Source organism: Monodon monoceros, unplaced genomic scaffold, assembly GCF_005190385.1.
Source record: "Monodon monoceros isolate NGI ecotype Baffin Bay Population unplaced genomic scaffold, NGI_Narwhal_1 Super_Scaffold_21, whole genome shotgun sequence".
NCBI classification, from domain to species: domain Eukaryota; kingdom Metazoa; phylum Chordata; class Mammalia; order Artiodactyla; family Monodontidae; genus Monodon; species Monodon monoceros.
The window spans coordinates 138925444-139069622 of record NW_021703778.1 but is presented as its reverse complement, the minus strand read 5'-3'; positions in this window follow the sequence as shown (position 1 = coordinate 139069622).

The window sequence follows — 144179 nt, the reverse complement described above, 5'->3', positions numbered from 1 at the left end:
CTGACCGGGACTTCAAACTTTGAATCACACAGGAAGTCAGAGGTTTTGTACCCAAGAGGATCCAGGAAAGGGTAATAATTGGAAATCTCTTGTGGAAGGCTCCAGGGTCATGGAAATATCCGGTCCCATGGAACTACTTGCCTCACCTGCTTAAACTTGAACTAGAGGGGTCAGTCTTTTGGGGGAAGAGAGTGGTTTTGAGCAACAGACTGGAAGACCAAGTCCTCAATTTCCTCCCCAAACTTCCATTCCCTATATGAATTTAAACAATTTTCTCTTAGGCTGCCAGCCTTGGGAAAGCAGAAACAATCCCCACTTCTCTCAGCATAGGCCCCTTATGAGAGACCCTTATTTGAAGAGTTGGAACCCATTTATGTTAATCACCCTCCTACAAGGAGAAGATGGAAGAGACAGAGATATATTAATTATAGCCCCCCTCCCTCCTAGACTACAACACTATTGTTCAGAATCTCTAGGGCCTCAGTCTCCTTCCAACTAGACTTTCTTTGTCATTTGTGCTTCCCCCTTCAGGAAACCACATGTCATGAGCTTTGCAGAACATGCAATGCCATTTAACACCTCATTGCTTTCTCTTCCTTCAGAACTCCCCTTTCTGGCAGCAGCCAGAAACCTCCCCAAAGCAAATGAGAAAGTGAAGGAGGGGATGAGAACTCCTGGTTGGGGGAAAAGATAACAAAAAAGGAAGAGAAAGTCAAACCAGAGCCAAATGAATCACAAAAACAAACAAACAAAATAACAACACCCCTCCTCCCCCCGAGCAAGTGTATACGTATTTTTCGAATACAGTAAAACTCTGCTGTAATGTGTCATATGACTCTATAATTTAAACCTGAGTTTCAATCATTTTTGACTGTGTCTTATAGTAAGAAATAAATTTTATATTATGACTCAGTGCACACACCCAGTTTTACAAAACAGTGTTCACCCTTACTTCATGGGATGCATGCTGACATTTTTTCCTATCTTACCCTTCCTTATTCTATTCAAACCTTTTTTGTTCTGTCACTTAAAAAAAAAAGGTAATGGTGGCTACCCACTAAATTAATTTCATGATCCACTAACTATAACTGGCAATTTAAAAAATACTGTTTTGTTAAACTTGATGGAGGACAGATGTCTGGATTCATGAGCTTTCAGAACTGTAGATCATCCATTTCTAGTGTAACCTCATTTTCCAAGTGAAGACACTGAGGCCCTAAAGAAGTTGTAATTCATCCTTGATCATATAGCTGATGGCAGAAACAGTGTTTTTTTTCCCACAAATTCACTTGGTGATGCAAGAGAGAATGTGGTGTGGGACAAAGAGCCTGGGGTTGGAATCTGTAGACACATTCTGTTTAGAACTCTGTGACTTAGAGCAAATCATTTAAATAATTTGACCCCAGTTTCCTATAAAATGCGTTGTTGGGGGACCCAATTAGGTAAGATATAGGAGAGGCTTTGTTAAGTGGCGTAGTCCAAAGTCCAGTTCTCCCTTCCGTTCTGCAATAGCCTGTGATGCAGGGGCAGGTGTTATCTGTATCTCTAGACCCCTGGCATTGGGAAAGGAGGAAAAATCTGTGCAGCAATTGGTCTCCTCTTCATCATAGATTCCCAATGTCCCTACTTAACTCTCTTCTCTTTTTTGAATGATTTTTTTCTTCTTGATTTTATCTTATCATTTCACATTTCATAATAAAGATCTTTGTCAATGTTTTTTGATTTTTGAGTCTTCTTGAATTAATCAATGCCAACGAATGGTCAGAGGTAAACAGTCCATATAAAGATGACAAACATACTCAAAAGTGTCTGCGCAGGTCTGTAGCAATCAATAGACCTGTGTTTCTCTCAGTGTGGGAAATAGAAAGAGGCAGACTAGCCATCTGGAAATTCATCTAAGATGTTCCACTTGTGTCGTAAGAGAATGATGACATTCCACAAACAGGGTCAGTAGGAATGAGAAAGCCATGTGGATCCTACTGGTTCCAGGGGAGAACCATGTTGGCCCTGATACATGAGATTTTCTCTGACCTGAATGTAAGCAAGTGTGAAGGGTCTCACATGAGGAGAGGCCACTCTTTCATGTGGTGGCTTCAGATGGCATCTGGAGGACAGAGTCTTATTTACAGGTGGCTTTGTCCAGAGAGAGTTTCAGTTGGCATCACTCACCTGTCAGGGGCTCTGCTTGGACATTCAGGTTCCTCAGGGATGAGCATCTCAGGAAATCAAGAAGGAGGAGGCATGTTGTGTGCTCTCCTAGCAGCTCCTTATACTTGGTTTACCTTGGCTAAAAGCTTCCAGAAGGAGAGTTGAGCTCGATCTGGCCTCTTGGTCACCCTGGGGCCATTTTTCTGGTCCAGATTGGAAAGAGTTCAAGGGACTGGAGTTCACTTCCCTCAGGACCTTGATATGTCTTAGAACCACAGGAAAAGTTTGCCTGGAAAAAATTTAAATAAATCCATCTGCTTATCCCTCCTGTTTTATATTTGAAAGATACAGCAAGGGTAAAGCTCATTTTGCTTTTTCTCCTACCAACATAAATTCTGCTCAAATGTCTGGTTAGGTTTCTTTAGTAATTTATGCATTCTCAGCTCAATGATTTTCTGCAGAAACAGCCTTTTATGAGAAACTAGAATTTTCCTGGGGAGAAAATTGCCTTCTCTGTCACTGTAGTCTATATTTAGTGCATAACCACCTGTGTGACATGACCTACGTTTCCACATCTGAAATGAAGAAGCTGTACCTAGAGACGATATCTTTTCATGGTGGTAAAGAGCACAGATTTGGAAAGCAGACTGCCTGGGTTTGATCCCTACTTTCCACTTATTAGTGGTGTGACCTTGAGAAAATTACTTAACCCATCTGTGTTTCAATTTTTTCACCTATAAATTAGTGATGATAATAATAATATCTATGTCATGAAGATGATATGAGTTAACACAGTGCCCATTTATAGTAATTGCTATATGAGATTTAGCATTTGTCTCACTCAGATGATCCATAAGTTCCCCTGTCATTTTAAAAGGGGGTGGTTAGATTAAAATAATACCCTTTTACATTGGAATAGCTATTTATTGTTTATAAGACTTGCCTTCATATATTAAACTCTGGTTGAGGAAATTGAGGCTGAAAAGTTAAGGAATTTGTTTAAGGACATATTTTTTAAGCAGAGCAACTTAGTCTTGGGCTGAGCCTTCTAACTTCCAGTTTCTGGCATCTTCCTCGCATCATTATATCATTCAGCTGTGTATTCAAATTCCCCTCTTTAATGGTTCTCCTCTTGTTACCCCTCATTATATTAAGACAGTGCCACCATTCTCCAAAGTACTGGACGCCACGAGGGACCCAAAAGCATCCATGGCTTTTCTTGCCCCTTTATATTTTAATTAAGATAACACTAGCTGCTGTAACAGATAAACTAAACACAATAGCAATTCACGTCTCACTCACGTAAAGTACAATATCAGTGTTCTCAGTTACTAGGCAGCCTTCAGTGTGGTTACTCAAGGACACAGGCGTCTTCCAAATTATCTCCAGTCTCCTCCAGGACCTTGGAATTCTCTCCTTCCGGGTGACAGATGAGACAAAAAATCATGGGGATTTTTCACCCACTTTTTTTTTCTAACATCTTTATTGGAGTATAATTGCCTTACAATGGTGTGTTAGTTTCTGATTTACAACAAAGTGAATCAGCTATACATATACATATATCCCCATATCTCTTCCCTCTTGCGTCTCCCTCCCACCCCTCTAGGTGGTCACAAAGCACCGAGCTGATCTCCCTGTGCTATGTGGCTGCTTCCCACTAGCTATCTATTTTACATGTGGTAGTGTATATACGTCCATGCCACTCTCTCACTTAGTCCCAGCTTACACTTCCCCCTCCCCGTGTCCTCAAGTCCATTCTCTACATCTGCGTCTTTATTCCTGTCCTGCCTCTAGGTTCATCAGAATCTTTTTTTTTTGATTCCATATATATGTGTAAGCATATGGTATTTGTTTTTGTCTTTCTGACTTACTTCACTCTGGATGACAGACTCTAGGTCCATCCACCTCACTACAAATAACTCAATTTCATTTCTCTTTATGGCTGAGTAATATTCCATTGTATATATGTGCCACATCTTCTTTATCCATACATCTGTTGATGGACGCTTAGGTTGATTCCATGTCCTGGCTATTGTAAATAGAGCTGCAATGAACATTGTGGTACATGACTCTTTTTGAATTATGGTTTTCTCAGGGTATATGCCCAGTAGTGGGATTGCTGGGTCATATGGTAGTTCTATTTTTAGTTTTTTAAGGAACCTCCATACTCTTCTCCCTAGTGGCTGTATCAATTTACATTCCCACCAAGAGTGCAAGAGGGTTCCTTTTTCTCCACACCCTCTCCAGCATTTATTGTTTGTAGATTTTTTGATGATGGCCATTCTGACTGCTGTGAGGTGATACCTCACTGTAGTTTTGATTTTCATTTCTCTAATGATTAGTGATGTTGAGCATCTTTTCGTGTGTTTGTTGGCAATCTGTATACCTTCTTTGGAAAAATGTCTGTTTGGGTCTTCTGCCCATTTTTAGATTGGGTTGCTTGTTTTTTGATATTGAGCTGCAAGAGTTGCTTGTAAATTTTGGAGATTGATCCTTTGTCAGTTGCTTCATTTGCAAATATTTTCTCCCATTCTGAGGGTTGTCTTTTCATCTTGTTTATGTTTTCCTTTGCTGTGCAAAAGCTTTTAAGTTTAATTACGTCCCATTTGGTTTTTTTGTTTGTTTGTTTTTAGTTACATTTCTCTAGGAGGTGGGTCAAAAAGGATCTTGCTGTGATTTATGTCATAGAGTGTTCTGCCTATGTTTTCCTCTAAGAGATTTATAGTGTCTGGCCTTACATTTAGGTCTTTAATCCACTTTGAGTTTATTTTTGTGTATGGTGTTAGGGAGTGTTCTAATTTCATTCTTTTACATATAGCTGTCCAGCTTTCCCAGCACAGTTTATTGAAGAGGCTGTCTTTTCTCCATCGTATATTCTTGCCTCCTTTATCAAAAATACGGTAACCCTAGTTGCCTGGGTTTATCTCTGGGCTTTCTATCCTGTTCCATTGAACTATATTCTGTTTTTGTGCCAATACCATACTGTCTTGATTACTGTAGCTTTGTAGTATAGTCTAAAGTCAGGGAGCCTGATTCCTCCAGCTGCATTTTTCTTTCTCAAGATTGCTTTGGCTATACGGGGTCTTTTGCATTTCCATACAAATTGTGGAACTTTTTGTTCTAGTCCTGTGAAAAATGCCATGGTAGTTTGATAGCGATTGCATTGAATCTGTAGATTGCTTTTGGTAGTATAGTCATTTTCATAATGTTGATTCTTCCAATCTAAGAACATGGTATATCTCTCCATCTGTTTGTATCATCTTTCATTTCTTTCATCAGTGTCTTATAGTTTTCTGCATACAGGTCTTTTGTCTCCTTAGGTAGGTTTATTCCTAGGTATTTTATTCTTTTGGTTTCAGTGGTAAATGGGAGTGTTTCCTTAATTTCTCTTCCAGATTTTTCATTATTAGTGTATAGGAATGCAAGAGATTTCCGTGTATTAATTTTGTATCCTGCTACTTTACCAAATTCATTGATTAGCTCTAGTAGTGTTCTGGTAGCATCTTTAGGTTTCTCTATGTATAGTATTATGTCATCTGCAAACAGTGACAGTTTTACTTCTTCTTTTCTGATTTGGATTCCTTTGATTTCTTTTTCTTCTCTGATTGCCATGGCTAGGACTTCCAAAACTCTGTTGAATAATAGTGGTGTGAGTGGACAACCTTGTCTTGTTCCTGATCTTAGAGGAAATGTTTTCAGTTTTTCACCATTGTCTCAATGATGTTGACTGTGGGTTTGTCATATATAGCCTTTATTATGTTGAGCTATGTTCCCTCTGTGCCTGCTTTCTGGAGGGTTTTTATCATAAATTGGAGTTGAATTTTGTCAAAATCTTTTTCTGCATCTATTGAGATGATCATATGGTTTTTCTCCTTCAACTTGTTAATATGGTGTATCACATTGATTGATTTGCGCATATTGAAGAATCCTTGCATTCCTGGGATAAACCCCACTTGATCATGGTGTATGATCCTTTTAATGTGCTGTTGGATTCTGTTTGCTAGTATTTTGTTGAGGACTTTTGCATCTGTGTTCATCAGTTATATTGGCCTGTAGCTTTCTTTCCTTGTGACATCTTTGTGGTTTTAGTATCAGGGTGATGTTGGCCTTGTAGAATGAGTTTGGGAGTGTTCTTCCCTCTGCTATAATTTGGAAGAGTTTGAGAAGGATAGTTGTTAGCCCTTCTCTAAATGTTTGATAGAATTCGCCTGTGAAGCCATCTGGTCCTATGTTTTTGTTTGTTGGAAGATTTTTAATCACAGTCTCAATTTCAGTGCTTGTGATTGGTCTGTTTATATTTTCTATTTCTCCTGGTTCAGTCTTGGAAGGTTGTGCTTTTCTAATAATTTGTCCATTTCTTCCAGGTTGTCCATTTTATTGTCATATAGTTGCTTGTAGTAACCCCTTATGATTCTTTGTATTTCTGCAGTCATTTATTGCGTCTTCTTTTTCATTTCTAATTCTATTGATTTGAGTCTTCTCCGTTTTTTTCTTGATGTGTATAGCTAATGGTTTATCAATTTTGTTTATCTTCTCAAAGAACCAGCTTTTAGTTTTATTGATCTATGCTATCGTTTCCTTCATTTCTTTTTCATTTATTTGTGATCTGATCTTTTTTATTTCTTTCCTTCTGCTAACTTGTGGAGTTTTTAAATTCTTCTTTCTCTAATTGCTTTAGGTGTAAGGTTACATTGTTTATATGTTTCTTGTTTCTTGAGGTAGGATTGTATTGCTATAAACTTCCCTCTTAGAACTGCTTTTGCTGCATCCATGGGTTTTGGATCATTGTGTTTTCATTGTCGTTTGTTTCTAGGTATTTTTTGATTTCCTCTTTGATTTCTTCAGTGATCTCTTTGTTATTAAGTAGTGTATTGTTTAGCCTCCATGTGTTTGTATTTTTTACAGATTTTTTCCTGTAATTGATATCTAGTCTCATAGCGTTGCAGTCGGAAAAGATACTTGATATGATTTCAATTTTCTTAAATTTACCAAGGCTTGATTTGTGACCCAAGATATGATCTATCCTGGAGAATGTTCCATGAGCACTTGAGGAGAAAGTGTATTCTGTTGTTTTTGGATGGAATGTCCTATAAATATCAATTAAGTCCATTTTGTTTAATGTATCATTTAAAGCTTGTGTTTCCTTATTTATTTTCATTTTGGATGATCTGTCCATTGGTGACAGTGGGATGTTAAAGTCCCCTACTATGATTGTGTTACTGTTGATTTCCCTTTTTATGGCTGTTAACATTTGCCTTATGTATTGAGGTGCTCCTATGTTGGGTGCATAAATATTTACAATTGTTATATCTTCTTCTTGGATCATTATGTAGTGTCTTTCTTTGTCTCTTGTAATCGTCTCTATTTTAAAGCCTATTTTTTCTTATATGAGAATTGCTACCCCAGCTTTCTTTTGATTTCCATTTTCATGGACTATCTTTTCCCTCCCCTCACTTTCAGTCTGTATGTGTCCCTCAGTGTGAAGTGGGTCTCTTGTAGACAGCATATATATGGCTCTTGTTTTTGTAGCCATTCAGCCAGCCTATGTCTTTTGGTTCGAGCATGTAATCTGTTTACATTTAAGGTAGTTATTGATATGTATGTTCCTATTACCATTTTCTTAATTGTTTTGGGTTTGTTATTGTAGGTCTTTTCCTTCTCTTGTGTTTCTTGCCTAGAGAAGATCCTTTAGCATTTGTTGTAAAGCTGGTTTGATGGTGCTGTATTCTCTTAACTTTTCCTTGTCTGTAAAGTTTTTAATTTCTCCATCGAATCTGAATGAGATCCTTGCAGGGTAGAGTAATCTTGGTTGTAGGTTTTTCCCTTTCATCACTTTAAATATGTCCTGCCACTCCCTTCTGGCTTGCACAGTTTCTGCAGAAAGATCAACTGTTAACCTTATGGGGATTCCTTTGTATGTTATTTGTTGTTTTTCCCTTGCTGCTTTTAATATTTTTTCTTTGTAGTTAATTTTTGATAGTTTCATTAATATGTGTCTTGGCATGTTTCTCCTTGGATTTATCCTGTATGGGACTCTCTGTGCTTCCTGGACTTGATTGGCTATTTCCTTTCCCATGTTAGGGAAGTTTTCAACTATAATCTCTTCAGATATTTTCTCCATCCCTTTCTTTTTCTCTTCTTCTTCTGGAACCCCTATAATTGGAATGTTGGTGTGTTTAATGTTGTCCCAGAGGTCTCTGAGACTGCCCTCAATTCTTTTCATTCTTTTTTATTTATTCTGCTCTGTGGTAGTTATTTCCACTATTTTATCTTCCAAGTCACTTATTCGTTCTTCTGCCTCAGTTATTCTCCTAGTGATTCCTTCTAGAGAATTTTTAATTTCATTTGTTGTGTTGTTCATCATTGTTTGTTTGCTCTTTAGTTCTTCTAGGTCCTTGTTAAACGTTTCTTGTATATTCTCCATTCTATTTCCAAGATTTTGGATCATCCTTACTATCATTACTCTGAATTCTTTTTCAGGTAGACTGCCTATTTCCTCTTCATTTGTTTGGTCTGGTGGGTTTTTACCTTGCTCCTTCATCTGCTGTGTGTTTCTCTGTCTTCTCATTTCACTTAACTTACTGTGTCTGGGGTCTCCTTTTAGCAGGCTGCAGGTTCGTAGTTCCCATCGTTTCTGGTGCCTGCCCCCAGTGGGTAAGGTTGGTTCAGTGGGTTGTGTAAGCTTCCTGGTGGAGGGGACTGGTGCCTGTGTTCTGGTGGATTAGGCTGGATCTTGTCTTTCTGGTGGGCATGACCATGTCCGGGGTTGTGTTTTGGGGTGTCTGTGACCTTATTATGATTTTAGGAAGCCTCTCTGTTAATGGGTGGGCTTGTGTTCCTGTCTTGTTAGTTGTTTGGCATGGGGTGTCCAGTACTGTCGCTTGCTGGTCATTGAGTGGAGCTGGATCTTAGCGTTGAGATGGAGATCTCTGGGAGAACTTCCACCGTTTGATATTATGTGAAGCCAGGACGTCTCTGGTGGACCAGTGTCCTGAACTCGGCTCTCCTTCCTCAGAGGCACAGGCCTGTCACGTGGCCAGAGCTCCAAGACCCTGTCAGACACATGGCTACTGCTGTAAGGGCATTTCTGGAACCAGCCTGGCTCCTGGGAGATGTGGGGCGGTGGCTGGAGAGGAGACCCAGAGGGCTGAACAGACCTGTGGTGCTGGGCAAGGGCGGGCACCCGTGGAGGGGGTTGGGGAGAGAAGCGGGAGGGTGGCCACTCCAGGGGCAGGTGCGAGGGTGCCAGGACCATCCCAGGCCAGGGAGCCCCCTCTCCCCCTCCAGCGCCCCCTCTCACCCACTTTTTAACCACTTTGATCTGGAAGCGACATACATTACTTCCTTTCACATTTCAATGGCAAAAGCTAGTTGTGTGGCCCCACCTAGGTGCAAGGGGGGTGGAGAGCTCCACCTAGGTGCAAGGGGAATGCGGAAATGTAGTCCCTGGAGGGGCAGTCACTTCTTGATGATATTCTAAGGAAGCATGAATTTTTGGTCATCAGCTAGTTATCCTGGGCCTGCTCATTCACCCCATGGATTCAATCACTTGTCAACCATGCCTTTTCTCTCCCGAGTTTTCTCTCATAGTGGTCCTTTACTTCCATTCCTGTTGCCACTCACCTAATTCAGGCCCTTCTAATCTCACACTAAGATATCATCATCACTCTTTAAGTGATGCTCTTACTTCTATTCTCCACACTTTCCCAAGTCTCCCTCGTGCCACAGCCAGATTAATCATCCTGAACTACTCTTTCAAAATGTCTTTTTCATTAGCTGCACTCAGCGACTCAACAAACAGTGTTGGGGCTCCTATCCACAGAGTGATAGGTACTGAAAGGGCAGAAAAAATGGTCCCTGAATTTAAGCTGCTTATAATGAACTATGGCCCAGGACAGGAGTAAGTGCTAGGATAGAAGTATGAATAAATTGCTATATGTGTATGGAGGAGGGAGATATCAATTTCTCAGAAAGGAAAAGCAATTCTAGTTAAGAATTATTAAGGAAACTGAAGCACAAGACTCGGGAGGAGGTAATAAGAGTGTAGTTTCCGAAACTGAGCTCAACTCACTGAGCCTGGGTGAATTTCATTTCAGGAAGCTGAGAGAGATGTGTTCCAGGAAACTGTCATTGCTCTCACCCTCTTTTTAAAAAATTAATGATTTTGGTGGAAGACTTGATGCTCAAGTTTATGGTTTATGTGAATTTCAGAGCTAAGCTAGTATCTTTGAAGTCGTGAATTCTTCTTGAAATTCTATGGGTAATTTTCTAAACTTGAGGTTAGAATGAAAAAAGACAAATGAGATATTGTCTTATGTATGATCATTTTCTTCTGTGTATGTATATCCCTTTGGAAAAGTAGAAGCCAAGGAATTTCTAATTATATTTTGTCTCAGAAGTGATCACAAAGTTAACTTTGTACCAGTGAGCACGACTCAGCCAGAAGGCTCTTCTTGTTCATTAAATAAAAAAAAAGAAGTAGTCAGATAGAAGTTAGACCCTGCATCCTCTGCCTGAGTTTCAGGAGGAAATAACTCAGTTATTACTGAGTTATAACTCAGTGAGTTGTCTCCTGCATGCCTCCTTAGCTGGTGCTCCCTACTTCTGAAGTAACAGCTTTGGGGAAAAGGATCACTGAGAAGCTGGCTGTGCTCTAATGAACAGAAGTCTGGAAATTCAGCACAAACATCTGAGACCTGGGAACTAATTGGAAGTGCTGTGGTTGGTAGCATCAAGGGATGTCTGAAGGCCCAGCTCTGTTTCCCTGGATATCCCAGGATGAAAATCAAGGGGACTGCTAAGCTGAACCATGGTTTAGATGGTCTAAAATCATGACACCACAAGCCAACACCATTCCAAGGAGAAAGACCCTGGATCATCTTCTACTCTTGGGCCAGGGGTGAAGGAATACGGGGTGGGTCCATGCTCCTAATAAGTGGACTTCTTTTCTTTTGTAAAAGCCTAGAGCTAGAGAATGATTAGTTCAGTTGAATCATGCAAGGGGCTGTCTTCTGAGTCAACAAGGACCCGTTATCTAGAAATGTTGAAACAGAAACCCCCTGGCCCCTTGCTAGTGATGTTATAGAGGGAGTTCCTCAGGAAGTTCCTCCTGTTGTAGAAGGCAGGAGTCAAGAAGGCTTTGGGAGGAGGGGCCTTTGAACATCCCTTTGAGTACCAAAAATATTCAGACTCCCCAACTTGCCACTGTCTGGTTAAGAGCTTGGACTTAAGGATCAGAAAATCTAGGTTTCAGTCCCAGCCCTGCCACTGACTGTTGAAACACTGAACAAGTTTGTTCACCTTCCTGTGCCTCAGTTTCCTCATCTGTAAAGTGGGGATATAATATTAGTATGTCCTCAATATCAGTGGTAATATTAGTAGTTGTCTTCAAAAGACAACTAAAAAATATCTGTTGCTCAAGCACAGCTAAGTTTATTAGACTTACTGCAGTTAAGGAAAGATCCTCACTTGGCAAAGAATATAGTGTCTCAGAAGGGGGAAGTCAAAAGAGGGTTTTTATAGGGCTTTAGGTCCTGGGCTGCATGACTTTAAGGCAGGTCTTAAAAGGCAGGAGATGTTGGGATTGGGCAGTTTATGACAGTAGCTTTGGATTGGTGGGGGCCAGGAGGCAAGAGTCTTGACGTGAGCTACTTTATGTGCTTCACAGTCTTATCTTCCAGGAGTAAGTATTTCAGGAACAAATAGCTAAACTATTTTTGCCTGTTCCTATTATTGTTTCCAGGGATGGGAAAGTGTGTTGGTTTCGGTTAATAGTTACTCCATAAGGTTGTTATGAAGATCAGATAAAATAATGGATGAAAGTACATAAAGCACACGGCAGGCGTTCAGCAAATGTGAGTCAATGTTAACTATTGATTGTCCATTCCTTTACATTTCCTATGTTACTTGTGGCCAAAAGAAATCCCACCTTTATATGTCAATATCTTTGTAAATATCATTGCCTCATCCTGCAGTTTCCTCTTTCAACTCATGCTGTTTTAGAGAAATTCAAAACTTTAAAACTGCTCATTGTCCTGCCTTCCTAGACCTCTCCTAGTAGGGAGAGATTTTGTCTTCTGAACTTGATGTCTTAGTTTGGAGCCATCCTTTGTGATACTCATTACATTCTACTCTCTACCTGTGATAGTTACGTGCATCTAGATACTATTTCTCCTGTTAGACTCTAAGATTATATTTTTCCCCAAACGTAGCCCTCCTCAGCGCTCAGCCCAGAGCTTTGTCCATGAGTGGTTCTCCAAATGCTTGACAATTTAATAAACATAATTAATTATAGACCAAATGTAAAATTGAAGACCTTAGGCAAAAACTTCAGCTCAAGGCAAAGCCTGGATCTTTATGCATATTTTGCTCACAGTAGGTGAATCCAAAGCATTGCAGTATCTGTTAATGTGACTGGATGATGGCAAGCACTTATGTCCAGGTGATAATATGGAAGAGGCTGTGTGTGGAAATAGCACATAGGCAGTGGAAAGTGGTGGTAAGAGACTCCAAAGTAGTTAAGGTCAGAGACATTGGCCAAAAAGACCATTTCAAACATGAATCATTGTCTCTAAGTCATGGCTAAAGATCTAACAGGAAAGACCAACTAGCAAATTCATAAAATGATACTGTTTCCCTTAGGTCTTGGTCATTGCTTGTTAGGTTACCACATTTATCAACATTTCCCCTCCTGGGAGCCATCTGACAGGCCCCACATTATTTTTGAAGTTAACCTTGGAAGCAGAGACCTAATTTTTTAAGTTAGAGACTGCTTATGTTAATTTAATATGTATTAAAGCTCCATACGTAATTTATTTAACATTTTAATGAAAAGAGTAGCACATTGTTTTATAATAATAGCTACCACTTTATAAATGTGGTGCTTTATTATACATTAACTCATGTAATTCTCACATGACCCTATGAGGTAAGTATTTTTTGCCCCCATTTTCCCTGCAGGGAAACTGAAGTTCAGAGGGGTTGAGTAAATTACCCAACTTCTCTTAGCTACCAAACGGTGGAGCCAAAATGCAAACTTAGGGCAGCTTCACTCTAAAGTCATTTTTTTAACCGTAAGAGTAATTAAATATACATATATATTAGATAAGTTTCTCATCTGAAAGCAAGAGTTGTTACTACATGAAACTGATTGTGAGGGATCAGGGGAGACATCATAGAAGAGTTAGCATATGAGTATTAGATATAAAGTTATATAAGTTTTTCTGAGACATATATATAGGTTTAATTATACATACATGTATGCATATAAATAAACTCAACTAATTATAAATATGAATAAAAATACATATTTCTATCAAGTTTGCTCAATTAGTCCTTAGCTATGTCAATTTTACATACTTTTACATAAACATTCTGGTTATAAGAGATACATATTTATTAATAAGTTAATATAAATATGTATTAATAAATATAAGGGGAGAAACCGATGAGCCAGCACTGCTGCTGCCACACAGGATGTGTTGCTCAGGGTTCTGTCCTGCTGTTGGGTCTTCAGTAGATCAACTGAATCAGAGTACGTTCCTCTTGATACCTCCCTGAAAGTTCAGGCAGCAAGCAGAACTGTTCCTACTATTGCAGGGTAAATCTTTTGCTACTGTTCTTGCTTTCCCAGGTTGTTCATCTCATAGAATTTTAGAACTGGAGGAGAGCTTAGAGATCACCTGGTTTCCATTGTCATTTTATTGATATGGAAATCGATAGGCCTAGTGGATCCAAAGGTGTGGTCCTAGGACCAGAAGCATCAGCCTCCCCTGGGAACCTGTTAGCAATGCAAATTTGCAGGCTCCATATACCCAGGGAACCTGAAACTCTGGGTATGGGGCCCAGCAATCTGCATGTTAACTCTGGGGTGGGGTCCAGCATTTTAACCAGCCCTCCAGAGGATTCTGAATAATTATGCTATAGTTTAAGAAACACTGGCTTGGGCTTCCCTGGTGGCGCAGTGGTTGAGAGTCCGCCTGCCGATGCCGGGGACACGGGTTCGTGCCCTGGTCCGGGAAGATCCCACATGCCGCGGAGCGGCTGGGCCCGTGAGCCGTGGCCGCTGAGCCTGCGCGTCCGGAGCCTGTGCTCCGCAACGGGAGAGGCCACAACAGTGAGAGGCCCGCGTAACGCAAACAAAAAACAAAAAAAAACACACTGGCTTGAGCCATTTGTCCAAAGTCATACAGTTGCCAGCAGGACACAAACCCAGGTTTCCTGGCACCCAATTTAGAGTTCCTTCTGCTCCATTGTTTTGCCTCTGCCCCTTCCTGAGCTTACACTCACTGCATTTTTTTCTCTTTGGCATTTTTTTCTCGTTGGCATTCTTCTGGAAGCTGGTATTTATTCATTTAGTTTTAATGAGGTCCAGTGTAGCTACCTTTTCTCCACTCTCAGTTTGATGAGAGATTTAAGTTCAGGAGCTATTACCTAATTATAATAATTTCATGTCTAGGGACTTTAACAACAATTTCTTCAAAATGAAGTTTTAATTTGACCACGAATCCTTACCCTGCACGGAGGTACCGCTAGTTCTCCTGGTTCATAGATTTTTCTTTGCTCTTCAAGCAAAGTTCAGCAGCTGAGCAGATGCATTTTCTTTCACTCTTCTGAGTAGGCAGGAAAGGCTCATGCCCTTTCATGAGCAATTTTCTTTTTCTAGTGACAGTTTTTATTCTATTCTGACAAAACCACACTTCAGGATTATATGTCTTTCAATTTCACCCTCAAAGCATCAGCTTCAGTGTCGCGCATTGACTTTCACACGTTGAAAGAATGAGGCTGTCTGAAGCTTCTGAGGCCCTCCTTTTGCCTCAGCGGATCCCAGGCAGGACAGACACCCTGTCTGACCCTCCTCGCTCTTCTTCAGGGATATCCTCCATGTGGCTGGGCTTCCAAGGGGTGTCCACTTTGTTTACTCTCTATTCCCTCTGCCTGCATTTCCTCTGGGCTTCCATCCTCAGGCTAAAAGCCCTGGATGTTGTGGTCACAGGCCCTGGCTGGAAGCTGTGTGTCTTATGGCTTTTTCCTTCCCTGAAAGAAGTTTGCATGAAGGCTGAAAGGCGCTTTTGAACTTGACTAGCCTCCTTGGTGCAAGGCTTAACCTGGGGCCAGGAAACTCTGAGGGCCTTGGAATGATGCTTTGTTTCTTCTCTCCTTCCCAGCAGAGCTCTTTCACATCTAGATCTTCTCAAGGTGGTTAACCCAGGCCACACCCAATCTGAAGAGCTCTTGGGAGGCTAGGGGAGGATTCCAGGCTGAACTCTGTGGTATGTGTGGAATGAGGTATACTCTGGGGAGACTTTGAACCAACACTCAAACCCGTCCTGAATGGGCCCAGAGGGCCTGGACTTGACCTGGCTGCCCAAGGGCCGCCCCCCGCCCCCCCAGGTGAGGCTGGCCCTGGGAACCGACCAGAACCTGGTGAGCTACAGGACGAGAGAGGTGAAGATTTTAGGCAATTTCTCCTGGGTGTTTGGATCCATGATGTTTGTCTACTTCAGGTTAGGTTTTCAATGCTGAAGCTGTAAATATTAATATTTATTTGGTGCCTCTGGTCTTGGGTTTAAATGATTACATCTTGGTGATTCTATTTACAGAAGTTGCTGTGGAGTCCCTCTTGATACATAAAGAATGACAAAGATTAATAACTACTATGGAGTCCATGCTGTGGGTTCCAGTAATAGGTACTTTATAGACTGCCACTAATTCTTCTATCCAACATGCCAAGTGGATACTATTAGCCTCATCCAGGTGAGGAGACAGATACTGAGGTTAACCAATTTGCTTAAAGTAAAACATTTACTAAGTAAGGAAATTTAGTGACAGTTGTCTTTTTTCCTGTGAGAGTTTGGTGTAGTGGTTAAGTGAATTGACTCTGAAATCAAACTGCCAAGTTCAAATTCTAGCTCTGCCCCTTAACATTGTAAGACCTGACCATACTCAGTCTCCCAGTACCTCAGTTTTCCCATCTGTAAAATGGGCATAATAATGACATCTACTTCATAAGGTTGATGCAACGATTTAAAGAATTAGTGTACATTAAGAACTTAACAAGTGCCTGGCATAAAATGCTCACCATATGTATGTTGGTTATTAAGAAAAGCCCAGCTTGAAAAAAAAGCACTGTTTCAAATTATTTGCCAGATGAAGTATTTCTTTAAAGTATGTTTTCCACATGTCTGATACTCATTTTCTGGCTCTCTTCAGGACTTGGTAATAAAACAATTCAGTGCTTAGTGAGAAAGTCCAAGAGGGGATATGTAATCTTTACTTGGAACAAATAAACAATTTATCACTCCTCTCACCCCCCTCCTCCTCTCCCACCACTTCCAGAGTGCTCTCTGGGCACCCTGATCTTTCTAACTCCTGTGGCTGCAAATCACACAGCAGCCAGTGCTGAATCCCATTTGCAGTACAGAGACTGCCAGGAAGGAATGGGCTTAATTAGTAAGAGATGTTCAAGGTAAAGTCTTCACAAAAGAGCTAACTGTGCTGTGTTAAAGGGAAGAAATATGATGAAAGCCACTATTACAGGAGCTAGGATGATGTATATATTTTCTTAGCCTTTGCCTGCCAAGTCACATCTGCTTAGATGTTCCAGCTCCAATTTCAGGGGTAGTTCAAAGCTGAGGTTTCTGACTAGGAAACCACAGAACAGTGCAAAACCCTTCGGGCTTATGCCGTCAGATTTGTAACAACTCTGGCCGATTAACATGCCTACTGGGGGTAAATGTAAGTGAAGAAAACAGGGACCCATCTCCCAGAGCTTAATGTGAGAAAAAGACGTGGAAGTAGCCAATCTCAAATACAATGAGAGATTTCTAAGCTTAAGCTTGAAGATAGAGCACTATGGGGGCATATTAATGAATCTGGATGCTGAGACAGCAACAGCTAAAAAGAGGCAGCGACAGCTCAAGAGAGCTGGAACTTGACCAGGTTACCAGGTATAAGGGAAGGATATCACAAACAATGGAATCAGAAGTCCCGGTTCTGATGTTGGCATTATTTTGCCAGTTTCGTGACATTGGTGAGTCTCTACAGCTGTGGGCTGTAGGTTTTTAAGGTCTTATGTATTATTCTCAGTAACCTCCACATAAGCGTTAAGTTGCAACCAAGGATTTTAAGGAAGAGATAGAGAATCTTCTCTAACAAATTGTTAAAGGCTCCAGAGAGACTGGTTGGAGATATTTATAGGACTTAAATGGAATCTTTGCTTCCTCTTAATTCATATATCTTACCCAGCAGTTGGTGGGCATCTTAGAATTTGTGGCTATTCCAGAAACAATTTTCAAACCATAATTAGGTGGTTATTAACTATTTCCTGGCTTTACTTATGGTCATTAGTATGGTTTACATCTTGTTTCTAGAACTGATTGTCTCTTTGGGAATTTAGGGAAACTTCTTTGACCAAACTAAATGTGTAGACTCTATTCTGAGCCTTCTAATGTTGTTAGGGTTCTTGAGGTTAAATGATACTTAAAATAATACGTAAACTGAGCAAACTTGCTCATTCATTCATCCAACAAATATTTAATGAGCCTTGACTATGTTCTAGGCATTACAGTAGGTACTAGGGAGATGGCAGTGACTAAGGAAACCCTACTATGACACAGTCAAAAATCTGCATGTGTGACAACTAGTTTCATGAGTATTTACAATAGAAAATTATAGATTTCAAGATACAGGAAATGTAGGAAGAATGGCAGAGGCTGTTAGACTCACTCATCTGTCTGCTTTTCTACATTTCTCAGCCCCTTGCATTTGATAGGGTTGTGATTAATTTTGACCAAAGGCATGTGTGTGGAAGCAATGTGTCACCTTCATCTAGGACATACTTTCTCCATACTCACTCTTACCTAGACTTGATGACTTTGGAGACACATGCCAGCGAGCATAGTTACAAATGGAGGAGGGCAGCCCAGGCTGCTTCAGACTATGATGTGAATGAGAAAAAAACTTTTAATGTCGATGTCATAAAAGGCAAAGACAGACAGTGATAATGCTCCAGATTAAAGGAGACAACTAAATGCTATATCTGCCCCTAGAATGGATTATGTACAGAAAGGGGAAAAGTGCTTCTAAGGACATAATTGGATCAGCTGACAAAATTGGAATGTGAATATTAGGTTAGATTTTTTAAAATATTGTATTAGATTTTTTAAAGTATTGTATTGTCAACCTGTGAAGATGCCAGTTGTGCTATGGTTATGTAAGAGACCTCTCTATTCTTAAGAAATACACACTGAAGAATTCAGGGGTGAAGGGCCATAATCTATATAACTTACCCTCAAATACAAAAGCAAATGGGGGTAAAATATTAACAATAGGCAAATCTGGGTAAAGGGTGTATGGATGTTCCTTGTACTGTTTTTAGGTTTGCAACTTTTTGTAAGTTTGAAATTATTTCCAAATTAAATTTAAAAAATTAAAATGTTATTAAGTCACGAAGGCATTGGGGTTTATTGTTGCCACAGCACAGCTCGTACTTTCTTGACTAGTACAGATGCAATTGGGAAAACATTACGTGGCTACAAGCTAGCTCAGTGGATGAGGGAAGAGTTCTAGAGGAAGATGATCTGAAAAATAAGTAGGAATTAGCCAAGTGAAGAGGGAGGAGTATTCCAAGCAGAGGAACTATGTCTGTGAAAGCCCAGGAGTGAGAGTACAGTGCATTCATGGAGTAGAAAGAATTCAACATGGCTAGGACATAGAGTTTGAGGAGGGAAGAGGTGAGAGATGACTCTGGACATGTAGAGAGACCAGGTCCTAAAGGGCCGTATGAGTGCTGTTAAGGCATTTGGACTTTGTACTAAGGGCAATAGAAAACGTTGAAGGGTTTTAAGCAAGAGAACGCCATGATACAATTTACAGTTTAAAATGGATTGGAAAGGAAGAAGGCTATTTCAGCAGAGGCCAATGGGACAGTAGTAGTGGCCACAGGTACGGAGATGTGTGGGAGATTTGAGATTTGAGAGCTAGTTAGAAGAGGAAGTCCATTGTCCTGGGTGATTGATGGGTGAGAAATGGAAGGAGTGGATAATAACTCCTCAGTTCTGGGTGGGGGAATCTAGTAGATGGGGCTACCATTTCCCCAAGTAAGAAACCAGGAAGAGGGCCAGGTTTGTTGAGGGAAAATAATGATATAAGTTTGGATGTTTCATTTGGGACATCCATTAGAGCAGTGGTCAGAAGGCAGTTGGATAAAGGGGCAGGGAGCTCGTAAAAGAGGTCGAGGCTACAGGTAGAGATGTGGGAGCTCTCAGCACATTTATGGGAGTGGTGAGGGCACCAGGAAGAGGGTAGAGTAGAGAAGAGGGCCCAAGGCAGAAACCACAGGGACTATAGGAGTATGGATGGTAGAGAACTTGACAATAAGCCTGGGCTCCAGCAGTGCCAGTGTAGATAGGCCATTGCTACTCTTGTGATTCAGTTTTCCCCTTTGAAAATTAGTCCTATCTCATTGGAATCGTAAAGCTCTGCTAATTGATACTTAGACAAGGTCTTAGATTAGATTTAGAAGCTTCAAAATACATTTACAAGAGATTTCTGTTATGTTTACTGATTAAAGTATTTTCTATGGTTAGTGAGTGATTTGTTGACATCTCATTTTATAGATGGGGTCATGGAGTTCAAGAGGTTTTAAATGCATTTACTTCCTATTTCTCAGGGATTTGGCTAACAAGCTAGGAATGGTATGCCAAGATTTTGGCTCTTAGACTTAATATAATTCCAAATTAATTATTCAGAGGTCAAGACATGTTACATATGCCTTCTTATATTCTTTTCTGGGTTTTAATCCTGAATTTATTCTATGATTCAATTAGCCGGCGCTCTCCTTTTCACTGTTGTGTTTTTTGGAAGGCTATATGGAAACACAACTTTTCAGTCAACCAGCAGATCACCATCCTTCAACTCCTGACTCCTACTCATGCTCCACCACCAGGTTCAGGTGTGCTCCTGGAAGCATTGCTCACTCTTCCTCCCTAGGCTGGGCTAGGTGCCCGTGGGCAAACTTCCAACATTCTGCTGACAAGGTCTGTTTCCTGTGGCTCTCTCCCACTAGCTTGTGAGCACCCTGAGGGCCAGGACTGAGTCTGATTTGTTCGTCTTTGACCCTTCGGCACTATTAGCGGGTCTCATAGAAGATGCTTATATTTAGGATTTGCTTGATTTAGCAGAACTGACTGAAAACAGACTTTCATTACTGAAGAGGCTGAAGGCTCAGATGGCTAAAATAACCATTTCCAAAGTGGAGTGCATACATCTCAGAAGTTGCACAAGATGATTCCATGGAGAAAAAAAGAAATAGTAGAATTACTATTTAAGGATATAACTGTTCTTTATCCCTTCACTTAAATTACTGTGTTTGAGTATGTTTTATAATAGATACAATTATTAGCACACGTACATGTATAAACATGTATTTATGTGTGTGTGTAATTGTATTTGCATTTATATATGTTGAAGCGTCATGCTCAAAATTTTTCTTTGGAATGTAGATTTAGGTTGTGGGTGTGATTCCTTTGTGGGTCTGTCACTGGCTATTTCAAGGCTGCAGAATGATCTGGCAATCCCACTTCTGGGCATATATCCTAAGGAAATGAAATCGCTATCTTGAAGTGATACCTGCACCCCCATGTTGATTTCAGCATTATATGCAATAGTCAAGACATGGAAACAACTTAAGTGTCCGTCGATTGAAGAATGAATAAAGAAAATGTGGCGTATATAATTTTTTCAATGAAATATTATTCAGCCATAAAAAAGAAGAAAATTCTGCCATTGTTAACAACATAGATGAAACTCGAGGGCATTAAGCAAAGTAAAATAAGTCAGACAAAGAAAGACAAATACTGTATGATCTCACTTATATATGGAATCTAAAAAAACTTATAGGTTATAGGAGGGTCGGGGATGAGTGAAGATGGTTAAAAGGTACAACCTTCCAGTTATAAAGTGAATATGTCCTAGGGATCTAAGGTGAAACATGGTGATAATGGTTAACAATACTATATTGCATACTTGAACATTTTTGAGAGTAGATCTTAGTTCTCTCCACATCCAGAAAACAAAAAGTGGGGTGATGAGGTTGACTAACCTTACTGTGGTAATCATTTCATGTATCAAATCATCATGTTGGACCCCTTAAATTTATACAATGTTATATGTCAATTCTATTTCAATGAAGCTGGGGGAAAAAAATCTGTAGAGTTATCCCCTTATTACTGCTTAGCCTCCTTTCATGCAATTGTCAGCTTTCAGAGTTACTCACTGAGCCCAAACCCCTCTTCTCTGTTGGTTTCTTTTTTCTGCACCCTCACCACCCTGTACAGTATTTGGCTTTTGTCACGGAGTAATCTGGCCTTGCTAGGAATTTATTGGCCTTATCTTATAGGACATCTTTTATAAAACTAGCACATAGCAGACACCTAATTAATGATTATGATGGTAATAATATATTGATGATTGAACGAGACACTTTCTGTTAGTATTGTATCCTGTAGGGGTTGCTGTCTTCCTTTGTTTGGATCAATGTCTTTGGATTAGTACTTGAAAGATGATTGTGGATGTCATGGAAACGAATATCCAGGTAAGCTAGCAGACCTGATGGGCTTGTATTGGTAGGCTGGCTGGAAATTAATACTGCATGAGAAGGTAGGAGGGAGGGAAAGATAGAGAGAGGAAGCAAAGGAGGTAGAAATGAGAGATTTGAAGGAATGAGTCTCTTGGAATAATGGCTACTGTTTTTCATTTTATAGGTCATTTAATCCTCAAAATAACCCAAGTATTGTCTTTATTTTTGCAGATAAGTGGTGCCCAAAGAGGTTAAGTGACTTGCCCAAGATCACATACTTAGTAAGGGATAGAGCTAGGATTCAAACCTAGGTTTGAGTGACTGAAAGCCCCCAGAACACAGCAATTCTGAGTAGCTGGCTTGAACACATAGCTAGGAAGCCCTGGAGAGATACCTGTAGGCCCTTCTGCCCACCTGAAATGAGAAAAACTAGAACATGGTGCCCCATGTGACCACCTTGTGACCACTGAAGAGTTAAAGGCTGAGTTGGACCTTTAAGGATTTGCCTGGAGCAGGCAGAGTCTTCTGTAATCACTTCACAGCTGTTCCTGGGGTGGCGGCAGCCTGGGCACCCCTCTTTGCTGTCTCCTTTCAGAATGTTCTTTCTTGCTCTATTTGAATTGTTGAAGTGACGGCATCTGATATTTTGTGTGCATTTTCTCTGAAAGTAAGAAAATTGTTGTTCTCCCTGCAGCAAAATCTCTGTCTCTCTCCCTGCCCACCCTCCCCCCTTTTTAATTTTAAAGCATTTCTTTGCCATATTCTGCTCTCTCCGGACTGTGTCTGCCTTGATGAAATGCAGGCTTCGAGACTGTCTGCTCTGGTTCCAGTAGGATTTTGAGGACTTTTAAATTTGTGAGCCAGTCCCTTCAAGCAATGGGCTACCCTTTCAATAATTAAAGGAAAAGCCCCAAAGCTACTAACAACCTGCCCTTCCTCTCCTTTTTTTCCACACTGGTTCCAGCATTTTTGGTTAATACTACTGCTGGATAAATTAGAAAACAAAATCTCTGTGGGTGACCAGGCAAAACTTATTAATCATATAACCCTAGCAGACGGCATAGCCCTAATACAAATATTTGTGCTTCTGTCACTGGCACTCATCTTGATCACTGCCAAATAGTGACAGATTTTAAAGACAATCACATTAAGTATTAATCAAGCTTGAAAGATGCAGCCACTCAGAGGCATACTAAACAAGTAGGCATTTCCTGCCTGCTTTCTGCACGAACAGCATATCCTGTGCCAGTGTATTATTGAAAATGTCCTTTTCCTTCATAAAGCCTTCCTTTCAGCTGCCTAAAAATCTACAATGGCCATTGGCTGGCTGGATGACCTTAAGCCAGTGACACAGTTCCTACTAGTACAAGCCTACTACAGCTCCTATTTAAGCCTGGGTTCCAGGCTTCCCTGACAAGCTCACCCTCCTTATTCTAGCTTCTCTCTTGCTGCTGGGGTGTGGGCAAGTGCTAGATGTTTGGTTCGGCAATTAGTGAGAACTCTTGGAGGTTAGAAAGGGAACCGGTTCAGGGAGAAGGCTGCCTGGAGCCAGGGGTGCTCAGGCTGGGCCTGGAAGGAAGGGAGAGAATACTGCAGGAAAAGGACTGGGGTAACGGTGGGAACATGGCATTGGCCATGTTTGCCTGACTTGGAGAATAGTAGGAAATAACATTTGCTAAGTCGGGTGGGGTTAGCAAAGACAAGAAATTAAGAAAGAAATTCACACTGTTTCATTGAAAACTTCTATTTGCCTGAGGAGGCTCCTCAAAGTCAGAAAACATCAGGGAGGGCAAGAACTGCCAGTCTACACACTCTGGGAAGCTGGTCCCAGAGAGAAAGGAGTTAGGTGGAGACTTAAGACGACTCAGGTGGGCACTCCAGAAAGATGGGTCCAGCGATGCTTGGAGGATGTGGAGAGGAGGAATCAGAGCTCCAGTCCTACCACAGATCCTCCTTGTGTTGCTCAGTCTTTACCCACAGCAAGGGGACCCCAGAGGCTCCAGAGCTGCTCAGAGCTCCTGGGTATTAATGCTGAAGAATGAATAGACAGAGTTACCAAAAAGAGAAGTGGGCTGGCATCTCAGTCAGGGCCTCGTGGGACCCTGCCCAACTCGGGGTCAGCTTTTAAGCTTTGTGGTTTCAGAAATATGAGATTGTCTCTTCTGAGAAAGTTAGACTCAGGGAACTGACTAACATTCAGCAAACTCACGTGAACTTGATGTATAAGTGGAAAATCTCAGATATTTATAATGAGAACATAAAATTTTGGGGGTGGAGCAGGGGTGAGTGTGTATTTGTGTGTGTGTGTGTGTAAATATTGAATTGGCTGGTTTGTGCCCTCTCTCTTTGTAGGCAAATCCGTAAGTTATCATTTTAAAAGTTGTTTGTTAAGTAAAAGCCCATAAATAGGCTATATCATCCTCTAGGCAGTGCTGAAAATGTGACAGCAAATTCTTGTTGTTTGGCCTCTGTTTGTCTAGACTCTTTATTTTATTTTTTGTCTAGATTCTTTAAAAACGACTTCCTCTCATTCTGTTTACACCCAACTTTCTGTACAATTAATTAGGTTCCAAGTTGTTTCTTGGAGATTAAAACTCCGCCAGTTAGGGTTCTCTTAGGGTGGAGGTGGGGAGTTAGGCCCTGCAGGTGGGATACTAGGTAGATAGAATCAGAAGATAATTATCTCTTGGTAACTCTTTGCCAAGCTACCAACCCATTTAAGCTCACAACATTACTTTCTTCCCTTATTATTGGGAAAAACCACTGGAACATAGAGCTTTAGGAGCTGGAAGAGGCCTTAGAAATAATCTATCCCAGCTTTTTGGCTTGGTATAATAATCTACTCTTTTGGCCACTTGAATTGACTTCTCACTCATAAATCTTCATCTTTCCCTTATTCTTTCATCTGAGGAGTAGATGTTCTCCTACCAAGACTAGCTACTCTCCCTCCTATATGCTTGATCACATTTCCTTTATTATGACCATATAATTTATTATCCAAGCTGGGACACTATTGTGAGTAAAAGGGGGCATTATTAATAATGAAGCCAGGACAATAGGAAAAGTTGGACATATGGTCGTCACCATTTCTACTGCCTTCAGACCTTGATTCTTCAGTAGCCCTTGTTTGTCTCTTTTTCAATCTCTCCTTTTCATCTGTTTAGAAATAAAATCCCTCATCAGCATTCATTGTGAATCTTCTTTGTGATAACCTTTAGGGGCTTGGGTTGTGCTTTTCCCCTTAGGAAGACTTACCTCCTGCCTTGGGAAAGAGGGAGTAAGGACAGGGAATGAAGGGCAGGAGCTCGTTCCCCTGGTGCTCCCCCAAAGGCAGATATTTCTCTGGTAGGAATTCTGAGTAAGAGGGTCAAGGTAAGAATGCTGAGAGAGAAATCGTTTTGCTATAAGCAATCTTTGCTGCTGCTTCTGCTGCTTCACCGGGCACCCACTCTTGCTTCTTCACCTGCTCAGGATCCCTCTGACTCTCTTCATCCCCCCTCTCCTCCTTCACTTGGGGACTTGCCCCTCACGGCCGCCCCTTCTTCTTGAAATGCTTGTCTTTGCCTCCAGTGTCAGTCCGCTGCCCCGAGGGGTACCTATGTGGTGCACCGCTCACCGTTCCCTCTGCACATAGCAGAGCCTAGCATACAGTAACGGCAAGATAAATACCTGTTAATTGGAATGAAAATGCGTGGCTGTAGTGCAGCTTCAGGGTTCTGTTTCTTCAGCTCTGTTTCTTCTTTATTCTTCCCCAGAAAGACTGAGTGTTTTTGGCATCGTCACATCTCCACCCGGAAGAAGGAAAACTGATGTGTTTGGAGAGTCATTCGTTCACACAGTAGGAGACAAATTTTCATTGACCCACTAAATCCTTCAACTTAGTGTCTCATGAGAGATAGAGGGCAGAGATCCTGGGGTATTGGGGCATCCTGATTTCAGAGGCTGATGAAATCCAAAGTTACGTCTAAGCTTCTCTCATCTTGCAGTCTTGGCTCCTCCTGTACCTTAAAGGTTAAATGCCCCACATAAAGCTGCTGACAGTATAGTGAGATGTCCTCTGGAGGCTGCCTGATGACCCCTTTGTACCTGTTGGTTGAAGCTGGTTCAGCTTCAGAGGTGTGGTTAGAGACATCTTTACTGAGGATTTGTGAAATTTGTCCCAGGAGTCAACTCTGGGGATTTGTCTATTAACAAGGCTGGAACCATTTCCTGACCCCTTTTCATCTTCTTGCCAGAAATCTCCAAATGTTCAAGAAGAATTGAGTTCATTTCCCTTGAATTGCTTCCTGTTCATTATTTTAACGTCAACCTCATCTTGATTTCTCACTCACAGTCTAACTAGCAATGAGGAAGAAAATATTGATCATTTCCCAAGAAGCTGCTTTAAGAATCTCTCCAGGGCATTGAATATGCAGCTTTTGGGCAGGGTTAATAGTTCAGAATATCCTTCAGGCTTCTAGATATTTAGCTGCATAGAATTTTCCATTTGTGACCTAAAATAGATGATGCACCTTTTGCCCACGGGCAGATTCAGGTCCAGCCCCTACTGTGTGCCAGGCTCCGTCTACTCTTGACACCTTTTTACCCTCTTGACACGTTTTTACCCTAACTCTTCACTTCTCTCCCAGGTTTGGTGCACTTTTGCTCCCATCAGCTTGCTCCTGCTTTTCTTCTCTTAAGACTGCTCCCAGCCACTAGAGTCCTCTGTCTCCACACAGAGTTGTCAGGGCCTGGAGTTCAGGTCCCTGGGGCAACCCTTAGCCAATGATTGACAGGTGTGGAGTATGAAAGACCAGCTCCCTTGCTTGGGTTGAAACAAACTCAGGCATAATTTATGCTCCCATGTTGCTCTGTGGGATCAGGCAGAAGTACCTCTCCATAAGGCTTTGCCTGAAATTGCACCCTGGCTTAGTTTCTTTCTCTTCCCATCCTGCTTTCCCACTGCCTTACCTGCTTCTCCTGGGAGCATTTCATACTGAAACACTTGCCTGCGAATCTTCATCTCAGGCTCTCCTGGGAAATCTGATCTAGGACAATGTAATCTCATTGAATTCTCACAGCCATTCTGTGAGAATTAAAGTTTTAAAAATTTACTTTCAATATTCTCATTTATAGATGAAGAAACTGAGACCCCTAGAATTTAAGTCCAGAACCATACAACTAATAAGTAAGGTGCAGAGTTGGGATTTAAATCCAGAGCTTCTGACTTCAAATCTTGGCTCTGCTTAATTTATTGAGAAGAATTTTGGTTTGAGGGAGGACAGGTTTACATGAAAAAACAAACTCTTTTCTGCCTAAAAGGCAGTGGCATTCAGCTGAATGAAATTAAGTTTTAATTTTGTATTTTCTAGCCAGATAAGTTTAATTTTGCAAGCTTCATGTGGCCAGGAGCTGTGTTTGTATAGCTTGCTCTCACTGGCTGTCAACAACATGTAAAAATTCTATCTGTACACAGCTTACTGCTCCTTCCACATGCCCCAAGACCTTGGCAAGCCTCCTTGGTGCCAGCCAGCAGCCCCTAGTAGTGTAAAAAGCAATGGCAGCTATGCTTCCCATTGCAGAGTCCCTCATTAAAATCTGTGCTTGGCGGAGCAGCTGGTCCCAGATCACAGATTCCAGCTCGCGGTGGGGAGCATCTAGGATGGAGACAATGAATGCACACAGCTTGTTAATGACGCCGTCAGAAGATGGGGTTCCTTTCCAGGTATTTCTAGAGAAATCTGGGCCATTTATTACACACACAGACATTTATTCACTCACACCTGAGCTCTCATATTCTTTCTCTGTGGAAGTGTTATTAATAAGCAAAACTTTTCAAAGTTTTTTCTACTTGGTCACTATAAAGAGAGAGGTGCTGGAGTCTGAGCTATCTTTGAACAAACCCAGTTTGGGTGATAGGAGTGATTCCAAGAAGTAAAGACCATCCCCTGTCCTTAAAAGAATCCTTGTGATTTAATTATCATCAGGGGGAATAATGGTGATGACGATGGAAATACTCATTCATAGACTGCTGTTTTATACTTGATGAAGTATTTTCACCTGTATTAACTCATTCGTCCCTTGGTCCTTTCCTTGGAGTGGGAACTCAGCAGTTTTGCTCCATATTGATTTATCATCAATAAACAGAGACGCTGGCTCTGCTACCACTGATGCAATCAAGGTTCCAGGGCTGTCACCTGTGAATGACCCACGCCTCAGATTACATGGAAAAAAATCTGTCTGTATCTGTATCTACCTTTAGACATGTGAGGTTGGAGTCAGTAAAGCCTAAAACAGCTTGTATGGCTATTAATTCTCTTAAGGTCTATTTGCATGAAGTTACAGTAGAATAGTATTTTCAGCTTCAGAAATGTACACTCATACCCAGAACCTCAAAAATCAGGGATAAAAGATTTTTGCTTAATAGACCCTTGGTATTGTAAGATAATGATTTTTTAAAAAATTTGTTGTGGCCTAACTAAATTGTAATATAATAATGATAATGGTCAAGACTTACTGAGTTCCTACTATGTGCTGGGAAGTTTGCTAAGTACTGTGGAGTCCAAGAGGTGTAGGCCCTCAAGCAGTTTATACTCAATTTGGGAAAACCCACTTAGGCTGAGTGGAAGATGCCTGGTATGGAGAAAAAGCTTAGTAAGATGGTCTGGTACAGTCGGAGATGACTTAGAGAGGAGACAGGATGATTTAAAAACCTTAAGTGAAGGATAAAATTTAGATAAGTGGAGGGGCTTGGGAAGAGTGCTGCAGGCAGGGGTAGTAGAAGAAACTAGTCTTTAGACCTGGGGATGTATGAGTCATATTTAGAAGACAATGAACAGAAGAGTATGACTGGAGTGAAATGCTAATGTAAGAGAGGGCAGCAGAAGCATAAGCCTAGGAATCCAGGTAAAGCTTACCTGCCAAACCAAGACGTTAGATCACTGGTGGTGGCCACCATATACTATATGATAACTAAATATGGTAAATGCAATAGTAATGATGATCGGTGCCAAAATTAAACGTCTAATATTTACCTGGTCCTGTAGTAGATACTTGATGTGATTTCTCATTTAATCACTCTTTAAATCGCTAAGTATTTATTGTCCACTAGAATTCTTACAACAGTCCAGTAAGGTACTTGTTATTACTTCCATTTTAAAGATGAGAAAACTGAGGCCTAATAGGACAGAGGAACTTATGCAAAATCACACGGCTAATGAGTAGCGGAACGAAGATTTGGCCCCAGGTCTCCTGACAAAGCCCATGTTTTGTTGTATGATGCCACACTGCAGTTTTCTGAGTGTTTTTAGAGGGGGAACAACGGAAGTTGTTTGGGGAGGTGAGGATGTCAGAGCAGAAAGTGTCTGTAAGTATTATAATAGGTAACTATTATAATAGACCAAACAGTGAAGTGGTGACTGCAGTGCGAGGAGAAAAATGAGAAAGGCGTTTCTTGTGAAAGTTGAGGTGAATGGAAGGGAAAAGATGAATTCCAAAGACACAGTGAAGGAATGAGAATGTTCAGGACTTTGTGTTTGAGGGAGGGCTCAGAGACATGTCCAGAGTTTCTAGCCTGGGATTGGAATGCGGGATAGAACGACGATAATCAAGACTCCATGACTTCTTAAATGTACTAGAATATGTGCATCTGAAAAATAGGGTCCTTTAAAGTACTTACCTTGGGAGACTTTGGTCTTGTTCTGACACTGCTGTCATTGCTAAAAACTGTTGGGAACTCTTCCTTCAGGACCGCCTTCAGCCACAAGGGAAGGTCTCCTAACTTTAGCCAAGATGTCCTTTCTCTGCCTGACCACCCACCTGATTTTCCAAACCTGGTTCCAAATCACTTACTTGATTAAAAAAAGTAACTGTAAGGGATTATATTAGTCGGAGCTCTCCAGAGAAACAGAACCAATGGAATACATATATTCTAGGAATATATCCCAGGAAAGCCAGTAGTGTAATTTAGCCTGAGTCTGAAGGCCTGTGAACCAGAGGAGCTGATGGTGTAAATCCCAGTTCAAGGGCAGGAGATGATGGATGTCAGGCAGAAAGGGATGGGTTCTCCATTCCTCTGCCTTTTGTTCTAGTTAGTCCCCAGTGTGGATTGGGTGATGTCCATACACACTGGGGAGGGCAATCTGCTTTACAGAGTCCACCAATTCAAATGCTGGTCTCATCTGGAAACATCTTCATAAACACACCATGAAATTTATACAAATATCTGGCACTCCATGACCCAGTCAAGTTGATACATAAAATCAGTCATCACAGGAATGAAGTTCTGCCACTTTTTAGGGTATTCTCAGACTCTTCTTACTCCTCGGGAGGCAGTTTGCACAACCCAGACACCAGGCAGTCCTGGGTCTGAACCTGGTCTCAGCCAGTTCCCCAGCCAAGTAATTTAACTCCACTGCATTTCTGGTCCTTCAGCTAGAAATAGGATATTACAATTTCTTCCCCAGGGTGCTATAGTTTTAATTAGGATGCTTTCAGCAGCAAATAACAGAAAGGTCAACCCAAATGGACTTAAACAATGTGGAAATGTATTTGCTCACATAAGGAGAAGTCCGGAGGTAAAGAGGGCTCCAGGCAGAATGCAACTGGGGCCCAAGTTATGTTTCCTCCAGTTCTGTTGTCTGTGTCCTCTTCTGATTTTCAGCTTTGTAGTCAGGCTGGCTCCCTTTGCATTTGCAAGAGGGTCAGCAGCAGCAATTGGGGTAACATGCTTTCTCCCTCATGTCTGGTGAAGGAGAGAGCAAAACCTCTGCCCCAAGAGTTGAATGCATGCACTTTCCCTCCGTCTATTTGGACCCTCTTAGAACACATGCCCACCCATGGACCAATAGCCAGCAGTGAAATGCCATGGATGGATTGGCTGAGCATGGGGTGGACTGGGTGTCAGGAAGGATTTAATTGTATAACCCCTGGGCATTTTCCAGCCCAAGCTAGCCCTCAGTAAAAGTTAGTTATTTTTCCAAATAATGAAGAGAGTATTATTTGGGTCAATTACACATATACACCTGACTGTATATGGAATGTCCTCTCTCTTTAATGTTTATCTTCAGTCCTTCCTTTGGTCCCGGGGCACAATCTTACTTCCCATCAGAATGGATGACAAGGCAGTGTACAAACTGGGATGGTAGCCCTTGTTTAGTGCATGAAAGGCAGCTCCGCTGTTACGTACAAAGGCAGAAATTAGGACATTTGACCAGGAAAGGAATGCTGAGTGGGGGCTGGGAAAGAGGAGGAACTGGGAATCGGGAGCAGACACTTCAAAGTGCTATCGACTTTACTTTTGCTCTATTCTGTCTCTGGTGCTGTCTCTGCCTTCACAAGGACTCATTGAGGCAAGAAATGCAGGGAGGGGCTGTCACAGCAATTAGAGGGACGTTTTAAACAATTCATCCATCCAGGCATACTTAGAACCCCATTTCATCTTTATGTATTTGGCAACTAGCTGGGTAAGACCAGAACTGAGGCTTTCACACCTATTTAGCATCTGGTTAAGCATCACTCGGCACCTGCCAAATGGGTCTCTGGTATTTAGGGGGAATTTGCACTGATTACTGTACTAGTTAAGCAGAAGTCATTGCTACTCACAATCATTAGGCTAAATAGGCTTCTGGGAAAAAGTCTTGATAAGCAGCTGCCCAACTGAAGTGGATTCGAAAGCTCCCCCTGCACACGAGTTTGTGCACTGACAGTTGCTCACGTGTCGTCAGCCAGTACGAGCTGGATTATTTTGAGCAGGTTCTTGATGATGACTGAACCCAGGGACAGTTGGTGGTCTCAAAGTTAGGTGACATAGGTTGTAGAGTCTTAAAAGGTGAGATGCTCATACTTAATTGAGGTAAATGATACGAAGTACCAAGCTTGAGGGGCAGGTCTTGCATTGAGTAGACATTTCACATGTGCTTTGGCTTGTAACGCTCTTTCATTTCCTTTGCATAAATGCTTTTGGGGTAAGCAGTTCCCTGCCCCAGTGACTTCCTGTATTGTCCTGCAGGTCACTTAGAGCATTTTATAGACTCATTTTGTGACTAGGATATAGTAGGTTGTCTGAATTATGATTCTTAGGATTTATATGAACTGGGTGTTTGCTGGACAATTTTTTTTTTGAGAGGAGGGTGTGTGTGTGTGTGTGTGTGTGTGTGTGTGTGTGTGTGTTGGGAGGGCATATAGCAATGGCCTTGATATGCAACACGCTGGAAATGCTTGTGAGTGTCTGAGGACCTTTCCTGTGGGCAACAGATTCTCATAAGAGACCAAGAACTCCTCAGATAGCATTAGACACTATGGCTGAAGACAAGCACTTTGGTTTTTTGTTTTTTTTGCGGTACGTGGGCCTCTCACTGTTGTGGCTTCTCCCATTGCGGAGCACAGGCTCCGGACGCGCAGGCTCAGCGGCCGTGGCTCAGGGGCCCAGCCGCTCTGCGGCATGTGGGATCTTCCCGGACCGGGGCACGAACACGTGTCCCCTGCATTGGCAGGCGGACTCTCAACCACTGCGCCACCAGGGAAGCCCAAGACAAGCACTTTTGAATCAAGGCAAAAACTGCGTCTGAAGACTTGTCCTTCCAACTTTTTTTTCTTTCTTTCTTTTTTTTTAATAACAAAGCTACTGCTTTTTATAGAATGTTGTTTTGAAAGTCAGGGAATATTGAACTGAGTGGGCATTGTGAAAAATATAATATGGAGAAGAACGTAACATATATATATTTGGGGACAAAATTTACTACTTTGAGATAGGCTTGGAGACATTGTATTGTCTACATCTGAGTTGTTAATGTGCATATGAGGTCAGTGAATTTTCCTAATATTGTGTATGACTATTTGTCTTCATCAGATTTTCCTGGAACTCTAAGGGAAGTTGTTTCTTTGGAGGGGAGGAGTTAGCTCCATATCGTTAAACATTGTAATGACGTTTTGGGGCAATTGCATCTCACTTTCTAGAAGGTCAGAGAAAGGAATTCAATTTGACACCAGTGGAAAATTTCAAACATGGGTGGAATCTCATATAGCAAACACCACTGTAATGAAAGTCTCTACATCCCAGTGATTCCCAATGGCCTATTTATATCGGTAGTATTCAGTGAGGGGAGACTTTGTCCTAAATAAAAATGTGGACAATCTTTTGGAGTTTGTTCTAATGGGAAACTATTGCCAAAAACCTTGAGGGAGTAGAGCAGTGAAGGAACACTGACTTAGAGAGGAGCTTCTGGAGGAAACTCTCAAAGATTATTTGAGACTGGTGGGGAGGGGAAACCAGGTGGAGAGGTGACCATGAGGACATGAGTCCTTTCAAAAACACATAGAAATCTTGGAGTTTAGTGGAATGAGGGAGTGATGCTCAATCCATTTTATTTTTCAAATTGAAGAAAAGGAAATTATCCAGGAAAGCTGGATAATTTGGAATACAAGGTAGCAGACATTTGCGTGACATTTAAATGACATTATGCTGGGATCTCCCATCCATTTAGTGCAGATCCCATCCATTTGGTACCTGCTAGGTGTGTATTAAATAACTGTTGTGCGTATAAAATGAGAATGGACACAAAGGTCCAGGGATGGGGCCCCTTTGATGGGAACCTTGCCACAAAGCATGCAGACTGTCTACACTTGGCCTGAATTGTGGGATGGTGAGAGGCCCAGGGGTTACATGTGCTCAGCTGCTTTGCTATTTATGTTTTCCCCCTATAAATCCTATTTTATATCTGAACCACATGATCCCTTTGCTCCATGGGAATTAGGGTCTTTTTCAAAATGAAGTTCAGGCTTTCCAGGCTCCTGGAATGGCAGAGGGACAATCTCCCTGCCATGAGGGATTAGCAAAAAAGAAATCTTTTTCCTGGAGCAGGTAGACCATGGCCTGTCAGCAGGAGAAAAGGAAAGAAACAAGAAAATCTTTCTTGATGCTGATGAGAAGCCGATTTCCAGCCCTTTCCTTTGAAAAGGATGCTGTCGATTGATGCTTTTCTCCCCACTTCCAGAAGCTTCCTAAGGCTGCTGTGGTGTTTGGGACTGACTGGGTTTCTGCTTGTTGTCAGGGAAAACAAGGATGGTGTTACTGAGGAAAGAAACGTTCTTTCTGGCTCCCAAGTGAGGACAGAATGAGAGACACCCCTGATGGGGAAGCATGAACCAGTGGAGTGGTTTATTGGTCAGTATGGGAAGACTTGCCCAAGCTGTGGGCATAGAGGCTGGAGTGGGCACAGCTCATTACTGGAGGTGTTGTCCATCCTTCAGCAGCCTCCAGTTTCACTATTTCTTCCAGAAAGTGCCCCAGAGAGCTGGCATGAGGCCCCTGGTCAGATGCCCTTGCTGTGCCCTGCTGGGTGAAGCACCCGAGTCTGGGCAGGGGACACTGCCTTAGCTATTGTCCCTGAAGGCTGGCTAAAGTAACTACAGGAAGGATTGATTTCTTTTACTGCTGAAAGGCAGCCTTCCTGCAGATGGAAGGTGGCAGTTCTTGATCCAAGACATTGATTTGCTACAGTCAGTCTACTCAAGTTGTAGAAAAACTGCACCATTGGCTAGCTAAGGAAGCAGAGAGGAGGCTCAGCCATGCAGACTCAAGTTGGGATGGGGTCAGATGTGGGTGGAGCCTGCAGGTCTTCAGTAGCTCAAGTAAAGGGCTCTTTCTTACTGGACCTTGTTCCAGTCCACACAGCTCTGGGGTTCCAACCTCAGCATGGGAGTCAGACAGCCCTGGCTTCCAATTCCCCTTCCCTCAGGTACTAGCTGTGTGGACTTGGTTGGGTCCTTAACCTCGCCTCATTCATTTTTATATTTACAAAATTTTTTATTGCGCTCTTACTGCACGTGCCAGACACTGTGCTGGGCCCCAGGGGTGAGTGGTGAGCATGACAGTTCACCTCCAGCTATAAAATCCAGCCAACACTAGTACCAGTGTCTGGGGTTGCTGCCCAGGGAATGTCAGGCTCAATTCCTGGGGAATCTTTGCATCTTCACACACCTGTGAGGCAGGTTTGGTTCCTGTTCTGGATATGTGAGAACAGCCAAAGGTACAGATGGGAGGGAGGCGGCCTGGCTTTCCTCACTAGCAGTTTAATTGGGAAAGAAACTTGGACCCAAGATGGCCCTTCATGTTCTGTGAAAAACACTATTTTGTCTTTCCTCAAAAGGAGTCTGGAAGCAGCCAGAAACTCTGCTAGGAGAACAGAGGGGCAGCTGTCACCTGAGAGAGGCCTTAGCACAAATCCCATGGATTCCAGGAAAGGAGGGCAGGTTTAACTAGAACATTAGGACACTCCTGGTTTTTAGCCATTGACAACCTACCAGGGAACTGGGTTATGTTTCCTTTTCCTTTTCCTCCAAATCAGACACTTTTGAGCTGAAAACCCCAGGCCCTGATACTACCCTGTTCAAACAGAAATAAAGGACAACTATGAACCTCCGAAGGTGGTCTTTAAATCTCTCTGTCTGTACCTGCCTTTCCAGGGCAGCCGCTGGGTGAGCTTGTCAGCACTCCAGGCACATCCTCTCCTCGGCTGCCCGATGCTGTGACCGTTTGCTGCTAACTGTTGGGCATATTCCCAAATCATAGTTCCTTCCAGTTAAACATGGCAGTTTAACTCATGCAATCAGCTCTTCTTCCTCCTGAAACCTCACTAAAGTGACTGCCAAAGTAAAAATAAAATATGATGAAGCCACAGGATAGAGGAAATGAGGGACACTAGGGAAGATGTCAACACATTCTCGGAGGATGGAAAATAAATGAAAGAGTGGCAACTGATTTACCTACCAGAGAGGGGGAAGCTACAGCCTCAGTGCCCACAGAGAAGGGCACTGAGGAGAAGCAAGCTGATGGCCCCAGAAGTGCAGCAGGGGTCCTGGGACATGGGCTGAGCCAGGCCATGGGTTGAAAATCTCTCTGGGTTCAGTTAGCGCCCCAGGTCCCTCCCGACACCTGCAGAGAGGGGACAACCACACTTCTCCCCTCTAACACTCCCAACTTCTCTCTTTAGAAATTGAATCTGGAGAGGCTCGGGCTATGAGGACATCATGAACCACAGATGGTGGAGGTAACACACAGGTAAAATATGGGGATCAATTATATGTCTTCCCTCCAGCTACCCTGCCCTGCCCTGCCCTGCAGATGCTGGCAGCCAGGGCCTAAACCCCTGCAGGAGACGTGGCTTCTCCTCTGGGGAAATGGACCAGGAAATGTTTAGAGATCCTGAGGTTTGAGGACCCCCGCTTAAACCTTGCAAGTTGGTAAGCCTGTCCTGGGCGTTCAGAATGTCTCATCACTTCTATTTTTATTTATTTTAAATTATTTATTTATTTTTTAAAAATTGCCAGGAAGTTAACTTGTCTGAATTTGAACTGCAAACTGCCCTGTGGTAGGCAGCAGCTGACATTTTTGTTCCAGACTTTAGCCTTAGCTGAGCTGCTTGAAGTCAGCTTGGTATACTGTGGGTCAGGGGGCAACCAGAGATGGGGTGGGAGTTTCTACACAGAATTTGGGGTTTCCTTTTTCTGACTCTCTCCTTTTTGGATTGCCCCTCACTTTGTTGTTGTCCAGGAGTTTGATTATTCAAGCCAGCAAGTCTGTGGGTTTCTCGTAGTATTTTGACCTTCGTGTAGTACAGACTGGGACTTGTTCTCAGGCTAGAAGCTGTACAGAATGAGAAATGACCCAGTGCTTTCTAATGTCAACTCTTCTCCAGTATCTGGCCACTTTTGGTCACTCGGTAGTGCCTTCAGGTGATTGTTTGTTCTATTTTGTTCAGGGTTTACAGTGGTCTTCTGGAGGAGGGTTGGTCTGATAAGAGCTGATAGGAAGTACATTTTGGTAGTTATGACTATTTGGTAATTTTTATTCTGCCATCACTTTTCTCCATCTTTTATGCTGGATGCTTTCTTCAGACTTCTGCTGATCCTTAGCTGTTAACTCATATTTAAAAGTAAGATGGAGAAACAAAATGAAACCAAAAAAATGGAAGAGAGGTTGGGAAGGGGTTGCTCAGAGGAAACGGAGATACCACCCAGAGCAGAACAAAATGTAAAAATAAATCCTCCACAATAATATTTGTAGAAAGACAAAAATATTTCACCTGCAAAACAGAAGTGGGCTACTGTTTAAAAAAAGAATCCAAAAACAAGAAAGATGTAAGAAATTAAAAAATAGAATTACAAAAAATATTCAATAGTGGGAAAAATCTCCCATAAAGTAAAACAAAACGACAGACAATAAGAAAAGACAAGGAGGGCGTCCCTGGTGGCGCAGTGGTTGAGAGTCCTCCTGCCAATGCGGGGGACACGGGTTTGTGCCCCGGTCCGGGAAGATCCCACATGCCGCGGAGCGGCTGGGCCCGTGAGCCATGGCCGCTGAGCCTGCGCGTCCGGAGCCTGTGCTCCGCAGCGGAAGAAGCCACAACAGTGAGAGGCCCGCATACCGCGAAAAAGAAAAACAAACAAACAAACAAAAGACAAGGATATTAGAGAATTAATCTAAGAAAGCCAACGTCTGACTAATAGAAGATCTAGAAAGGGAGAAAAGAGAAGATGGAGGGAAGGATTTTATCAAAGAAATAACAAGAAAATCTCCCTGAACTGAGGGTCATGAGTATCTAGAGTCTAGATCGGGGGCTGGCAAACAGCCTGTGAGTCAAATTCATGCTGTTACCTTTTTGTAAATAGAGTTTTACTGGAACACAGCCATGCTCACTTATTTACATATTTGTCCACAGCTGCTTTGCTACAATGATACAGTTGAGAAGTTGTGACAAAAACTGTATGGCTCACAAAGCCTAAAATATTTGCCATCTCATATTTTACAGAAAAAGTTCGCTGATTCCTGGTCTGGATGAAAAGATCCTTGCATTGGCCAACACAATGAATATAAAAAGACCTAGATCAAGGACACTACTGTGAATTTTCAGAACACCAGGGATAAAGAGAAAATCCTAAGAGACTCCAGAGAGAAAAGGAGGTCACGTACAAAGGATCAGAAATCAGAATGAGACTGAATTTCTCAAAAGCAACAGTGAAGGTTACAAGGAGGTGGAGTGATGCCTTCAAGATACTGCAAGAGAAACAACTTTCAATCTGGAATTCAGTCAAGTGTAAGGATAGGACAAGGTGTTTTCAGACAGCCATGACTCAAAAATTGTACTTTTTGCCTTCTGTGGAGCTTACGCTTCACCACAGTACGGGAGTAAACCAAGGAAGAAAAAGCTATGGAGGCTTCCCTTATGGGACATACTGGCATGACAGCTATATTCCAGCCCCCTGCTCCCTGCTCCACAGCAGCCAGCCTAGGCAGGAGCAGGGAGGCTGGGGGCTGGGGGGGCAGCGGTGGTGGGAGAGTCTCCAGGGAAAGTACAGGGAACCAACGGCTTATCTATGTAGGGGGAGAAAACTTCCTTCTGCCCTCTAGGTTCTATGGCTGGCCTAAGAATGAAACTGACATAAGACAGTTTAACAGGAGAAAAACATACAAAGTTATTTAATATTTTTATTTGTACATAGTAGTCTTGAAAAGGAAAATGAAGACCCAAAGAAGCCAATAGGCCATAAACCTTATATACTTTTTTATACAAAGAAGGATAAATTGTGGGGATGTGACAAGACAGAGGGGCTTGGGCTTGGGATGGTCTGTTGTGGGACAGTGACTGGGGTATATGGGTGAGGGGGAGGAACTAATGAAAGATAAGGATTATTTTACTAGTTTTGTTTGCATGGGTCCATTCTGGTGGTGAGATTGTTCTTTTCTTCCTGCTATAGGAAGGGCACCTTTCTCGTGGGAACTTTTACGACCTGCTTTTATGTAGAAAGGGGGAGCTGAGAGAACCCTTTCCTGCCTCTGTTATTTCTCAAGTACCTTCAGCTCAAAATAATCAATATACCAAAGCAGCACATCCTGGAGTGGCACGTTCTGAATCACTCCATCTGTGTGTTGGACCAAATGGAGGAGAGCATTGAGAGAGTTTTCACAGACTGTTTGGGAACACTTGGCACTAGTTATTCAATAAACTAAGCATATCACAGAAAAATGCAATTATTTCAGGAAAAACAAAAAAAAATTGTATGAGAAACAAAATGTAATTACAGTACTGACTCAGCAGTTAATAATATTAACATAATCTGCCAGGTGGCCCCAGTAGTTCCCCCTCCTGTCAAGCAGCCCGGAACACCTCCTTCTCCTGGTCCCTCCAGCCCTGGGGGAGGCAGGAGCTGGAGTTACTGATCTCTGTTTGCTCTTTCAGCAATTCTAACGCTTTCTAACTAATATCCTATATTAAATTTCCCTCTATTAAATTATCTAGCATAGGTTTATGGAGTCTGACTGGTACAGAAGTCAATTAATAATGTCTGAAATTGATAAAGCAAGAAATAGCAGTGTAAGCATCATGTTAAAAGATATGGAAGTAAAAACCAGGGAAAAAAATGGAAGCAAAAGAGTTGAAATGTTTACCAGTGAACTTGGGTGAGGGGGATGCGTAAGGGTAAGTGGGGTATATTAGGGGAGATGAAGAAGTGAGCATGATTATTTTTAGAAATAGGTTAATGTCCTTTTTGGTTCTGAAAGACAAGGTTTTGGTGTAGTTTTAAAGAGGGAGATTCTGACAAAAGGGGTTTACCTGCTATGCCGAAGCAGAATTATTGAGCCCCTCCATCCACTCTGCCATCCTCAGGCTGTCAGTGTAGGAGATAAAAACGGCAGTTTTGGGCTTCCCTGGTGGCGCAGTGGTTGAGAGTCCACCTGCCGATGCAGGGGACACGGGTTCGTGCCCCGGTCCGGGATGATCCCACGTGCCGCGGAGCGGCCGGGCCCGTGAGCCATGGCCGCTGGGCCTGCGCATCCGGAGCCTCTGGTCCGCAACAGGAGAGGCCACAACAGTGAGAGGCCCGCGTACCGCAAAAAAAAAACAAAAAACAAAAAAAACCCCGGCAGTTTCTCCAGGGAGAGAGGAGATGGGGGAACCAGCCCCAAGCACCTGATGACCCACCAGCGTGTAACCGTAGAACCAGGTCAAACAGGCCCTATACTGTTTCTAACAAGACACTGAGTTGTTTTTTAGAGACAGAACAGTCACACAGGCAAAGCGTGCACAGAGGAGAAAATTTTGACCTCAAATAACAACCGGAACCAAAGTTTCTCACCCTGCCTCCCACACGGAACCAAAGGACCAGGACACGACCGGAACCTGAAAGCCAAATCCTTTCAGAAGCACAGGGGCCGACGTGCCGGAAGATCTTTTGCAGAAGACCCCTTTACCGTATCTTACCATAAATGGCCACGTTCCAAAGCCCTCCAATGGAAATCTGCCCCACCAGTTCTTCTGCACACCAGCCCTCCTCCTCTAAGTCATAAATGTTTGACCGAACCCCAGATCAGGGAGACAGATTTGAGTCCTGTCTCCTATCTCCTTGCCAGTAGACCTGGAGATAAAGCTCCTTCTTTTCTCAAAAGCCAGTGCCATAGTATTGGCTTCTGTGCCCCTGGGGCAGTGAGCGCTTGTAAGGAGAGTGAGGGAGAGAGCTGGTTTAAAATGGGTCTCCTGTGGCAGAAATGGTCAGAGGCTCGAGGAACAGTAATGTTCATCCGACTTCCAAGGGGCATGTTTTTCTGAACTGTGCAGTGATCCTCATGTGCTGTGGAGAAAAGGTGAGCTTCACACACCAGCCTTGTATTAGAGATGTTACGGGGATGGAAAGAGAAAGCGGCCAGCGTTCATGTGCCCACACCTGGTGAACAAGACTCAAGAGAGAGGAGCGGATGTGCCTGGATTGGAGCTCCGAGGGAGCTCACGACAACCACCTTGAACACCGAAGCACCCACCTCCCCTTGAAGCTCAGAAGTACTGAGGAGGGAGCTGGACCTCCTGCTGGACCCAACAAGTATCTATTGATGCCCTTCTATGTGCCAGGCCCTGTCTGGAGACACAGGGTAAATAGGACAAAGTCCGTGCCCTCATTTTATTTCTCACAAACTGATTCCAGTGCCTTTGGTCTTACTATCCTCTCTTCAAAAGGTTGTCTTTCATCTAATTAACCTCACTGGCTAACTCCAGGTCACAGACCCTCAAAGGTAAGGTCATATAAGCCAGATAGACTTCTATCAATAATGGCCATTTATTGGTGCTATGTGCCAAGCATCCTGTCAAGCTCCCCATGTTATATAATTTAATGTAATAAGCTGAGTCTATCTGACTCCACAGCACTGTCCTGGACCATTTACCATCACTCGCAGATACTAGCATCTTTTTTTTTGAATTTTATTTTATTTATTTTTTTTATACAACAGGTTCTTATTAGTTATCCATTTTATACATATTAGTGATACTAGCATCTTAAAAGCGTAATTTACTTTCCAAAAAAAGTACTTCAGGTCCAGCCAGTAGAGGATTACTTCAGAATCCACATCTCTAAAGGAAGGACAGTTTTTAAGCATTCTTTCTCCCAGGGGAGTTTTTTGGTTATCCTTTAGATCAAGTATGGCTTAAATAGCATTACTGTTAAAATATTCTCTTTCAAATGTTAAGATATTCCCTTTCAAACTCTGGTCCCTTGTTTACCCAGGTCTCTAGAAAGTGCTTTTTGGGCTGGCGTTAACCTTTAACATGTTAATACACAAGAGAGTACATCTTCAAACACAGACAATGGAATTCAATTCTTCACAGAGCCTCCTGGAGGTCAGATGAGGGTGGGGGTTAGGTTGAATATGACAAGGTCTCATAGTCTCATGCAAAATGTCCCCATGTTTATTAAGATAGAACTTAGCCCATCTCCTGGAACTGTTGCAGAGATATCCCTGGGAGAAAAAAAAAAAAAGCTAATATCTTATTCCAATTACCAGTATGCTCTTTAATTCAAATAAAATGCCCCCAGTGTGCTGGATGCTTTATGAGATCCATCACAGAGATTTGCTCCAGCCCTCAAGGGATTTCCAGCAAGGAAAGATAAGACACATTCGGGGGTCATAGAGGGTCAGACAAATAATACAGAGGAGAAGGAGAAGGGCACTTGAACTTGTTTCCCTATGTCAGAGACCAAAGAGATTGGACCCTGATTAACATTTCTTCTCTTTTACAGAGTCTCTTGCTGTGGGTAGAGAAAGAGAGTGGATTGAGCAGGAGTGATGCTTCCTTCTCTTAGTGTGTACATGCTCATCTCAAAATCAAACCCTCAACTGTCAGCACTTACAAGGGAAGTAAAACCCACACAGCCTCTTCCAGACTTTCTTATAGCCAATTTCCTCTTCTGCCAAAATATCTCAGGAATTTGTAAGCGAAGTCAGCTCTTTTTGAGACTGTCCCTGCTCGTTCTCTGCTGTGGAGGATGTTGACTAGGAAGACGGCCATGTGTGGTAAGTCTGGATGACACTGGTTTGATCAGAGTCTGCTAGAATGAGTTGTTTTTCCTGCTCTGCTTTTCTGTATTGGAGGTGGTGGCTTCAGCTCTCATCTGGGTACAAATTTAATTGGATATGTAGTCATGCTAGGTATATGTGTCAGTTAAGATTACTTTAGTAAGACTGCAAATAATAGAGGACCCTTGTTAAAGAATATATCTTTTTTAAAAAGGTAAAGTTATGATATCCATACAAATATAGAATGAACACATGCCAATGATTTTATTTAACTCATTAATTAAAGAGGCAACCAGTAAGATATTACAACCAATTCAAAGGGTAATCCAGAGAACAGAGACATATATAAGCAATCAGGAATACTAAACTGAATCGGCTTAGTAGAGCAAAACTGTGGGAGATCAGCTGCACCTCTGCCAGACAAAATTCATTTGCATGTTTATGGACAAGAATCATTTGCCTTGCTGTCAGTTCCATATAATTTACAGAGTTGTAAAATAGTTCAACAACTTTGAAAACTGCAGAGACCCCATAGAATCAGACAACCTGGAAGAGTGCATTAGTCAATGCCTAACTTTCCTTTGAAGACAAGTGGTCCATTTTAAAGTCTTTCAGACTTTTTCCTTTACCCAACAGTGGCTGAAATCAGCAAGGCCTTTATTTTTCCTCATGTCCCAAGAAACCTGGAGATAAGCAGCCCTAGGCTAGAGCAGTGCTTTTTTTTTTTTTTTCTTTTTTGCGGTACGCAGGCCTCTCACTGTTGTGGCCTCTCCCGTTGCGGGGCACAGGCTCCGGACGCGCAGGCTCATCGGCCATGGCTCACGGGCCTAGCCGCTCCGCGGCATGTGGGATCTTCCGGACCGGGGCACGAACCTGTGTCCCCTGCATCGGCAGGCGGACTCTCAACCACTGCGCCACCAGGGAAGCCCTAGAGCAGTGCTTTTTAAGGGCAATACACCTGTCTCCTATCTCCTGCTTTCCGTTCTTAGTTTCATCCATGTGGTTTCAAGATGGATTCTATGCCTCCAGGAAGCTCTTTCTGAATTCCAGGCAGGAAGAAGGGGGAAGAGCCCTAATCCTTCTTCTTTTGAGACAGACTTTCTCTTCATATTTGGAAAGGGAACACCTCCTCAGGGATCATATGGCTACCCCTAGCTGTAAGGGAGACTGGGGAGGTAGGTGCTCTGGCTTTTGCATTCTATAGCTGAGGAAAACAAGGGAAAAGAGGTACCCAGTGGTTTGGGGCCAGTCAGTCTATATCTGCCGTACTATACCTAATCCTTTATCCATAGTTTCAATTGGGGATCCTAAAAAGAGTTTCTTCACTTAATACTATACATAAACTTTTACTTAAGACTTTAAAGACATTTAATTAGTTATATGCAGCTAAGTACAAATGTAATAGTAAGACTAGAAAACATTGAGTTTAAATATAAAAACTCAACCTGCTACTGGGAGGATTATGAACCAAAGTTCCAAGTTCAAAAAATTCCTCAGGCATGCAGAGTTGTTCAGAAAGAAAGGCCCAAGAAGTTGAGCTGATACATGGAAGGAATTTTTTTCCTTCATTCTTATTTTCTTTAGGAGTGAACATTGAATTTGAAAATCTGACAGAGGCTTTTGTGATGTAGGTGGCATTCGTAGCAATGGAATATTTGAAGTGTTGTGTTTGATCCAGGAGGGTTATTCTTTTACACTTTTTCTCTTAGATTTTCTATTCTTTTCAAGAGGGAAACAGGCTCAGACGTGTGAGCCTCTGCCAACTATGAGTGGGTCAGGTGTACAGAGAGTTAGATCCTCCTTGGGAACTGGTTTCAGTAGCATTAGCCTAGTGTCCCCCAAATGTCCCAAATGACATTTGACATTTAGATGGGATTTTAACTATGATTTACTGAGTGTTATTATTTCTATATCTAGATACCTAACCCCACGTCTTGCAGCGTCCATTCCCACCTCACTTGGGGAAGTAATAAGAATTGTCAAACCATGGAAGTCTAGATGTGCAGCTCCTTTCTGTCTTTTTTTTGTTTTGTTTTGTTTTTGTTTTTTGTGGTACGCAGGCCTCTCACTGCTGTGGCCTCTCCCGTTGCGGAGCACAGGCTCCGGACGCGCAGGCTTAGCGGCCACGGCTCATGGGCCCAGCCGCTCCGTGGCATGTGGGATCTTCCTAGACCGGAGCACGAACCCGTGTCCTCTGGATCGGCAGGCAGACTGTCAACCACTGCGCCACCAGGGAAGCCCGCCTTTCTGTCTTTAAGGCTGGACCACTATCCCTGGCTGGTGTGGCCTATAGGAGAAGAAAAATTCTTTTTGTCTCTATCCACCTGCCTCAGTTCATTCAGACTGCTATAACAGAATACCATAGACTGGGTGGATTATAAACAACAGAAATTTCTCGCAGTTCTAGAAGCTGGGAAGTCCAAGATTGGGGCACCAGAAGATTCAGTGTCTGGTGATGGTCATCTTTTTGCTGTGTCCTCACTTGGTAGAAGAGGTGGGGGGAGCCTTCTAGGGTCTCTTTTATCAGGGCATTAACCCCATTCATGAGGGCTCTATTCTCATGTTCTAATCACCTCCCCAAGGCCCCACCTCCTAATACCATCGTAATGGGGGCTAAATTTCAACATATGAATTTTGTGGGGACACGAACATTGTCTATAGCACCATGTTAGGGTCATTGACTGGGGCCTTATAAATTAGACTGACAGAAGACTGATTAACAAGAGAAAACAAACAGTAGTTTACTAGCATCTGAATTGATTGAATACAAGTGAACACTTAGCAATGAGTAAACTCAAAGGGGTTGTTAGAACTTGGGCTTATATAGTATCTTAACAAAAGAACAGTAAATTTTTAGTAAAGTGACAAGGCAAAGGAAAAGGACTTTGAGTTTGTAGAGTGGCAAATTGTGGGAAGGCAAATATGTGGAGAAACTAATGGAAGATAAGGGCTAGTATTAGCATGGTTTGTGTGTAGATTCCTCTGGTGATTGTGTGTAGATTGTGTGTATATTGTCTCTGGTGATTAACTTTTGTCCCTCCTGGCTGGGACGGGGTGGTGGGGGGAGTGTCTTGCTTTTAGACAAATAGGGGGAGGACAGAGAGCTTTTCTTGTATCTGCTTCTTCTCAACTGCCTTCACTCAAGATGATCCTTATGCCGAAGTGGCATATTTAGGGGTGGCATATTCTGCTATACTTAAGACCCACTGTGTTAGAGACCAATGGTCCTTTCTATGGAAGAGCTGTCATCTTTGTTCTTGATGCTCTTTCTGCTATGTGAGCCTCACCAGCTCCCACTTTTACTTTTCAGCTTTCTCATTTCTTCCTGTTTTGATATGGCTGTTTTCCTCGTCTCCTTTCTCCTGTGCCTTTTCTTGTCTTAGTATCAATTTCTCAGTTTTGTTTTGTTTTGTTTTGTTTTTTTAGCCCCTCTCCCTTTTCTGGTCCTTCCTCTTGCTCTCAGTGAGAGAGCCTCTTCATTTCCTCAGGAGGACAGTCTCCTCAGGAAACAGACTCCCCATTTCTGGGAATTCCAGCTTTTTAGATGCAAAACCAGGTAGCTTTTTTCTTTTCTTTTCTTTTCTTTTTTTTTTTAAGAAGATGTTGGGGGTAGGAGTTTAGTAATTTTATTTATTTATTTTTGCTGTGTTGGGTCTTCGTTTCTGTGCAAGGGCTTTCTCTAGTTGTGGCAAGCAGGGGCCACTCTTCATCGTGGTGCGTGGGCCTCTGACTATCGCAGCCTCTTGTTGCGGAGCACAGGCTCCAGACGCGCAGGCTCAGTAGTTGTGGCTCACGGGCCTAGTTGCTCCGCGGCATATGGGATCCCCCCAGACCAGGGCTCGAACCCGTGTCCCCTGCATTAGCAGGCAGATTCTCAACCACTGCGCCACCAGGGAAGCCCCAGGTAGCTTTTTTCTTTACTTCAAAATATCTGTAGCCACAGCAGGTGGCAGAGGCCTGCAGGGATCCAAACGCTGCAGTTCCAAGGCTGTCTGCTGATTAGCACCCTGAAGAGACCAGGGAAAATAAACCTCAGGGCTTTTAACCTTTCTTTTAGGAGTCAAAAATACAGATTTCCATTTCCATTTGGACAAAGAATGTGGGGCTAGAGAACTGTGGCTCTCTGGAAAATGTCAGCACCAGTGTAGCGATGGGAAAATAGGAGCTGCAGGAAGTCGCTGGGCAGCTCTCAGCGCCACAGAGCTGGGGCGGACAGTGATGGCCAAGGGTTGCCTCCGAGGTGCCCAGGAGCAAACTGGGAGTAAATGCGTGTTTGGGGAAAATAGGAAATCCTGACCATTCTCTATCTGAATGGGGGTAATGGAAAGAGCCCTGAACCCAAACTAAGGAGATTTGGTTCTAGTCTTGGCTTTGCCTCTGATAAGACATATGATCTTATTTTCTATGATCTTTCCGGGCCTTACTTTTTAAAAACTATTAAATCTGCAGTCTCCCAGATCGTTTCCAGATCCCCAAACATGATTCTATAATATCCTACAGGTTTCTGTTCTCAGTGAACTATAACAACAGAACCCCACTGAAGAGCAAGGATATGCTTTTTAAGACTGGTGCTCAAAAGTTTTGTTTAACAGGACAGGCACTGAAAATGCAGTGCAAGCGTCACATTAAGGAGTAGCAGTGCTTGTAGCTGGCCTCAGAAAAGTTCTTTATTGTTAAGCCAGACTAGAATACCCCATATTTTTTCTCATGCGTGCTTGGAGAGATAGAGTCAAAGAGTTTAAATGACTTCAGAAAAGAAACTTCAAAAGACATAAGACAGTATAAGGGGCTTCATCTCCTACCTTTTATTCCCCACCCCACCCCCAGATTTAAAAGCAGAAGCTCATCTCTCGGATAGCAAACTCGTGGCTGAAACAAAAATCATGAACCATCAAGAGTAGACACTTCCACATTTGTCGGTCAGTTTAGGGAAAGGTCAGGGGACAAAAAGAGAGAGACCCTGACATTATGATTGTGGATTGTTAAAGCAGAGAATAGATGAAAATATGGCTTTAAACCACAAGATAAGCAACAAGTTACTCTCTTTAATCCAAACATGCTACAGTTCCTGCTAACACTAGCAATAATAATTATAATTACTAGCCAAGATTTATTGAGAGCTGGTGGCCAGATAGAACATTTAAGCGCTTTCCTCATTTGATCTTCACTGTTGCCCTCTCACGTAGGTAATATTATTATAAATGAGGAAACCAAGGCTCAGAGAAGTCATTTGCTCCATTGAGTAAGTCAAGGCATCTGTATTTGCATTCAGATCTGTAGGTGGCATTTGTAGCAATGGAATATTGGAAGCGTGTGTCTGATACAGCAGGGTTATTCTCCTCAGCTGCTCTCAGCTGCTTTGCTTGGGTGTCTAATTCTTGTCAGATGCTTTGGCCTCACTCAGCACAACTGCTGCCATTGCTGTTTTAACTGCAGCATTTCACAAACGTTTCTTCTAGAACCCTGGGGTTCCAAGGAAATGCACTGGGGTTCTGTGAGGGGCACTTTGCCACTGGAGGTAGCTTCTAGGTGCCTTTGTGAAGTCACTGGTTTCTCCCAACCCCCATTTTAAGTTTGTGAATAGTTTATTTTTTTCCCTTTGAGTTCAAATCTTTTTTTCTTTCCCTCTCCAAATTACATTCCCATCTTTCTAATGCAGTTAGTGTCTGTTCCAGAAAGCTAAATCTGGAAGTGTTTCTGGCTAAAGCAGAAAATTTATTATATTTGTTTAATTGTAACCCAGATAGAAAACAACATGAGGATGAGATTTTTGATACAATTTCCATCCAGCCTACATCTCTAATCCCATTGTCCTAGTTTTCTGCTTAACACTGTGTGGTTGTGCAGAGCTCCCTTAGGAGGGGCAGGACAGGGTAGGATGAAGGTCTAGGATGATTGTCTGGGCAGGATGTGGGTATTCCTGGGTTGTTGTTTATGGCTCCATCAAAATATTCTCCCCAGTTCCTAGAAATTGAGGGTTTCAACAGTGTCTCTGTGGTTTTCTCCATTTTGAATGGAAATTTTTTTAGCAACAAAGGAGGAAGAAACATGCTCCTCTCACATGTATTCCCTGAGTTATGTTTTGGATTTGAGTGTGCAAGTAGATGTGGTATGTACTAGCCAGACTCTCAAGGGCAAACGTTTCAAACTCAAGTGTTCATAAGAAACAATTAGGTGACATAGCCGAGCAGAAGTACCCTGGGTCAGGGAAGCTATAGGGATGGGTGAGAACTGTGGAGGGCACACGGCCCTTCTTAGGGGCAGCCCCTACTCCACCCCAGGTGATAATTGTCTCCTGAAATTACAGGTTCAACATAATCATATCCTTCAGTTTTTAAAGAGGAATCAGAAATACAGGAGTTTACATGAAACCTCTCAAGTTTTTTGTGTTGGCAGTTAATTTTACAAATTAAGAAAACACTATGTAGAGGAAAATCACTACAAAGGATAAACAAAACACAGATTTGGCCCTGTAAGCTGCCATTTTGCAGTCTCTACTCTAGAATTTTATTGAGTGAAGGTAGAACCAGGATTTGGGTAAGGAGAAGAGAAAAGCATGAGACCTTTTAAAGCTTTAGTGGCACTGGGCGACTTTCTGCAGCACCAGCCTTCTTCCAAGGTCAGAGCTACAAGGGTGGATTGAATGTCTGTAGTTCTTGAGCAGAGGCTGGCGGGCCACGCCCTGGGTTGTTGTAGATAGGCTTCCACTTGAATGCGCTGACCTTTGGCTCTCTTTCAGCTTCAAAGGTCCATGATTTTATGTAACGGAGAATTAGGTGCTATGAGAGTTAAATAGAGGGACAGGTGACTTCTGTTGTCAAAATCAAGGATCATCGTTGTTGGCACAATTACTCCTTAAAATATCTTTAAAAAGAAGTTAAGGGAGGATTGCTGGAGACTCACCAGCCTGGAGCTCAGGTTTCTGAGAAGGCGCTAATCAGAGCAAAAGAAATACAACCCAGTTGACCTAAAGATATGGCATTTAAACTGGAACTTAAGGAATAGGAAGGGTTTGGACAGAAAAAAGCATGGATAGGAAAAACAGTAATCTTGGAGGAAGCAGCAGAGATGGAATATACATACTGAGTCCATGCAGCCTCCCGTAGTTAGATTTGATGACTTCTTTTCTTTTCTTTATATAACATACTAGTATAGCTTCTAAGCACTTTAGCAATAATAACCCCTTTAATTCTTGTGACATTGCTGTGAGGTAGTTACAACCAATAATAATTAGTATCCTCATTTTACAGGTGAGGAAACTAAGTTTTCTTATTTTAACATTTGTTACGTTCAGATAATGGCAGGATGCAAGACCGTGATCCGTGAATAGATGGAAGGCAGAACTTTTTATTACTCACAGCTCCCAAAGAGAAAAGGCTGCCACACAGAGCCACAAGAGCAACAAGGGGTCACTCCAGGGGAAAGAGTGACAGCTGGAACTGTAGGAGATGGCTAACGTGTATGACAAGCAGGTGGGGTTAGCTAGGTTTCCCAGGCTTCACGTGGATTGGATATTTTTTCATGATTCTGCAAGTGCAAGGAAGAAGGCGCCGTCCTTTGAAGTTTGGTGTCAGGCCTCTGGCAGTTGTGGTATGTATGTTGTAGCCCAGGAATGTTAGAGCCCCATAAGGGAAACAGTTGGAGTGTGGGTTTAGCAAAATGCTGCAAAAGGGGATTGAGAGCTTTTTTAGCCATGATCTCAAAACTGGGTCAAGACAGCACTTGTGAAATATTATATTATCCTGAGGCACAGAAACCCCACTGACTTTCCAAGGTCACCACTAGTAAGTAGCAGACGCAAGATTTAGCACCAGGCAATGTGGTTCCATGGTCCATGTGAGAAAAGGCTAGAAAAGTCAGTGCAGGATCTGCCCAAGGAGGCACTTGAAAACCAAACAAAGGTGCTTGGGCTTTCTTTGGTCAGATGACCACAACATCAGTGATAGAGGGACACAGTGAGAGGACAAGGACAAGCTTATAGAAGAATGTACAGTGTGAGGAAGGGACCTTGGCTGTCATCCTTGCCAAACTGTTTGTCATCTTTTATCTCCAAACAAGTCTTTTTAACCTCTTTCTTTGGGTGGTCCCTTCTTTCACTAAGATGTGTGTGGTCTTTAGTGGTCCTTTAGGGAGAGGCTGTGGCAATGTGGATGCGATTTTTGTAGGCGAGGAGTAAAGGATCTTTACTAATTTGTCAGTATCCAATATTTAAAATTCCTATTGAGAACATCTTGAGCACATATCTGGGCAAAGACCAATTATTGGAGGTTTAGACCTCTCCTGTTTTCTTTTGCGGTCTTTCTCCCTCACTCTTTTTGAGCTCAAATTGTATCCATCCACTGGAAGACTACAAATGCAAACCTCTTTAATTCCCTCTGTCTATGCTAAACTCCCATATTCATGTTGAACAAATAAAGCATTGGCTGTTAAGGAATCGTCTGTCTGTTTAGTCTTTGTCTTTAAAAAACTAGCTAAGAGCTGTGAGGGAGGGAGCCGTGGAGCTGAGAGAATTCCCAGAGCAGCTCTGCTTGTGGAAGCAGTTTTACGCCTTCTGTTTCCTCATCACCCTGGTGTGCTGGTTAAGCATTTGAAAGCAGAGCACTCCTTGGGCCCTGAAGGACTGATTTCTGGCTCATTGCTCTTTTAGGTGTCTTTAAAAAGAAAGGGGAGGTGGGGGGTGGACTGTGGAAGATTCACCTGCTTAGTGCTCAGGTTTCTGAGGGGAAGCTAACCAGGGCTAAGGGAGCACAACCCAATTGACTCACAATCCCTGAGAGCACTTGTGGTATTTGTTGTGATCGCTCTCCATCATGTGAATTATACATGAAATCTGTTTCCGTCAGGTGGGTGGCAGCTTAGATGAGCACAAAGTCTGAAGCCTCTCAAAGACAACCTGGGGTCTTTGCTTTCCCTCCAGCCATAGCTGATCGGGGCCAGCCCCACCTGAATCCTGGATGGGGTGACAATTTCTCCAGAAGTTCACAAACATTTTCTTTCTACAATAATAATAACCCCCAAGGTTTGCTTAAGGCTTTTTAGTTCACCAAGCCTTTTGCATACTTAGTGTTATTGGAAGCTCTAACGACTTTCTAGGCAGACCCCACTCCCCACATTGAGGCTGCTCCCTCCTGCCTGTTATTCTACTTGGACCTGCCTCTAGACTTCAGCTGGCCTATTCCTACATTCCCGGTGCCCAGCAAACACAATCTCAAGCATTTGTTTGGACTATTGTGAATTGAATCCAGCCTCATAGTTCTCTCCCAGTTGTCTGCCTAGTTTAATTCATTAGAGGTAAGGCAGCCATGAGTGAAACCACGCTGACTTGTTGCTTCTGTCATGGCTTCTGGCCTTGTTGCATTTTATTATTAATAAAGATCTCAAACAACAGGCCATTAAAAAACGCATGTTTCTGTGATGGTGGAGTTTGAGGATAGCTGCACTGGGGAATTATTTGTATGTATGTTAAGGGGAAAACAATCTTACAGCTGCCACTGAAGTTCATATAACCATGAGATTCCCCTCTGCCTTCCACCAGACATTTATTGAAGGCCTTCTGCAGTTTAGGCACTGTGTTAGACCCTGGGAATTTAAGATGAAGATAAGGATGCTCAGTGCTGAGTCTGGAGCGGGGTGGGCTAGGGGTGTCTAAGGAAGAGACCGAAAGGGAACCAGCCAATGGCAAGTGAGAGCAGGAGAACAAGTGAGGAGGGAGTCACAGAAAGAGAAATATAGATAGTAGTTAATTATATATGAATCAGACCCTTCCAATGTCCAGAAATATATTACTATATGATAGAATGGTTCAGAAAAAATAATAAAGCTACAGCCAGCCCTACATCAATATGGAATAACACAGAAAAATTTTCCCCAGTTTTATTGAGATATAAATGTCATATAACATTATGTAAGTTTAAGGTGTACATGATGATAGGATATACATATATACTGCAAAATGATTACTACAATAAGGCTAGTTAACACATCCATCACCTTATATGGTTACTCTTTTGTGTGTGTGTGTGTGTATAAGTAACTTTTTAAATTAACTCTCTTAGCAACTTTCAAGTATACAATACTGTATTGTTAACTATAGTCATCATGCAGTACATTAGACCCCCAAAACTTATTCCTCTTATAACTGGAACTTTATACTCTTTGACCACCTTCACTCATCCCCCACCCTTCTCCTATAAACACCAATCAACTCTCTGTGTCTATGAGTTTTGCTTTTTTAGATTCCATATGTAAGTGAGATCATACAGTATTTGCCTTTCTCCATATGACTTATTTCATTTAGCATAGCACATTCAGAGTTTATCCATGTTGCTGCAAATGGTGGAATTTCCTTAATTTTTATGGTTGAATAATATTCCATTGTGTGTGTGTGTGTGTGTGTGTGTGTATTTATATCTCACAACTTCTTTATCCATTCACCTGTGACAAACGGTTAGGTTGTTTCCATGTCCTGACTATTGTAAATAATGCTGCAAAGAACATGGAAGTACAGCTATGTCTCTGAGATAATGATTTCATTTCCTTTGGATATATACCCAAAGGTGGGATTGCTGGATCATATGCAGTTCTATTTTTAATTTTTTGAGGAACCTCCTTACTATTTTCCATAGTGGCTATACCAATTTACATTTCCACCAACAGTGCACAAGTGTTCCTTTTTCACCAGCACTTATCTCTTGTCTTTTTGATAATAGCCATTCTAACAGATGTGAGTTGATATCTCACTGTGGTTTTGATTTGCATTTCCCCAATGATTAGTAATGTTGAGCACCTTTTCATGTACTTGCTGGCCATTTGTATATCTTCTTTGGAAATTGTCTATTTGGGTCCTTTGCCCATTTTGAATTGGGTTTTATATATATATATAGAGATATAGATTTTGGCTTGAGTTCATTACATATTTTGAATATTAATCCCTTATCAGATATAGGGTTTGCAGATATTTTCTCCCATTCTGTAGGCTGCCTTTTCATTTTGCTAATCATTTCATTTGCCGTGCAGAAGATTTTTAGTTTGATGTAGCCCTTTTGTTTATTTTTGCTTTTATTGCTTGTGCCTTTGGTGTTGTACCCAAAAATATCATTGCCAAGACCAGTGTCAAGGTCACCCCCTTGTTTTCTTCTAGGAGTTTTACAGTTTCAGGTCTTACATATTAGTCTTTAATCTATTTTAAGTTAATTTTTGCATGTGGATATTCAGTTTTTAATTTCTCCATCGAATCTGAATGAGATCCTTGCTGGGTAGAGTAATCTTGGTTGCAGGTTTTTCTCCTTCATCACTTTAAATATGTCCTGCCAGTCCCTTCTGGCCTGCAGAGTTTCTGCTGAAAGATCAGCTTTTAACCTTATGGGGATTCCCTTGTGTGTTATTTTTCCCTTGCTGCTTTTAATATGCTTTCTTTGTATTTAATTTTTGACAGTTTGATTAATATGTGTCTTGCGTATTTCTCCTTGGATTTATCCTGTATGGGACTCTCTGTGCTTCCTGGACTTGATTAACTATTTCCTTTCCCATATTAGGGAAGTTTTCAACTATAATCTCTTCAAATATTTTCTCAGTCCCTTTCTTTTTCTCTTCTTCTTCTGGAACCCCTATAGTTCGAATGTTGGTGTGTTTAATGTTGTCCCAGAGGTCTCTGAGACTGTCCTCAGTCCTTTTCATTCTTTTTTCTTTATTCTGCTCTGCAGTAGTTATTTCCACTATTTTATCTTCCAGGTCACTTATCCGTTCTTCTGCCTCAGTTATTCTGCTATTGATCCCATCTTGAGTATTTTTAATTTCATTTATTGTGTTGTTCATCGTTGTTTGTTTCACCTTTAGTTCTTCTAGGTCCTTGTTAAATGTTTCTTGCATTTTGTCTATTCTATTTCCAAGATTTTGGATCATCTTTACTATCATTATTCTGAATTCTTTTTCAGGTTGACTGCCTATTTCCTCTTCATTTGTTAGGCATGGTGCGTTTTTATCTTGCTCCTTCATCTGCTGTGTATTTTTCTGTCTTCTCATTTTGCTTATCCCACTGTGTTTGGGGTCTCCTTTTTGAAGGCTGCAGGTTCATAGTTCCCGTTGTTTTTGGTGTCTGTCCCCAGTGGCTAAGGTTGGTTCAGTGGGTTGTGTAGGCTTCCTGGTGGAGGGGACTGGTGCCTGTGTTCTGGTGGATGAGGCTGGATCTTGTCTTTCTGGTGGGCAGGTCCACGTCTGCTGGTGTGTTTTGTGGTGTCTGTGGACTTATTATGATTTTAGGCAGCCTCTCTGCTAATGGGTGGGGTTGTGTTCCTGTTTTGCTAGTTGTTTGGCATAGGGTGTCCAGCACTGTAGATTGCTGGTCATTGAGTGAAGCTGGGTGCTGGTGTTGAGATGGAGATCTCTGGGAGATTTTCGCAGTTTGATATTATGTGGAGCTGGGAGGTCTCTTGTGAACCAGTGTCCTGAAGTTGGCTCTCCCACCTCAGAGGCACAGCACTGACTCCTGGCTGCAGCACCAAGAGCCTTTCATCCACACGGCTCAGAATAAAAGGGAGAAAAAGTAGAAAGAAAGAATTAGTAGAAGTAGAAAGAAAGAAAGAAAGAAAGAAGGAAAGAAGGAAAGAAAGGAGGGAGGGAGGGAGGAAGGAAGGCAGGAGGGAAGGAAGGAAGAAAAAAAAGAAAGAAGATAAAGTAAAATAAAATAAAGTAAGATAAAATATAATAAAGTTATTAAAATAAAAGATAATTATTAAGAAAAAAAGAAAAAAAATTAAAAAAAAAAAACGGACGGATAGAACCCTAGGACAAATGGTGGAAGCAAAGCTATACAGGCAAAATCTCACTCAGAAGCATACACATACACACTCACAAAAAGAGGAAAAGGGGAAAAAGTCATAAATCTTGCTCTCAAAGTCCACCTCCTCAATTTGGGATGATTCGTTGTCTAAAGGAGGGAAGGAAGGAAGGAAGGAAAGACTATAAAGTAAAATAAAGTTTTTAAAATAAAAAATTATTAAAAAAAACAAAAACAAAAAACGGAGAGAACCCTAGGACAAATGGTGGAAGCAAAGCTATACAGACAAAATCTCACACAGAAGCATATACATACACACTCACAAAAAGTGGAAAAGGGGAAAAAATCATAAATCTTGCTCTCAAAGTCCATCTCCTCAATTTGGGATGATTCGTTGTCTATTCAGGTATTCCACAGATGCAGGGTACATCAAGTTGATTGTGGAGCTTTAATCCGCTGTTTCTGAGGCTGCTGGGAGAGATTTCCCTTTCTCTTCTTTGTTCTCACAGCTCCCAGGGGCTTAGCTTTGGATTTGGCCCCGCCTCTGCGTGTAGGTCGCCGGAGGACGTCTGTTCTTTGCTCAGACAGGACAGGGTTAAAGGAGCCGCTAATTTGGCGGCTCTGGCTCACTCAGGCCGGGGTGGGGGGGGGCACAGAGTGCGGGGCGAGCCTGAGGCGGCAGAGGCCAACATGACGTTGCACCAGCCTGAGGCACGCCGTGCGTTCTTCCGGGGGAGTTGTCCCTGGATCCCGGGACCCTGGCAGTGGCGGGCTGCACAGGCTCCCCGGAAGTGGGGTGTGGATAGTGACCTGTGCTCGCACACAGGCTTCTTGGTGGCGCCAGCAGCATCCTTAGCATCTCATGCCTGTCTCTGGGGTCTGTGCTTTTAGCCGCGGCTCACGCCGTCTCTGGAGCTCCTTTAAGCAGTGCTCTTAATCCCCTCTCCTCGCGCACCAGGATACAAAGAGGTAAGAAAAAGTCTCTTGCCTCTTCGGCAGGTCCAGACTTTTCCCCGGACTCCCTCCCGGCTAGCCGTGGCGCACTAACCCCCTGCAGGCTTTGTTCACACCGCCAACCCCAGTGCTCTCCCTGGGGTATAAGCTCCCAAGCCCAAGCCTCAGCTACTAGCCCACGCCAGTCCTGGCCGGTGAGCAGACAAGCCTATCGGGCTGGTGAGTGCTGGTCGGCACCGATCCTCTGTGCGGGAATCTTTCCGCTTTGCCCTCCGCACCCCTGTTGCTGTGCTCTCCTCCGCGGCTCCGAAGCTTCCCCCTCTGCCACCTCCCGCGAATGGGCTTCCTAAGTGTGTGGAAACCTTTCTTCCTTCACAGCTCCCTCCCACTGGTGCAGGTCCCGTCGCTATCCTTTTGTCTCTGTTTATTCTTTTTTCTTTTGCCCTACCCAGGTACGTGGGGGGGGGGGGTTCTTGCCTTTTGGGAGGTCTGAAGTCTTCAGCCAGCGTTCAGTAGGTGTTCTGTAGTTGTTCCACGTGTAGATGTATTTCTGGTGTATCTGTGGGGTGGAAGGTGGTCTCCGCTTCTTACTGTTCTGCCATCTTCCCGGAAGCTCCGCATTGAATCTTTAGGTGGCTTTGGGTAGTACAGACATGTTAACAATATTAATTTTTCTGAGCCATGATTATGGGATATGTTTTCATTCATTTATACTGTCTTCAATTTTTTTTTTTTATCAGCGTCTTATAGTTTTTAGTGGATAGCTCTTTCCCCTTGGTTAAATTTATTTCTAAGTATTTTATTGTTTTTGGTGCTATTGTGAATGGGATCATTTTCTTCATTTCTTTTTCAGATGGTTAATTTTTAGTATATGGAAGCACAACTGATTTTTGGATATTGATTTTGTATCCTGAAACTTTACTGAATTTGTTTGTTAGTTTGAACAGTTTTTTGGTGGAGTCTTTAGGGTTTTCTATAGATAATATATCATCTGCAAACAGACAATTTGGATGTTTGTTATTTTTATTATTTTTTTCTCGCCTGATTGCTCTGGCTAGGACTCTAGCCCTATGTTGAACAGGAATGGTGAGAGTCAGCACCTTTGTCTTATTCCCGATCCTAGAGGTAAAGCTTCCAACATTTCACCCTTTAATATGATGTTAGCTGTGGGCTTGTCATGTATGACTTTTATTATGTTGTGGTGTTGAGAGGTTTTTCTTTTTTTTTTTTTATCATGAATAGTTGTTGATTTTTGTCAAATACTTTTTCTCCATCTATTGAGGTGATCATGTAATTTTTATTTTTCTTTCTATTAATGTGATATATTACATTTGTTGATTTGAATGTGTTGAACCATCCTTGTACTCCAGGGAAAACTTCTACTTGATGGTGCATGATCATTTTAGTGAACTGTTGAATTTGGTTTGCTAGTATTTTGTTGAGAATTTTTGCATCTATATTCACCAAGGATATTGGCCTATAGTTTTCTTACAGTGTCATCTGGCTTTGGTAATGCTGGCTTCATAAAATGAGTTTGGGTGTACTCCCTTCTCTTTAATTTTTTGGAAGAGTTTGAGAAGGATTGGCATTAATTTTTTTTTTTTTTAAATGTTTGGTAGAGTGAAACCATCTGGTCCTGGGCATTTCTTTGTTGGGAGATTTTTAATTACTGATTCAATCTCCGTACTTGTTATTATCTGTTCTGATTTTCTGTTTCTTCAGAATTCAGTCTTGGTAGGTTGTATGTATTAGGAATTTATCCTTTTTTTTTTTTTAGGTTGTCCAATTTGTTGGCCTATGATTGTTCATAGTAGTCATTTGTGATTCTTTGTATTTCTGTCTTATCTGTTGTAATATCTCCTTTTCCATTTATAATTTTATTTACTGGAGTCCTCTCTCCTTTTTTTGGTTAGTCCAGCTAAAGGATTTTCAATTTTGTTTATCTTTTCAAATAACCAACTTTTAGTTTTGTTAATCTATTCTATTGTTTTCATATTCTCTATTTCATTTATTTCTGTTCTAATGTTTATTTTCTTCCTTCTGCTAATTTGGGCTTAGTTTGTTCTTCTTTTTCTAGTTCCTTGAGGCATAATTTGAGATATTTCTTTTTTTAATGTAGATATTTACCACTATAAACTTCCCTCTTAGAACTGCTTTTGCTGCTTCCCATTAAGTTTTGGTATACTCTGTTTCCATTTTTCTCCCTTTGTATAAATTGAAGGCTGAAACTTGCATTCCAGGAAAATACAAAAACAGGGCTCAGTGTGATCAATGCCAGTTCAGAATCTTGCTAGTTTGACTATTAGGATTTCCCAGAGCTGTGGAATCAAAAGGAAAGGAGACTATGCTTATTCTATGATATAAGCATAGTATTTCTGTAGAGAATTAAAGGTTTGGGCTATTTATCTGCACTGACATCTTCCTCATGCAGTAGATGTTCCTTGGTTTCAGTGTGTGTCATTATAAATGCATTAGGAAAGAACTGTTCTGATTTCAGGATGATCTGGACCTAGTGGGAAGATATGCTGAGACCATAACCAAGGTCAAATTGAAGTAGCTTTTTGAGTTAATATTGTTAGAAATGGATTTTTCTAACTAAAATATAGCTTAATAATTTTCTAGAGGGGTACATACATGAATGGTTTCTTGATACGATACCATTTTCTGTCTCTTAATCTCATTCTTTCTCTTAAAAGATTTTTGTCATTTTCCTGCTCTAATATAAATATTTGTTTTATATAAAAAATTTGGAAAATACAGAAAAATAGAAAGAAAAATTCTCTGTAATTCTTATACCTAGAATATATCTTGGCATATTTCCTTTTTTTTTTTTAAATTACAAGATGCTCATTCCTTTTATTGTTTGTTTGTATATTTATTTATTTATTTTATTTTTGGCTACATTGGGTCTTCATTGCTGTGTGCAAGCTTTGTCTAGTTGTGGTGAGTGGGGGCTACTCTTCATTGCAGTGTGCGGGCTTCTTATTGTGGTGGCTTCTCTTGTTGCAGAGCATGGGCTCTAGGTGTGCAGGCTTCAGTAGTTGTGGCACGCGGGCTCAGTAGCTATGGCTCACGGGCTCTAGAGTGCAGGCTCAGTAGTTGTGGTGCACAGGCTTAGTTGCTCCACAGCATGTGGGATCTTCCTGGACCAGGGATCAAACCCATGTCCCCTGCATTGGCAGGTGGATTCTTAACCACTGTGCCACCAGGGAAGTCCCTGGCATATTTTCTTTTAATCTTTTTTGGATGTATTTTCTTCAGTGTTGCTATGATCATATGTCATATCCAAAATGGTATATACCTCTTTGGGGAAAATATCTGATTTTAAAATCATAAAGGTAAAACATGTTCTTTGTAGAAAATTGAAATACAAAAAAATATTAAAAGTTTCAGATTCTGGCAACATGGCAGAGTAGACGTTCAGAGAAACCCTTACCAGTGCAGAGATAAGAGAGGGGTTTGAACAGATGGAAGGTCAAAGAACACTCCCTCTCAATAAAGCTGAGACTCCCTGGAAGGCAGTATACTTCGGGTAGAGGCAAAGCTAGGAAAAAACCTGCGCTGTTGGTGGGCCAGGTTGAAGGGCAAAGAAAAAACTCTCCCTATGAATTCCTAAGCCATAGCTTATACTTGAAAAGATTTTAGCCTGGAATTCATGCTATTGTTTGGCCTACAAAACCCCTATTTGCAAATTTAACTTAAAGTGGTTCTGGATGAGTTGTGTCCTCACATACTTGGCAGGAGCAAATGTAAATTATCTTAGACAAAACTTGCTTTACACTCAGACCTCAATGAATTCCACAGATAAAGTTCCAAGGAATATGAGCTTACAGGTATAAATCACTGAACCCACGACAAAACAAGATGCTAAGGAGAGTCAGCAGAAACCAACAACCATCAAATTAGACCATCAAATGCTGCATATGTTAAAATTATCAATGATAGAATATTTTTAAAAAGTATGTTCAATGTTTAAAGAAATTAAAGAGAGGTCATTGAAAGTATATGAAGGAGCAATATATTCTCAGATCTGTAAAAGAAACACAGAATTTCTAGAAATAAAAAATATAATGATGAAAATTAGAAAACTAATGGATTGATTAAATAGCAGATTTGATACAGTTGACGAGAGATTTAGCAAGTTGGAAGACAGATTTAAATAAATTTCCTAGAATTTCTTGTAGGGAGACATGAAGATGGCAAATATAAGAAAATTAAGGGACATGGATAATAGAAAGAGAAGCTCCAATATATGTTTATTTAATCAGAGCCCCAGAAGGAAGATAGGAATTTAGTTTGAAACCCCTCCATAGATAGATATGAAAGAATGATAGGAGGGACAACATTAGAAAGTATATTAATACAATAAACTTCCATAAATTGAACTCTTTATTCAAAAGACAAAGCTTGTCGCACTGAATTAAAAAAAAAAAATCCACCCAACAAACAACTGTTTACATGAAACACATCTAAAACATAAGAACACAGAATGGTTGATAGTAAAAAGCATGAGAAAAAAATGTAGGCAGACAGATAGTCACCAAAAGAAAATTTGCATTGCTATGCATATTATTGTCAGATGAAATAAGCTTTAAGGCAAAAGGGCTTTACTAGAGATGAAGAAGGGTTTAAGTATTAGTTAAAGTTTAAGAGGAAGATACAACAGTTTTAATCTGGAATGCACCTAATTACAGATTGGTGATAAAACACCAAGGAGAAATAGAGCTGTAATCAAAGTATTAGATTTTAATACACCTCTCAATATTTGATCAAGCAGATAAAAAAAGAAATCAATATAAACACAGAGGATTTGAACAATACAAACAGCAAGCCTGTTCTAATGGGCACATAAAGCACCTCACCCAACAAACAGCAAATATATATTTGTATTAAATTCTCATGGAACATTTATAAAAATTGATTCTAGGTAGTTAAGCAAGCAAGTCTTTACAAATCTAATGATTGGGTATTATTCAGATCATATTTAATGACTGCAAAGCTAACAAGTTCGGAAATTAAACGCCAAAAAGATAACTTAAGAAAACTCACGTTTGTATACTGTAACACTTATTTCTAAATAATCCAAATGTCAGAAATAATGGGTATTGAAGAATATGTGCTAAAGCAAAAAGCAGTAACTATATTGAGCGCTAGCCAAATTGTTATTAAAGACTTGCATACATGAACAGATGTACAGATGTATACCTGAGATACAATCAGGAAAATAACTTCCCAAGGATGTGTATGAAAGACTTTTATTCATGATGGGAGAAAGTAATTAGGTTATTTACCAAATTAGTGGATTGGCAACTTCACAGGGTGTGTGGTCTTAGCCTGTTTGGTCAGTCTTTGTATTTAGATCTTAAAGACAGAGTTTATACTCAGGTTAGTACTTATATATAATACTATTAGTGCTATTTAGTACTGCATGGCTTCTTGTTTGGGAATTATTGGAAAATTTAGATCAGGAATAGACTGTGACAGATTGTGTTTGTTGTAAACTGCTAACAATATACAGATTGTAGGTATTGCTTACGGGACTGATTTGCACTTAGAACTGAACAACAAAGAAATAAATACTACGTATTAAGATGTGTGGTAGTTAGTGGTACTCAGAGGGAAATTTATAGTCTAGAATGTATGTGGTACTTAAAGGGAAATTTATAGCTTATTATGCTTGTATTAGAAAAGAACACTGAAAATAAATAAGCTTAGCATCCAAATTATGAAGTTAAAAAGAATAGAATAAACTTCCAAAAACATAGAAGAAAGAAAATAATCAACAAGAGACAAAAATTAATGACCTAGGGAAAAAAGTTACAGTAAAGGTATCAAAACTAAAAGGTTTTTTTTTTTTTTAAAGCATTAGGAATCCGACAAATCTCTGGCAGAATTACTTAAGGGAATAAAAAGGCAGAAGCCACAAAGAAATACGTCAAGAATGAAACAGAGGAGAAAACTACTGATGCAGGCAAATTTAAGAATATTACAAAGGAATATTACAAATAGCTTAATGGCAGTGAACCCAAAAGTATGAGAAATGTTCAAATTCATAGAAATTGTAAATTATTATAAAGTATAAAATAGAGATAAAGCAGCCAAAATTCTACCACCCTTTCTTGCCTGTCTTACCCATTGCTCCATTCTTCTCATATAATATTATTTGTTTAAATGAAAAATTAAATTGACATATAGTAATTGTTAACATTTTGGGGTATTTATATATATATATTTAAAATATAATTCACTTGTATATTGGTTTTAAGTATCAATTACACAGATACCTTCATAGATACTAGATGAAAAATGATAACAGAAAAAGTGTAATGACAGACAGCATCTGGCTTGTTATTTTTTACCACTTAAAAAAGCTTTATGAGTTTTAAAGCAGCTAATCTTATCTCAATTTCCTTGGTAATGAAATGAACAATATGTTCTTCCTATAGCTAAGCTTCTGTGGAGAAAAGAGATTTTTCTAGCAATTCTCCTGGGGCAGCATCCTAGCCATATGGAGTTTGATCGTTATTAGCAAGGACTGAAACAGCATTATTATTATTTTATGATGTTATTAGACAAAATTAGCAGTCACTGGGGAGTAAGGAATATGGCTCAGTACCCAATTTCCTGAAACTAGAAGGTGTGGAAACAAAAAGGGAAAAATAATGAGAAACGTGGTAAAGAAAGCTGTCCTCTGACCATAGACCTCATCTGAAAACATACAGTACAACTCTTTAGTCTAAACTGTGTGAAGATGAATCCTTTGTTATCACACTTTTTGTCTTCCCTTGGATGAAATAATTTTTCAAAAGTTTTTTTTAAAGGATACACTAAAGAAATACACTATTTCTTTAGTGCTTGTGTATCTGGAAATGTCTTTTCGTTGTCTTCCCAAGTAAAAGACATCCTATCCAAGTTGAAAATTCTTGAGGACCTTACCCTCATTCTCATAAACTAGTATTAAGTATTTTTCTGGGTACATGTGTATATATGTAAAAGTATAGAGAAAATTCTGAAAGACTACATACCACATTTTCAACAGTAGTTATCTCTTAAGTAAGGAATAGGTATTTTGTGTGTGTGCTTGTTCGAGTGTGTTTGTGTGTGTGTGTGGTGTTGGGGGTGGATAGTGGTCAAAGACCCTGTTAATGTCAACTGTAGGATTTTAATTTTTCTAAGCAAGGACAGTGTGAAGCATTCCAAGTAAAATTAAAACTTAAAGCAATCTCTTGGATCATAACATTTTTCCTTCAAGATTCTGTAGACATTGTTTTATTGCCTCTAGCACTTAATTCAATAAATTTCTTCAACAATTTTTGAATGCCAACTATGCATCATTGTACAGGAGACACTTTAATGAGCAAAAATGGACTTCATGGAGCTTATAGCAAACTGGAAGAGAGAGACACTAATCAAATAATCATACAAACAAACAGAAACTGACTGTGGTAAGGACTCTGAAAGGGAGACACATGATCTTTACAAGAGCATGTAACAGGGCAACTTGCCTGGTCAGGAGGTCAGAGAGGAGCCCCTAAAGTAGTGACTGTGAAGCAGAGAGAGGAGAGCACTTCAGGGAGAGGGAGCTGGGTATGTAAACTTCCTGTGGTGGGAGCTAAGCACAGCGCCTGTGAGGAGCCTAGGAAAGTTGATGTGTCTGGAGAGGAGCAGGTGGGCCTGGAGAGGTAGGTAGGAGCCAGTCTATGGACCACCTTATAAACCAAGCCAAGGAATTGGCTTTTGTCCTGAGAGCCATGGGAAGCAATTGAAGGGCATAAGTATGGGAGTGATCTATCAGATCTGTACTACAGAGAGGTCACTCTGCCTACTCTGTGGAGAATTGAATGCAGAGAAGCTAGGGTGAAAATAGGAAGACCAAAGAGGAGTCAATGGCAGTAGCTTGGGTTCCAGATAACGACCGCATGGACTAGAGAGAGTGTCTGTAGAGATGGCGAGGAGGGTATATTTGAAAGACATTTGGGAGATAACATCTACAGGATCCCATGATCAATTGGATATCAGGGGTGAGGGAGAGTAATATGTCAAAGACAACTCCTAGTTTCTGGCTAAAGTGACGGCACGTCCATGGAGATTTCATAGGAAGAGAGCCAGGTTTGGAAAGAATATCATAAGTTTCATTTTTGATGTGTTGAATTCAATAATCATTTGAAATGTTTAAGTGGAGATGTTGAATAGACAATGGTTCTTCAGATTCAAGACCAAGGAGAGGTCCAAACTGGAGATTTGATTCTGTGAGTCAGGCTACAGAATCCTGGGTTTAGTGGAAAGTGAGACCCCAGTACTTCCTAGAGTATAAGGCTCTGTACTTAGACTAGACTGGAGACAGATAGGACCCAGAAATCAGAAAAGCCTCCTACACATAGTGTGTCTACCCTGCTATTTCTACCAAGAATGTCCCCTTGTCTGCTTCTGATGTACCCTCAGCCAGAAAACCCCTCTTCATGTTCTGTTAGGGAAGCAACCCAGGCCCATCTAGAGAGAACCAATCCCTTGGGCCATTAACTTCACTCTGTTCCTTTATCATCATCTCCACTGCTCACATCATTTTGGAAATGCTTCACTTTTGCTATAGATGGGGCTGACCAAGAGAATAGGGAGGACCACCTGAATTACTCAGTCTGGGAGCCCAGGGAAGGTGATTTGAGCAAGGCCTGTGATAGGGTGGCTGCATTACAAGGCCAAGCTGACCAGACTTGCAGCTACGTTGCTGACTCAGATCCTTTGCTTCACATGGGTGTGGTGGCCTTGGATTCCTCAAGGAGGAAACCACATCTCTGGGAAGAGAGTAAAATATGAGTTCATGACTTACCATCTGGGTTGATGTCTCTTGGGACCAGGAGACAGCCATTTTGTAGTGTGACATTGGTCAGTCCCCCTGTGTATCCTGTGGGTCAGGCCCAGCTCATTTGAGTGGCTGTAACACTGGATCTGTGGTTGGTGAAGGGGAAGCTGCATGGAAGTGCCTATTACTGCCTCTGTCTCCAGTGCCATCTTGATTAGCACCAAGAAGTGCTCTCTTTTAGGGGGATTAGAGAATCCATACTGAATGAACTGTTAGAAGATGTGGGGTCTGGACATTAATAAATGCTGACATGAATCAACACTTATATTTCTTATCTCAGATCCTCACTCTTCTTTGCAATCCAGCTACCCCAGCTGCTGGCAGTGTTGTCATTAGCTGGAGGCTGACAGCACCCCTGGAACTGAGCTTATTAGGAATAAATGAACCCTAGGTTCAGACCCCTTAGGGGTTTGGCTTTATGAAGCTAGGCACAAATAAAAACTCAGCTGCTGAGGCTTTGCGTTAGTACATTTTCTGGGTTATGTTGGTCTCTAGGGAATCTGCTTGATGCATTTCTAAGTTGTTTGTTTTGTTTTTAAGGGAGAAGATCAGATTTTAAACAACCTTCAATTAACAGAGATGCCCCCTTTAAAATAGGAGTTCTGGGAAGCAAGATAACTATTTTTAAATGCCCCTTTCTCAGTCAAGGCTCTCCAGGCCTTGCCCTTCCTGGCTGCTGACTGAAGTGTGCAGCCACAACTTTTTGCTCTGGTTAGCATTTGTTGGGTCCAGCACCGCTATAGGCTAGGAAATGGTTTCTAATTTTCCTGCTGCCTCATCAGCTAGATTCCAAGCGCTGAGGCTTTATTACTTCTGAAGATGTGAGAGGCAGAAAAGAGCACAGCTGGGTCCCTCATCCCAGGTGGAGCATTTAGGACTGGCAGGTAGAGGCAGCTTTTGACTGTTAACTGAGGACAATTTAATCTGGAGGCAGTTCCGGGGAGATGAAATTTGAAACCCCCTGATGTTGGTTTCTGTGAATAACTGCCTGTTCAGGAGGACACGTCAGGGTTCAGCACTTCCTCAGTTAAGTGTGATCTAAAAGCCCCAGGGAAAAAGAGTTTTAAGAAGCTCAGCTGTTGAGGTGAGGCAGATGACTGGCTTGTTGAGGTCGGACAATTCATCCACCTGTGTATTTGCATATCTCCCACTTCCTTGGAAATGCCACATCCAAGAGGCATTAGAGCTCAGCCTGAGAAAAGGGTGGCTTAGGCATGGTGGAATGAATTGTTTTTGTTATGTGTAGCTGTGAGGGCAGAGTAGGCCAGCTAAAGGCTTTCTAGGCTGGGGTCTTTGTTGAATTCTTGGGTAATTATTTTGTGGCCACATGTTTCTATTTTCTAAAATAAATGTTTACTTCCAAAAAGATTCCTATTACAGTACAACAGCACTTCCCCAGGAAGCACTTGCCCAACAGTCCTTTTCTTTCCACATGGATCTTTGCTCAAGATGGTAATTTACCAAAAGAGTGTAATTATGCAATTGAAAAGTCTTTAAATGCAGTTGTCAGGGAAATGCCATGGAGCATTTCAAAACAGGCCAGGTGTGAGTGTAAGTTAATGAGACTGATGTTTACATTTCTATAAAGGTGTACAAAACAAAAGCAAGATTCTGAACTCTGACTTCCATCTTCCCCAGGTTAGTTTAGGGTAATTAAGGCAGAACCCTGGACACCTGTTGCTAGAGCATTGTTCTTTCTGTTCTGTGTTGCAGACTCTCATCAAGGGTCCCCATTGCTTCTTGTTTATTTGTTTATCATCTAAGGAGGAGAGATCTCTCCTCATCTGAGGCTTGTTGATGGAGAGGACAGAAGTTTTCTTCTTGGATCCTCTCACTGAGCATGTGGTTGGCTGCTTTTAGAATCCTCTCAGCTCCTGAACTGAAGGGTTAGTTGGGGTACAAAATTTCCTAACTAAATTTTGCAGTTTTTTGTTCTTGTATTTTCCTAAGTATTTCCCAAGAAAAGGGTGGATAGGGTTACCGACTTTCTGCTATTTTATCCAGAAACATTTCCCCCATTCTTCTAATAGCAATTCTTTCTCTCATCCTGTGGCTGCTTTGAAAAAGGAGCTAGTATGGGCCTAAAAATCATCTAAGTTTCTTACTAGACTCTTAGGCATTAGAACTTGACATGGGCGTTTGACAACACTGGCATTTCTGACATGTGGGTTAAACTAGAATGTATACATTTCAGATGACTGTTACTTATTTTCCTTCAAACCAGGACTCCACAAACTTATTCCAACAGTGATGCCATTGCTCAAAATGTCCACACATCCCCTTTTCTGGAATTGTCCCCCAAACAGGCTGGCAAATCATATAACACACAGTCTCACCTTTTTTAAAAAAATCAAAACCAGTACTACATAGCTGGGTCACCTCCACTCACCTTTATCTATCAAATTGGATTCCAAACAACTTCTGTTTCGCAAAATCAAATCCATAAAGGGGATGAATATTTATCAGCCACTATTAATGGAATTCTAAAGAAAATGCCATCGGCTATGAAAACAATTCCTAAAATGAAGCTCCGTGAATTTTTTAAATGACGGTAGTATGTGACTAGTATAGAAACTCTAAGACTTCTTTGGAACAAATAATTCTTGTTGTGTGCGAGTTCTGATAAGTTGGTTAAAAGGAGAATCTCATTTGGTCTGGGAAGCGTGATAAGTTGGTTTAAAAAAGATTGTCTCAAAAAAAAAAAAAAGATTGTCTCATTTGATTTGGAATATGAGATAAATGGGTCCCAGCCTTGCCAGTAAACATGGGCAAAGGGTTTAGCATCTCTAGATTTCTGATTCCTCACATTTAAAATGAAGGATTTAGATTAGAAGATCTCCAAGGACTCTTTTAGTTTCAATATTGTACAAACATTTATTGGGCAACTACTGTTAAGTGTTAGATACTGTTCTAGAAAAAATGATACAAAATCCTTGTCCTAAAAGATGTCAAAATCTAGCTAAGAATATAGATGATACACAGTTTTTATGTCATCAGTATCATATGATATGCTCTGTTATATATTATATTTTACAACTTAATATGATATTTGTTGCTGGCTACTTGTTCAGCAAGTATTTTTATTTTTTTCCTGGCAACTCTTTTCTCAGACTCCCTTGTAATTAGATGTGGCCAAGTGACTGGAGTTTGACTAGTCAGATGTGAGCAGATGTGACATATGCCACTTCTAGGCCTGGTCGATGAAGCCCTCCCATGTGCGAGCCTTCTCTCTCTTTCTGCATTTATCGTCTGAATAGAGAGAATACCGCAGAGCCAGAGGAGTATGGAGCCTCAAGATGGAAAGGGCCTGGATCCCTGAATGACTGTGTGAAACATAGGGCTCCCCCATACTTCCTGCCAACCTGCATTGGACTGTGACATGAGGGAGAAATAGCATTTATTGTGTTAATCCACTCTGATTTTGGGATACATGGTTACAATGGTTAGGTTACCATGCCCAATGTATTTACCATATGAAGCAAGAAGCCTCAAGTCCTTAGCTGATTGTGGTGAAGGCATATATATATATATATATATATATATATATATATATATGTGTGTGTGTGTGTGTGTGTGTGTGTGTGTGTGTTACCTATACCTTAGGGATATTTATCCTTAGGCCTTTACAAGTAATACTTTATTTAGTTCTCTTATAATAACTTGAGGTTGTAGATACTATCATCTTCCTTTTACAGGTGAGAAAACTGAAGTGATTTGCCCGAAGTTATTTGCCTAGGAGGCAGAGTAGTATTCGAGGTCAGATCTGGCTACTCGAAAGTGAATGCTATTATCCACTATGATACAGGGAGTTCACTGACTTGAATTAAATCTTTAAAACTCTGATTTTTGTAACTTATTTTCATCTTACATAGATATAAATATTTAATCAAAATTGCCTTCTTGTTGCTATATGCTTAAGTGAATCTCCTAAATTAATTTTTAAAACTTAGATGATAATGTTCAACTTCCAGTGAAGGCAAACTAGCTTGTGGCACAGAAAACATGGATTAAAAACAAAACAAAACTTGGTTTCAGAAGCATTGGAGAGCTTCAAAGCAGCTAGGACAGGAGGGCCGCAATCCTAGAGAGAAGGGAAACTCTTTGAGGAAAGCCCGACAAGCTGTGCTATTTTCCAAATGAGACATTTGCCTTATAAGTGGCCTGGGAAGAGGGGCAGAAAGTAAGAGAAAAGACACCTGCTAAGAGGGAAAGAAACTGAGCAGAGTTTTCAGCAGTGCTATGGTGCTTAGGAGATGATAATTGGCCTTCAAGACTACCGAGTAAGCTTGGACTTGAAGGTGCTACTGCAAAGGGAAGTGCAGAGACATGAGCCTAACAGTCTGAGTTGCTTCTCTTTGATGTGTTTGCAAAGTAGTAAGTGGCACTGGCCCAGAAAGAAGCAAATCAGGAAACAGCAGCCAAGGGCAAGACTAAATGGGCTCCAACTGGACCTCACCATCACACAGATAACAACAGCAATCTTTCAGGAGGGCAAGTCTGGAGGGGAGATAAAACCTGCAAGAAGGGACCAATAAGGGGGAGATCCCCATTTTTATGACTTAGTCTGAGGGCAGGCCAAAGTTTGGTACTATCTGAGGTGACAAAAACTCTGGTAAAAGACCTTTAAGACCTGTCTTTCTGTCCTAAAGAATCAGAGAACAGATTACCACAGTGACTGGAAAGTGAAATTATAATCCTGGAAAGGAGAGAGTCAGAGCCCCAAATTCTCTGTATAAACTCTGCCCAAGTTTCTGGCTGACCCCTGAACCATACATGCCTGGGACATACTCCAAGTACCTTGAGGAAGGCCAGAAGATCAGAAGTGAGATTTGAACTGTTGTGCAAGAGACAGAGTTTACAATTTGAGCAAGTCAGATTAACTGACCACTAAAACAAAGCATCACCATTCTTTGGAGGGATGTAAATAAATCTTGTCTCTACAACACAGCATTGATAAGATCCATGATTCAATTCAACTTGACATATGAAAACCAAGAAAATGTGCCCCAGTCTTAAGAGAAAAGACAGTAAACTTAGACCAACACTGTGAAATTTAGGATCAACCCATGGAATTAGCTCACAAGATTTAAAGATAGAAATTATGAGTATGCTCAGTGAAGGAAAATAAACTTGTAATAAATTAAAAGAGAGGAATCTCAACAGAGAAATACTATAGAAAATAAACTACAAAATTCTAGAATTGAAAAGTACAGTATCTGAAGTTAAAAATTCACTGAATGGGCTTCCCTGAAAACATGGAAATGAGAGAGAAAAGAGTCAGTGAATGTGAGGATATATCAATAGAAATTATTCAATATGAAGAAGAGAGAGAAAAAAGTTTGAAAAATATAAACAGAATCACAGACAACTAAGGGACAATAACAAAAATGGTAACATCTAAATGAGTAGAATCCCAAAGAGAGAAGAGACTTAGGCATAAAAAGTACTTAAAGATAGAATGGCTGAATATTTCCCAAATTTATTGAAAGACATAAATTGAGAGACTCAAGAATCTCAGTGAACACCACACAAAATAAACACCAAAAAGCTTTGCCTATATGCATCAAAGGCAAATCGCTGACACCAAAGCTAAAGAGAAAATATTGAAAGCAGCCAGAGAAAAATGACATATTACATCAGAAGAAAAATGATTTGAATTATCGTTCACTTCTCATCAGAAATGTTAGAGGCCAAAAGATAGTGGAATAATATCTTTTTAAAAGCTTTTCATTTTAAAGTAACTTTAGAAAATACAGAAAAGTCACAAAAATAGTACAGAGAATTTCTGTCCACCTTTCACCCAGCTTCCCCTTATGTTATCAGTGTACATAAGCATTGATAATTATCAAAGCATAGAAATTAACATTGGTACAATTCTATTAACTAAATTACAGACCTTACTAAAATTTCACCAGTTTTTCTACTAAGTCCTTTTTTTTTCTGTTGTAGGATCCAACTGAAAATCCCACATTGTATTTATTTGTTATGTTTCCTCTCCAACATCTGTGACAATTCTTTGGTCTCTCCTTGTCTCTTATTACCTGCATACTTTTGAAGGTTATTTGTCAGATATTTTGTGGAATGTCTCTTAGTTTGGGGTTGTCTGAAGCTTTCTGGTGATTAGAATTAGTATTTTGGGTAAGAATATCACAGAAGTGTTGTTGTATTCTTCTCAGTGCATTGTATCAGGGAGTTCATGATGGCAAATGTCACATTCCTGGTGATGTTAATTTTGATCAGTTGGGTAACGTCACGTTTCTTCACTGGAAAGTTATTGTTTTTCCCTTTGTAGTTAAAAATGTCTTGTGGGAAGTGTTTTGAGACCATGCAGCTACCCTGTTTCACTTCAGTCTTTCACTAGTATCTGTCTATGGATCTTGTCTGTGAAAATTTTTATTGTGGTTTTTGCCTAATGGTGATTTCTGGAATAATATCTTTAAGTGCTTAAACAAACAAACAAAAAAACCAATCTTTTGACCAGAATTTTATACCCAGTGAAAATATAAGAACAAAGGTATACAAACCAATAATAAAAAGATAACCCAATTAAAAATGGGCAAAGGATATTTCTTCAAAGAAGATATACAAATGAAAAGGTGTTCAACATTATTAGCCATTAAGGATATTCAAATCAAAGCCACAATGAGATAACACTATATACCCACTAAGATAGCTATGATTAAAAAAAAGACAGCTAATAACAAACGTTGACAAGACTGTGGAGAATTTGGAAGCCTCATACATTGTTGGTGGGAATGTAAAATGATGCAAATAGATGCTTTGAAAAACAGTCTAGAAGTTTCTCAAAAAGTTAAACATAGAATAACCATAAGACCCAGAAATTCCTCTTCTAGGTATATACTCCAATAGAAACGAAAACATATGTCCACACAAAAACGTGTACACAAATGTTTATAACAGCGTTACTCGTAATATCCAAAAGTGAAAATGGTTGAATATCCATCATCTGGTGAATGGATAAATAAGATATGGCACATTCATACAATGGAATATTATTTGGCCATAAAAAGAAATAAAACACTGCTGCATGCTACAACATGGATAAACCTTGAAAACATTGTGCTTGGTGAAAGAAGTCAGTCGCTAAAGACCATATATTATGTAATTCCATTTTTACGAAATAGGCAAATACATAGAGAAAGAAAGTAGATTAGTGGTTTCCTAGGGCTGGAAGAAGAGAGTGGAGGAGAAAGGAGGAGTGACTGCTCCTTTGAGGTTTGTTGTGGGAGAGTGATGAAAATGTTCTAAAATTGATTGTGGCAATGGTTGCACAACTCTGTGAATATATTAAAAACCATTAAGTTATTCACTTCTAATGAATTGTGAGTTATGTAGTATATGAATTATATGTCAATAAAACCATTTTTAGGGGACTTCCCTGGTGGCACAGTGGTTAAGAATCCGCCTGCCAATGCAGGGGACATGGGCTCGAGCCCTGCTCCGGGACCATCCCACATGCCATGGGGAAACTAAGCCCGAGCACCACAACTACAGAGCCTGCACTCTAGATTCCCGTGAGCCATAACTACTGATCCCACGTGCCACAACTACTGAAGCCCACATGCCTAGAGCCTGTGCTCCACAGCAAGAGAAGCCACCACAATGAGAAGCCCACGCACCACAACAAAGATTAGCCCCCGCTCGCAGCAACTAGAGAAAGCCCGTGCACAGCAACAGAGACCCAATGCAGCCATACATTAATTAATTAATTAATTAATATAAAAAAGAAATTATTAAAAAAACATTTTTATAAAGGAACAAAGGTGAAATAAGAACATTTTCTGATAAAAGAAAACTAAGAATTTACTGTTAGAAAACTTGCACTACAAATGCTGTAGGAATTTCTTCAGATTGAAAGTAAATTATACCATGTGGAAACTTGGATCTTTAGAAAGAAATGAAGAACATTTGGAATAGTTAGTATTTAGGTAAATATAGAAAATGATTTTTATTTTAAAATACAAAGAACTATTTAAAGAAAAAATAATAACATTGTCTTAGGATATTTATAATATTCTATAATAGGTCTTAGTGCAACAAAGCAGGAGAAAAACATTAAAGATATAAGGATTCTGTAGTTTGTACTAGAAAATGCAGAAGAATCATGATTAATAATGAATTTAGTAATGTTGCTGATACAAAGTCACATGTAAAAATCAATTGTGTTTTCATGTACCAGCAACAAACAAGTAGAAATTGAAGTTTAATAAACAATACCAAGGACTTCCCTGTTGGCGCAGTGGTTGAGCATCTGCCTGCCAATGCAGGGGACACGAGTTCAAGCCCTGGTCCGGGAGGCTCCCACATGCCGCGGAGCGGCTGGGCCCGTGCGCCACAGCTACTGTGCTTGCGTTCTAGAGCCTGTGAGCCACAACTACTGAAGCCCGTGCGCCTAGAGCCCGTGCTCCGCAGCGGGGGAGGCCACCGCAGTGAGAAGCCCGCGCACTGCAACAAGGAGTAGCCCCTGCTCGCCACAACTAGAGAAAGCCCGTGCAGCAACGAAGACCCAACACAGCCAAAAATAAATAAATAAATTTATATTAAAAAAAAACCCAAAACAAAAAAAAAAAACAATACCCTTGGGATTTCCCTGGTGGTCCAGTGGGTAAGACTCTGCACTCCCAATACAAGGGGCCCAGGTTCAATCCCTGGTCAGGGAACTAGGTCTGGCACGCATGCTGCAACTGAGTTTGCATGCTACAACTAAGAGTCTGCGTGCACAACTGAGAGTCTGCATGCTGCAACTAAGAAGCCTGCGTGCCGCAACCAAGACACGGCGCAGCCAAAATAAATAAATATTTAAAATAAAGAGTACCACACATGGAGCAATATACTATTTTTAAAAAACGCCCTTAATAATAGCATTATCAGTTGGATCCTCTGGGAAGTAGACAGTGAGACAGATTGAGGAGTGCAAGGTGTTTGTTGTGGGGTCACATCCATGAAAGATAAAAGAGGGGGGAAACACAATTGGGAAAGGATAGCCTCAGACCATGATATTGATCTCACAAAGTCTTGACCAGCACAATGCAGAGCATTGAAGCAAAAAATGTCTGTTAAGGGGTCCCATATTGGGCAGATATGGCCAGAGCCAAGTATCCTTACAGTATTCAGTCATTGTCTGGGGATTTCTCAGGAATAGCCTGTTCTTAATCTCTAAAGATGAAGCATATCCTAAAGGTCCTAACAGCTGGAGACTGTCAGCTATCAGAACTTCTTGCAGCTCAATAGCAAGTTCTTTTTTAAAGGGAGACCCAAGCGGTATAGCTCAATGACTGCCACAGGCATTAAAACACATCATATAACTAGGAATAAATATAATGAAACGTGTAAGACCTGTACAAAGAAAACTATACAACAAAATTGAAAGAAATTAGAGAAGACTTAAATAAATGGAAGGACATACAATGTTCATAGATTGGAAGGTTCAATATTGTAATGATATCAACTTGACATCACTGATCTATAGATTCGAGACGTCCCAGTGGGTACTATTTTTTGTGGAAGTTGACAAATTGCTTCTAGAATTCATATAAAAATTCAAAGGCCCCAAAATTTTCAAGACATTCCTGAAAAAGAAGAACGAAGCTAGAGTTCTTATACTATCAGTAACTAAGATAGTATGTTGTTGGCAAAATCTTCTAAACAAGTGACCAATTGAACATAATAGTAAGTCTTAAAAAAACCCACACACACATAAATGTTCACCTAATCTATAACAAATTGTTACTGAAAATAGTGGGGAAAGGATTGCTTTTCAATACGTGATACTGGTCAAATTGGATATTTATGTGGAAAAAAAATTTTTTTCCCCATATCAACACTATACAGGTAAATTCCAGATGGATTGTAGTTTTCAATAGGTAAAGTAAAACAACAAGGCTTCTGGAAGAAAATGGAGGATAATATCTTCATGACCTTGGAGTAGGCAAATATTTTTTAAGCAAAAGTGTTAACCATGAAGAAAAAGATTGATAAATTGAACTACATAAAAATTAAGAACTTCTGTTCGTCACAAGACAGCACTAAGATAGTGAAAAGGAAATAGAATGGGAAAAGATATTTGTAATACACATAGCTGACCAAGTTCTCACATCCAGAATGTAGGAAGAATTCCTGTAAATCAATAAGAGAAAGACAACCAATACAGTATTGTAAATCAACTATGCTCCAATGAAAATTTTAAAATAAAAAGCAAGAAAAAAAAAAGAGAAAGACAAATTCAGTAGAAAAATGGGCAAAAGACTTGAATGGCTACAAAAGAGTATCTCCAAATGCCCATTAATCATGAAAAAGTACTTGCATTAACCATGTCTTTTTATTTTCTGTATTCTGGTATTTTGACATCTTGGGGCCTTGCTGACTCTGGAGGATCTGCCCTTCTAAAGATTAGCTAATTCCTAGAAATAGTAAACAAACCAACCAATCCAGAGTCCACACTCCCAGCCACCATTATCAGTGTCTCACATTCGAGGTCACCATACCTGTGCCCTAACCATCCCAGGGCCTGGGAACAACTGACAAAACCACCATAGAGGCTCTTGCTTATGTTCTCCCCAGTTCCCTCTGCCACCTGAGCAACCCTGGTGCCTCCCTGTGTGGCCTCCCTATGTGGCATGCCATGCCATGCCTGCCATTTCTAGGGAGCTGTGAGTATAGAAACTTCTTTTTTCATGACTCTCATTTCTTGTTTATGTATCTTACCTGATTAAACCAACTCTCGGTTACTTTTAAAACAATGCTAACCTCATTAGAATACAAATAAAAATCATAACAAGATTCTACAACTTCCAGAATGGCTAGAATAAAAATGATTGAAAATACCAAGTATTTATAAGAATATGGAACAATGAGAATGTTCATATCCTGCAGATACTGCTGGTGGGTATGGGTATAACTATTTTGGAAAACAACTTGGCACCATCCACTAAAATTGAAGCTGTACATACTCTGTGACCCACTGTTTCTGTTCTTAGATATATACTCAACAGAAATGCATAATATGGGCACCAAAATACATGTATGAGAGTCATCACAACAACATTATTTATAATAATCAAAAATTAGAAACAATGTCTATCAAATTGGGTAAGTATAGATATATCATGGGTAAGTATAGATATATCATGGTATATTCATACAATGAAATGCCATGAGGCAGTGAAAATGAATGAACTACAACCATGCACAATGAATCTCACAAACAGTGTTGAGCAAAAGATGCTGGACACAAAAGAATGTCTAATGTATGACTCCATTTATATGAAGTTAAAAAACAAGCAGAACTATCTATGGTGATAGAAGTTAGGAGAATAGTTTACCGTTTGATATATTGGGGGGAAGGGGGGATATTTGTGTGTTAATAATATTCAGTTTCCTGATCAGTGATGGTTGTTAGATGTGTGTTTACTTTATACAAGTACATAGAGTTGTACAGTTAGGTTTTGTTCACTTTCTGTGTGAATGTGCACAAAAACGTTGAAAAAATTCAATGAGAATTCTTTCTTAAAAAAATTTATTTATTTATTTATTTATTTTTGGCTGCATTGGGTCTTCGTTGCTATGCGCGGGCTCTCTCTAGTTGTGGCGAGCAGGGGCTACTCTTCGTTGCGGTGCGTGGGCTTCTCGTGGCAGTGGCTTCTCTTGTTGTGGAGCACAGGCTCTAGGTGCATGGGCTTCAGTAGTTGTGGCACGTGGGCTCAGTAGTTGTGGTTCATGGGCTCTAGAGCACAGGCTCAGTAGTTGCAGCACACGGGCTTAGTTGCTCTGCGGCATGTGGATCTTCCCAGACTAGGGCTCGAACCCGTGTCCCCTGCATTGGCAGGCAGATTCTTAACCACTGTGCCACCAGGGAAGTCCTCAATGAGAATTCTTGCACAAAGAATAATTTTTACAAGGATGTAAATTGTTTTGTTATAAATACTTACAATCATTTATGAAACAATGCTTGCTCTGGCATAGGATCACATTGCTGACACCCCTTTGAAGTGGGCTTACAAGCTAAATTTCATTTTATGAGACTATGTCGAATGTTTTCCTGGCTGATTTTTGGTCATGAAACTATTTTGAAATTGGATGAAATTATGTTTCGGGGGTTCCCATCTTGAGATTGAGTGGCTTACTTAGAGTTGTGTTTTACTCTGTCCCCTTGGCCAAGCACCACTGACTGCTGTTACTTAGTCTTGCCAAGTCTTATTTCCTTATCAGCAAGATGGGGACAATAGTAATTGCCTTATAGAGTTGTTGGGAAGAACCAATAAAATAGTGTATGTGAAGGGCTCAACACGGTGCCTGGCACTCAGTAAGTACTCAGTAAATATTAGCTATTATTATTTTCATTGTGCTTATGTTCTGACATGTTTTCAGATTATCATTTAGTTGTGTTTCTGTGACATGGACAGGAAATAGAGGACAGATGTCATAAAGAGGAGTTTGGGTACAACATAACCAGCCCCACTACCACTCCAGGTTAACCCATTGGACCTGAGAGATTTGATGAGGGTTCTGTCCTGGGTCAGAATAGTTTAGTGATAGTGCTTGGGGGATGCTTCTTTGAGTAGAGGGGTCTTGGTGTTGCAATGAGAATAAGAGATGCTATTTCTGCTCGAGATTTTTGGTCTAAGCCTGCTCAAAGGATGGTCAGCACCACAGCCAAAGGGCTCAAGACCACAGCTGAATGTTAACTCAAATTAACATAGTTTGGGCACAGGGCTGGATGCTCCTGTATTTATTTGCTTGTCTGAAAAATACACTGCTCTTCAAAAGGTAACTGTGAGTTTAGGGAAGATACCCTAGAGCTGGGGTCAGAGCTACACTAGCATACGGATGTGGGGGTATTTGGTGTTGGCAAAGCACAGTAGGAGATCAAATAAATGTGTGAATGTTCTTACAAAGGTTAAAGACTGTCTAAGAAAACAGGTGGGCTTCTGAGTTATCCCAGAGCCTCACATCTTTGAACCTCTCATTTTTAGCTCGTACTCTAAGCACTTCTGTTAGCTGGGCTCTGTGGCTGGCCTCTCATATTCCACCATAGTGCCCTAGGGATTTGTCAGCAGCCAACCTCATCAGCCAGAGTTATTACAAGCTTCTTTATGAGATGTGCAAAGGATAGCTGTGAGTTTATTTCTCTTAACTCGGAAAAGGTTAATGGAATCACAGACATGAAAGTTCTAGGTAATAGGTGAAATCTCTAAATAACACATGAAATTCTTCACTCCACATATACAGCCATAACCTGAGATGAGGAGGTAAGGGGGGAAGCAGTATTACTGCAGTTTTATGTTGGAGTCTCTGCTAAAATGGCCACTGCAAGCTCCAATTCTCTCATTTCTTACATGTTAACAGGAGATGAATGTTAAAGTTCAGGGAAGAACCAACTCAGCAAAGCCTGACCATGGAAATTTATACCCAAAGCAGGGATAGATTTTTCTGACTCTCCACACCATTACCAAAGGATTTGTTTATATTAAAAAGAAAAGTGTCTTTCCAATATGCTTCTGGAGATAAACTGCAAGCAAATTTTGAAACCTATAAAAGAAAAGTATGGCTTTTTGGTTTTCCTAAAAATCTTGTTAACTGGGCATCTGGAGAAATGAAGACCTAAAAACCTCTTCTACCATGTCACTTCTTTCTTAATACATTTTGATTCCTTCAGACTGATTTTGCATAAAATTGGAAAAGGACCAAAAACATCTTGTACTTTTTTGAGAGCTTACTGGGAAAGGCAGAGGTTTGAAGTCAGGAGGACCTCCGTTTCAATTTCTGCTCTGTCACTTATTGCCTTCTGTTTTCATCTATGAAATGAGGGTAAGAACAGAGATACACAGACAGACCAGAGGTCTTTGAGGCTCTCTCCTAGGCCCTGCTCTCTGGGCGAGCTCAGCCACATCCCCACCTTTCATTCCCACCACTGTTCAGATGCAGCTACTTACTTGACAGCTCTCCCTAGATGTCTCATAGGGAACTTAAACACAACACATCCAAAATCAAACTCTTGATTCCCCCCAACTTGGTCTTCTTTCTGCCTTCCCTATCTGACAGAAGGTCTCCACTATCTACCCAGTTGTGCAAACCAGAAACCTGGGAGTCCAGTGTAATTCCTCTGATTCCCACTCGTCACCCTCCTCTCCCATTTCCATTCCATTCCAAGCACTGTAAATATTAACACCCGAGTGGCTCTTAAATCCATCCACTGCTATCCAGGCTGACTGCCACCACTCTGCTGCACTTTACATGACAGCTTCCTATCTAGTTATTCTGGATCCTCTACAGTCTCTCTTCTGTCCTGCAACCAGAGTGAGCTTTTCAAAATGCTTATCTGGTTATGTCATTTCCTGTCCATGGCTTTCAGTGGCTTCCCATTGCTTTAGGATAAAGACCAACATCTCAACATGATTTTCAAGGACAGCATGGTTTGGGCTTTCTCTACGAGTTCAGCTTCATCCTGCCTCCCACTTTCCTTTGTTTATTGATTTCCACTCACAGGAGTCATCTTTCATGTATTTTTGTTGTTTTAACCTTTTGTCTTGAAATAATTTTAGACTTATACAAAGATTGCAAAAATAGTACAAAGAATTCTTGTCTACACTTCACTCATATTCCTCAAATGTTAAATTTTACTGCATGTATCATTTACTATATTTTTCTGAATTTTTTGAGAGCACCAAGATAAAGAAATTAATATGAAAGTAGTACTGTTTTCTAATTTATGAACCTTTCTCAAATTTCACTAATTATCCCATTAATGTCTTTTATAGCAAAAGAAAAAAAATGTTTTCTGCTTCAGGATCCAGGATCACACATTCCACTTAGTTTCCATGTCTCTTTCAACTCCCTAATCTGGAATAGTCCCTCAGTGTTTCTTTTTGTCTTTTATGACACTGACATTTTTGAAGAATCCTGCCAGTTATTTTGTGGAATGTCTCTCATTTTGGGTTGTCTGCTGTTTTGTCATGATTAGATACAGGTTATACATTTGGGGCAGGAATATCAGGGAAGCAATTTTGTATTCTTCTTAGTGCATCATAGCAGGAGGAACATGATATCAACTATCCCATTACTGTTGATATGATGTTAACTTTGATCACTTAGTTAAAGTGATGTCTGTCAGGTTTAGCCATTGTGATACTTCCCTTTATAATTAAAAAATGTCTTGTGGGGAAATACTCTGAGACTATCTAGAGTCTTGTTCCTTATCAAACTTTCATCTTCAGATATTAGAATTCATTGATGATTCTTGCCTAAAATAATTATACTGTGGTGGTTGCCAAATGGTGATTCTTTCACATATTTAAAACTGTAGTGCTGGGGCTTCCCTGGTGGCCCAGTAGTTAAGACTCCACACTCCCAATGCAGGGGGCCTGGGTTCGATCCCTGGTCAGGGAACTAGAGCCTGCATACCACAACTAAGAGCCTTCACGCGGCAACGAAGATCCCACGTGCCACAACTAAGACCTGGTGCAACCAAATAAATAAATAAATATTTTAAAACTATAGTGCTTTCTCTACCCAGGGCCTTTGCACAGATATGTCTTTTACTTGGAATACTCCTCCCCTTCCTTTTCAGCTGGTTAACTCTCATTATTTCTTTAGATCTCAGATCAAATGTCATTTTCTTGCCTTCCCTCATCCTCCCCTTATACTAGCTCAGATTTCCTCATTTTTGCATTTTTATGGCATCATATAGCACATTGTAGAACTTGTAATTTTAACTTTACACTCATTCATGTGATCAGTTAATTGTCTGTTTTCCTACACTAGTTTGTAAACACAATGAGTGTTTGTTTTCCTACACCATTGTTCTCCCCATGCCTAGCACAGTTCCAGGTATACATAGGATATTCATTAAATTTAGTGGGTTGATGGAATTAATGAATAAATCTCATGGAGTTCTTGTGAGGATGAATCAAAATAAGATATCTCAAATTCCTAACATGTAGTAGAATTGTAGTAAGTATGGGTTTCCTCCACACCCTCCTTCCCTCACCGTGAGTTAGACATTATGTAACAGGCAAGATGTCTTGTACCAAACAAAAGTTTGTCCCTGGAGGTGGCCTTCTATGTTTTAAAGATTGATCTTCACTTGAACTGTACTAACACTTCTATGGAAGAAAATTTTTAAAGGACAAAAAGAATATAAGATTACACTTCTTTTCTTATCCCAGTGTATGTTGAAATGAGTTTTTGCTTAACTACTTTTAGAAATTAACCCCCTCTTTTCTACGCTCTTTAAAGTGGCCCCCAGCTACTTATGAGAGCTCTGCAGACAAATGACTGACTCATACAATTGACTCACAATCGTTTCTCAAGGTCTTCTACTTGGGCTTCTTTGCTCTGCTGCCACACAGCCTTTGTGGCTCATGACTTTTATGAGGCAGCCATCCTGCTGGGCACAACTGTCCTCCACAGGCCGCCACGATTGATGTCCTCTCTCTGGCCCTGGGGGAGGGGAAATACTGCTCTCCTCTTGTCTAAACACTCCAAAACGTGTGTTGGGGGGCTGCTAATTCAAGATTCAACCTGTTCACTCATCGACTCCCTTTACCCCCTGAAACCCAGTTGAAATTTCAGGACTTAGAGAAACACAAAACGGAATAAGCATGTAATGGCAAAAAGTTTGGAAAGAGATCATTGGTGAGTAAGTGATTTCAGGAAATTTTCAGAAGAGGGAAAATGAAAATGTGTTGATTAGTGAGCAAAGCAGAGGAAGCCACAGGACAAGTGGGGCTTGCAGGAGAGGTGGAAGCTGATCTTACCTGTGAAACCATTAAGAGGTTTTAGACTCTGAGTTAATAGGTGTAGAGAGTAGTAGTGAGAGGCAACTGAAAAGAAAAGGATTGATTGAAGATAAGAGCTGCAGAAGTCAGCCCCATACTCCCCTTCTCCTTGGCCTCCCTTTGTAAAACAATTAGTAGCTTGAATTTACTCCAAGACTAAAAAACAAATAAGTAAAAGCCAAAACCAAAAAGCAAAACAAACCCAAACTGAAAAATGTTCTCTAGAAGGAGAACAAGCAATCTGTAGAGAGCTGAGACTCTTAGTGAGTATTGCTGTCCCAGAATAAAGCATTTTTTTCTTCTGAAATTTGAGCAGTTTGTTTCTCACTGATCACCCTAAAACAAAGCCTGCCATTAAATATATCCCATCCAGATATGCAAAAGTTACAATCAGTCTTACAATTTAGGGCAGAGGTCTGTTAGGGGAATAATCATACAGTCCTATAAAGTAGCAGAAGGGAATCTTCTAGGTAAAGTATCTACCTGGAATAATCAGCCTTGTCCATTTCTCTTGAATGTGAATGAACAATATATGAGGAAGAAGAGCAGTATGTAAAAGAAGGAGCAAAACAAATATAATTGATCCTGGAGAAGCTATTTCAGGAAACAAAAGATAACTTTAAAAAGCTGAATATGTCCTCACAGAAAACTGAGAAGACATTGTATTCAAGACAAGAACAGAATGATATAATAAACAAATAGTCAAAGAATTAACTTTTGTAAAAAATAAGTGTTAAAAAATTTTAAATCAAAAGCAAATTTTGATAGTAAAGTCAAAGCCATCTTCCTAGCTATAATGCAAAATATAGATGGAAAACATGAGAAAAAAAGAACATGAAAGAATGATCAATCCAGGTTCAACATATGATTAATATAGGGTTGATTTTTTAAATTGTGAGTAAATTTACAAGAGTTGATGAAAGGTACAAGTCTTCAATTTGACACAGCTCTTCAAGTGTAGAGCAGTATGAAAAAATAAAAAGATCCACACATAAGAGTCATCTCATCATACTTAGAAAGATCAGAATAAAGAGAAGACCCTAAAAGCTTTCAGAGTAAAACAAACTGACAAATCAAGTAGCCTGCATTGTAACAAAAATCAGCTGGCATCAGTAACACTGGATGATAGAAGTCATGGAGCAGTGCCACAAAGTTCTTAGGGAAAATTATTTTGAACTGGATTTAGTTTGATCTAGAATTCTGTATCCTGCCAAACTGCCAATCAAGTGGGAGGGTAAAATACATTTTTAGACATTATGAATTCAGAATATTTACTTGGCAAAATAAGAGAGTTATTCTAGCAAAAACAGGGGGAAAGAAAGCCATGATTAAGGGAAGACTGGTTCTAACCCAATAGTGTGGTGAAGGAATGTCCCAGCATAGCAAGTGGTGCATCAGGCCTAGAGAATGATTGGTCCACCAGGAGGGAAGGTCCTTGAAGGTGGTCTCTTGGTAAAATGGGGATTCCATGCCCTCCTACAACTGAGTGGAAAAAACCCAATTAGAAATCTTGGGAAAAACCAAATCATTTTATAACAAAGTCGTGGGTCACATAGAAAGTTTAATATATTGTGAGATGATTGGAGCATTGGTTGAGTGTCAGGACAGATAATTTATTTGACCTTGACACTAATGATGTTCTTCTTCAGATGTCCCAGGGGTTATGATATTTTACCTGTAGAGAAGGAAAAGTAATTATATGATACCATTTGCCTCTGTGGTGAATAATATTTGCATAGTAATTATAACAAAAAAGGTATTTACTGGCTTGTTAGTTTTTAGACTCAACCTGTAAACAAAGGGTGGAAGACATAATTAAGGTTATGGAATAGTATTTAAATGTTATTATCATTAATTATGTAAAAGAAAATATACAACAGAAATATGGATAAGAGTAGAAGAGAGATAGGGACAGTAAGTTAGGAGTAGTCCTTACTATTCCTCACCTTATAGTGATAGGTGGTGGTCAAGAAATACTACCAAAAATTGATGGAACAAAAAAGATAGATGTTTATGTCTATAATTTAAAATCACACTGGCTACAATAGATACTGTGAATAGTTGAGTGCTATTATTTATTCCTGATAGAAAACAGAAGGTGGTAGAAGAAAGACTGTTGTTATAGCTTCAGCTTATCACTAAGCAGTAAATAATCATGTTAATTGCTAATATTGACTGGGGAATATTTTAAAATTAATGAGTACAGAAATACAGTGCCTTTTAATTACTAAACATTTGCTCTAAAGGGGAGGGACCCTCTAGAGCACTGACTTAATGTTTTTGGTGCTTGAGGCCCAAACAGAGGAAAGGGTACAAATATTCCAGGTTTCCAACTGCCCTGATTGTCTTTGGTAATCATAAAACTGCTGGAGAAATGTCCTGTTAAAAGCCAAAGAAGGCCAATTTCCAGATGCACCACTGAGCACAAGTGTGCTCATTCTGCCAGCCCCTTTGATTGCAGCAACCTCTCCGTGCTCAACTCAAGTGGCACTTGGTGGGGACAGAGGGTTAGAGTCATCAGCTCCCATCCCCAGACCCCAGGAGGCCACAGAGGCACCGTGTAGGCCTCTGGTGACCAAACTGACTTTCTCTGCTGGGCCATCACCTTAGATTCCGATGCCAGAGGATGTTTGCTTGGGGCACAGGTCTTGTACACGGCACGCGACAGCTTCAGACCCAGGTCAGTGCTCTGTTTGCTGACTGAGGAGACAGTGGAACTAAATGAGTGGCAAGGATGGTCCTTCTTAGGCAGGTTTTCTTCTGAACTGTCCTAGAAACACGAGCCTTTGGTTATGGAGGAAAAGGTATTTCCCCACTCAGGAGGATTGCTGTGCCCTCCTGCTGACATTGAGAAACTCGCTGTAGGAGGCTTCTTAAACTGGGACTCTTGTCAAGCATCTAAGGCCACTTTTCTGCTCAGTGATATCTTCCACTTTAAAGTGGAAATCGGATCAAATATCTATGGTTATCTTCTTTCTTAAAATGGAGAGGATGAGCTCCTGTAAAATAGGGGTTTAAAAATTATTTATTAAACACAATGCAAGAGATATACAAAGGTATGCTCAGCTAATTGACAAATGATCTCTCACTTCCTGATTGTTCCAAATAGGCTAAAAGTCTGCTATGACCACAGCCTCATGCGAAGGGATTCCCATGCACTTTCTAATTATGTGCATGGGAAGCTTTCTAATTATGGAAGTAATGGCTAAGTTCTCTATATAGGGGAACCTCACTGCCACAGCTTGAACCGATTAGACTGGTAGCAAGTATCTGATGTGTGGATTAGGAAATCCTTAGGCTGGCAAATGGCAGCCTATGATGTCACATGGCATGAAAGCTCTTCCAAGCAAGGACATCATGAGTCTTCCTTAGATATTTGAACTAGAATTAGAAAGGGTTGATTAGTTTGTAGGAGGAACAGAAATGGGACAGCACACTGAGAGAAGGTAGGATACAGATATCATGCTATAGAAGAGTCCAGGATAATAACCGTGTAATAACCATGAGCATGCAAGTTAGGAGGTAGCTAAGAGTCACTAGAGTAGAGGCTGACTTGGTTCATGGAGAAGTAGAAACAGAGATGGAGAGGACCTGCATTAGTGTTAATGGTGGAGTTCTGAGTGAAGACTGATGAAATTCTTCAGGAAAGAAAACATCTGAACTAGGCTTCTGTATTCCCTCCAGCTGGTATGCAGCTGTTTCTGGGCTTTATGGCACCCCTTGTTTTCATGCATATCCTTATGACAGACTCCCATAATGTGAACTAACCTGAATGGGTCTCTGTTCTTGCAGCCCAAAGATCCTGGCTAAACATGCCAACCCATTTATACTGCCTTACTAGTTGGACACGCTCTTTTGAGATAGCTTTCCGGGGGAGAGTGATGAAGTAACTGAGACAGTGAAAGGATGGCCTGAAGCAATGCAAGTCAGCATTGCCCTCTGAAGCCTAAGAGCAGAGCACCATGGCTGGTTCTTTCATGGGGGTGCAGGAACCGGCAGGGAAGGGCAGTGAGGAGAAAGTGCCGTGTGCTTGAGGATTATGGCAGAGACTAGATTTTCAATGTCCTCACCGCCAAGAAACCCCCATACCCCAACCACTTTGAGTTTTCTCCGTGGACACTGAATTTTGAAAAGATTTAATTTAGCAAACCAACTGTATTCATTTGGTAATAAATCATTTTCCCATTGGAATAGATATGAATCTTATCCATAAACTCAGAGTGCTTAAATCTTACTTTTATAATCTCTAACTTACCTACTTTGACCCTGAGTTCCCATTTCACTGAGCTGGGAGGAAGTTTAACCTGTCATTCTTGAAGCTCTCTGTCCCAAGTGGAGTAGAGTGTCGGGGATGGCACTGGTCATCTCTGCACATGATCAGCCAATTCTGAGATCTCCATGGTCCCTTCAGTCCCATCTTCCCCACCTCCCACAGTATACTGGGGCATCAGAATCTTCACTGTGGCTGGAAGGCCAGGACCAGGGCCTCTTTTCCTGAGTGTGGCATGCAGATAGATGTCCCCTCTGAGGTCTGGCCCTTGCCCGGAGACATTGTCTTAGAAAAGAGCAGAGGTCAAAGGTCTTTCTCTTCCTCTCCTGGGCCAGTGGGGAAATCTTTGATTTGTAATTGGGGGATAGCCTTCCCCTGTAAAATTCATCTAGATGACAGACTGAACAGGAAGCCCAGTACCTGTAGGAAATTTATAACTGTAACTTGAGCATTCAGACACACACACGCACAAATGTGTATTGCATACATGCATGTGTATGCTCATGTGGATTAAAGTCATCTCTAAAATAGTGTTTTTTCTCTCAGAATGGAATAATAATATGTTGATTGAGCACACACGGTGTCTGAGGCGATGTGATAAGTGTAAATAAGCCAGTGGGATTTCGGGAGTTTCCCTTGGTTGAGTCCCAAAGTGGAGAGGAGCCATGTGGATTAGAGACACATAAAATAAATTCTGCAAAGCAAGTCAATGAACTGTCAGCTCCGTCTCATTAACTTTAGGGAGACCCCAGATGAGGCTTTATTTCTAACATATCTGGTCGCAGGAAAAGTAAAAACTGCCAGTGTCTCCTTAAAGCCTCTTGTTGCCCCTAACTTGCTACGCACTTAATTCTGACTCAGGGCCTCTGCACAAGCAACTGCGCTACCTAGACTTGGGGATACATTTTCTGTCTGGGATCCTGGGTTTCTCTTTAGTGCCCTCCTGTCTGTCTGCCAGAGTGCATGGATGTAGCTTCCTCTTTCTGTGTTTCTCTTTGTGATCGTGCTAACAGCCTTGAAATTGTAGGCCTATCCCCTCTGGTTGGAAGGTGCTGGCTCACCAATTCCAACGTTTTCTAAAATATGCCTTTTGTGCCCTGTGGTGAGAGAGAGGGAAAGGCAGAGTAGAAATACCTTTCCTTTGTCCAGTGCTTCAAGTTTACTGTATCCAGAAATTTCATGCACATTGTTTCATCTGACCTCACACAGCCCTGGGGAGTGGTGGTGTCCTTATTTACAAATGTGAAAATGGGGCTCAGAGAGGTGGAGGGACTTGCTCATGGTCACAGAGCAGAGCTGGGACTGGAAGCCAACTCCTCCGTTTCACACTCCTGTGGTCTTGGCTTGATATCCCAGCTGCTTCCCAATGACAACTAGGCGTATGATAAGCCTTTAATATGAACCCCTTCAGACCCTGTGGAAATAACAAGATAAGTATCAGACACATCCTTTGCCCTCAAGTCGCATACAGTTTAGTTGAGTGTTCACGTCTGTCTGCTTAAGTCAAGCAAAAACATGGTCCTTGCCCTTAGGAGCTTACAGACTAAAAGGAAGTCAGTGTCAGCATCTTCTCCCTTGTAAGGTTCAGAGAACCCAGTCGGAGGCTGTTTTCCTTTGCTCACTAGCTCTAAGCAAAGAGACCCAGAGAGACCCCGACTCCTCACAGAGCTTAAAGAGGGTGGTGAGATGTTCTTCACCAACCATAGTCTTTTCCCATTTTCTTCTTTTCATTTTCTCACCCCTATCAGGTACCTGCAGCCAGTCCACCCTTGGATAGCTGGGAGAGGATGGACTAAGCCATTTGTGGCTGCTCTGGGGCACAGACATTTTTGTCACGCAGAGCACCTCAACTTCTTCCCCAGCTGTTGACAACCTTGATTTAAATGGAGAGAAAGGAGAGGTTTGGATTGGGAGCAGGTATGAGAAAGGAAGAGGGAGAAGTGGTGGAAATGGTGCAGTGTCCACTCCTTGTCCATCCCTTTGAACTGGGCTTGACTCCCCTGAGGTTGAAAATGGACAACACTGTGGCAGACTGGGGCAGTGGGGAGGCAAGGGCCTCACAGAAGGATTCAGGAAACACTGACGCTCTGGCCCCCACATCTGGAAACCAAATGCGTCCCAGGTTGGGAAGTAAGATGTTCTCCCTGACTCTGCACAGGACCCTGCACCAACTGGCTACCCAAGGCCAGGCAGAGAAGTCAGTCGTTGGCCCAGACAGGGCATGCTGTGATGAACGCAGGCAGCAGAGGCTGTGGGGAGAAACACGGCTTAGTTGTGGCTATGAACAGGGGGGCATAGGAACCCGAAAAGAACAAGGCATAAGCCAGGGATTCTGAAGCTGACAGGCTGCTCTATGGGCAATATGGGAATACTATGTGTATTCCGCAGTAAAAATAGTGATGGTAGCCAAGTTTCAGTATGAGTGAGGCCTTGGAACCATTGTGATGTGATCCAGGTCACATCTGGAGCACAAACACCAAGAGGCTTTGTTATAGTGGGTGAGTTTTCTGAGCAGAAACCTTATAAAGTATGTTCAGGTATAAAATCTTGTTTCTATTAGAATTTTCTAGCTTTTTGTTCTTAGCTTTATTTTATTTATTTATTTATTTTTTACATACCTTATCCTAGTTAATATATGTTGACTCTTACCTCCTCTGTTCACAAAGCTACAAGATCTTTTTCTTCCTGATTTTTCTCAGCTCTATCCACCATGCAGGCCTGACTTTCTCCAGGCATTTTCCAATCATTCTAAGCAGGAATCCCCCTCTGGACTGAGAAAACCAATTCGTCAAAGCTTCCAAATAGTTCTCTCTCTGAAGTTGGTCTCAACGACCTGCCATCTGACTCTGACCCTACTGATGGATGACCAGAGACAAGTTACTTAACCTCTGTCTTTGCCTGTGAAACACGACTGAGACTCCCATGAGGCAACAAAGCATCATCTCTGTAAAGTGTCTGGGGCTGTGTACGTGTTCCAGTGGTTACAGTTTTTTTCATGGACACATCCACACCCTCCTGACCTGTGTTCCAACTGCTGACCTCTGCCCTTGTTCATTCTGCCTCCTTCCCCGGGCCCTGGATCCCTGTTCTGGCGTTTCCCTCCTGCAGGAATCCCCACTGTCTGCTAGGTCATTCCCATTAACATCAAACACATGCTGTAATAGCTCCCAGCTTAGGAAAAATTACCTTCTCTCTTGAACCTGCATTTCTCTCCTGCTGTAGCCTCATTTCTCTGCTTCTCTTTGCAGTAAAATGATTCAACAAGAGGTATCTGTACTCACTGTCTCCACTTCTTCCAATCCTCTTGAGATCACCCAACCACTCCACAAAAGCAGTCTTGTGAAGGCCACCAGTGCCCTCCCTGCTGCAAATCCAGTGACTCACTCTCAGTCCTAGTCTCCTGGTCCACCCCCTGCTCCTTGCAACCTTTGGCTCTGGGACACCACCCTTCTGTTTTTCCTAATACCTCATTCGCTTGCTCTACCTTTCAGATCTCTAAATATCGCCTGCTGCAGAGTGAAGTCCTTGTTTCTAGTTACATTCACTCCCCAGGAAATCTCCTCCAGTCTTGCAGCTTTAAATAGCATGTATCTGCCGTCAGTTCCTTGCATAAGTTTCCAAACTTGTGCATCTAACCACCTACTCAAATCTCTACATCTCACCTTCTCCTACTCCTCATCCACTCCATCAGCAAATCCTGTTGGTTGTATCTTCAAAATATATTCAATATTCAACTTTTCCAACTGGTCCCAGCCGTAATGATCTCCCTCCTTGTCTACTGCAGCAGATTCCTAACTGTTCCTGCATCTACACTTGCATCCTTGTAGTGAATTACTGTGTGACAGCAGGAGGTACCCTTTTATAATCCTTTTAAAGTTTAAAACTTATTACATCATTTTCCTGCTCAAAACTCTCCAATAACTTCCTGTAGAATTTTAAGGGCCCACACAGTAGACCTCTAACTGTATCTTTGACCTCATCTCCGACCACTCTCCATCTCCATCACCCTGCTCCTACCCCACTGGCCAATTTGCTGTTCTTAGAATATTCTGAGTGTGCTTCCAGCTCAGGACTGTAACCCTACTGTTCTCTGTGCTGGACCCCCTTCTCCCAGAGAGTAGATGGCCCATTGTAATAGTTCTCTATTGCTGCAGCAGTAACAAATTACTACAAATTTAGCAGCCTAGAATAGCCTTTGCTCATTAGCTCAGTTCTATAGGTCAGAAGTCTGGTGTGGTGTGGCTGGGTTCTCTGTTCAGGGTCTCCCAAGTTGAAATCAAGGTGTCAGCTGCCAGGATCTTATTAGGAGGCTCTGGGAAAGAATCTGCTTCCATGCTCATTCAGGTTGATGGCAGAATTCAGTTGCTCGTGGTTGTGGGACTGAGGTTCCCTTTTCTTTGCCTCTTAGTTCCTAGAGGCAGCCCACAGTCCTCATGTGACCCCTCCATCTCCAAGCCAGCAACAGTGTATGTCGAGTCCTCACACTTCCTTTTCTGCTCCAGCTTTCTGCTTTGAAGGATTCATGTGATGAGTCCATATTCCTGGATAATATTCCTATTTTAAGGTCAACTGATTAGCAACCTTAATTTGTACCTGTTGTCATGTAATGCAACATAGTAACGTATTCATAAGGGTGACACCAGGAAATGGAGGTAACAGGGACCAAATTTCTGCACACCACACCTGCTCTCTCACTTCAGCCATTCAGTCAATGTCACCTAAGTATTTGGCTCCCCAGTCTGTGCCCCACCACCCCATTCTGACTTCACTCTATCCTTCCTCTCCCTGCTCAGTTTTCCTCATAGCACTTATAGATACCTGTATTTGGTTAGTTTATTATTTGTTTCTCTTTATGAGATTGTCAGCTATATGCTGACTGGGACTTTATCTGTTTTATTTACTGCCATACATACAACACCTAGAATTGTGACTAGAACACAGTAGGTGCTCAATGAATACTTGTTGAATAAATGTAAATTAGTGAATGATACTTCTCCTCAACAATCCAGATTGGCTATCTTAAGTAACTAACTAGTTCTCTTGTGTATTAAAAATACCTTTCTAGAAGTTTATTGGTTATCAGTCAGCAGGTATCTGAACACCTTTTATAAGCCCCACCCTGTTCTGGGCATCCCCTGGGCTATGCTGAATCTTGTGTTTGAGGAACTTTCAGTCTTTGTTGGACCCTTGAAACGTTTTAAGGATAAAATGAGACAGATAAGGGAGTGTGGCTCTAACCCCACAACTCTGATGAAATGTCACATTCCTTTATTTTCCCTGATCAACTTCAATCTGTTTTGAGACTTCATGTTCCTAGCTGGTAGGAAATACTGTGTCTTTATTGTTTACAGATAATTCAAAAATGAAACAGACACTAATGCCAAAAACTCAGCCTCTGTGCATCAGTGCTGAATCAAATCTCAGAGACAGAGTTTTGGGTGAAGTAGAAAAGAATAGCTTTATTGCTTTGCCAGGCAAAGGGGGACACAGCGGGCTCCTGTCCCAAAAAACTGTGTGTCCCAACCTGGGAGGACTTGGTGAGGAGTTTTATAGCAATAGTTCAAGGGTGGGGTTGCTGATAAGATTAGGGTGTGTACAGGGCCTGTACTTCTTTAATCACAGGTAATCTCTTGATGAGCTTCTCTGGTTCCTTTAATCTGGCCTCAAGTGGTCTTCTCTGGAATGAAGAATGCTGACATCTTCCATTTGTTGAGGGTTTTAGTTCTATAAAAAGCTTAAAGATATTGTTCTGTGTATCCCTTGAGGCAGAACCAGGACCCTGCCCCAAGGCTGCACTATTGTTTCTTGGCTGCTCCCCCCTTGTTTCTGCATCCCCTCCCTTCCGTGATTAGCAACTATTAGAATCTGCCCTTTGGAACTCAGGGAAGGTCATGGAGGCTGGAGTCTGTTCCCCAAAACAAGAAATGGGGGACACGAAAAGGCTTCCATGGTCAGGAGCACCACAGGGTCCTGCTCAGTTTCAATACTTTCCACAGGGAACTTATTGTTTGGTAAGTTTGATTAGATGTATTAATAATAATCATTTTTACATGTCTTCAGTATACAAATGTGTTAAATGATAAATGAGACATACTGGAAACTATGCTTTTGGAGTATATGGTGGAGAGGGGAGGTGAGCATAGAAATTAATTCTGGGGACTGGGCACTGGGGTTGGGATTGCATATAAGCTACATCTTGATGGATGGATAGATCCTAAAGAGCTGGTGATAGGAAAGGCAGGCAAACTTGGGGAGGAAGGTGTGAACACAAGTGTGCAGAATGAAAGAAAAGGCTCCATATAGGGAACTGAAAGGGGGGAGAAGAGCATTATGGGGCAAAAAAGGAAAAAAGAAACAGCCCCATCATACACCCAGTCCCCAAATATATTCCAGGCTGTAGGTTGTAGATCTGAATGTCAATAGCAAAAAATAAAACTTCTACAAGATAATATAGGACCTCTGGATAGGAAAAGGCTTTTAAAACAGGACAGTAGGGCTTCCCTGGTGGCGCAGTGGTTGAGAGTCCGCCTGCCGATGCAGAGGACGCGGGTTCGTGCCCCGGTCCGGGAAGATCCCGCGTGCCGCGGAGCGGCTGGGCCCGTGAGCCATGGCCGCTGAGCCTGCGCGTCCGGAGCCTGTGCTCCGCGACGGGAGAGGCCACAACAGTGAGAGGCCCGCGTACCGCAAAAAAAAATAAAAATAAAAAAAATAATAAAACAGGACAGTAAAAATGTAATCAAAGGAAAAGTGACAAATTGTACTTCATTAGAATTAAAAACTGTTCATCAAGAGAGGTCATTAAAAGAGTTAAAAGGCAGGCAATACAGTGAGAGAAGATATTTGCAACATATAACAAAAAAAACCCTGCATCCAGAATATATAAATGACTTCTATAAACCATTAAGAAAATGAGAGACAACACCATGAAAAAATGGGCAAGAGATTTGAATAGGTACTTCAGAAAAGAGAATATTAAAACAAGCAAAAAATGTATAAAAGTTTAATAAGTCATGGGAAGTACAAATTAAAACCACAATGAGATAAAGCCTCATATTCACTAGAACAGGCTAAAACCTGAGACTGATAATACCAAGTTTTGGCAAGGATATGGAGCAGTCCGGATTCTCATACATTGCTGGTGGGAATGGAAATTAGCACAAACACTTTAGAAAATAATTAGACATTATCTACTAAGGTTAAAAGTACACATACCACATGATCCAGCAATTTCACTCCTAGCTATATATCCAACAGAATTACATACACAAGAGCACCAAGAAAATGTGTACAAGAGTGTTCAGAGCAGCATTATTTATGATAACCTCAAATCGGCAAGAACCCTAACTATTATCCATCAACAGTAGAATGGATAAATAAATGATATATATTCATGTGATAGAATGCTAAACAATCAAGAAAATGAATGAAGTATAGACACACACACCAACATGGATGAATGGAAACAATATAATGTTGAGTGAAAAAAAGTCAATACAGTTGACCCTTGAACAATATGGGTTTGAACTAGCAGGTCGATTTATATGCAGATTTTTCCAATAAATATACATACCCCACCATTTTCTATAAGGGACTTGAGCATCCACGGATTTTGTTATCTGCAGGGGCTCCTGGAAACAATCCCTCATGGTATACCCTTGGACGATTGTATATGTTTCCATCTAAGTTAGCTCAAAGCAAACTGTAACTCTGATATTCAGGGGTAATGTTTTTGTGACAAAACTATAAATAAACAAAAGGAATGATTACAAAAAAGTCAAGATGGTGGTTTCCTTTGTGGAGGGAAGGGAAAGGCACTGGGAGGGGATTCTGAAGTTTCTCTTAATTTAGGTGGCAGTCACATAGACTTCACTTTGGGGGAAATCATTGAGCCACACAGCAATTTCTGTGCTTCCTATATATATTATTGTTCACAGCCGTAAAGAAAAAAGAAGTAAGCCTAGAAATACAGGTTTAGAAGCAATTGTTCAGTGTCTGGAATGCTAGGCTGGATCTGGATTTTCTTCCATAGGATAGGGAGCCAGTGAAGTGCTCATTTGTTAGGTAGAAAGGTGATCTTTTCACTTGCACTATAATACTAACAGAAATCCAAATAAAAGGAAAACTTTTCTAAAATACTACCATTTTTACTTTTAAGTATTTTTTAAGCATCCTGCTAGCAAAGTGAATAAAACAAGACATAGTTTTAATTTTCAACGCTTTTTAAAAAGAAATAGGTCACAAGAATGTTCCCTGTAACTAACAAGTTTTTATAATTATTGACTTTATCGTCATTTGAGTGGATTTACCTTAATTTACTTAACCATTCTCTTATTATTGCTTTAAATTCATTCTAACATTTCATTATTACAGCCAATACTTTATAAACATCCTTTCCCCATTGAATGATTGCATTAGAATATATTCTCAGAAATATTATTTTAAGGTCAAAGATTATGAATATTTTAATGAATATTGATATTTGAAAATTGCTTTCCAGAAGAATTTTTAATAGTTTATATTGCCAGCCACTGTATATGAGCAGGTTCATTCATTTAGTCGTTCAGCAAATATTTAATGAGCACCTGTTATATGCAGGCACCATCTCTGCTATTGGAGAGTTTAATGTCAAATGTGAAAGACACAAAAATTGACTACAATTAGGGGTCTGGGGAAGGTCTCCCAGAAGACCAGGTCTATACAGAAGATTAGGCATTAAATGTGTTGTGACTGTGTTTTAAGAGATGTGAAAGTTTGTTGGTGGTTTTTGAGCAGTGGTTGATGTGAATAGAGAACTACTTTAGAAAGATTAATTTGGCTTTCAGTTGTAAGAGAGATTGATTGGGGGATTGACTGGTGCCAGGGAGAACTGTGTGAAGCTTTGGGGTAAAAAGCAATGAGCGTTCTTGAACCAGGGAGGATCTAGGGAAAGGAGACATGTGACTATGACGCTATTTAACAAGTTGGGAGCTAATGCATAAGCCATGTAAAATGTCATACACGAATATAAAGCGTAATCAGACCATTAGTGCTGACAATTCCACACTGCAGGTGGTTGATTGACTTTAGGGTCTAACTGTGACAGTCATTCGCCCTGCTCAATGCCATACACAACCTGATGGTTAGATAATCTGTGGCCCAGTTAGTGTGTCTATGGGAACCTTAATATCTATATTCCTAACTTCCCGTGTATTTGAAAATATGCCCTAAATGATACTTGAAGGTAGCTTTTCGCATCCCATATATATTGTGATTTTCCCAGGATGCTACTGGCCTTACACCATAATAGACTCTGACTGTCTGATACATTTGCTTTTGCAACACCATTACAATTTATTGATGAAAATGAGCACAAGTGTCATCAAAATGCTCCCCAACAGCTTTTACCAGCTCTCCTAATAAATCAAGGAGGTCATAAATCAGGCAGATGTTAAACATTCTAGTTGAAGCTGCATCTCTAGGACTGAGCCCAGAGTCTCTGGGCTGGCGCTGATGTGTGGCTGGGAACTGTTTATGCTCGTCTTCCCTGCCAGAGCATATGGGACAGCACTAACCAAGAATTACAGACTCGGGATCCCGAAATCCAACAAAATTAATGGACTGTAAAGTTTTTACAGAGATGTGGGAAATGGAAGAAGTATAGCTTAGGGAAATGGTTTGGTTTAGCAACTCTTAAGCTACTGTCTGTTCTGCTTTTTAGGTACAGTGGTTGTTGAGGTCAACATTCAGGCAAATGCTGTTCCGGCACTTGTACATCTCTGTAGGGCTTACACATGTCAGTGCTAAAAGCTTTCAGACACATGCATGAGGTTTTGAATGTTCAAAAGACTTTGGCTCAACTTTAATAATTTAACGTCTTGTAAAACCAGGAGCAAGTCCTGAAAAACTGAAATCTACATAAGTGAAACTTAGCTGTCCCTATTTTCCTCTCTTCCTGTTAGCACCTGTTAATTTCTCTGATCTCTTTTTCACCTATCTTTACATAATTGATGATTTCCCTGCCCTCCTCAGTGTGTTCTATCTACTCTAAAAAGCCAACATTTATTCTCTCTCTGGTGTGCCTCTTGGAACAACGCAAACTTTGTCAAAATCTTCTAGAACAGTACACCTATCATTCATTGAGAGCTTACTGTGTTCCAGACTTTGTGCTGGTTCTTTATATATATTATTTCTAAAAGGTTGTCACCATCTTTAACCTGAGACAGTGGAGACTCGGGCTGCTAAAATAGTGTCCAAGGTCACAAATTGGTAGTGGCTTTTCTGGTATCAGACTATATCTGACTGACTCCAAAACTTTTCTTTCCATGTTGGTTTTCTACCTTTGCTCTAAAACTCAGCAAAATAATATGAACCCAATTTTCCCCCTCCAGAATTTGGAAAGTTTGATGATTTATCAAATTTATGTGTACATCTGTTCCTCTCATTACAGCTTCTGCCCCCAGGAGTGGTTAATGCCTTGCTGGGCTTCAAGCTGCAACTCTCCTGGTCTCTGAGGTCTGGCTGAGGGTTTTCAGAGACTAAGGAAAATTTTCTTTGCTTCATGCTGCAGACTTCGAGCAGCTTTGCTGCTGAGCCTGGGGCCTGTCCTAGAGCTAAAAAGATCACCAACCATGTCCCCATCGGGCAGATAAATCTTGCTGTCATCCTGCCTGTCGCCGACCACATCTCATACACCCAGGGCTGTGCCCTGAAGAAGGATTGCCTCTCCAGGTGACTGCTAGGCCTGAGTCACTGCTGCATGCATCACCCAGGCAAATCAGATCAAGCCAAGAATGAATTCATTGCACAGGCTGAAGAGTGATTTCACCAGATAAAATACGTAAAGTGTCACAGCTGATGTAGCACTCACCAGAGCGACCTCACTGAAAGTGGTCTGGTTGCTCATTAGAAAAAAGGAAGGGCTTGGGAGAGGTGTCAGGGAACCACTAGGCAGTTACCATCAAGTCTACTCTAAGGAGAGATCCTTACACAATGATGCATTAAAAAGTTCTCATCTCTTTATGATAACTTTCAAATACACTCAAAAGTAGAGAAAATAGTAAAATAAAGCTTCATATACCCATAAGTCAAATTAAACAATTGTTAAGGTATTGCACCATGAAAAACTTACGATAGTACCCCAAACCTCAGGGATCAAATCACAAAAACTGAAGACATAATTACTAGGTTGTGTGTCTTATACTATGGATTATACTTAACTGAAAGTTCATTTTCACATTTGTATTTCCTTCCTTTCACTGAAATACAGTTAAACATATTCCCCAATCATCTGTTATTGTTCCAGAAATTTTCATATAAAAAGAAGCATATATATGTATATTCAAAAAGATTTTGTTACATTTGCTTTATTTATTCCTAAAAACCCACTTTTGGGGGTCAGAAGTAGGATATCAGTTTATAGGCCTCATGTCTACCAGAGAAGAGAAGTAACAAGAGTTAAATTCAAACTCCCTGTTACTGTTTCTCAACAGATACCTACACTTTTGTTTAAAAATGCTTATTGAGCTCCTGCTATATGTCAGACTCTGCTAGGCATAGGGAATTAAAAAGGCAAAAAGGAAAAAGGCAGCATGGTTTTGGAAAGATCGTCGGCTCTTCCACAAACTAGGTGTCCAACAGATGGCCATGAACAGTGTTCATAACAATAAAACTATAATTATTATATACTATCATGATAAGGTCCTGCCCTTAAGAAGGTTTCAACCTCATGGGGTCAGACAGATTCAAAATAACAGGTGCAGCATGGTTATAAATACAGGGGTAGAATTATCCATGGGAGTGCAGTGGGGAAAATAAAGAGGGAATTAATTGTATCTAGGATGGGTGATAATTGCACTGGTGCAGTACACACAGTAGGTTCCCTTCTAGGTAGGGGTTTGAGGTGCTGGCAGTGGTGCTGGAATGGCAGTGCAGTGGAGGGGAGAGACTGAGTAAAGGCACAGAGATGCAAAAGTACAGAGAGTTTATGGCACTCCATATAGGCACCATGAGTGAACTGGTGGTTAGACAGGAAACCACACTGTAAACATTTTATGCCTTTGTACTCTATCCTGTCAACAGTGGGGAGCCAGTGAAGAATTGCAAACAAAGGAGTCACAGGACTTGATCTGGGAGCTGTGGGTGATGTGGGTATTCACAGTGCCTAGAATGGCAGAACCTAGTCATTGTTGAAAAAACATTGCTAGACAAATACTGCATCTTTATAAAGCTCGGAGAAACCTGTTGTAAATGCTGAAATATGATGGTTATGAGAATCATAAGGACCATGCATCATCATTGTGTGTGATCAAGTGCTTTCTAATCTATCTTGCCTATAACCAGAGTTCAGTACTTTCTCCCCTTCTGAATTCCTTATATCCATGAAGTCTGTCATGACCTACTACCCCAGACACCAAAGCTGGACCCCTAGAGTCAGCCTCCACTCCTCTCTCTTCTTCAGAGTACCTCTGGCCCCCTGTCCCATCAAAGATTTAGTAAATCACTAAGTCTTATTGATTTTATCACCTAAATGTTCCTCATACCTAGTTCCTTTCTTTGTTTCCACCCACTACTGCCTTAGCACAGTCCTATCATCTCTCACCAGGACTAACACCGACTAAGTGGTTTCCCGGCCTCCAGTTCTAACTTCCCATCACCCCAGCTCCCAGATTGAATCCTGTGACTCCTTTGTTTGAAATCCTTCACTGGCTCCCCACTGTTGACAGGATACAATTCAAAGGCATAGATGTTTACGATGTGGCTTCCTGTCTAACCACCAGTGCACTCATGGTGCCTATTTGGAGTGCCATGAACTCTCTGTAAAGTTTAAGCCTCTATGTGGACACCCATATGGATACTAATGTAACCTCAGTAAAGCGGGGGCCCCCATGATCCAGTCTCATTACATGATCATGATCAAAACACATAGTCCATCAACTAAAAAGAAATTTCCAAATATCTAAGTTTTTTAAAAATTGCATTCTTGAACATTTTAAAGGGACTCACGGTCCTATGAAACACTCCTCTTTTTACAACCCTTTATCTTCCATCCAGTTTTCTCACATACTATAAATGTTCCCCACCTCTCTTCAGAGCCACCCCTGCTTAGCCCCCCCGAGCCCTTGCTCTGGTCCTTCTATTCCTCGCTCTTCTCTAGAATCTGTGCTACAAAAGGCCAAAGGACCAGAGGGCCAGAGCAGGCAGCAACTGATCAGACGGACAAAGCCAGACACCTCTTTAGTGAGCAGAGAGAGACAACAGGCTGGAACTACATACAATTACAGATTGGGTTTCATTATACAAAGACGAATAAGCCATCTGTGATGATAGACACCTCACTCCCGAGTAATGTGTATATCATAATCATTTCATGTTTATTTTTGTGGTAGGCAACTTTCATCTTGTAGATGGCAATGCCAACATTATAATGAGCCAGGAAAGCTTGCTTACTGGAAGAAGGCTTAAGGGCAGCTTGTGTTAGGGGAACTGCCTCTGCCAGGAAGCTGGGGCTGTCCTTCTCTGAATTCACACTTCAGGCTGTTTTTTGGCTGGCATCACCTGCGGCACTTTAGGGAGGTGTTTTACAATGGATCTCACGAGGGGAAAGAGCAGTAGGCAGCTGGGGCTGAGCCAGCAGACTGCCTCCGCACCGGGTACTCCTTACTGTTGGTCACATGTCACTGTTTCCGGGCCTGCTGGCCACGCATGGGCAGCTCCTCCGGCATTGCCAGTGTCTGAGTTTGCCTGGCCTTTGCCTAACCACAAGCCCCAGGAGCTCCAGGGCCTTCCAGTGTTTATATCATCTTGAGTTCAGATGCTGGGTGCATATCTGGCCTTCAACCCCACACTGCCACTCCTATCCCTGAACTCTGAAGGGTCCTACCCCCTGGCGACCTGCTGCCCCTGCTTCTGGACTGACTGCTTCGGAGCCAAGAGATGATGAGCCAGTGAAAGACATGCTGAGGGAAGGGATTAAATTGACAACATTGGGCTGAAGAGAAGGCAACTTAGGAGAAACTGAATAGAGTGTGGTCTTTGACATTGGTGGCCCATTGGAGTTACCTAGAAAGCTAAGGAAAAAAATGCTTGGGCCCCAATTCAGTTAACTTGAAATCGTTGGGATGGGGCCTGTGGAGGCAACCATCCAGGGTGGCCCGCAGTGATCCTTCCCCTGGGTATTCACACCCTTTTATAATTCCCTCCCGTTGAGTATGGGCAGGACTTAGTGTCTTGCTTCTAACGAATCGAATAAGGTGGAAGTGAAAGTATGTGACTTGTAGATGAGGTCATAAAAGCGTTGTGGCATTGCTTGACTCCCTCACGTCACTTGCTTTGGGGAAGGCCAAAAAGGCTCACGTGATGAGGAACACTGGCTGATAGCCATGTGAGTCAGCTTGGAGATATATCTTCCCACCCAAGGCAAGCTTCAGGTGACTGCAGCCCCAGCTTACCCCTTGATTGCAGCATCATGAGAAACTCTAAATCAGAACCATCTGGCTAAGCTGCTTCTAGATTCCTGGCCCAAGAAAACTGTGAGATAATAAATGTATGTTTTTTAAGCCACTAAGCTGGGGCATGATTTGTTACACAGCAATAGATAAGTAATACAGGGCTGAAGAAGCTGTATTTTTTACAAGTTTCCCAGGTGATTCTAAAGTGTAGCCACTGGCATCAAGGACTGAGTGAATGGAGGAGCCTGGGAGCTGCCTGGGAGCTGTGGAAGGGAACAGATATTATGTATCAGTAACTGTGCCACACACTTAACATCCGGTACCTTGCTGACTTCACAATATTCTCCAGGAGTTACATAGTATCATCCCTACTTTACAGATGAGAAAACTGTGGTTTACCAAAACAAACTTGCCCAAGATAGGACGACTTAAAACCTAGCCTTATTTAGAAGCCTGTGTTCTCTCTGCTGTGTGATGCAGCAACCCTGATCCCCCAGGAGAGAGCTTAGAATGAGAGAGATCTGGTTCCTGTAATTTTGCTACCTGTCAGTTGTTTGTACATGGATTTGCCTTCTGCTCCAGTGGCCACTAAGTGCTCACCAGAAGGAGTGCTGATAACATGCTCACCAGGGGTGTTATGGGCATCAGCATCTAGCAGTCAATGAATATTTGCTGGGGAAGCCTGAGGCAAGAGTAGTTTCGGAGAGAAGAGGCCAGTCCAGGCTGCGTAGCCCTACCTGGCAGGGTGGCCCAAGCGGGCCCTCTTCCTTCATCCCTTGGGGATTTGTGGTCCTGGGATCCTGGGCTATTCTCTCTGACTATTTAGTGCCACCATTTAACCATGATTATTAAACCTGAAGCCCTTTCCCATTAACACCCACAATGTACCAAGGGTGATTCCCCAGGGGCCATAGGTATAACTGGGCTCCAAGACAAACACATGCTGCCTGACTCTGTCCATCTCTAACCCTGGGGAGAAAATCTGCCCTAAATTAAAGATGGTTCTGGAATGAAGTTTGGAGAACAACTAGCCATAGAAAAATGAGAGAGCACATCTCCTCCGGTTGGAACTTTACAGGAGAGTTTCTAAAATCCTTATTATCACCCAAGCTGCCTCGTGTTCATCAGGCTTCAGCTACAAAGACCATTCCTAAATGAAACACATTATCATAACGGAATAATCTTTAATTACTGATTCCAAAATGAAAAAAACAGCAAAACAAAACCCAAACCCAGCTCTCAATTTATGTTCAGTGAGGATTATGTAAAGTTAATGTCTTGTGGAAATAGCTCAGTAAATTTACTCAGCAGTGGTGTCCTATAAATATAGTAAGTAGCTAAGTCAATTAGCTGCTCCAGCCTAGCTCACATTACCTTCACCTTCTATGGTGGCTCCTGGGTGAGTGTCTTTAGTGACCTGAAGCTGTCTTGTCATAATGTTCAAGCACTCAGAGACCTCCTAGGGCTTTGAAACGTAGTGACAATCATAGGGAGATGTCATGTTCCTTTAATAACCATCCGTCACTTAGGTCAGAGAGAGCAATGAAGCAAAGTGCAGCCAGGCAACCAGAGGCTGGGAGCTCGATGAGAAGTGGAAATCAATGAGGTGCAAACAATATGCCTGTGAGGTCAAGGCAACGTTTGCTCTCTGCTCCCACTTTGTCTCTGCCCTGCAGTCTTGATATCATTTAAAAATGTTTATTTGCAGTGAGGATATTAGTATGACATTTACAAAGTAAAAACAAAATTTTTTTAATATGGAAAAGTGTGAAGAAAAAATATAAATCACCTTTAATCCCTCTACCCATACATAACTACTTTTAATGTTTTGGAAATATTCTAGTCTGTTAACAGACATACACATTTTTAAATTCTGTAATAAAACTTCCTTTCTTGTTTTTTTTTTTTTTCTTGCGGTACGCAGGCCTCTCACTGTTGTGGCCTCTCCCGTTGCGGAGCACAGGCTCCGGACGCGCAGGCTCAGCGGCCACGGCTCACGGGCCCAGCCGCTCCACGGCATGTGGGATCTTCCCGGACCGGGGCACGAACCCGTGTCCCCTGCATCGGCAGGCAGAACTCTCAACCACTGTGCCACCAGGCAAGCCCCCTTTCTTGCTTTTTAATTTAGAAACATGTCATGAACACTTCCTCCTGTCATTGAAAAGTCTTTTAATGGATGGTGGATGGTTACTATTCTATTGTAAGGCTGAGTCACAAGGTAATTAACCAGTTTTCTATTATTGGACATACAGGTTGTTTTCAATTTTTCACTATATAAATACTACATCTGTATGCTTTACTTTACAAAAGTCTTTGTCCATTTACTGATAATTTTCTTAAGATAGATTACAAGAACAGAATTTTCTGGGCCAGAGAACTGCACATTTTAAAGCCCCTTTAGGTGTGCTATTAAAATCACTATGCCTGTAGATATAGGACCGCCATGTTTGGTTGTGCAGTTTGAATACTGCACAAAGGTGCCTAGATGAGAGGATGAGTTGGGGCTGAAATCCAGTCTGTGTTTCCCTTGCCCAGCCTTGCACCCTGCAAGTGGGGGACCACACAGAGAGAAAGAAATGCTTTTTACCTTGCCCCAGAGCTCCACCTGATTGCTCTACAATTTACCTGCAGAGGCTTTACGTGCTCAGAGGGGATTTGTCTTTTCACCTTGTCTGCCTACATAGGTGTCTTTTTGTAAATCCTACATAGGTGCTGTGTGTGCTAGGTGGGGGCTGACTAAACAGTATGATTTTTTTAATTGATAAATTGATATCTTATTCGAATTTACATTAAATGTCTCTTTCAGTGGTTTGGATTGCCGAAAGTTTCCTTTCAAACCACCCCCACTATTTGTTCACATGTTCTTATCAAAGTGCCTTCAAATAATTGTTCTCTGGATCACAAAGTTTTCCAAACTGGGCTTTCAGTCTTATCTCAGCCACTGTGATTCTAATGCTAAGGAGGTGTGTGTTTCTTAGCAACCTCCCCTCTGGGTCTGATATCCACTTGGGCAGAGATGGATTTGCTTTGAGGCTAATGTAGCTGAAGCTTCAGGGCCCCTTCCAAAGCCCTGGACCTAATTTGGTATGAGCAAATTTTTTTATGGAGGGACACCCAAATTGTATAACCTTCAGAGCCTGCAAAATATGGACTCACCCCTTCTAGGAGCTATCACTTTCAGTTATCCCAGCCCCAGATTTCATCTGAGTGTCTGTTAGAACTAACTGAGATCTTTGGAAGCCATGGATATAGGAAACTGGTATTTTAAAATATTTTCTTCAGACTGGTCCGTCATTTTAGTACCTACTCTGTGCTTTCTCCAGTTATTGCCTTAAGATTATAATCATCTCTTCTATCCATCATGGTTTTAAAAATACATATAATTTTAAAACATATATTTAAATAACTTTTGACTTATCTGTCCTTTGACTGCCAGTTCAACTCCAGTAATCCTTAGCTGTACATTCCCAGCCATGCACATCTTACTTTTTTCCAGGATCACCAAACCATCTCTGGTTAACAAAGTTGTCAGTGCTTCCTGATTATATTCATGCTGACTATGAACCTCTTGGGAACCACAGGTAACCTCTGGGCCTACCTAAGCATGTGCACATTGCCAGACTAATTTTTTGTGGGACATCTGTGCACATTTCAGTGGTGCTGCATTTTCCAACTTTGCTTTGTAACTACAACCTGGGATATTGAATCTGAAGGTGTTTAGTCAAACTGCCTGATATTACATTTGGTCTTAGCCCCTCCGTAGCTTAGGTAAATTACTTAAGTAGATTTTTTTGGTTCAGTTTTTACATTTGTAAAATGGGGATGATAATAATACCTACCTCACTAAGTCTTCTGAGAAATAATGAGATAATGCATATAAAATATTTAAAACAGAGCCTGTAACTTAGGTAGTTATTATAATAATTACTATCATTTCTAAAAAAGCAACAGTAGTTAGAATTGCTATTTTGGAAGAGAATAAATTAAGATGAGGTCTGTTTTGTTCATTGCTATATCCTTGATGCTCAGAATAGTGCCTGGCACTTAATAGATGCTCAATAAATGTTAGTGCGGAAATGAGTGAAAGATTGACGTATGTAGATCCAGAAATTGCTGCATTGGAATTGAAGTGCCCCAAAGAGATTGAAGTTTCATTCAAGAGACTGAAGCAGCAGGTAGATGACTGATGCAGCAATTTATGATTTAATCAGGGATTCTCAAAACTTCAAGTGGAAAAAATCAATAGCTAAGACATGTTTTGCTTAAAGGAATTTGGCTGTTTCCCCTATACCCAGGAAACAACTACTGAGTGGTCCATGGTGCCAGTTCAACTGGAAAGCAATCTTGTGCTGAAACCTAGCCAGCTGGAGAAGGTGGGAAGGAGTTAGGGAGGAGCAGTAATCTTCCAGGGTAGTGCTCTCAGAGGGCATTAGCACCAGAGCACCTGCCTTGAAACAGGGCTTCTGAATCTTGATTCCCCAGAATCTGGGTTCACAGACTCTGGGTAGAGGTGAGTGTTGTCTGTGAACCTCCCTTAAAATTATATGCAGGATTTGGGAAACATCTGAATATGGGCATGTATATATTATTCTGGGGATCTTAGCACTTTTGGCAGTTCCCAATTCCAAGACCCAGAAAGGGTTAAGAATCATTTAAATTTCTGCTTAAAATCAGAAAGCTAGAAGGAGAAGATGGAGGGTCCAGGGGTAGCACTTGCCATGAGTAGAAGAGGAAGCAGCAGTATTTTGTGTGACATTGCCCATCACCTCTGCCCCTCAGGTAGGGAGAAAAAGGCTGTTTTTTCCAGACCAAACTCTGCCATTCTCTCCAGATTGACACCTTTGGGTGGTTACCAAACATTAGTGAGTCTTACTATTTTTCCTGAGCCCTCAACTTGATTCTTGGCTTCTCCAGGAATTTAGACAACATCCATGCCCTAAAAGTACCTACCCAGCAGACAAAGAAGAATGTCCAGGATAAGCAACTGGGACCAGATGAAAAGAATGGATATGTGTTTATGTTTATCTTGTGTCATAGCAGGAAATGCCTACATTCTTCTTTCCCTTAGTTGTTTCACTATAGGAGATCTGGGAGGAAAAGCTTCATGCAAAGACATTGAATTTTAGGAAGAGGTTTACCAGCTGGACAGCTGTTGACTTTGATATGAGAGTTATGAAACTCTCCCCTGGTCAACAGGCTGGATTTTGATAGCAATGAAGCAGTCACTTTAGGGCCAACAGATATCATTCAGCTTTAAATTTAAGCCATAAATAGAAAAATGGTCCTTACAGAACAAGCTCCTGTAGCTCTAGCCTAACTATAGGGTCCTTTGCAACCTATAGGCTCGTCCTTTTGTGTTGTCTGAGAACCTGTGGTTTGTTGGTGTGGCAGCCAGAGTGGAGCCCAGCAGCTGGCCAGGGACTTCAGCTCCCATGACCAGTCCACCATGACTATCTACCACCGCCTATGAGGTCACCACCTTCACCTTGCCCCCTGAAGTGTAGGGAGGTGGGCGCTTACTCTGAGACTGAAAGAGAACAAACACTCCTTTGATTTTGAGAGCTTTGGAATACTTCATGGAATAACTGCTATTTTCTTTTCCACTAATACTTTTTAAGTTATTTTTAAAAGAAAAATAATACTATCCGACGTGACTAGCTGAAGATTTCACGGGTTAAGTGTCCTACGTATCAGGGGGTCATGCACATTCCCATCTTGGTTGTTTTATTTAAATTCCACCCCGCCGTCCAAATGCACACATTGTTAAGGTCAGGGACTTCAGACTATGTGGCCTGTTTGCTGCTATCCTGCTCCAAATAGTAGACCTTGTCTCTCAATAAAAAACATAATTCAAATTATCCTTGGTAGTGTTGATTTCTTATGCTGTGAGCATGAAAATATGGGAAGAAGGGACACTCAGACCTGGTTCTATTTTTTTTTAATTAATTAATTTATTTATTTATTTATTTATTTTTGGCTGCGTTGGGTCTTCATTGCTGCAAGCGGGCTTTCTCTAGTTGCAGAGAGCCGGGGCTACTCTTCATTGTGGTGTGCAGACTTCTCATTGCGATGGCTTCTCTTGTTGCAGAGCACGGGCTCTAGGTGCGCCGGCTTCAGTAGCTGTGGCACACAGGCTCAGTAGTTGTGACACACAGACTTAGTTGCTCCGTGGCATGTGGGATCTTCCTGGACCAGGGCTCAAACCCATGTCCCCTGCATTGGCAGACAGATTCTTAACCACTGCACCACCAGGGAAGTCCCCTGGCTCTGTATTTTAATGCTGTACTTGTACAACTTAAGATGTAATAGAAGCTCAAACTTATCATTAAGTTTGGCTCCCATTGTTCCTCTAAATTCACCCCCTGCTCCCAGAAGAAAAAAATTGGCAGATAATAGATGGTCCTATGGTCATTTTGACTCCCAACACCCTCTCAATTCAGTAACTAGAATAAAGCCAGTCCATGATATTAATCAGTGCCTCCATCATCTTCATTCAGAGGTAAGACATCCCCTCATCTTTCCTTGGCAGCTGCCTGATTTTAAGGAAGAGACTGTGATTGGCTTCTGCTCTTTCTCCCACTCACCTTCTCACAGACTCCCAAACTGCTATTTTATTTCCTACAAGGGATGAAGGGGCAGAAAGGAGGGAACAGATAAGGGGAAAGGAAAGCCCTGACTCAACTCAGTGACTTATGCTCTCTGCCTGGAAGGTAATCAAACTCATTCTTTCTCCTGGGTTCTGCAGACACACTCATCACTGGGAACCTCTCATGTGCAAGTCTTGCACTGCGGGGATGCCCATTCCCTCGGCAAGATGCTTCCTGGTAGGCCCTGGCTCACTTGTGGTCCACGCAGGGGTGCTGGCGCTGGCTTACACGGCCTCACGAAAGCTGATTGTGCACATCCATTCCCGACTCAGGAATTTGGCAAAATGCAAAAAAAATCAGAGCTTATTGTTTTTTTCCCTAGAGAGTTGGATCTTAAATATTTATCAGCACACCACTGGGTCCATCTAACCCAGGCCCCTGCTATTGGAGTTCCCTTACTCTCTCCCAGGCAGTCTTCTTGAGTAGGATTTAATCAGCTCTAGTCCAGCTCTCTCCTGTGTCTATAGGTAATCCTTATCATATTTTGTCCTACCAAACTGAAAGGATTTCAGGCAGATCACAAGGTAGCAGTCAGAGCGAATTTCTCCAAAGACTCTGTTCATCACACCCTCTCCCCTCTTCATACTTTGATTCCTTTTTATAGGCTTCATCTTGCTGAGGGGGTGCAAAAATCATAGGACCAGTTCAATTAATCATTTCCTTTGTAAAAACTCTGAATCTGGGGAGGCAGTCCCAGATTCATTTTGGTATTTGATATGTCTGAGTTCTATTTAAATTTCTCTTCTTCATCCATGTGTCGCCATTCTGGACTGGGTTATCATTCTAGGGCTTGCTAAATGCTGAGGAAGCGAACATAGTCCCATGTCATGAGCATTTAGAATTTGTGCTGTCCAGTATAGTAGTTACTACTCTCATGTGGCTAAATTTAAATTCATTAAAAGTAAATAAAATTTAGTTCCTCTGTTGCACTAGCTACATTTTAAACGTCTTCTTTATTGGACAAAACATCTCCATCACTGCAATAGTTGTACTGGACAATGCTGATTTGGAAGGACATTGCCATGGAAGTTTAAACTGGTAGGGATAAGATATGAAGAACAGCCCTAATTCAAAATAAATGCCAGTGTATATTAAACTAAAAGCTTGAAGTTTTGTTTGTACAGGCTACACAACATTTCACAATTAAGATGTCATCATCAGGCCCTAAAGAAGGACAAGACATGAAATTGTATCCTCGTGTAGCCTTTGGATACAGTGACACTGAAAATGGACAGATTTCTAGGCAAATGTCATGTACATTTGCAGGTTTTGATGTGTATACTGTCGACTTTGTCACTTGCTTTTAAATCATCGCTGTGTTTTTGACGCTGTCATCCATCAGCTTTTGCTAATCTGGCTGGAGGTGGAAGTTGGGATGCGGGGCTGACGAGAGGAAGCTGAGGGGGCTCAGGAGGCACCTGTAGGCCAAGAGCCATTGAAATTTGGTAGTTTAAATAGAGATCAAATTTTATGGGCTCCAGGAAAAAAGTCTTCCCCACAGGCTCCAGAAATTTTTCTTGTTATATGGGAATTTGGAGGATTATCAGACTTGATTTGGGGATCTTGACTTTATACCCTCTATCAGTTTATCCATAAGCCAAGAGAGTGAATTCTTATACTGTAGACTGTGGATTTTCCCCAGTCATGAGTAAGGAAAAATTGATACTCATGTTTCAGTGTACATGTATGAATGAGTATGTGTTCTGAAGTATGCCAAACTATATCTGATCACCAGTTTTGACATCTGAGCTATGGGCCATGCCTGGGTGGTACCCCATGGCTATCACCAACAGCATTACTGTGCAGTATTTTGAGGCCCCCACTGACAGAGTTCTTGAGTGAAAAATGACTTTGGTCTTAGAAGTGGCCTTCTGAGTACAACCCGTCAAATCCAGGGCTTGAGGGGCCTTTGTGCGCTGTGACATATGTTTATAACCTGGAGTGGAGACATCAGTGAGGCAGTTTTGCTGATGTATGTAGGCTTAATGGTCTCAGTATTGTCATCCTGAGTTATGAGGCTTTTCCAAGGCTGATGGTGATGCAATGCCTGATGGCAGAAGAGGAAGTTGAGGTAGGGAAATGTGAGGCATTCTAGTGGTAAATCTGGGAGACTACCCCAGACATGGGAGAGCAGGGCTTGGCCTGGGAAGGCATGTTTTCCCCTGGTACACACAGAAGTCTTTCAAGAAATATCATTAAACCACTGAGAGCAAGAAGGGAATGGCCCAAGGATCACTTGGAAGTTGATGGATGAATGGAAGATAGTTGTATTTTTTTTCTGGGATGCAAATGTGGAATGACCAAGTGGACTGGATTTCTAGATACCACCCAACAGCAGTTGCCCCTTCCTTCTATGTTTATGTTTTGGAAGCTCAATACTTTTCTTTGCCTTTTTTTTAGAAATATAGAAAGAGAACATGGCTGCTCTTGGAGAAGACTGAAAATAAATCAGATTATATGCCTTGAAGGTTTTATTTCTCTTGTTTAGTTTTTAAGAGAGGACATATGTCAGTATCTGCCTGGGGTGATCTTTGGACATACTCTTTAGTCAGGTGCCTCCACGTTCCTGCTTCACCTGGGGATCAGACCAGAATTGATGCCTGTCTCTACAGCTGCCACATAAAAACAGAGCCTGAGTCAGAAGGCCTGATTCTGTTATAAACTCTTTCCTACCACTGGTCTCTGATTATTGAACATATTATCCTGGTTCCTTTCGGGGATCTTTTGCCCACTCTCTTCTCATTTTTACTGATCATCTGCTTCCAGACCTATTAGGGAAAAAAAAGGACCCTGCATTTGCTATGGACACAAACTTAGGCTTGATCTCCTCAGGCTAGTATTTTGGAAGTACCAAAGGGAAGAAAAATGGCCTTACCCCAAATGTTACTTTAGTCCTTAGTTACAAATATTTCTTGACCCTAATTGTGGGCATTAACCTATGAAGAATATGAAAATATACAAGGCTCAATTCTGTTCTTAAATAGCTTAAACTTTAGTTAGATATATAAAACCAGAGCGTATGAAAAATTAAATGATGCAAGTATGAATAACTTCAATGTATTAAATGCCTACTGTGTGCCAGGTGATTTACATGTTTTATTTTACTTTTCAAAATTACCCCCCAAAATTTTATTATTTGCATTTAACAGATGAGAGCCCTGTCTTAGAGAAGATACAGAACTTTCCATAGTTCACTCAGTTAACAAATGGTGGTGCCAGGGCCTGTCTCAAAGCCAGAGCTCTTTCCTCTGAACTATATTTCCTTTATATTTATTGATTTTAATCAGGATAGAGATTATAGCCATGTACAATATTGATAATTAGTAAAAAGGGTTACAAGGAATTCTGAGGAAGGAAAGTGTACTGTGGCTTGGAATGGTTAGAGAATTTGGATAGAGGTGGGCTGATTTTTATCTAAGATCTAAAGAATGAGTAGGATGAGTTAGAAAGAGGAAAGAGGGACCAGCCTACCTGCAGGGGGACTGGCTTGAACTCCAGCATCCTGGTGTACTTGGAGGTATAGCTTAGTTTCACCTGAATTCTAACCGAGAGGCTCCCCAAGGCTGGAGAAGTTCTGGAGGTAGGATAGATTTATGACTCTTATCCCCATGGTTGGGTTACTACACAATGCCCAGGTCTGCTTCTGGAAGGATCTTTCTAGTTTGTTGTTCTCCGTGGCCATACTCTAGGTGAGCACTGGGAAAACGAAGTTTTTGGTGTCAGTGTTGATAGCCCATTTCCTGTTGGTGCAAGTTCTGGGACCTGAGAATTGCCTTAGGGTTTGAATAATTGCTAGGTTTACAGTTTCTTTGGCTTTATAGTTACCTTAAAAACATTTTAGACTTTTGGTCTACCTATATGCCTCTGATCCAGGGCCAGAGACCTTAGCTATACAAAGATATTAAGCATAAGAATTGCTGCCTTGCAGCCAAGGCCTGTGCTCTGAAGTCTCCCAGGTTGTTTTGGGGGCACTACCTGTAATCCTAGCCCATAATCCAATCTTGCCCACTTTTATCTTCACAACCACCTCAAGAAGCAGGTACTGTTATTATCTCAATTTCACAGATTGTGAAACTGATTCTTACAGAAGTTAAGACACCAAAGAGAAAGAAGCGGAGGTTATCAGGATACTCCTTCCTCTCTTGACTGGACCAGAACCTGGCATACAAGCTCTCTAGGGCTTCTCCAGGTACCCTCCACATAGCCCCTGTCATTCTTTCTCTGCAAATCTTTTGCCTGTGAACCTTCTCTTATGGCATCCCTCTTTGTCTGATCTGAGAAACCACAGAAGCCCAGCCAGTGGGTGTCAGGGAGCTGACTCACAGATCCTCCTTTTTGGAAGTGGTCAGTAGTGTGTGAAGCTGCACAGAGAGCACCTGGCCCCCTGTGCCTGTCTGAACCACCAAAAATAAATCCACCCTCAGCCGAGCAGTAATCAGCGCATGCCTTGAAGCATGAAATTTGATTAGCACTTTTATCTCCGCTGCCTCACTTGGACTGTTACAACAGGTCATAAAATTACTGAGTCCCACCCTGTCCACCCCTAGTCAGTGTGACCCAGCTGTAGGACTCGGTGACCTCCAGGGAACGGAAACAGGGCTGGCCGCTTACAAAGTAAGGAGCTTTGTTCTTTTTCATTTCCGTGAACTTGTATATACAGACCAAGGTAATGCTGCCAGAAAAGAGAGTTCCTTTCTCAGGGAAGGCTAAGGGTTACAGAGGTTGGTTTTTGCACCTTTAGTATATCACTTAAGTGGGGGTGGGAGATGGTATAGGTATGTATCATAACATGTGACTTATCGTATTTGCAAGGCAAATTCTGTCCCAAATTATAGAAAGAGCTGCATTTACACAGTAGGAACGAGTTAAGAGTCTGTATCTGGAAATAGTAGCCTATAGTGATTTCCCAAACTGATTTGCAAATTAGAATATTCTAGGGAGATGTTAAAAACACATATTCTCAGGCCCTATTTCCTACTATTTCCACATAAATCTATATTTCTGAGAATTCAGCCCAAGGGTGTGTACTGATTAGGTTGGACCAGTGTTCTGGGAAGCACTGATGTGCAGATCCAATGGATCTGCCTCCATTGGAATTCCCCAAGGTTCAGGCATATTAGGGCTTGTGTGCCCCAATATGAGGATGCCTTTTCAATGAACACAGAGTCACTGAAGCTTCAGTAAAGAGGGTCTATTTTAAGGATTCAACAGGGCATCTAAGGCCAGGAGAAAGAGTCCTGCTGGGCCATCTGGGGACAGGGAGTGTAAGTGGGAATAGAGTCAGGACAGAGGTCACCCTCTTGTTCCTCAAAGACCGAGGCCCTCCTCCTTCACTTCTCCTTGCCTGACTGCTACGTGTACTTCAATCCCTGCTTGTGCAGGACCCAACCTATTCAGGTATGGCATCCACCACCGCTGACTGGTTTCTGTGTTTCATGGTCTAAATTCTTGAGAGATGAAAGGTGATTTGTCAGATTTGTCACTGGCCTGTGTCCAGGGTTTACTCTCCATCAAACTGAGTGTAACTGAGGAAGCCAGATCAGTCAGGCTCTGTTCTGGTCAGAATATGTCCCCCCAAATCCATATGTTGAAATCTTACCCACAAGGAGATGGTGTTAGGAGGTGGGGCTTTGGGAGGTGATTAGATCATGAGGGTGGAGCCCTCATAAATGGGATTAGTGCCCTCATAAAAGAGACTCAAGAGAGCTCCCTGGCTTCTTCCGCCATGTGCAGACACAACAAGAAGGCTGCGACCCAGAAGAGGGCCCTCACCAACCATGCTGCTACCCTGATCTTGGATTTTCAGCCTCCAGAACTATGAAAAATAAATTGTTTATAAGCCACCCAGCCTGTGATATTTTGTTATAGCAGCATGAACTAAGACAAGCTCCTAGATCTCCCCCTTTCAGGGCCCTGAAGATCTTCTCCATTAAGATATACAGGAAGGTGAGAATAACAGGCACATTGCCTAACATGTTTGTTATACCATCAAAGATTGACATATGCCATTTTAACAACAACAAAATGACTCTTATATGGACCAGAAGCAATTATGGTAGCATGACCGGCACATTCTCTTCCCGTAGTCAAGATGCTTGGGAGGTCAAGTCAGGTTCAGTCTTTCTATTGCATTATTGTTCATTTGTTGATTTATTAAGTATTTATTGAGCACATATTATGTTCCAGGTACTTTTTTGGGGAACTTGGTACTGTTCTATGTGCTTCGGATACTTTGGTAAACAAAACAGACAAAGATACTTGTTTTTGAGGAGCTTGCACTTTAGGGCAGAAGTAAGAGGAACACAGACAATAAGCAATAAACATAGTAAGTAAATGAATTATGTAGTACCTTAGAAAGTTATTAGTTCCATGGGGGAAAAGGGGGAAATATGTCAGGGTAAAGGGGATCTGGAACACCAGGGAAATGGACTACAGCTTTAAATATGGTGGTCAGTATGGTTCAGTTGAGAAGATGACATTCCAGCAAAGATTGAAGGAGGTGTATAGGTAGGTGGAAGAAGAGCATTCTAGGCAGAGAGAAGAGTCTAAGCAAAGACTCTAAGGAGAGGGAATGTCAATGTCACTGGAATGCATGAGTGAGGACAGAGAGTAGTAACAGGCCATAAGAACACAGCATGTGGAGCCTTGTAGCCATTGTATAGACTTGGCATTTTACTCTGAATAAGATGGAAAGCAAGGCAAGAATGTAAACCCAGGAATGACATGATCTGACTTATTTTTTTAATTAATCTTTGGTTTGTTTTAAACTTTTTATTGTGGAAATTTTAAACAAACAACAGCGGATAGACTACAATTACAATTACTGACTTGTTGTCAATCTTTTATATCTATACCCCCATTCACTTTTCTTCCTCTCTGAATTCCAGATACAATATCCTTTAACCAGTAGACATTTCAGTTATATAATGTCTTTTTGAGGTATAATTTATAGTAAAATACAGCTTCACAAGTGTATATATATATATATATGTATATACCATTGTGACCACCATCCAGATGAATATATAAAATATTTCCAGCACCCCAGATTCCCTTGTCAATTTCTAATCCATAACCCCACCACCAACCAAGGTAACCACTATTCTGACTTCTATCATCACAGATTCATTTTGCCTGTTCTTGAATTTTTCATAAGAGAAATCACACAAAATGTAGTCTTTCATGTTTGGCTATTTTAGCTCACCATTGTGTTTGCAAAATTCCTTAATTGATGTAAAGTATTTCATTGTTTGGATACACCACAATTTATCAATTCTCCTGTTTTTTTATATATAATTTTTAAATTTTATTTATTTATTTTTGGCTGTGTTGGGTCTTTGTTGCAGCGTGTGGGCTCCTCATTGCAGTGGCTTGTCTTGTTGCGGAGCATAGGCGATAGGTGCACGGGCTTCAGTAGTTGTGGCATGCAGGCTCAGTAGTTGTGGTGCATGGGCTTAGTTGCTCCATGGCATGTGGGATCTTCCCGGACCAGGGCTTGAACCTGCGTCCCCTGCATTGGCAGGCAGATTCTTAACCACTGCGCCAGCAGGGAAGCACTCAATTCTCCTGTTGACATTTGAGTTGTTTCCAATTTTTGGCTACTATGAACATTCTTGTGCATGTTTTAAGTGGGCATATGCACTAATTTCTCTTGGATATATACCCAGGAGTATTTCAGGAATGTAATCACTAAGGCATGGAATAGGCAGGTATATTTAGCTTTAATAGATATTTCCAGTATGGTTGACCTGATTTCACTCCTTCCTGTAACGTATGAGAGTTCCAGTTTCTCCACATCCTCACCAAAACTTGTATCGTCAGTTTTAAAATTTTAACCATTCTGGTGGGTATGGGAATTTGCACTTTCCCAGTGAGTAAAATTACTGAGCCTCTTTTCATATGCTTATTGGCCATTTGAGTTCATCTTTTATAAGGTGCCTGTTTGAGCATTTTGCTCATTTTAAAAAATGGTTTGCTTATTTTCTCATTATTTTGTAGAAGTTCTTTATATATTTTGGATATAAGATCTTTGTCAGATATTTGTATTGTCAATATCTCCTTCCAGTCTGTAGCTTGTCAATTAACTTTCTTAATTATGTGATTTGACCAACAGACATTCTTAATTTTAGTAAAATATAATTTATTATGTTTTTTCTTTTATGCTTATGGTCTAGCTTTTACATTTAGGCACATAATCCACCTTGGATTATTATATGTGTATAGTGTGGGGTAGAAGTCAAGGTTAATTTTTTCCATAGGGTATCTGGTTACTTCAGCATCATTTTTTTTGGAAAGACAATTCTTTCTCCACTGTATTACAGCGTTTTTTTGTAAATCAAGTGATCACACATGTGTGGGTCTATTCTGATCTCTCTCTTCTTTCCATTGATTTATTTGTCTACATTACACCCATACCACACTGCCATAACTGCTGTAGCTTTATAAGTCTTGAAATCTGTTAGTGTGTAGTCTTCCAACTTGGTTACTCTTCTTCAACATTGTCTTGGTTATTCTGTGTTCTTTGCATTTTCATAAATTTTAGAATCACCTTGTCAATTTAAATGATCTTGGGCTTCCCTGGTGGCGCAGTGGTTGAGAGTCCACCTGCCGATGCAGGGGACACGGGTTCGTGCCCTGGTCCGGGAAGATCCCACATGCCGTGGAGCCGCTGGGCCCATGAGCCATGGCCGCTGAGCCTGCGCGTCCGGAGCCTGTGCTCCGCAACGGGAGAGGCCACAACAGTGAGAGGCCCACGTACCGCAAAAAAAAAATAATAATAATAATAATAAAAAAATAAATGATCTTGCTGTGATTTTGATTGGGAATGAATCGAACCTATAGATCGATTTGGCAAAAATTGTCATCTTAATATTGAATCTTCCATTTAATGCACATGTAATATTTATCCCCTTATTTGGATCTCCTTTAATTTCTCTCAGTATTTTGTAGGTTTTAGTGTAGAGGCTTTACACATCTTCTGTTAGATTTTTATTAGGTATTTGATTATTTTGGATGCCATTGTAAAGGGTATTTTTCATTTAGCTTTCCAACTGTTTTTTTGCCAGTATATAGAAATACAGTTAATTTTTTTGATATGTTCACTTTATATGTAGTGACCTTGTTCAATTCACTTATTAATTCTAATAATTTGAATATTCTTTAAGAATTTCAATATATACTATTGTGTCATCTGTGAATAGGAGAGTTTTACTTATTCCTTTCCAAACTTTAAGCCTTGTGTTTCTTATTCTTGCCTCACTGCACTGGCTAGGATCTTCACTACTATGTTGAAAGAAATGGTGTTGATGGACATCCTTATCTTATTCCTGGCCTTGGGGGAGAAATATTTCAGTGTATCACCACTGAGTATGAAGTTGTAGTTTGGGGTTTTGTTTTGTTTTGTTTTTGAAGATACTCTTTGTCTTGTAGATATTTTAAGAACACTCCTTTCTACTCCCCGTTTAGTGGGAATTTTTTTTTTAATCAAGAATTGGTTTTGAATTTTATAAAATGATTTTTGGCATTTATTGAAAAGGTTATGTCGTTTTTCTCATTATTCTGTTAAACCAATGAATTACACTGGTGGAATTTCAAATATTAAAGCAGTTTCTCCCTTTTAAAAAAGGATTACTCTTATTTTCTTTCTTTAAAAAAAAAAAGGATTATTATGTTGAAAATAGATTGGAAGCAAGGTGGAAGCAAGGAGAGCTGTTAAGGCATTGTTACAGTCTTTCAGGAGAGAGGGGATGTCAGTTCAGACCAGTGTCGTAGCAGTGGAGGTAGTAAGGAGTGGTCAGATTCTAGATATACTTCAAAATATAGGATTTCCAGACATAGTATATGTGGAGAGTATAAGAAAAACACTGGAGCCGATAATGAATTCGAGGATTTAGGGTGGGGCAACTGGAAAAATAGAGTTGCCATCAACTGAGATGGGAAAGAATGCGCATGAAATGGGTTTCGGGCACAGATCAGGAATTAAGTTTAGTACATATTAAGTGAAAATGTACAGATTTCCCGTGGGCAGTTGCATATAATATGGGTCTAGAGTTGAGAAGAAAGGTCTGTACTGATGATTAAGTTCGGGAGTCACCAGAGAATAGATGGGATTTAAAACAATGATGAGAGTGGATCAAATCATCAAGGGAGTGAATGTAGATAGATAAAAGATCCACTCTAACATTAACAGGTTGGGGAAAAAAGAAAGGAGAACAGAGAAAGTTAAAAATGGAACCACGGAGGTGAGAGGAGAAGCAGAGAGGGTATTTTCCAGGAAGCCAGTGGGCAGTGAATCCAGCAAGAAAGCATGGCAAATCATGCCAAATGCAGCTGGTAGATCACGTTAGACAGGAACTAAAGATCATTAGACTTAGGAATATGTGGGTAACTGGTAACCTTTATAAGAGCAATTTGGGGAGCAAGAAGCTGATTGGAGTGTTTAAGAGAGAATGGGAGGAAAGTGCTTGACTAGTATACGTAACACTTTTGAGGAGTTTGATACAAAAGAGAGCAAAGAGTTGGGGTTGAAGCTAGTGGGGAAAGTAGGGCTAAAAGAATGTTTGTTTGTTTGTTTGTTTTAAAGATGGAGAAATAATGGCACGCTCATATGCTCATGATAATGACCCAATAGGAACAGAAAAACTGCTGATGTAAGAGAAGGAAGAGAATTGCTGGAGCGAAATCTTTGGGTAAGTGAAAGGATTGGAATCTAGTCACAAGTAGTCACATGTAGAGGGATTGGCTTTAAAAGGGGAAAAGAAATCAACAAAGACAAAAGAAATCAATACCTTACAGAATGAAAATATTTGTGGTGGGTAGGATTGGTAAGCATATATATCTTAGGTATCTCTGGCTTTGTGAGCTTGAGAATAAAGATGTAATCTCAATAAGATCCAAATCTTCGCGACTTCCCTGGTGGTCCGATGGTAAAGAATCCGCCTTCCAATGCAAGGGATGCGGTTTCGATCCCTGGTCAGGGAACTAATATCCCACATGCCACAGAGCAACTAAGCCCGCGTATGACACAACTACTGAGCTCATGCGCCTCAACAAGAGAGCTTGCATGCTTCAAACTACAGAGCCCATGTGCCCTGGAGCCCACACACCACAACTAGAGAGAGGAGAAAAAAAAAAGAAAAACCCACACGCCACAACTAGAGAGAAGCCTGCGCGACACAACTATAGAGAGAAGCCAGCACGATGCAACAAAGAGCGCTCGCGCTGCAATGAAAGATCCTGCCTGCCTCAATGAAGATCCAGCATGCCGCAGCGAAGACCTGATGCAGCCAAAAAATAAAAATTAAATTAAATTAAAAATAAATTAAATATCTTTTTTTAAAAAAAGATCCAAATCTTCATGGCTCTGAGCTTTTCTGTTTGCTACTGGAATCTTAGCCTTTTCTAAATTTATTTTCCCCAAATAGATTTAGAAACCCAGAGGTGCTTTTTGTATTTGTACACACACAAGTCCTGTTTATTAATAGCTATCCCAGCTAGATGAACATAATATCACACACTCAAACTCTGACAGTTCTACAGGACCCAAGGCCAAAGATCCTTTATCCCCGCTTTGAAGAAATATTTCTTCTTAGTTATGCAAAGTCTCCAGAACAAGGCTGCTTGTGCAACCTGTCCCTCATAAGGCATGCACACGATTCAGGACAGATTGTAGTGTCAGTTGCTGCACATCACCAAGAACCACACTAACCCCTCTGACATCAAGCCCTATTCATAGCTCAAGGCTTTTCCCCTTATGGTCAGTTAGCTCTCAACATCCCCATGATTGCCTCTTTTAAGTGGGTTTTACTAGTTCCCCTGCTCCCCACCAAATGGCAAAGAAAGAGCAAGGGGCAGGGGAAGACCTTGTCTCCAGGCACCAGCCTATGTGGGCACCAGAAACTCACTAACAGCAAACTTCAGTGATGTGGTGGCAGATAATAGGGAGGGAGGGCACAGGCACATTACATTGTCCTTGGCATCTTTTTTTTTTCTTTTGGCCACAGGTGGAAAAGGCTCTATTTATTTACTTATTTTAATTGAATAAATTTGATATATAACATTGTGTAAATTTAAGGTTTATGTGTTACTTTGATATAATTATATGTTATAATATGATTACCACTGTAGCAATATTTATCACATTACATAATTACAGTACAATAGTGTCTATACTCATTATATTGTTCAGTAGATCGCTACGTCTTATTTACTACTTGTTGCAAGTTTGTATCCTTAAACAGCATCAGTCTTATCCCCCCAGCCCCATGCCCTGGTAACCACCATTTTACTCTCTGTTTTTTATGAGTTTGACTTCTTTAGATTCCACGTGTAAGTGATATGATATAGTACTTGTCTTTCTCTGTCTGACATCTCACATAGCATAATGTGCTCCAAGTCCATTCATGTTGTCACAAATAGCAGGATACCCTCCTTTTCCTTGGCAGAATAATATTCCATTTTGTATATATACCACATCTTTTTTATGCATTCATCCATTGATGGACATTTACATTGTTTTCATATCTTGGCTATTGTGAATAATGCTGCAGTAAACAAGGGAGTGTATATATCTCTTCAAAATACTGTTTTCATTTCCTTTGGGTACATACCCAGAAGTGGAATTGTTGGATCATATGGTAGATCTGTTGTGGAATATTAATTAGTCCAACCAATATGTAAAACAATATGGAGGTGTCCATGGGCATCTTATACCCTCCTCTTGTACCAAGCCCCATCTTCTGCTAAGTCCACTACCTGTGTTTTTTATAACTGAACCCCAGGATATGAGACTTCATCCCAGTGACTTCTTAATCTTTATGTCAATTATGGAGTACATGGATATATCAGGGGAGGTTGTGGCGTAAAGTAACTCCTCCAACTCAGTCGATACATATAGGATCAGAACAAGAAATGTTTTACTGTGTGTAATGGTGTGAGGCTAAGATGGCTCTAACAGTCTTTTGACAAGGGCATCTGGACTATTTATGTCTCCCTCTTTCCAGGACACTGCTTTTGGGGACATTGACGATGGTTGCCATTATGACTTTTTTTCTAAGTGTCATGGTTGACCAGCCCACATTTGGATGGGCATACATTTTCTTTATTCATGATAATTAAATCAAAGGCATGATGACAAAATTGTGTTGGCCAAGGTGCCAGAATTTTAGAAAGGATTTAACTTCTTGAATTCTAGAAGCTTTATGTTAATGACCCAAATGGAAGTGTTCAGTTAGACAGAAATTGATGAGGCTTGTAAAAATCAGCAGGGGAGAGGACTCAGTGTTCCTTGACACCCCTGTCTATCTCTTGGATGATTCATGAGTCTATCAGTGAAATCCAATTGATTTGCTCTAAATGAAGTTATCAATCTCCCTTTCTCTGGCCCCAAGCATATTCATATATTATAAGTGAAATTACAGAGTTGCAAAATCATAGCACTGTTGTTATTTGTCAAGGATGACCTTGAGCATACTTCTTATGGATCTGGCCTTACAGGGAACTCATCTTCAACCCCATGCCTCTGTTTTGGTTCTGCTGGTTTGTTAAGTTGTTCTAACCCGGTTGACTTCTGGAGAGGCTGGCTTCACAGAAATGTTCTATCTCTGTTCGTGCTGTTGGGGCAGCTCGGTTCCAAGAAGCCACAGAATGGAACATCAATTGTAATTGCTCCTTTTGGTCAGGAGTCCCCCTCCTTTGTATTCTGTGTCCAGATTCTACTGGCTCAGCCTAGATAGTACCTCTTCAGCAGAGGGATTGCAGGTCGCTGTGACAGCCATTTACCTAGCATTACCCAAATGTGAGATTCACACAGGAGATGTCTTCCTCTGTCATCCACATTCCTGGGATAGATGGTCTGAGTAGTGCACACAACCTCCTGCTATCCATAGTAGGATCACCATTTCCAAATACACCTCCATTTGCATGGTGTGGTAGCAAAAGTCTTTGGATTAAACCAATGTGGATGCAAATCCCAGTTTTGCCATTTACCCTGTGGCACTGGGATAATTACTTTATTCTCAATGAGCTTTAATGTCCTCATCAGTAAAAACGAAATAATGATGCCTTCCTCACAGTCCTGAATGAACCTGAGCAGAATCTGGCATGTGGTACAGACTCAGCAAATGTTCATTTCCTGTCCTCTGAGAGATTTTAAAGGCTACGTTTATAGTCCCTGTGAAATTCTAATGTCAAATAACCACACATGGCAATATACCCAGATGGGACCTTGCAACTCAGTTTTTGTCTTTCCTGGGAATTGTGAACATGAAGGGCTAATTTTTCCAGTCCTGGGCATGGGTGATGATGGAGCAAAGAGCACACCTGCCAACCATAGGGCCTTGAGGTAGAGGCTGCCCCTGATCCATCCCTATGTCTCTAGAGGGCACAGCCTGGTGCCTAACATGAAGGGGGTCTTCTCCTCTGTGAATATTTATTAACTAAGTTCAGAATCATCTGAGTTCAAAATCTTAGACTCTAATGTGACGATGTTTCCATTCAAATTTACTTGTCCACACAAAGGCACAATCACAATGGTGAAATAGTCCTCTGGGTGTTTAAAATGATACCTCTTTACATGGTAATGGTGGTTTACAGTTAAAGAAGATTCACAAACACAACTCTGTTAATCCCCACCACAATCGTGAGAGGTTGCCCACGATAACCTGATTCTACCAACAAGGAAAGGTAGCCTGGGCAAGGGGAAGAGATAGGACCAAGGTCTCCTGTTTAGGGTAGTGAAATGGGGCCTCGTCCCAGGTTTTATGGAGAGAAGCCATTTAAAAGTGTCATGTTCTTTTATTCTTTCCATTTTAGTGAGCTCTCGTTGGGTGTTGTTCCTGAAATGCTGATGGACTAGTGGTTCTCAACTGGGGTGATTTTGCCCCCCGTTTGGCAACACCCGGAGATATTTATGGTTGTCAGAACTTGAGGGTGAAGTGTTCCTGGCATCTAGTGGGTGGGGACACAGGATGCAGCTAAACGTCCTCCGATGCACAGGACAGCATCCACAACAAAGAACTATCTGGCCAAAATGTCAATAGTGCCAAAGTTGAGAAACACTGCAATAAACCCAAATATGACTTTGTCAAAGGCGAGTGAGAAGTGTATTACTTTCTGAGTTTCTTTGAAGAGAGTTGTATTCTAAGTATGCACTAATCTACTGAAAGACAAGAATGTTCGTCTTGGCAGACGTGTTGTTTGCTTCTATAGCCTTGGGAAACTTCTTGCTTTTATGTTTTGCCTTCTTTTTGTTCATGAACTCTTGTGGGAACAAAAATCAAGACTTCAATTATTTTTGTATCTTCCCACAACACTTTACACATGGCTGTATACTCTATAGGGACCCAGTAAATATAGGTCTTTGGATAATTAAAACCTCATTATTATTATTATTTATTGAGCACTTACCATGGGCAGTTTTCTAAGCATTTCATATTTATTTCCTGATTGAATCCTTCAACTGCCCTATGAGGCATGTACTACGACTATATTTACTTTACGGATGTGGGCACTGAGGCATTGGGGAACTAAAGAGCTTGCTCACAGTAAGTGGAATTAGTAAGTGGTGGTACTGAGATTTGTAGCCAGGCAGTCTAGCTCAGGGGCCTGAGTGTGTAACCATTCAGTCATATGATTTAATAGGCTTAGACAACCTTCGAGGTTGTAGTCACCTTGAAAACCCTGTAGAGAAGAGAAAGGGACACGCCCAGGAGCTTCATTTCTGGTGTGCTTTAGGCTTTTCTGAAGGGCAAGAGTGAAGCAGACAGAGATAAAGGGTAAAGATGTCCTTGGTCACAGAGTACAGTTGGGGAGAGGCCAGAGAAGAGATAGGGCAGGTAAGTAGGGACGAATTCATACGCTGTGATGAGGAATTTAGGACACGTTCTGTAGGGGATTTCAAGTCATTGATTGATTCTGATTGCGTGAGACATGATGCCATGTTAAGATCGCCCTGGCAGCAGTGGGAGGATAGGTGGGAAGAACAGAAATGGAAGCTAGGAGGCTACAAGGCACTGGCACGAAACAATGAGTGTACTAAGGCATTGGCAAAGGCAAGGAGGGAGACAACCTATATGGGGGATTTGATTTGATTTTAATTTATTTCATTATTGTAGTATAGTTAATTTACAATGTTATGTTAGTTTCAGGTGTACAGCAAAGTGATTCAGTTATTTTATATATATATTCTTTTTCAGATCCTTTTCCATTATAGGTTATCATAAGATATTGAACATAGTTCCCTGTGCTATACAGTAGGTCCTTGTTGTTTATCTGTTTTACATAAAGTAATGTGTATACGTTAATCCCAAACTCCTAATTTATCCCTCTACCCCCTACCCTTTCCCCTTTGGTAATCATAAGTTTGTTTTCTATATCTGTGAGTCTATTTCTGTTTTATAAGTGAGTTCATTTGTATCTTATTTTTTAGATTCCATATATAAGTGATATCATATGATGTTTATCTTTTTCTGTCTGACTTCACTTAATATGATAATCTCCAGTTGCATCCATATTGCTGCAAATGGCATTATTTTGTTCTTTTTTATGGCTAAGTAATATTCCATCGTATATATGTACTGCATCTTCTTTATCCGCTCCTCTGTTGATGGACATTTAGGTTGCTTCCATGTCTTGGCTATTGTAAACAGTGTTGCAATGAACATTGGGGTGCATGTATCTTTTCAAATTAGAGTTTTCTCCAGATTATGTGAGAATTTTAGAAGTCAGAACTAATAAGAACTAGTTCCAATCAGATGTGAGGGTCGAGAGAGAAGGAATCTTGAAAGACTGCCAACAACAGGGTAGGTAGGAGTGATGCCCTTCCTGAGATGGGGATGTGAGAGGAGGAGCATGTTTTGTGTGTGAAGATGAGTGAGGTGGGTGTCAAGGTGAAGAAACGCAGTGGGACAGGTGGGAGTTGAATCCACTGGTGGAGTCAGATTGCTCAGGAGAACGTAGAGGAAGGAGATGCAAAGATTGAGCTCCAGGGACACATTTCAAAAACAAGAAAGTAGCCCCCAATGTCAATACCACAGATAAGTTGTGACATGAGGCCCAAAAGATTCTTGTTAGATTTGTCAGCAGATGGTGTTTATAATCTTGGTGAGAGATTTAGGTGGTGAGATCCGTGGCCACACTGCAGTGGGTGACAAGGTGAGACAGGGCAAGAACACTTTTTAAAAGCCTGATTGTAAGGAGAAATTACTGTTTTTTGAAACATATTCTTAAAAGATATCTGTAAATCCAAGGTTCCCAACAGAGAAATCTCTGGAATAGCTTGCTGTGATGGAGAACAGAATACTAACAAGTAGGAAACTCTTGAGTGGACAATTTCAAAAATGAACCTATATTAAGTTAGGGCAATTTTATAAAGGGAAAGACTATTTTAGAAGTGGTTTGTATGTTTCATAAGGTCTAACCACTGGAGTGCTCTACCACACATTAGTAAAATTTCTGGGAATTTATTTATATATTTTTGTGGGCTAAACATTCAATGAATGTGTTTGTCAGTCGCTACTATGGTTTATGGAGGTCGGGCAGCAAAATTTCCAAATTTCAAATGAGTATCCCTTGTATTATCAGATCCTCACATATTTTATATGTTGTTCTGAGATTCACAGATTCACATAAATTTGCTTCCCTGAGTTCATGAGAGTAAGGCTCATACTATTTTGCATAGCACAATCACAGTTTTCTTTCAATCCTAAATTCTTATAACAATTCAAAAAGCAATACTTTGTTTAGACCCAGAGCATGTGTTAATTTTTCTGGCTGGTGTTGGGTGAAATCATTTTCTAGAAGTGGTGGAGAATATCATAGAGACAAGTAGAGAAATTTCATTCTTGAAAGCTGGTTAAATCAGCTTGATTCCAGCACTAAATTCTAATACCAGTGATGGCAATCATTTCCCACTGTGGTGGCCATAGGAGTCTCCATTAGGAAAGTTGCTTTTGAGGTGACATTTGAAGAATCACTGTAATTTTGATGGGAGGAAGAACAACCCAAATGGTGGGAACATGGGAATAGTGATGGGAAAAGCCCAGTGGCTGCAATGTAAAAAATCAGTTGAAGGACCTTATTTTATAGTGTTTTGAAGGAAGTATTTATGAAGAAAAGTAGCGGAGATAAAACCAGAGAGAATGATTGAGATCAGAGTTTTCAGAACAAGGATAAAGACTTTGGGAATTTGGGGAGCCAGAATCATGTAACTATTTTAGTAGTGTGGGAATAAGTTTCCTTAAAACTCTTTTTTACAAGTCTCAGCCAAATTATGAAATCTAAGTTCCCACAGCCTGGTGAAGCAGAAGCCAAAAGCAGAATGCAAAGGGGTAGTTAAGTCCTGGTTAATAGGTGATGGGAAGAAGGATAGGACAAGGGAGCTACAGTCTGTGCTGGAGTCAGAGTGCTCAGTGGAGGTGGTGGGACCACCCAGGTAGATGTAGTCAAGCTGGGCTCCATGAAGTACGTGTTCGCATTGGATCAGTTGGGGTGGGATGGTGACAGCAGCTTTCACCCTGAGCCCTGCCTGACTCTGCTATGATTTCACAGTGTTGACCAACCTTTCCTCTACTTGACCTGAATGTTCCTGGAGGAAGTGAGCTTTCCTGCTTGCATTCATCACCTATGACTTGAACTTGGCTCCTTCTCTGGAAGCAGAATGCTGACTGATAGATTTTGGAGCATTCTCTGGGTCTCTCTTCATTCTTCTGTCTGTGTTATATATGAATATAGGTAAATCCTCTTTTCCACTTTTATGAGGTCAGAAGAAACTGTTAAGAGGTTAAGTGTAAGTTGAGGAAAACCAATGCATTGAATTTTGAGGTAGGTATGTATTATTTTATCTGCCTGGTTTCCCTTCCACCCTCCTTCTGGTTCTCCCTTTCCTTAGGGAAATGTCCATTTTTCTACACTACTTATGGTGCTCTGGTCCACTAAGCCACAGCTATGGGCATGTGGCCAGAATCTGGCCAATCGTAGTGCCCCATCCTTCAGGTCCCAGTGATTGGACATGTGTGAGCATGTGACTGAAACAGGACCAATCAATGTCCTGGGATCTACTGGGATGATGATTAGAATGTTCTGCAGCCAAGATCTTTCTTCAATCAGAGAGACTGAGGCTACCACACTGCAAAAAATAGAGCGGAGAGGGAGAGAGATATGATAGCTTCCCTTTGAGTTCCTGGACTTGGGTATGTTGAAACTCACTCCACTGTCCGCTCTCCACACATTTTTGTGATTGAGTTATTTTGAGTTGTGTTTTTCTCACTTCAGTTGAAAAACCTAGTCTCAATTGACATAAAATTTTTTTTGGTCATTTGCTTTATTATTGGCTTCACCTTTGTGAGTGCTTTTGTCTCAGACAACAAACAAACCCTTCTAAGAGTAGAACCCTACCACCCACCCCCTAGTGTTCATTTCAACTTATACCCAGAGGTATCCTTATAGACGTGACACCTTTTCAGCATCTCATAGGCCTGTATGCTCATTTCTGTGGAGTTATGCATCTCTAAAGAAATCTCAAAATACTTGTTAACAACATAGACAGGGACCCCTGCTCTTTGGGTTTAGTTTCACATCAAGGAAAATGGATTTTGAAGAGTATTTCTGAAAAGCAGATGAAAATTGTGGTAATAATGTACATTAAATACTAAAAAGAAAAGTGGTTCAGAGCAAAGGCATTATTTCTGGGAGTATCATTGAAGTGTTTCATTATATAGTAACCCAGATGCAGTTTCACACCCTGTCATCTTAGGTTTAAGATATGGCATGTGTGTATGTGTAACTTTGCTATAGAAAATGGGGTAATTTAAAACCATTACAAAGACTTGGATCTTTATATTAGAAAAAGGTTTCAGTTATCTCTATCTATATCTTGTAATATATACACATGTATATATTCACTTCCTGGTCAGAAGTGTTGCTGCTCTCCAAATCCATGCATGCTCAGCCATAAGTCAGGCTGGGAGTCAGTGGGGCAGATGGAGGGAAAAGCGAGGAAAAAGTCCCTGAAATGAGACCATCTGAAGCAGCCTTGCCACTCAGCATGACTGAGGGGCGAGGTGTGGCATCAGGAGTAGCCAGGTACCTGGGATGGTCCTTGGAGTCTGCAGTGGCAGCCTTGTGGTTCTAAGAGGTTCCTCTCTTTGAAGCATGACACCAGGTGGCAGCTGGGGGTACTGAAGAGCAGGGGACAGGTATGGTTTCCCCATGCAGCTAAGGGAGCTGGGGCTCAGGGCAGGGCTCTGGTCCCAGCAGAGCAACTAGGAACAAGCCCAGACTACAGAGGTTGCAGCTCAGGGGCACCTGGGACTCATCCCTGAGCCACAGGCTCAGGGCAGCAAATGAATCCAGCCCCAAGAGCAGGGTAGGCATGCAGCACCCCATGGAGCCTATGCACTGTGTGACCCAGGAGCAACGGGGCTAAATCTGCAGGGCTGGGGTCAGTACCAGAGCTGAGCCGACCCAGGGAAGGCAGGGACTGACCCGCCCCAGGGAGGGATTGGGCTTGGAGCCTCAGAGGGATCCTGAGGGGACCCTGAGGCTGCACCTACTCCGCATTCCCTCCCACACAAGCCTGCCATGGGTAGAGACTCATGGTGTAGGGAAAGGAGTTGAGTCAGCAGAGGTAAGACTCACTATGGGGAATTTTCTCAGAATCATTTACAGTAAGACATCATGTCTCCCCTACAAGACTGTGTGCTCTATTAAGGCAGGGAATCTGTTCCCTGCTGTGCTTAGAACAGAGCCCAGCACCTGGTAGGTGCTTAATAAATATTTATTGGATAAATACTCTTCAAGGAACACTGCATTAATATCTTTGGAGTAGTGCACTGAGCTGTTGGCAGGAGTGACTGCTTTTTCCTGTGTCACTGACCCTGAGCCACCCTCCTCTGTACCCTTGTGGGAGCCCTCACACAGGCAGAGGGAAGCCACAGAGATGGACAGTTATCCCTGCCTGTGCTCAGGAGTGTCCCTCCAGTTCCCATTCTGCTCCTAATCCCTGACTCAGTCTCCTGTTTATGACTCAGCTCCCACCCCCAGAAACTGGCCTGGTCTCCCAAGCTTGACTTTTATTTCTCCCTGAAGGAAGTGGCTCAGCCCACCTACATCTATGTCCTGGCCCTTCAGACTGCCTTCCAAGAGGATGCCTTTCCCTGGAGGTGTCCTTGGCTCTGCTTCTCCCAGCAGTCCCTTCTGCAGCAGAGCTGCTCTGAGACATGACTGTGGAATCTGGGCAGCTGGATGGCGAGGTGGTGAGAGGTCTGGATTGTAGCGTGTTCTCTGTAATTGTAACAGTTTTCCCTCCCCACTCATATCCCTCACTGGCCTCTCCTTCCCACTTTAAACTCGATGTTGCCTCTCTGACCCAGAAACTGACCTGGGAATTTGATTAGTCTGGGAATATGAAGCATCTCTCCTCTTCTCTGACCTTTCTCCTTTATGATTTTTCCTGGCTCTATTTACCTCTACATCTCCCTTTGTGGCTCTCTTCTCTGTCTCGTCCTCCCCTACCAAGTGTGTGTCTTAGTCTGGGTTTTCCTCAGAGGAGAGCTGAGCGAAGAGCTTTGGTGCGGGCAGCTGACGTGGGGAAGTGATTCCTGGGGAACAGGAGTGGGGACTGGAAAGTATGTGACAGGCAAGGCCAGGAGGCCACTACAGTGGGTATTCTTGAGTGAGTCACTCTTGCAGGCCACTGGGGCTCAACGCCACTGGGATGCTCTGAAGAGTCACACAGAATGTGCTCAGAAATATCCACCTAAGTGACAGAAGGGAAAGAGATACATCAAGTAGCTTCAGGACTGCACTTTCTTGGAGATCCAGCTGGCTCCATGCTGTCATAGCCAAGAAACCCTGAGGCATGTGCAACTGAGGCAGGATGCTCTCAGCTTACCCCTGTGCAAAGGTGGTCACCACGGCAACAGCAGGATGGAAAGTGGGCCAGGAAGGAGTGAGGCAAGATGCAAGACCCAGACCTCCCGTGCACTGCACAGATCTAGTGATGTCTCCATCAAGTGCAACTTGTCACAGAGACTGCAAGGTGTTGGCCGACTGCCATCTCTGCAATAGCCTTAGGACAGGAGGTTAGTGGAACATGCCATGGTTTGTGATCTTATAACTGGTCCCAAGGCCTCGATGAAGATTCATTATCCACTTTCCCCACCACATCTTCTATGTTTCCTTCATCTCAGCAAACACTTTGGTGGGTCAAGGCAGCTAGTTTGTTGGGATGGCCCAGATCTTCCTTTCCAAGGGCTCTGAGCCTTTCCATGGCTGTACAAATGGCCCCATTAACAGTGACCACTGGGCACAGGAAGCCCTGAGAGATATCCCAGGAGACCCCCTGGGTTCCAGACACACTTCTTCCTGCCTCCCACTGTAGAGCAGCAGCCTAGTTCCTCGTGGTCGTCAGGGCCACCAGCTGCCTGGCCTCCACCCCCACGCCCTCACCCCCGCCGCTGCCAACGTCATAACATCTTTTCTTGCCTGCTCGTGAATTGGCATGAGAAATCTATAATGCACAGATGGCAATCATGGCTTCTAGTAGAACTCCAACTATGGCCCCCCCCGGGACTTGGGGCCTTTAATCTAACAGAGCCTAAGGTCAGGAGACAGGAGCACAAATTCCACAGCGGACCACTGAGAGTGATGGTGGAGAGGGAACTATTTCACCTCCACGCAGGTTACACCTTTGCAAAGCTGAGCGCCAAGGCACTGTGAGATGCAGCACAGAAGTTGTTGGGTACACTCAGACTCTCCCTCTGTGGTTTTGATTATCTGTCTCCTTCCATTTCTCTTCCTCCTTCTCTATGTCCATCTCTGTCTTTCTCCCTGATCTCTGCCTCTCTCTGTTCCTGGACAGTCTGGTCTCCCTGTGAGAGGACAGATGCTGTGGCTGCTGAGGTCACTTCTGTACCCCCATGGTCTTCCCAGCTTTACCTCACCTGGGCTGCTCCTTCCTTGGAGTGCTGGGGGTCTCTTAAAAGTGAGGGGCAGAGGGAAGGCTGTGGGTAGGGGCTGCTTATGAAGGTGGTGCCCAGAAGGAGGAAAACTTGTAAAACAGAAGGCTCCACTCAGAAACTTTCCAAGGTTTAGTACTGTTTGAATTGAACTGGAAGAGCATCCCATCCTAGGCTAAACACCATTTCCGTCCTTCCTGCCCCTCCCATGGGGAAGTCATGGGAACAGATTCTGAGGGAATTGATGGGAGCCGATGGGAGATGCTCCCCGCTCCTCTTCCAGGGCTGCTCTTCCTGTACTCAGTCATGGACTGCTTCTTCCCTGTAGCAGGAGCACCATACATCATCTGGACAGCCTTCCCCCTGCAGGCACCGGCCCAGCAGAGCCCGAGATAGGAGCCCCGAGGTTCCATCAGCTTACCCCTTCCCATTCTCTCCTGCTCCAGCCCCTTACCAGCCAGTGACTTGTGCGTATTTTTACTTCTGTGCCATTGTTATGTAGGCCTCGCCTCTAGGATGGCTTTTCCAATGCTTTTCCATTCTCCTTAAACCCTTACTCAATTTTTTAAAGGCTCAGTCCAAGTACCATATCCTTCCTAAAGGTCCTGGTGGAATTGTTCTCCAGTACCCTATGCTCTTTTAATACTATCTCTACAATAGCACTGAATTGCTTTGTACATAATAACTCATTTAATTCTCATCACAGCCTTTGAGGTAGACTCTGTTACTATACCCGTTTACAGATGAGACCACCGAGGCACAGGGAGATTAAATAACTTGTCCAAGATCACATAGTAAGTAACGTTAGTTCCAAGATGATGTCTTGTCTTCATACTGGCAACGTGTAGCATCATGCAATATATAGTAGGCAGTGGGTATGCCACTAATTGAATGATTTGAATGCTGGTACTTGCTTAGAAGAGCCAAATAAAGCCTAATTTGAGCATAAATCAAGTGTGGTTGGCACTTTATAACACTGAAGCAGGCTCTCTTGTTTGTGAACTCTCAGGGCCTTTCAATCTTCTCTCCACCTCTTCTCTTTCTGGTCTTTCTCCAGTTTATTTTTTTCTCTTCTGGATGAAGAACATCAAACAAAATTACCAAGAGGAAGAGTTTTGCTTGGGGAAGGGAGTTGAGGTCTTTACTAGGTTAAGTGTTTGGTGAATCCACTGGATTCATGTTCTTCATTAGGGTTGAATAAATGAGAATTGGCTTCAGGCAGGGGTGGAAGAGGGAAGCTATCAGAGTACCTGGTGAGAAATTGAGTTCAGAGAGAGCGAATAAAGTGGAATATATTCCTTTCAGTCCCATTGATCTTTCTTTCCATCAAAGGACCTCCTGAAGGCTTCAGTTAAAGATATAGAATTATAGGAATTAGATATGTTACCCTATCTACAATGATGGCAGGATCATTTGTCAATGAAAAAGATTCAGTTGTAGAGTTTCTGGAACGCTATTTATGCCTGACTTGTTTCTGAGATCTTTTTCATTGGATTTGAGTCTTTTGTTTTGTTTCTTTGGACAAAGTCATTAACCCATGTTCCACTGGGCTGAAAGAAGAAAGGAAAGGCAGTTTGACTGTCAGGGAACCCTGAGCTAAATGTAAGAGTCAGAATCCATGCCTGCCTTGTGCAGTGTTAAGTGCCATACCTGCTCCCTCCTCATTTGCCTCAGCACTGCTCTGGGGAGGGGGAGATGTAGTCCGCTATGGCCCTCATTCTCAGTTTTCTAGGAACTGTATCAAAATCAAGGGCTAAGTCATAGGAGCTGGGAACATGCTGATCTGATGACATAGGCACAAAGTAGAGGAAAAAGGTCTGTTCTCTAGTTCTGTTACTAACCTAAGGGTTGGGAGAAGTCAGTGCATTAGTACTGAAAATGTTTCCTTGCTTATGAAGGAGAGGGAATGAATCAAAAGGGTTCAGGTCTCAGGACTGGTTTGCAGTGTAGAATGCTGGGTCTGCAATCCAGTGCAGGCACACATTTTTCCTTACTTGTCATTTTCTCTTCAACGACTCCTTTAGTCTTTAATCCATTTAGTCTTTCTACTCTAAATTGTGTCCTCAGAATTTGGGATAGATGAAGATAATAATGATCAAGATGATGGCAATACTAATCTATTAATAATCTAATAATTGATTTAATTTAATTAAAGAGTATGAGCTACTCTTTATCAAGTACTTAGTATGTACTAGACACTCAAGAGTATTATTTCATTTAATGCTCAAAATAATCTTAAGAAATAGGTACAATTATCCCTATTTTAGACGTTGGAAAACTGAGCCCCAAAGAGGGAGAGTGATTTGTACAGGGTCATAGCAAGTAATGGTTGAGTAATTGTGGGCTCCCAGAATTTTTTTAGCTGCAAGCCTACGCTCTTAACCAGTATCTTACACTTAATAGGAGGAGAAAGTTGGTTAGCAGTGATCCCCAGATGCAGAATGCACTGGACTTTTCCTTCATAATCCTCAGCCTCTCAGATAGTGCTCATGATTGACCATCATTATTTATCTTAGAACGCTCTCCTTGGTCTCCTTAAAGACAGGGCTTCATCTTCTATAATCATTAATTTTATGTGTCAGTTTGGCTGGGCCCATATATTTGGTCAAACATTATTCTGGATGTTTCTATAAGGGTTTTTTTTTTTAGGGTGTTCTTAAAATTAGATTAACATTTAAGTTGGTGGACATTGAGTAAAGCAGATTGCCCTCCATAATATGGGTGGGCCTCATCCAATCATTTAAAGGCCTTAAGAGAACAAAGTGAGGTCCCTGAGCAAGAAGGAATTCTGCCGTCAGATGGCCTTTGAACTTGAACTGCAGCATCGGCTCTTCCCTAGGTCTCCAGCGTGCAGCTTACTCTGCAGATTTTAGATTTGCCAGCCTTCATAGTCATGTGAGCCATTTCCTTAAAATGAATCTCTCTCTCTCTAGGTACACATCCTGTTGGTTCTGTTTCTTTGAAAAACCCTAATACTTCTTCCTTCTTGGACTTTTCCTTCCCTGCCTCCTTCTAGTCCTCATTCCTCCTTCTGCCCTGACTAGAGGTTTCTTCAATGTTGGATGGCAATTTCTCATTCTTTTCTCTTTATGTTCTTTCCCTCAGAGAACACACCCATTCTCACAGCTTCACAAGGTATGTGAGTTACTGCAGAATCTGAGTTCTCAGCTCTGACTGTTTTCTTCACCCCAAGTTTGCTGCTGACTGGATCTTTACAGGAGGATGTCATCAAACCCAGCAGCTTATCATTCAGCTTTATCACTGGGCCTTCCTCCTAATCACAGATTCTTTTAACCACCCAAATTTTAAACCTTGGGCTTTCTTAAATCTTCCTTCTCCCGCTGCTTCACATCCAGCTGGCCAACCAGTATTTCAGATTGCTTTTCCTTGGGACCTTCTTTCATCTTGCTATGGTCTGAATGTTTGTGTCCCCACAAAATTCGTATGTTAAAATCCTAACCCCCAAAGGTGATGGTATTAGTAGATGGGGGCCTTTGGGAGGTGATTAGGTCATGAGGGTGGGATCCTCAGTAATGGGATTTATGTTCTTAAAAAAGAGATCCCACAGAACTTCCAAACCCCTTCTGCCATGTGAGGATGCAACGAGAAGGCCAAGACCTGGAAGACACCCCCTCATTAGAATCCATCCATGCTGTCACCATGATCTCATGTTTCCGGCCTCCAGAACAGTAAGCAATCAATGTTTGCTGTTCATAAACCACCCAGTCTGTGGTATTTTGTTATAGCAGACTGAGTGGATTGAGACATGTCTGTCCTTTCTTTTCATTTTTACTGTTGGCACCACCTGGTCCTGGCCCATTTTTCTCCCTTCTGGACCATCTCCCTGTCTTCAGATCCAGTCTTTCTACCTTACACACAAATGGCATTTTTGCTATCCTAAAGCACTATTTTCTTCATCTCGTTTCTTCCTAGCTTGGCAGGACAGGGAGGCCAGCCCTGTCTAGAACTAGTGCTAAAGCCGGATCTGAAGTTGATCCTTTACTTGAGAATAAAGCCCAGCCCAGCTTCTCACCACATGCCCCCAAACTCCTGGAAGCCAAGGCCACAAAGAGCCTTATACTCAGTCAGAACCTCCTTTGTGGCCAACTGTCTCTTTTCAAAAACTGCAAGCAGCCAGCAGTACCGAGGGGAACTTAGATGGGATTGGACTTGGCATCCTAGGGAGGGATATACCATGATCCAGGACTGAAACCCCACGTGATTCTTCCCACACATGAGGGCTATTTCTAGCTGTCGGCTCTTGGCCAGGTCAGACTAAGCTTGTTTCCCTGGAGGCTAAATTCAGATGAAGATGTCAAAGAGGGAACAGAATTGGAGAAGCAGGTCCAGAGAAAAGATAAATCTTCTTTATTTCTGAATGTTACTGTTACCTCAAGAAGCTTCATTGGGCTCATAAAGACCAACAACCTCTGGGAAAATAGTTTACTGAAATAACTTGCCTACAAGTATCAGTACTGGAAGGGAAGCCATTATTTGGTGTGCAGGGGGAATGTGATTTTTTATTGCCTTTTAAGGATGATATAAGCACTCTTACAGCACTTTGAGATATGAAGACCTTTTACCAAATTGGGCCATGGTTGTGTAATAATAATAATAGCCCATATATATATATATATTTTTTTGTTTTTGCTATACGCGGGCCTCTCACTGTTGTGGCCTCTCCCGTTGCGGAGCGCAGGCTCCGGACGCGCAGGCTCAGCGGCCATGGCTCACGGGCCCAGCCGTTCCGCGGCACGTGGGATCTTCCCGGACCGGGGCACGCACCCGTGTCCCCTGCATCGGCAGGCGGACTCTCAACCACTGCGCCACCAGGGAAGCCCCATAGCCCATATTTTTATTATTAGTAATAATAGCCCATGTAATAATAATAATAGCCCCTATTATATTATTATATAATAATAGTAACCCATAATAGCCCATTAAGCACTGAGTACTTAACAGCGTACTGTGCTAAGCTTTTTGCATATGTTAACTCACTTGCTCCTCACAATAATCCCATGAATTATGAACCATTACTATTTCTATCTTACAGATATGGAAACTGAGGCATAGAGAGGTTTGTCCAAGGTGACAGCTAACAAGTAGCAGAGTCAAGATCTGAACAAGCAGTCTGGCTCCATTGCTCATAGGCATAGGGAAGGAAGGAGAGCTGATTGATTCCTATATTTGGTAGCTGAGAAGTCACTCTAGTTAGTGCCTAATTAGACACTGGTCCAATTGGAAGAGTTTTATCATAACTAAGGAAGGAATAATTTCTCTACAATGGGAATCTAACCTTGAGACTTTGATAGGTGACTCAGGACTTCCTAAGGTACCAAAAGGCTCTCAAATTTGGAGTGGAATTAGGTCAAGACAAACTTTAATATATATCCCTGATGGCTGGTGGGGTGTGTGGGAGTGTGAGCCTCAAGGCTGCTCTCGGTCAGGTCACAGGGCAAAATAACTGAGGATGGATGGAAATTTTAAAAATCCACTTGCTGGAGTTGGAAAGGCTTTCTCTTTCCTTTCAATGATACTGATTGTTTGAGGGCAGATAGAGCAGAGGCATCATGAATGCTGTTTAAATTTTCTTGGTGTACAGATAACTTTAATGGATGTTCTTCTGAATCACATTAATGAGGAGAAGACCTGGAGCTGTCCAAAGGCAGTGACACCTTGTTGACAAATCTCATGTACTTCCCATGGCCCTGGGGAGCTGCTGGGGCGTGACTCAGAGGACTTCCATCTGGGTGGGACTGATGTGGCTAGAGCCTTCTCCATCGTAACCTGTGCTTCCTCAGGCCATGCTAACTCTAAGAAGCACATTCGAAAGGGTAACAACTAGGAGGATAACAGAAGCCACATTCGACAGTGAGTTCTCAGACAGTGGAACTGCTGAGACCCACGTTTCTCTCTTCCCTGGCATAGCCTCTGGTGGCATCTGAGTTCTACTTGGCACCATTCAAGTTCTCATGCAGCCACCAATGCACAGCTCAGCTCTGGGCAGCTGTGAGGGTCACATTCCAGTCTCTAGGGAGGGCATAATTCTCCACTGCCAGCCCCAAAACCCCAGGCTGTGATAAGCTGTGCTAAGATGGCTCTGGGCAGCCTCTTGCTTGGAAGGAGGCCACCCTGCTCGTGTACTGCAAGCAGGGATGAAAATGGAACAGACGAGGAGGAAAAACATGGAGGGACAGGTTTGGACCAGCTGTTCGAGGCTCAAGGGGGAAATGCCCTCTTTTCCTGTGCCTCTCTGTGCTGCTTCTCACCAACAGAGCAGCCAGAATTCGAGGCCTCAGGCAGGATGTAAGCCTTGGGGAAGAAGCCAGCAGGGCCACTTGACCTTCTTCCAGCCCAGCTCACCAGCTAAGGAGCAGGTTAGGCTAAATGCCAAGGGCTACCATGTATGTTTGGCATTTTGTGCATTGGAGGCATAAAAGTACTGGGCTGAGGGAGCAAAAACTGGGGACAGGAATCCAGTACGTGTCATTAGGTTGATTCTGATTCTCTTCCTTTGTGTGCGTGACAGAGACTCTCAGTAGCTTCCTTTATCTGGGAATGTATGGATTTGGGGAATTGATTCTAGGACACTCTAGGACAGCAAGGCTTATGTTGTTCCATTCCTGGAGAAAGCCTAGGCAAATGAAGAATAGAATCAAACAGGGATGAGTGGGGGACTTTATTCTTCCTGTTGTACATTATGTCATGACAGCTTTTGTGTGATCAATACATTGTAGAATCTCTGTTAGAAAATAGAAGTCATCCACCTCTTGGAGCCCCACATTACAAAGAAAAAGTTATAATTGGATGGCATCCCTGTTAAACATCTTTGAGTATATATGAAAGAGGTAGGTCACCTCCAGAAGAGCAGCAGTGAGTAGCTGGTGTCCACACATCTTATCCTTGGACCATTATCCTTTATATCTCTTATATCCTATGTAAAGATACACGGATAGCCTTATTCTTATCCTCTTTCATACAGCCTTCCCAGGACAAGTGGCAGGTGGGTCTCAAATCTCTGCTCTGACATTTGACACCATTCAAGAAACAATCTCATTAAAGAAAAAGGCTGAGAAACTAGTATGAGCATTTTCTGATTATAATTTAACATTATCTTGAGTAGAAATGGCAGGACTTTGTTGAAAAAACTCCTTTTGACTGATGTGTGTCTTTCCCAACTCTGAACATTTCAGTCACTGTCTTATAAAAATGAATTTTATTGATTTGAGGCTGGGCAAAGAGAAATGATCTCCTCTTCAGCTAAAAATTGCCTCATAAAGAGTATGTGACTTTTTTTTTTTCCTTTCCAGGGGTTCTTTGTATTAAAAAAAAAATCTTTTCTCTCATGATTTCTCTCTTTTGATTAATTAGCTATTTCAAATCCTAAAGCAAATCCAAACTTAGAGAAGGGTTGCAGATATAGTAAGAACTTTTTTCCCTAAACCATATGAAAGCAAGTTTTGGACATGAAAATGCCATAGTAACCAAATGCTTTAGTGTATGTTTCCCAGAAACAAGGGCATCCTCCTACGTAACTACCATATAGCTGTCAAAATCAGAAAATTCACACTGATATATTACTATCCTCTGATTCTCAGACCCCAATCAAGTTTTTACATTTTCCTTAATAAAGTCCTTTATAGCAGAAGATCCAGTTCAGAATCATGCGTTGCCTTTAGTGATTTCTCTTTAGTCTCCTTCAGTCTAGGACAATTTCTCAGTCTTTCCTTTGTGACCTTGATACTTCAGAAGAATACACATCAGTTGTTTTGTAGATTTTCCCTGCACTTGGGTTTGTCTGATGTTTCCTCTTGATTAGGTTCAGGTCATGCATCCTTGGTAGGACTATCACAGAAGGGCTGCTGTGCACTTCTCATTGTATCCTATCAGGAGTGCATGACTTTGACTTGTCCTAATACTGGCAATGTTCTCTGTGATCATTTGATTAAGAAGGTATCTGCCAGGCTTCTTCTGCGTAAAGTTTTACTTTTTGCCTTTGTAATTAGTAAGTATTTTACGGGTAGGAATTTTGAACCTATGAAGATATCCCATAAGCTATGTAAATAGTATGAATAGAAGCCACGAAGAAAGATGGCTATTAAGAAGAAACCCTGGACAGCTTGCTCGAGTTACTAATCTATTTTCACATATTTGTTCCCTGTAAAAGTATATCAAAGAGCTTTTATAACTTCATGGAATTGAGGGGCCTGAGGAGTTGAGCCGTTGTTGTATTATGCTTCTCCAGCTCTTCCTCTTTTAAGCAGATTTTAGTGGACATCAATCTTAATCTAAAATTTGAGTTGCTATTTTTGAAACAACCGTAGGATACAGATGTGTGTATGCGTATGTGTGTCCATACGTTTATTTTCTAGCTTTGTCCCTGAGAGGGTCTAGGCGGAATGTACCCCAACAGCAGTAAGCATGCCTAGTGCCAATCCTAGTTTTTAAATATCATTCTCTAGTAAAAGCAGCCAATCCTCTCTGGAGAAATGGCTCCTTCTGGGCTAGGTTAGAAAAAGTACAGGATGACCCTGGAATATCTTGCAACGCCAGAAAGTAAGAAAGTACTCAAAAAAGACATGTTAAAAGGACAGAGGAGACAGCTTAGAAAAGTTTTCAGTGTCCAATTAGAACAACAAAATAAATAATGAGAGTAAAACAAGATAGATAAGATAGAATAGAATAAGATAAATAAGATAAATATCCATGGGTCCATACTGATGTAACTAAATACTTTTATAAATAAATAAATAATTGGAGAAGAGAAAGCTCTGACTAGAATTTCAATCAAAAATGTGGAAGGAATGATGGAAATTTTTAGAAATCATCATCTGGCAAGCACCACAGTAATAACTGTTACAAGGAAAGGCATCAATGGATGCTAAACTTGGCGGGTCAAAATGTGTTGGGAGACAGAATACTTTGTTCCACACAATATAGTTATTAATCACACAGATTAACATTAGAGTGGAGAAGCCCGGCAGACGCCACCTTAACCAAATGATCAATGTTAACATCACCAGTAACAAGTCATATTGACATCGTATGCTTCCTGACATGATGTGCTGAGAAGAAATATTCTACAAGGTAGCTGACCGGTGCTCTTTAAAAGTGTCAAAGTCATTCAAGACAAAAAAGTAATGAGCACCTGTCCTACATTGCAGGAGTCCAAAGAGACATGACAACTAAGTGTAGTGTGTGGTCTTGGATTAGGTCCTAGATCAGAGAAGAAAAATTCGGTTAAGTTTGAATAAGGTCTATATATTAATAGTATGGTATCAATGTTAATTTCCTGTGTTTCATAAGTGTGCTACAGTTATGTAAAATTTTAACATTTGGGAAAAATGGATGAAGAGTCTATGGTAAATCTACATACCATATTTGCAACTTTTTTGGTAAGCCAAATTATTTCAAAATGAGAAGCTCAAATTTTTTTAATGAAATAATTAAATCAGAAGCGGTGCCTTTCTGTTAAGCTGCCCTGAAATGTCATCATAGGTAAGTCTTTCTCTGATGTTGTTCATTTTCTCCAAAGCACCTGTCTGTAAGCCTGGGAGGGGGTGGAGACAGGGCTTGGAGTCTCATTATTCAGTATATAGACTTTCATGAATTACCCATTTTCATTTAGTGCTTTGCCTTCTGTTGAACCTTGTCTCTCCAAACCTGAGAACTTTTTGGCTCAGTTCCTCCAAGGGATATACGTCTTGTCTTCTGTAGTAGGTAGAGGAGGGCTGACCATCTGATGGAGTAGGGTATGGGAAAGGACAGAGCTGCGGGATAAATGCTTCTCACGAAGACCTCTGTCCATCAGGTTGTTTCCACCCATACTCCTCATCCCTACCTTCGAACCCAAAGCCTTTTAGGGTCCACAGCACAAATCAGCTTACTTCTCACAGGCCATCTCTCTGAAGGCAGTTCGGTTTCAACTTTCTCTGGTTTGCAGTTATCACTCTTCCATTCACTTGCCATCATCTTGCCTTCTGTTGTCTCCTCTCCCATTCTCGATATCCATATGGTTTATTCCTTTAAATTTCTGTACTGTCATTTTAGAGATGTTGGGAAGCAAAGGTAAATACATGCTTTTCATTTCCAGGCTTTACTGGAAGTCCTCAAAATGTTTTGTGCCAGTTTCTGAACCTATTCATCTGATCCTCATGCAAAATGGATTTGGGCTGACACTGTAACTTTAAGAATTCCTGAGATGTATATGAAGATTAGGTGCCTCTTTTGGACGCCTGCAACCCTGAGACGCTGGTATTTTAAAAGGCCCTTTATTCGTGTGATATAGCCCAATGCAGGCTTTCACTGCAGCAAATAGTCTCTAAAATATTCAGGCAATAGATACAAAGTGTGTTGTAGGGGTCATTTTCTTCTGAGGGTTTGCCTATGTTCTTCCTGAGGTGCAGCCACTCTGGGCAAGGAGGGAGTAGGAAGTAGAGAAGGAAGATAACATGATGAAGAGCATGTGCTTTGGAGCCCAGACAATCTGGGTTCAAAACCCCCCGGAGCCATTTGCTTGCTGCATATTCTTGAGTAAGTTATTTATCCCTTAACGTCTTCAAGTTATTCACATATAAAATGGATATAATAATACTTCATTGGTTCATTGTGAGGATTTAATATTATAATGTATGTAAAACATAAATGGTACTTAATATTATTACCATAGCCTATTAAAATGGTTTATCTATTGGGCTTCCAAGGATGACAGATAGCAGGAAAAGAAATAGTCTGTGCTCATTCAAAAGCTGGGCTATGATTATCTCGCCACTTAGAAATGAGCAGAAAGCATGGACCTGATGCTGCACTTCCACAAATACTCTGATTTAGTTTTGAAGTCTGAACCATTCAAGCTGCAGGAGTCATCTTACCCTCTGTGTTCTTACCTGCCAGTGATGCTGCTGTCTCCTTAGCAAACCAGAGACCTGTCAAGTCAGGCTTCTTGCTAAAAAGCTCCATTTTTGTTCTCCTTTGGAGTTTGTTCAGCAAAGAGGATCCTTGCCTTGTTCCTTTGGAAGTTAACCCATGCATATCTTTGGTGCAAAGTGCTGACGCCTGACCAAAGGCCTTCCTGATACTCCAGGTGGGAAGTCATGCCTGAAGGAAGCAGCTGAATGTCTAGCCTGGGCAGCTGCCTCTGAGTGGGGCCATTAGATAAAGAGAAAAGTTGTCCAAGGTCTCCGAGAGCTCTCTTTCTCTCCTTGTCATTTCCTTCTTGTGTGGTTCATAGAAGGAGGGGCTCATGAGCCCCATCCTGCACAGGGCTCTTCTGCATCACTCAGATGTCAGGGATTGGTGGGAATCTGCTTTGAACTTTAGTGGGTTCCATCCAGGGAAGTTATAAGAGCCCATCTCAGTGCTGCCAAGAGAGTTGCTGTTACAACAATAAGAAAGAACAGCTGTTGCCTCCAGGACTATTGTTCCAGAAACTCATAACAGCATGAGCTTTGATTTTAATATTCTTCTATAGAGAGGCTTAGAGAAGACATTTTATAGCTGGCAAATGTTTTTAATCATAACAGGGCATGTGTTCACCAAGAAGCCCTGCAGAAACCAAGGAGAATGCTGAATATGACCAGAAGCTTTGCAATTTCTTTGTGATAGAAAACATTTGACAGGAGAGGGCAAAGTGGGGAAGAAGTGATGGTTGTTGTCTAAGAAGGCAGAAAAGAGTCCAAATTACTTTTTAAAGAGCATATACTGAGAAATAAGATTGTTTTTACTCATATATAAACCATATTTTAAAACACAAGTTCTTCTCTCTATTCCATGGATGAAACTTCTTCAGGGAAACTGGGGCCTGCTCACTGCACATGGGTGACTACCACAAGTTTGTCTCTTGTGAGTGTTACTTTTTAAATTATAAGTGAAAAAATTTGCAGTCCATTAAGTAGTACTGTTTTCAGGTCATAGAAGGTTATTTCTATACAAATGGATATAAAGTCTGTGTGCAGCGTAAGTAAAGGATTTGGGCTTTGGGCTTTGTGGTCTAAACACATCTTGTCACGGTTCTTTCACTGATACCCAGCCTCTGGGTAGGGGCCACCAAGTGGTTCAATGCATATAAGAAAGACTCCAACCCTGCTGCTCTTAGATGAATTTGAAAAATCAAACACAATTAGAGAAAGATCTTGGTAAGTCAGATGAATCCATCTTCACTGACTGTAACATTAGCCAGTCCCAAAAGGAGATGAATCTAAGAGGCGTCTTAAGTAAACAGATAGCCTTGTAGAATTAAAGATGTAAGATGTTATTTTAAAAATCAAGATCCAGATTAGTGTGAGGAAGCATTAATGAAGCCAGCTAGCTCCCCAAGCAGGCTTCATGGCGTAGCCCCTAGTGAGGACAGCTTAGTCCACATCTGAGTCCCCAGCCTTGGGGTTTGGGAACCCACTTGTGTCAGTATATGTAGGTGCTCTAGTTCCAGAGTATGGAGGGATGTTTTCCAAAATTATAAGACACTGGTTTATAAACATATTAATGCAGGACTTCTAGTAATTGGATACTTCTTACGTCTGCTTATCTGGATCACCTCCTTCCCAGTGTATTCCCTGGAGATCCTAAGTTTCCTTGGAGAACTCACAATCAGAGAAAGGGTTACCTACTCTCACAGGACCAGCCCTGGTAGAACCTGAGAAGTTGCCCTAGTTGTCCCAGGAAAAGATACTTTTCTAGCAACCAGAAACCACAAATTGGTTAGACTACTGCTTAGACCTATTTTTAAAACACTGACCAGAACTTTTCTATTTCTCTCTTGTCTCTAGATTCCACGTAGAGCTTTCCATTGCATTTTTCATCGGCATGTCACAATTTTCCAAACTGTAGCTTATCTCAATAAGCTAAAGTCCATTTGAATTTAGTAGTTTCCCGTGGAAATACAGAAGAGTCCTGGGGCCCTTGACGGGATTTGGGAGACACTCCAGTCTTATCTGTAATATGTTTTCCGAACATCTCTGAGAGTGAATGACTTACAGGGGTTGAATACCTGGGGGACTAATTCCATTCATTGCATATTGATTTTTGCCATTTCTAGCTTTCAAAGATATCATTTTCTGACTTGTTTCTGAATCCTAGTGCTAACTTTAGGGACCTCTCTGACCATTCAAAAGAATTATTTTGTAGTGCATTTCCTGGGTCATCAGGAACACCAACTTGCTATAATTCTACTTCGTCAAGTTGCATACATACAAAATCAGTAAGAAGGAATAAAACAATTCCATCATTTGCCCCCTTTAGCTTCTTGATTCATAGAAGTGCAGCCTTTCAAGATCCTTCTTTTTTGACTTAAATTGGCATCCAGGGGAATCTTTGGAATGTCTCATAAACCAGTCTATGACAGATTGGATATCATCATGGCGAAGCATCTAACCATCCCAGTGAATCATGGCCCTGAAGGTTGTGACCACCAATATTTGGCCACTGCCTGTGTGCTTCTGTATGGAGACTCCACGGCCTCTCTGAAAAGCTCCAATGGGTCTGTTCCGAGGGCAGACAGGGGCCTGAGAAGTGAACTACTGAGATGGACCAGGGCCTGATGAAAATGTTGCAAGTGTACCTGGACACAGTTGGCTTTGCCATCTCACAAAGGCTGTGCTGAGACACACACACTTAACCTACAAGTATGTGTATTAAGGAAAACATCGACATCCCAGAAAAGGAAGCCTCAACCTTCTTGAGCCCCTCCCTTCAGTCAGGGCTGTGTCTGCCTCTAATATTTTTAGGAAAATTGTTCTGTTTGCTAGAGAAAGCCCAAGAACTTTGACCTTAAACCCCATGTAAGAATTTGATCCAGGATATTGGAAAACTTTTAAGGAAAAGCTTAAAAGCTTTTTAATTGTAAGTCTTTTACTGCTTTTCTGTATTGTGAAGGTTGAGATCAAAATTCACTTTGATTCTTGTTTAGGGAAAAATTGTTCTGTGGGAACTTAAAAAAACAACCTTTTTTAAAGAACAGTTCTAATTTACCTGTCTCTTAGGTTCATCTTGGCTGTGACAGTTTGGTAGCCTCTCCTTGTTTTTTGGCGACTGTGGCATTTTTGAGGAGCACTGGTCAGGCTTTTTTTTTTTTTTATGTCTACCTTTTTTTCAACTTAATTTTTTTTATTGAAGTCTAGTTGATTTACAATGCTGTGGCAATCTCTGCTGTATAGCAGAGTGACTCAGTTCTACACATAGAGACGTTCTTTTTTAATATATTCTTTTCCATCATGGCTTATCACAAGGTACTGAATATAGTTCCCTGTGCTGTACAGTGGGACCTTGTTGTTCATCCATCCTATATGTAATAGTTTGTAGGATGCCCCTCTACTGGAATTTGTCTGATATCTTTCTCAAGATGAGACTGGGGTTGTGGATGTTGAGGAGGAAGGTCATAGAAGCAAAGCGTCATTTTTTTTTCACATCATTTTTTTTTCACATCAATTCATACATACTATCAACATGATTT